The following is a 144,179-nucleotide window of genomic DNA, read 5'->3' as shown; positions in this document are numbered from 1 at the left end:
AAAAAAAAAAAACACTGCTGTTCACATTAAGCCTGAATTATGGTTCTGCGTTAAATCGACGCAGAGCCTACGCCGTAGCCTACGGCGTAGGTACGCGGCGACACGCATTGTACGGAGCGCGTCGCCGCGTACCAACGCCGTAGCCTCTGCGTTGGTGTAACGCGAAACCATAAATCAGCCTTTAGAAGACACACTGGTGTGAAGTTTGGAGCAGCTCAGTGACAGAACTACAGCCCGAAACAACGGAGGAGTTTCTGCAGAGACCGTACCTGAGGGGTTTAGGTTGTCCCTCTCTGTCCTCTGTGTTCTCTGCTGAAGCAAAGTCATTTTGTCCAGCAGTTAGCGCCATTTCTATACATTTATCAGTACCAAGTATTAGGGAAGCGGAAGAGGAAACAGAAATACTGCGGCATAAGAACAATTTCCTAGGTCATGGTACCGCGGTGAAGATGGCTTCAGGTTGGATGTTCGACGGCCGGTCGCCGCATCTCTGACTTCATGGGTGTATTTTTTGTCAATAGCTCCCAGGATAAGAAACCCAGTCAGTCCAACCCGAAGCCGAATTGAAGTACTGTAAGAAATCAGTGAGGGAAAGTTCGTAAAATTGTTTTTAAGGGTGTTTTTTTTTATTTTATTTTGATCTTTCATTAGAATAGTATTTTTTTTAAATAGAATTCGCATTACTACAGCAATCACTACTCCAACTAGAACTACAGTTGAGTTGACTTGAGTTGAGTTTGAGTTTAGAGTTTATTTACAAATAATTAAAAAACACAAATACAGATATTAATCAATCAATTGGTTTGTAAAATGGGACTCCCCAGAAGCTACTGTAGCTTATGAATATGGGCCCAGTCACACAACAAAACAACTATAAATTACACATATAATACATACATATAATAACCTTATAACCTAAAAAAAAAAAAAAAAAAGATTCAGATTCAAATTTCCTAGATACAAATATTTGTAAAAATAATACATCAGGTATTTTATATATGTATATATATATGTATATATATATATATATATATATATATATATATATATATATATATATATATATATATATATATATATATATATACACATAAACAATTTAATAAGAAGAGACATAATTTAATAACAATTTTTGTTTTAGTCTCTTTTTGAAAATTGAGAGAGATCTAGACTCTTTTATAGCACTATCAAATGTTTGGACCTTTGCAGGTTACACTGAAACTTGTACATTTCAGTTTCCTTTTCTTTCCCTTTAAAAGTTGTTTTCCCCTTGTGGTGTGTTCATGAGCGGGAGCATAAATGGGGATGAGATGACAGAGTCTGTCATTGAGTCTAAACACTACATTGTACATTAAACAGGCATTGTGGACAATGTTAATTATGTTTAGAGATCTTTAAGAGATCAATAAGACACCATTTCTTTTCACTTTAGGTGTTTCTCTACCGTGTAATAGTATCTCTCTATATATCTATCAATAGTTACATAGATAGATAGATAGATAGATAGACAGACAGACAGACAGACAGACAGACAGACAGACAGACAGACAGATAGACAGATAGACAGATAGATAGATAGATAGATAGATAGATAGATAGATAGATAGATAGAATTCATATCCAGGTCCTTTTTTTCCAAACTCTTCCACACCATGTGATGCAGTGACTCCAACCAAAAGTCAACCATTAGCTTTTCTTTTAGATATAGAGTAAAAGTACAAGAAATGTGCACTTCTGTGAATAACATCTAGCAGCTGGCTCCTTTAACCCATGTTAGAATATCCAACTTTACAGCTAAAATAACAACAACAAACTTATGCATATCCTAAGGTTTCTTTTTTCCAGACAAGTCTGGAAAAAAGAAACCTTGACAGCTGCCGTCTGGCTGTCATCATTTTAGCTACTTGGGCCCTTTGAGGATCTTGATCCCTGTGCTGACAATAAAGACCTAACGTAATCATTCTTATCCTAGAGATAATATGGTTCTTTGTGCTGTGAATTACACAAACAGAAACTGGCTTTTTATTGGCTTTTAAGATCCCAGAGTGAAGTGAGCCGAGCCGGAGCTAAAGCTCCTGCTGTAGCCGTGGCCGGAGGTCCGGTGGGGCTGGGCAGTTCTCATGCAGATGTCAGGACAGAAGTCACATCTAAAAATCAAGATAGATGGTCGGATTTGATCTTAGCGGATGTAAATTAAGATTAGTTAGCATCATATGTTGAGCTAAGCTGAATTTAACCAGCTAGGGACTGAGGTCAGATGGCCGCGTCCCAACCAGTTACCAGGCTGACTTTGGCCCAGTCACGGTGATGGGGATGTCATTTGGTCTTTAGATTACTCGGGTCACATGGTTCAAAGGTTGTGGGGGGAAACGGGCGTAGAAGGGCACCTGAAAGGTCATGTGGTTGAGCAGGCCATGGATGGAGGCTACAGTTTTCCTGCATCTGCCCCAGGCTTGAGTCCTGGCCTGTGACCTGAAAGCACTGTTGAATTCAATGGAAATGTATTGAACAGACTGCTAGTAAAAGCAACTAGAGTAACTACATTTAAAAAAAAAATTAAAATCTATAACATTTCTCTAAAACAAAATTACAAGATAGAGAAACTCCTCAAATCCATTACAACAGGTGTGTCTTATTTGTGTAGTATTCTGCTTAAGGTTTGGAGTCGCTGAGTCACATGGAACAGAAGCTACTGACATGATAACGATGTTTTTCCTTAAAATATTATTATTAAATAACAATCCCACTAAAGGACATACCTCAGATGTGTGTTATTTGTCTCTCGTCTCTACAGTCCAGCCCTAGTGTGGACTCACTGGGTCACCTGTAGTTATCAACAAAGAAATGCATGCTAAATAGTGAAAATCTAAAACACTTTAAGAATCTTAAAATCAGTGAGAAGATGCTCTCAAGTGCAAAAGCTTTTGCAATATTTTCTTTTGTAGTTCTATAATAAGGTTTAGGTTAAGAATAACTGGGTCATGTGGTTTGGAAAGAAATGAAGTTACTTCAAAGACGTTGATCCTCTGAATAGCTGTCAAATATCCAACCTGAAACTAACTTCACTGCAGTGTTCCTTCCTTTAGAAAAAAACAGAAACGGGATTTGAGAATTGAGAGTATATTAAAATAATGTTTTAAAACATTATGATGAAATCAGTATAATTATATTGTCATCACCTCAAACTTAAAAAAAAAATGATAAAAGAATCTAACTTTTTGTACTTACAAATTGTAAGTACAATTGTTATAATCAAACTACCAACAAAACGTTCACAGTGACTACTTACTTTTCATAACAAGAAACATTTTCGTTCATTGAGAATAGAATCCATTTGTAATTTAATTCTGATAACATTTATAATATTAAGTGTGTTTTTCCTCAAGAAATTTCTGTGATTCATCGGTATACACCACGGTATACCACAGCTGATACAATCAGGTTATTTTTATCATAAATTTGGGACAAATTCATGTTGATTCCTGCCCATGGGAAGATGGACAGAAGCCAGTTGGACAAAGGAACCAATCTTTTGTTGTTGTGTGGGACCAGAGCTCTTATTCTGAAGAGATTAGTCTCCAGCGAGAAACCATAAAAGCAGGAACAAAGATGGCTGATGGGAAATCCGTTTCTCTTTTTCCCCTTTTGTACCTGAACATTTTTTTCTTTTCAAGAATTTTCAAATTTGAATAATAAACATACAAACCATCCCTAATTTAAAATATCACATCATAAAGGTTCTTCTTTTGGTGGGAAAAAGAACCAGAACAGTGTTTTGGTCATTCTTTTCACAGACAGAAGTGGCTCGACTTTGCATGAGAAAGACTGCATAAACTGATTTCGCCCAGCTGTTCTCACTGCTAGCTATTATTAGTAATAATGTTGGGCATGTTATTAAGGGTAATTAAACAACAGCAACGCAAGTATCTCAGATTTATTTATTTTATTGTTTAACAATTTGTTGCAAATTATCTAGATTAGCCTAATTAGCTTGTATTATTATTATTGTTATTTTATTCTACCCATTCCCTGAATCACAAATCTATTATGCCACAGTGCTTAGCTCAGCTGCCTTTAGCAACCTATACATTATGGAGTAAGCAGTATTTTTACTATTCATATTGAATGTAGAATCACAAAACTTTGACCTGCTCTCTTCTTAAAGAGTAAAGTGTAAACAGACTAATGTATGATGCCTGTCATCGTCTAGAAACAGCCTTGATCAACTGTCTTAACCTCGGTTAGTTCACAGTACTCGGGGTCTGTTACTGGTAGTGGTGTCCACTGGACGGTCTCTCCGAACACGCTCTCTGGCGGCGTCCTCCCGTCACGCAGACAGGACGTGACGTCAGAGCCAGCCAGCAGAAGGAGATCCTCAACCAGAGCAACAGTGGCGACCAGACGACCGCAGCGCTGCGAGCAACAACCCTCCTTCATCCGTCTTCATCCGTAAAGATTTCACTCTTGTCGGCGACAAAAGCAACGAGAGCAGAAAGTACACACTCTAAGCTTTCCAACGAGCCCCGTATTGTTGCGATACGATGTTTATAGTATTTTAAAACAAGAGGCGAAAGATTGTCGGGAGTCGAAGCAAACCCCCCAGCAGACAGTTTACGGGCTTGAACGGATCGACGGGGACTGTTTCTGCTCGCCAGCAGGAAAAGCGCTTACATCTGACCGAAGGAAGGATATTGTGAAGCCAGCGGGCAGGTTTGCTCGCCGACAGCAGCTTAGTGAAGATGGAGTTGAGAGTGGGGAACCGATACCGGCTGGGCAGGAAGATCGGGAGCGGGTCGTTCGGAGACATCTACCTCGGTGAGTGGAGACCACTAACTAACCCGGTCCCTGGGGGTTTTAAAGGCTGGTTTAGAGGGGTTTCCAGGGTGTGGGTGGGGGGGATGTGAGCAGTCAGCTGGACTGAGCCGAGGCCAGCGTCCTGCTGACAACCAGCTGCTCTAGAGCCGAGGCCTTCCTGCTCAGATCTGCTGCTGCAGCTGATTACACCGTCCTGCTTCAGCAGATTAAACACCACCGAGTCAGTGTGAGGGGGACATGTCGTTCTGAAGAACCACAGCAGACGGAAATGATCTGTATCTCCCAAACCGCATTAGCTGTTTATTAGTACAAAGTTGTGAAACTGTATTTCAAACATAGACACGCCCCTTTGGCGAAGGGGGGCGGAGTCTGTATCCATGGCAACGCAGCTCAGCCAATGGCTGTCGAGTATCAGTTTCAGGGGACCGGAACTCAGACACCGTAGCTCCACAGAAAAACCACTGCTAATTCAATTCAATTATATTTATATAGCGTCTATTACAACAGAAGTTGTTTCTATGCGCTTTCTAGACAGCCAGAACATAAACCCCCGAGCAATTATTACATAAACAATGGCAGGTAATCTATTGTATGGTGGGTAAACTTGGAAAACGGAAAACAATGTGCATGAAGTACATGTAAAAGTGTTCTGAGGGCAAGTTTTTACTGTAAAACCAACAGCTGTCTTTCACCATTTCTGCTCCACTGCAGATATTTTAGGCGTGCAGTGCGTCCAAAATGCCATACTAAACAGTATATAATAAAAAGTATACTTAAATTTGACACACTTTTGAGTAAATATCAGTAGTGTGCATTAATTCGGACGTAGTATTAAGAGCGCACAGTAGCAGCTCCGCTCCGCTATTTCCTGTTTATCCTGGCCGAAACAAGATTACATTATGTAATATTATTATATACGAATATTATAATATTATTATTATTATTATTATATAATCATATTATTATACTTAATATTATACTTATGACATATACGTGTCACCAACGTATCAGCAACCAAACACCGCTGCATTGCATTGTGGGAAGTTTCTGCTCAGCTAGTGTCCATCAATCCACACTAATACATTTCTCCAGAATGAGTATGGATAGTACATACTATTGAGTACGTTCTAATGTTTCGGTCGCACTAAAAAATCTCGCATACCCATTTTGCATACTCATTAGGGTGGAAGTTTGTGATTTCGGACGCAGCCCGGAACTCAAGACACCTTAGCTCTACAAAAAACGACTGCTAATTCAATTTTATTTATATAGCGTCTATTACAACAGAAGTTGTCTCTAGGCGCTTTCTAGACAGCCAGAACATAAACCCCGAGCAATTATTACATAAACAATGGCAGGTAATCTATTGTATGGTGCGTAAACTTGGAAAATGGAAAACACTGACTGCGTTTCCATGCATCAATAACCCTTTTAAAACCTGAATATTAGCAATAACCCAGTTTTGCACGGCCATGTAAACACCAATAACCTCTTTTGAATAACCCGAATTTACTCATATTCGGGTTTTTAAAAACCCGAATTTTAAAAATTTGGTTTTTAAAAACCCGAATATGAGCCCTGGGTTACTCCTTTTAAAACCTGAATATTGGGTCATGTAAACACCAAACGGAATATCCCCATCAAACGGAACATGAATCTGTTTTCTGCGCATGCTCTGTTCACAAGGAATCCTGGTCTTTTAAGTCCAGGAAGTTCTTATAAACACGGAGAAACACAAGACCAGGAGGAGACTAATCACTTCATAAATGTAATGAAGGATATGAACATTTTGGCATTTATAGACGGTAGAAAGTACCGGGATAGCAAGATTTACAAGAAGGTGAGCGAAAAGTTGCGCAAAGCAGCATTTGTTTTGAATTTGGATACTGGAAGAAGAAGCAGAAATGAGGGAAATTGCGTCATGATGTTCTCCGCGCGTCGCTGGTTTGATCCAGATATCCCAAATGATTAATTACCATGTATACAGGGATAACCCTGTTTGCTCACGCATGGAAACGGAATATTCCGAATGTTTCAGTAACCGGAATATTAGCAATAACCCGAATTTTGACTGCATGTAAACGTAGTCAATGTGCATGAAGTACATGTAAAAGTGTTTTTATTTGGTTATTTTTCCTAAATCCAAAACTGATGACTTGTATAGTCAAGAGTCACTTCTCAAAACAAGTTTATAACTATAAAACCAACAGCTGTCTTTCACCATTTCTGCTCCACTGCAGACATTTTAGACATCTTTTTTCATATTAGTCTGGTTGTAGCCTCGTCTAAAACACGACTGCTGTTATCTGATTGGTTAGATTACAATTCAATGGTGACCAGAGGCAGTTTCCTCCACATCCGTTGGTACCTACTGAACCCTTGAAAAAAGTCCAGTCAGAGAACCAGGCCAATTTTGTTTGTGTAAAAAAGGAAGGGTTTATAATGTCTGGCCAGACCAACTGTCTACTGGATCTGTCTTGCCATAAACATTGACTGCAGTATTCATAAGTAAAATGCTCCCCATTTATGGTCAAAAAGTAACCCCGTAAAAGAATATGTACGATTTCACATTTCTATTTTAGACCAGATATATAGTTTGTACCGTTTATGTAAAATCTGAAGGGAAACTGGAGTTTTATTCTTACCTTTGCTTCGATAGTAGTAATCATTATTTTAGTTGTGTGGCCTCATGTTCTCTTATTCAGGCAAGATTATCTGATGATGAGTCTCTTTTGCTGAATTGTACAGGTATTTTTATTGTTCTGTATACCATGTTTAATGGTCTGTGTCCACGCTCTCCATAAATAGACCTCAAATACATCACAGTACCTTTTGCAATGTCCCCGCTCCTTTTTGGGCAAAAACACCCCATTGAATTTGACTCATAAGATGGGGAATATTACCGTTGGGGTGTTTGCTAATTGAAAGGTGTTAGAGGAGACTAAAGCCTTGCTATGGTCCTATAAGATCTGCATCCCTGTCATGTAAATAATTACTGTATTTTCTGGACTATAAGCCGCACCCACTTTTATTTTAAAAAAAAAGATATGCAAGCCGCAGATATTTATGTTGTTAAATTAGATATTTACTACATGTACAGAAGGATTTTGAACTGTAAATGATGTACATGTTTGTACCTAAATAGATCCTTTCCTAACAGTGTCTTTTAACACGGCAGCAACTTTGCTGATTAAAACTGGACTGAACCAAGAGAAAATAACCAGTATTTATTTATCTGTTTATCTGTTTGAAATCTGCTTCTACCTACTTCTATCTGCTAAAGAAGAAGTAGCGTATTCTTCTTTGCATTTATTTTGTCTTAGTTTTTATTCTAATTCCGGTTAGCACTCCCCCTAGCGGTGGAAGAAAAATCCACAGAATAGCCGCACCTTTGTATAAGCCGCATGGTTCAAAACCTAGGAAAAAAGTAGCGGCTTATAGTCCAGAAAATACGGTATACAATAATACTGCAGAAAACGTTCACTCCTTCAAAGTAGACAAATGATGTCAGGTGTAGTGAAAGGACACCTTATTGAATCTCTAGGTGATCTATTTCTCATATTTTGTATGTTCAGTTGGTGTAATCTAATTACACCACTAGTACTGTGTGGTAATTAGCACCTTTCTTAATAACAAGCCAATACTTTCGTTGGTATCTCATGTCCCGCAATGAAGTGATTTTCACAAATGTATGTCAGGTCTCACAGGTTTTATTTCCCTTTCATCCTCTTGCAGATAATCTGAAACAATAATCCTACCTCTTACAGGCTTTCTCTCCTTGGGGAAGTAAACAAAGTCATTAATCATGATTTTTGTTCATTTTCATCCAGTCACATCAGTTCAAATTCATACCAAAAAATACAATACAAAAATAGATTCAGCTGTTTCTTTTTTTTTAGCCTTGTATATTTTGATCAGGCTCAGTGATTAGACATGTCCTGATCTGATTTCATGTGTAAAAACACAATCCGGGTGATGGGTAAAACCAATGATGGAAGGATGGGGGATTTGCTAAAGTACGTGGAGTTCTTTTCAGTGCCGCAGCAATAACACATCATATGTTTAAAAAACAACAACTTTCGATGGCATGTACATGTGGTATTAAACCACGTACATGTCCCAGACGTCCCCGGCTCATTCTAGTTCACCAGTAGGTGTTTGTTTGTGACTGCAGTTACAACAGGAAGTGTTGGTGGTTGTAAAGTTTCCATCATCTGCTGGCGTAACTGCTTTTAGCCCAGTAAAAAAAGAGCAGAGGAAGGACGTATAGAGGAACAGAGTTAAAAACAAGCAGGGGGAACAACAACAAAAGCTGAACAGGTTTTTAAAACAAATGTAGATTGGATGACAACCAAAGTCGCTGTTGGTCACGGCCCTGGTGTGGGATATTTTTATTTAATCGTGGAGTATTTAGTTAAAGAGTTGCAGTTTCAGGCGTGCTTGTGGTCGTCCGGACAACAGTGGAGGAGAGACGTGTGACATGTAGAGAGACTGCAACCTAAAACCTTTTTGTGGATCCCAAAACTACAGGGACGACAAATAACCTAGAAGTAGGGCTGGGCGATTTTGGACAAAAATAAAATCCCGATTTTTTTTCTCTGAAAACCCGATTTTCGATTTCGATTTTTTTTGGTAAAAATACAAAAGACAATGGAATAAATTGTTTCAAATATTTTATCTCTATTTTTAAAGAAAAATAGCAAACAAATTTTCCTATTGGGAATGAAGTGCAATTGAAAGATACTGTAAATCCTCCTTGAGTTTAGTAAAGTGACAACATTTACAATTTTCTTGACCAAACAAAGATGACTAGACGAGCTCTGTCTGTAATGCAGCCAGCTGCAAAAAAGGAAAATCAAACCTTTTTTTAACATCGATTGTGATTAATAAATCCGATTTAGATTTAAAATCGATTAATCACACAGCCCTACCTAGAAGGTTTACCTGTAGGCACAAAACTGTATAAACTGAGTATTTCTGAGATGATAAAGATGTTTCACCTGCCAGAGTTGATTCATCGATGGTCACGGCTGAGGTTGTGGAGCGCACGTTCCCACTGGACTGTTGTTGCTCCCATTAGGCCTGTGTTGAAAAGATACATTTTCCGATTCTAAATCGATTCTCAAATTAATTCCTAAAAATCAATTCATATGTCTAAAGATCGATTTTTAACTAGTGCCATGTTTTTGCCTTTAAATATGTTTAAAAGTATGAAAACATTAAAGTTTTCAGTTATAATTGCATAAATTGTCTATATTTATTTGCTTTATATACTGTCTTGGGGTCGATTTCATCCGTCTCTGTTTCCTCCCTGGATCTGTTTGGTAATTCTGACCCACAAGATGTTTCTGAAAGCAGTTCTATCAGCATTCTGGGAGCTGATTGGTCCTTACAGCATCATTAGCTTCCCATACTTGCTGTTGAATCTCAATATAATACTAGTATTAATATGTTGCAGAACTACAGTCACATAATTCATGCAACAGCTCAAAAAACATTTTTAATAACACTAACCCAAATCAATATCGGAATTGAATCAAAACGTGATAATCGATTCTGAATCTTAAGAATCGGAATCGCATTTGAATCGATCCCCAGTCCTAGTTTTCATTTGTACTAAAGACAAAGCCTGTGCTAGTGGCAGCCTGTTGCAGGGACTCTAGTCAAGATTCAAGAGAAACTTTGACAACAGGAACATTGTTTACACGTGGGAGCAGCTGATTGAGCTTCCTAAAGCCCAAATGTTTTAAAGAGGAGACATCGAGGAAGGAGAATGGAAAGTATGAGTTTGATGGCTTCTGAAAGACTCGGGCCTTACGGTAACGTCAAAGTGACAAAAATGTGTTTTTTGTGGTCCTGGAGAACCAGCAAATGGAGGCAAGTTGTTAATGTCTTTCCCCCCCCTTCATCCTAAATGATAAAGTCGTAAATATCATTAATGATATTGGGAACTTGCATCAACGTGGGGCGCTGAGTCATTCAATAGCCAATGAGCTATTAGATCTCGGCTATGTCCGCCCCCTGTAACGCTGATATGACATTTGTTTCAGAATTGCAAAAGGAAAAAGAGCAATTGAGAAGGAGGGTTCAGAAATGGAGATGGTTTTAGGAATGATGAGAAAAGAAAAGTGTACCGAGAAAGATGATTTCACTCAGAGATTGTGACTCCATGGTTACAGATTCTGGATTTACGGTCTTAGCTTTTGAATTTTGATTTTACGATTTGGGGTTTTTGTTCAGTGTCTTTGGTGTTGGTATTGACGACGCCACACAGCAGCTCCCCGTTGAATGTTTGCGGTGAGATGAAGGTGAAGATGGAGGAGGGACTGCAGGGCATGTTGGCAGATGATGTCCTGGACTCGTATTGTGAAGGAGCACTTCTGAACCTGCACGTTTACCTGTCGCCTCTAGGTTTATATCTTTCCTTACAGTTCACCTGGGTTACCTGCCAGCACTGCATGTGATGTCATCTTAGTGGTTGCTAGGCAATAAATAAAACAGCCCAATACATTGACAGGGATCTCTGCAGTTTCCAGCCACACCTCGCTGCTGCATCTCCAACTTTCAGAGTTTTTCAACTCTGTTCAACTTTTCCTTTTTGTTCTCATTTCATACTGCATCATTCAGAATTACTTGTGGGGCTTAATGGTCAAAAACAAATAAGCTAACAGTCCTCCGGGGCAGAGATATTTGTTTATAGATTATATTCTGTTCACAAAAATTTTTAAAAGCTCCGTTATCACTACAAATAAAGCTAGTAAAATGTTTCACACTTTTACTGCAAAGCCTTTACTGTAATGTAGTTACTTTTTTATAAACTTCTGTGGTCAAAGTAAACAGACAAATCCCTGCAGAAAGATGTAACCCATGTAAACCAGACTGTTAAATCGTCTCATTAAGCTCATGGTAAGAGGATAGGCCCTCTACGACAGGAGATTGAAGGCTAATTAATTGGATCCAGGCCTTCTTCCCCATGACCCGTTGTCCCAGCTGATAGTGAGAGCTGCCAGCCTCTTGCATAATCACTTAGTGTTTTTGTCTTTCTCAGCTCTCCATCCTTCTCTCTGAGTGGTGGTGATTAATGTGACGTAACACCGTTAATCAGCCAGAACAGAGCCCGTTTCTGTCACATCACACCCGGCTCTTGTTTCCGACTTTTATACCAACAATCTGTGCTCAATGTATCTTTTTTTTTTTAAAATTTAGATCCAACAGGCCAGAGAGATTAAAGTTAAATATAACAATACATAATGTGTAAAGAGTTTGATGCTCGAGTGGATTATGACTGAGCATCTTAGTCATTAATTCTGCCTCACAACGTGTTAATCTAGGATGTGTTGATGACGCTGATACACGTACAGCAGCTGAATGTGTTGTTGTTGAGTAATGTTCAGGAGGAGTAGGAGGTGCGGTCCACTCCTGGAGGAAAGTCTGGGACTCTGACAAGTATGTTGTGAAACCCATGGACCATTAAATATTCAGAGATACACGCTAGTGCCAATTTGAATACTTTTTTTAACGAATCTTTGCAAATTTGCTCTGCATTAGTCAAATGATTTCTGTCATTTCACAACAAGCAAATATTCACAATTGAGAAAGGAAGTGGGGGTAGTAGCTCTCTTCGGTTAGAATATGCATCTAAAAACCTGAAATATGTGGTTGATTTAACAAGACTGGGACTGCTTAAAAATGTGGTTCTAAGTTTTTGGAGTGCTGAGGCCTCATTAACGGGTCCGGATAGAGTCTGGAGGACTGCCGAGGTGACTGCAGATCACACGTTGCTGCTGCTTAAACGGGAGAGCATGTTTCAGTGACTACAGATATTGTTTTCTCCAAAACGGCACCAGATAACGGCTAACTTTGTCTTTAAAGAAAAAAAAAGAGTTCTGCAGGTGAACATGTTTGTGCAAGTACGATGAAACTGATAAGAGATGACATCTTATTCTGTTCACGTATCAACAGCACTTTGATTCAGACCTCGCTGCTCTCACCAACGTTATTGATCCCTTCCCTTTTAATGCACACACCTGATCAATACATGTTTGTTTACATGCCTTTTTTTTCTGACCATTTGCAACTTTGTTTTACTTCCAGAGAGAGGCTTTTGAACAAAACTGAGCTTTTAGTGCAGGAGAGGGCATTAGAGCTCCTCTGGTCCCAGTCTTCCAGACGGTATAAGAAGAAACCTTCGGCAAGCTGGAGGTTTCTGGAGCGTTGGTCTGAAAGCCACATTTCCAGATGCCATATTAGCAGGGGCCTACTCTGCCCAAAGCCAATCCAAGAGGAGAAAATCGTTAAATGAACATCCCTGACCCGGTCTCAATCACAAGTTGGCTATTTTAGCTCAGCAAACCTAACTGCCAACTAGGGGTGTAACAATATATCGTGCCACGAAATTTCGCGATACAAAAACGTCACGATACGTGTCGTGGAGGTGACAAACGGTATCGCAATATTGGATCATTAATATTAATCTATTGTGTTGACTAGTAACGCGCATCCGACCACGCATGCCGACCGCGCCTCGACCCGCAGACCAAAATCTTCCTCCGCTCAGAAGAAACTAGTACCGTTTTGGTCCCGATCACGGGACTCTTGCAGGGTTTTGAGCTCTGGACCTTTACTTATTTAAGGCTGGTGTAGAGTTAAGACTTACCTTATTAAATTAAACCTTTTTGGGGTCGTGAGTAGGATAAACACGGGGACAACTTCTGCTGAGTTCCAGTGTACTTTAATGTCCACTCAACAGTGTAGGATTTTAGAACATCAACACAGCACCTAGTGCCGTACTGTGGCGTATCACTCCGCCCAATCTAAAACAGACTAATCACTACAGATAAACTGACTAATGTCATTATAGTCCCTGATTTATATCAGAATATAAAGAATATATTTATAAAATAATGAACCCTGAATTACCAAAATAACCTTAACAAAAATAAATCTCCTCTTACACTTATAAGGTGAGCATGAATCAATCTTTTTTGTTGTTAAAAAAATACTGCTATAATATCCTTATCGTGACCTCAATATCGTGTATCGTACAGTATCGTGAGATTAGTGTATCGTTACACCACTACTGCCAACTAGCATTAACTAGCATTAACGGGTGGCCCGGCAGCTACCGGGCCACCCGTCCGGTTATCCTGTTGGGTTGCAGCTTTAACCGGGGTGACGATGGCAGCGTCAGGCTGCCTTGCTAAGCTTCATCCTCCAGAACCGTTCTAGGTCAACCCAGAACCAGTTGCAGCAGGAACCGCTATACCAGCTCAGCTTAGAGCTCAGGAGTCACGTTTAGGCTTGGGCGGTATCCACATTTTGATACCGTCAAACGTCCTCCACATTTTACCCCGGTATACGGTATTACCGTGACTAATCAAAAATGATGACGTAAGCCTCAAGTGGTATTACCGAACTGTTGGCTTGAGCCTTCACCGTTCAGAAACTGAATACCAAACACTATTACTGAACAACAACAACATAACATGCTTAATATTAAAAAACTTTTATTAACAACAAATGCAGCTTATAAAAAAAGTGCAAATTCAACAGTCGCGCACAAATCAATTAAGATCATGTCGGCGCCGACAGGATTTGGCAGGCGCACTTCACATTACCGTAAAGCCTGATTTATGGCTTCGCCTTAAATCGACGACGTACCCTACGGCGTAGGCTCTGCGTTGGTGTAACGCGGAACCATAAATCAGGCTTTACTCCTAGACCGTTTAAAAGTACACCTGCCGCTGCAGCGGGTTGTTTCTGCAGGAGGGTTCCCAGAGACATCTTTTTTCGTGGAGGTTGGGGTTGTGTCTCTGTCTCTTGGATTCTGATTCCACTGCTGCTGGTGTTTGCCCTTCTAAGCTCACGATCTCAGCCTGGAATTTAGCCTTGATTTCAGCCAGTGCGTTATCATCATCAGTCTTATATCCTCCGCTGTAACAAGGGTCGAGGAAAGTGTACTTTCGCATTAATTTGCGCACTGAATCAGATTCATACTTGGCCTCCAGCTTTTTTAGAATTGCAGTTTTTATTGACTTTGTTAGTTCGAGGTCGTTTTTCTTTTTTGACACAAAGTCACTCGGTGCGCGACCTGCAATCTTTCTCCCCTCTCTCTCCCAGTGCGTCTCTCTCAGGTGATGACATCACATTCATAAACTTTATGGAAACTCAAAATGTGCTACTGGACATAGAATCAATTTTAGGCATTACATGACTTTTATTTGATATTTAATTGTTATCTCTTATATAAGTCCATTGCATTTTGTCATGGTGGTATTGAAAATGATACCGCTGCTATTTTTAGACACCGACAGTATACGGTATTACCGTAATACCGCCCAAGCCTAGTCACGTTAACTAAAACTTGTAAGTGGCTGAAGTGACAGCCAGCCGGTCGACCCCTCGGACTTTACCACACCCAGCTGACCGAGCAGGATCAGACGTAGAACACTATCAACTACTATCAACCACAAACACTTCTGCAGAGACACGAGCCATCAGCACTGAGTTTACCTTTCCGCCAGGTGTTTATGTAACAGATACCACAGTTAAACGAGAATGTTCAGGTGCGTGTGCTGAAAGGGATGGGTCGGATCAAACCAAAACTAACGCCAAGTTATTTCACATGATAAAGACTTCAGAGCAACGTGCCGCTGCTGGTAACAGTCGTCACGAGTATGTGTCTGCTGTGGTACAGGTTCAGGTGACGTCACCTGTTCATACATGACATACTGTACATTTCCATGCAGCGTGATAACCTCGGGGGGTTAGTGTGAAGTACAACATGTAGCTCCTCCTGAACCAACGTGGAGGGATCTGTCTGAACATGTTCAGCCGGCCGCACAACGCAGGATAACAAACACATCACATGCAGCACAAACGCACTGTCGTACCGGTAAAACACTCTCACGCCTCACACAGAAACCCCATGGGGAGGGAGGGGGGCACCCCTCAAAAAACACTCTGTTCAGGCAGATCACATTCCTGTGACGCAAAACGGCAAACAAAGTAAGAGAAGGATTGTTTAAACTATAAGAACCTGGTTGGAGAGGCAGCGGATCAGTCATGTTCCAGCTTTTTGTGCCGCCGCTCAGAAATAAAGCAGTACTTTATTTTATTTTTTTAACCTGTCACTGAAACATTTTTGTTCTGTGATGTTAATGTGCAAATTTGCTTTTAATCCACACCTCTTATTGAGTTGGCACCCATTTTTATTCTCACTATTCTCCTCACCATTTTTATCCTGAAAACCCCTGTCTTTGTCAAAGTTGGATATTTGAAAGTTTTAACTTGCGAAAAAAAAAAAACACAGCCATGGTTTAATGTGACCAGAAATTGTCATTTCCTGCAGTTGTGCATCCTAATTAACATTTTAATTGCACATTGAGCTTTAAATTCTTTACATATTGACCATAAATGGCTTTTAAGTAGTTTTTTTTGGAAATAGCAGGAGGTGACAGGGGTTTCTCTCCGTCACCCCGGGTAATGTGTTCAAACTCCAAGAGAAAATGTGAAAAGGCAAAAGAAATCTCACATCAGACACGAGTGCACAATGAAACTTCATGGACCCTGATGAGGTGCGTTCCTCTGGCTGGCAGGATACCAGACCCATCTCACTACAGAGAATGGTGAATTAAATGTGTATGGCTGGCCATATTTGTACTTTTGCAAATGAAGACAGGTGTGCTGGTGCAGCAGGTAATAAAACCTGGGCCGTCAGCATCAGTGTCAGATATCTGCTTTAACGCTGACAACTGCATTAGAGCTGGCCTTCAGCAGGTTCTGTGTCTGGCATGAAACAAGATTCAGAAGTCCTGCTAGCTGCACAAGTATCTTGGACTCAGTGTTGTGCAGGGCTGGGGATCGATGCAAATGTCAAGAATCTATTCGACTCTCAAGATTCAGAATCCATTATCAGGATTTGATTCGATTCAATATTGATTTGGGTTAGTGTTATTAAAACTGTTTTTTGAGCTGTTGCATGAATGATATGACTGTAGTTCTGCAACATCTTAATACTAGTATTATATTGAGATTCAACAGCAAGTATTGCAGCTAATGATGCTGTAAGGACCAATCAGCTCCCAGAATGCTGATAGAACTGCTTTCAGAAACATCGTGGGGCAGAATTACCAAACAGATCCAGGGCAGCAAACAGAGGATGTATGAAATCGCTTTAATTTTTTCCCACATTCCGTTTTTATTTTGTCCATTTTCTGTCTTTTTTTTTCGGTTTTTAATTTTTGAGAAATTTGGTTTTTAGTATTTCATGCAAATGTAACCCCAAGACAGTATATATAGTAATGAAATATAGACAATTTATGCAATTATAACCGAAAACGTTAATGTTTTCATACTTTTAAACATATTTAAAGGCAAAACCATGGCACCAGTTATTCTCGTGTCCAACAAATCATTACTTTTTTGGGCATAACCAAAAAATACCAAAAGTTGTAATGATGGAAAAATAAAATTAATCTTTAGACATACGAATCAATCTTTAAGAATTAATATGAGAATCGATTTAGAATCGGAAAATCGATTTTTTGCAAACTGACGCGAACGCATGTTCAAACGCAGGGCTCCAGACTAACTTTTTTCACTAGGAGCACAGTAGCCCCTAACTGAAAATTTTTAGGGGCACAATCAGAAATTTTAGGAGCGCACATCATTTATCGACACGCTAACCAAATGTTTACATTTCTACTACATTTCAGTGTATTAGTAATACGTATTTCATAATAGATTAATGAATTACCACAATGTGCTGTTTCAAATGCAGTGTTACATTTTATTGTGCATTTTTAAAGATGCAGCAACATAAAGTAAACTGACTTTATATTGCTGTCATTATATATAAAAAAAACATACATTCACATGATAAAAAAAGTGCTTGGTAACAAAGTGCTTAGTAACCTTTCAGCCATGAATGTAACTATTAAACACAGTACTTAACAAATGTACAAATATTGGGGGTACTGGCCAATAACATTGCCCTACTTGTGTCTTTACTAAAACCCTGAACTTACACCAGTCGACCAAATTCACTGCCTTCACTCAAATAACTAAGGATCTTACCAAGAAATATTCTTATGTCTAACCTAAAAATGCCATTACACCTGACAACACACATCACTTAAAAGGTTAGGTGTTTTTCCCACGTGTTAAAATTTAACTTTCATTTGTGTCAAGCAAATTTTAAGCAGTGTTCAAAATAAAATTATGAGACCTGCTGTATTGGAGCACATTTTCTTTTAGTTAAAACTGTAGCGGGGACAGATGTTTAGAGAAACCTATGTACGTACCGGGTGAAGGCTGATTTATGGTTCTGCGTTACAACAACGCAGGGCTCTGCGTCGATTTAAGGCGGAACCATAAATCAGGCTTTAGAGGGGGGACATATCGGAGAACAACCAGAAGAATATAGAGTGGATTAAAAATAAAAGTTAAGCACTGAGCTACATGTGTCTCCCGTCTGGGCCATTGCAGACTCATGGCCTGAGCATGATGTTACTAAAACCAAACATACCCGCCGCCTCTTTCTTCTAACTTTATGTGCGCGACGCGGCGGCAGCGAGTTGTGTCGCATTAAATGTCGTCCGGGCGTAATACCTGCTTTGAGCTGGTGAAATTAAACGAAAAAAAATAAAAAAATAAACAAATAAATAAATAAATAGATCCCCCAACTCATTCCCTTTCACACTCATTGGCCTGCAAATATGGGGGTTCATTGAGGCACTCCTTCCACGTTTAACGTGTAAAAAAAAAAAAAAAAAAAAACACTGGCAAATTTACTGGTCGCACGTGTGCGAGTGGACGTGAAATTCAGTCGCACATACTCAAATTTTGGTTGCAAAATGCGAGCATTTGGTCGCAGTCTGGAGCCCTGAAACGGCAAGTATATTGGCCCCCTAAGAGTGCGTTGATCCCTGACAGCAGTGAGCGACGCTGAATACCCGACATGTCATGTCTCTGGGGGTTGGGGGCGGTATTGCATGTTTCCTCATACATTAATGTGACACCACGATGTCTCCAAGCACCTGGATTCATCTCTGCTGTAGTTTACTGTCACCGGGAAACACGTGATGCTTCTCAGACCCGGGTTTCCTGTTGTCGCCATCATGACGATGGAAACACAGAGCAGGTTCCCCTTTTTTCTCTTCTGCTGTCTAGTTTACATAGTTTGCACAACCTTCTCCTCACAGCTTCAGATTTGATAATTTCCTCACATTTAAACTAGCTGTAAAGTTGTGCCCACGCGTAGTCGGGCGGTGCCTTCTCAGCTTAACTGGAAGCTCCGGTCCGGTCTGCAGTTTCCTCTCCAAGGCTGCAGCCTCGCTTCTCTCGTTGTTACATTTTCCTGGTGTGTCAAAGGCATCTATCAAAGTGAAAAGCTTGACTGTTTGAAAAAACAAAAAAAAACAACACTTTTTTTTCCAAAATCTCAAAAAAGGCAAGTTATCAAAAAATAATCCTGAAACAATTTTTTAATTAGTCATTTCTGCTACATTTTTAAATCAGACTGAAGTGCAAAAATGAATAGAAGTGGCTGTGTTGAATGAGTAAATCAAACTTTTATGGTTAAAAAGGTGAATTAATGAAAGTTTTCCTTTTATTGACACAAATTACACCATTTAAAAGAAAAACATGACTTTCATAGTAGCTGCTGTCATCAATATCAAGATTAACTTATACAGAAACTTGGCTGGAAAAGAAAGAGCCCCATTTCTAAGTACACATCATCCAGTCACAGCTTTATGGATTAATCTGACTACATTGTTTTTAAATATTTGACAGGAGTTTCTAGAGTTGTTCTGGATAAGACCAGCGCCTGTGATCGATGTGCACGGCTGAAAGGCAGCTGAACGCTTGTCTTCCTGGATCTTTACATAAGTGTGCTGTAGCATCTGTGTGCGTGTCACCCGTCCACATGCGCTCAGGCTTTTTTCTGCAGCTCTCAGCAGACCTGGTGGTAGCGGTGGCCCCACCCTGCAGCGTGTGTTCCCTGCCAGATGACGTAGGGAAAAACGAGCGCCGTTGTTGGCCCACACGGCTCAAGAGAGAGAGGCCGAGCGTGTTCGCACACGTGACGGCAGAAACAGGATTGCATAAGATCCAGTTCAGTTCCTGCTGTACGAGAGGCCTGCAGCTCATGACCATGTTGGGTAGACGGTGGATAGAGCTCTGAAACCTGTCACTTAAAGAGTGATGCCTTCATTAAGATTAAAAGATTAAAGTGTAATAAAAGTTTTACATGTGACGGAAAGAAAGAGGATCTCTATTGTTTGGGTTATTTTCCACTTTGACCTTTTTGTTTTTATTAATCTACCTCTTTTCACTGACACATTAATTACTAAAACTTTAGATTTTCTTTAGATCTGTTTGTAATGGATTTGGATGGACAGGGAATGTGGTCCCTAGAAGGGCGTTATTCAGTGACGGTGTGTTGCAGTTATGACAAGTACACATTCTTGAGATTTTTACCCACAATAATCTCCTAAAACATGGTGCAATTTTTTTTCATGCTGGTTCAGGTGCTGTGAGGATTTCTACTGTTAACTGAGCCTTTTTAACATCTACTGTGACAAGTAACCATGACAACGGAAAGTTTAAAAACGTCTTTTTTTTGTGGAAGCTGCAGATTGACCTTCCAAAAATAATTGAATGATAATAAGATAAATAAATGAAGACGAGATGTGATATTTAGAGCATTAGAAAAACTGCACTCAGTCATCATGTGGAGGAAAACACTGAAAATGGAAAACATAAAAGCGATTTCATCCGTATCTGTTTGGTAATTCTGACCCACGATGTTTCTGAAAGCAGTTCTATCAGCATTCTGGGAGCTGATTGGTCCTTACAGCATCATTAGCTGCAATACTTGCTGTTGAATCTCAATATAATACTAGTATTAATATGTTGCAGAACTACACAGTCGTATAATTCATGCAAAAGCTAAAAAAACAGTTTTAAAACACTAACCCAAATCGATATCGGAATCGAATCGGATCAAATCTTGATAATTGATTCTGAATCTTAAGAATCAGAACTGAATTGCTTCTTGACATTTGAATCGACCGCCAGCATTGGTCAAGTGCTTTTTAACAACAGACATTATCTATCTCATTGAATAAAAATAAAAATTCTTATGTTGTGATGAGGAGTTTCCAAGTTTTTGTGGGTTCACTCTGTTCCTCCTCTGAGGGCAGAACCCAGTAATTTAGCGCTGCAGTTGTCTTGATGTGTACAAAAGGTAGAAGTGGGCACAACTTGCAGCTGTTGCAAGAAGAGCTGGCGACCCACAGGAAGTCCAGAGTGGACGCGAGTCAGTCCCTCTACGTTGGGGACTCTCGCAGGAAGTTTATGTAGTTATCATCAGAGGACAACACTGATACCGCTGATACCAGCAGGACAAACGGCTGGACATGTGATCAATCAGCCAGGACCGGTCTGAGTTCTGCAGCTCCGTGGGCAGTTTGGATTTAAGCAGGAGTGAATGAAGGAGAGCTTTCTAGCCTCGGCGTAACGGTAGTTAACATTCCTCCTGAATGGCCACATTTTCCTCCTCCTGCTGGATTGGCACCCGTTAAATAAATGGGTTTTGTCTGAAACCTAGGGCTGTGCGATTAATCGATTTTAAATCTAAATCGGATTTATTAATCACAATCGATGTTAAAAAAGGAAAATCGGAAAATGGATTTTCCTTTTTTGCAGCTGGCTGCATTACAGACAGAGCTCGTCTAGTCATCTTTGTTTGGTCAAGAAAATTGTAAATGTTGTCACTTTACTAAACTCAAGGAGGATTTACAGTATCTTTCAATTGCACTTCATTCCCAATAAGGAAATTTGTTTGCTATTTTTCTTTAAAAATAAAGATAAAATATTTGAAACAATTTATTCCATTGTCTTTTGTAGTTTTACCAAAAAAATTGAAATCGAAAATCGCGTTTTCAGAGAAAAAAATCTGGATTTTATTTTTGTCCAAAATCGCCCAGTCCTACTGAAACCAGTAAATGACTGAAGGTCACCGGATTCACTCAAGATCAGACTGTGGCGACCACCATTGTTACACATTTTCTTTTTTTTTAATTGTATCTTTTATTTGGAAAAGCCTTGATTTCACAGATGCAGATTTACATAGCATCCAAATCACTAAAAAAGTAAGTTAACATAACATTGGCATGACATTTTGTAGAACTTCTGATGTCCAATTTTCCTCCTGGCTCTTCCCAGAATTTTCTTTGTAAAATATTTACATGGAAAGCTTCTCATCTTAAATATTACATACAGAAACCTACACACAAAGCAGAATGAGTAAAGCTTGTGCAGTAGATTATATCAATATATCATATAGGGCTGGGCGATATGGACCAAAAGTCATATCTCGATATTTTCTAGCTGAATGGCGATACTCGATATATATCTCAATATTTTTTCTGTGCCATAATTGGGGTTTCCCCCAAAGCATTATAGCATAGCATCTCTGTTAGCTTCATTTTTTTCTGAGGCAAACCCTTAAAAAAACAGTCAGTTTTAAGTCAAAGCCTCGTGCCAAATGTCACACGGCTTTATTAACAGAGGTCTGCACAATATCAAAATGTATAAAACAAATGAAATAAAAATAAACTGACTGCATATATAGAATAAAAGGCTTCTTGAATAAAATAAAACAAATATCCCTTTCCTGTATAACAATTAAATTAAAATACACTGTGCAATTAATACAATGTAGACAGTAACAGGCAGACTTTTCCACTGAGGTTGACAGTTGTGCAAATAACAAAACATTTGTGCAAATCTCAAATAAAACATTCAAGTCAATTTGTCACAAAATAAGCTATATCAAAATCGTAATTTTTTTTTTTTTTTTTTTTTTTTTTTTTTTTTTTTTAATAATCGATATAAACGATATTGTCTCGTACCATATCGCGTTTGAAAATATATATTAAAATCTCGATATATCGCCCAGCCCTAATATCATACTACAAAACACATTTTGATCCCATTCCTTATTTTTGTCAAGTTAGCAAAAGTCAGACCTAATAGGTTTTATATTCTCAGTTCACTTAGACCACATTTGGTAAAATTTCTCCTTCTCCATTTTTAGAGAGGACAACTTTTCCATTACATGTATTTCATAAATTATTCCTAAACATTCATCTATAGTGGGGGGATTCAGGTTTTAACCACCTCCTTGCAACAGCTATTTTGCTCGCTGCAACGAGTATCTGTAGCAGTTTCTTCTCTTTGTTATTCCACCCCTCAAATTGGATGTCACCCATATATCAAGTATCAAACCGGTAAGGAATTTTGACTCCAAATATATTATTAATGTGTTTGTCATCGTTACACATTTTCATTCCAAACCGTAGGTCATGCTCCGTTTCACCTGGCACCCACAGTGATCCGGGGAATTCAACCCTCGTAAAGTTTGTTTTGGTTTGTAAATGCTATGGTGCAACAATTCGAAACAGCCTCAGTGATGGGGTAAATAACGAGGAGACTTCTTAGTATCAGCGGTTCTGCAGCTGAAGTCTGGGTTTAATAAAACTGGAACACTCGTGCAGAAAAGAAGCTGCTAGAAACAAATATTTCTATCAGTTTTCAGCCTGTGATCACTCAGACACGCATGGATGATCTGGGATGGTCATGTGATCCATTACACGCTGGTGAAATGTGGAGGGACACGGAGCTGGGATGTTGTTGTGGATTTCAAGCATGGTTTCATTTTAAATATTAAACCTTAACCCTGACTTGTCCGTCCATAAACAATTACAGCTGTCCTATAAATATAAAATATCAGAGAACGAGCAGGTTCTCTCCACACTGGAAACATCAGACGTGGCTTGATGATGCCTTGTTTTCCAACAGGCTTCTCTGCGGTGTGTTTGCTGTATTTCTCTTCAGGGTTTTCACCTTCCCTCCCTTCTCCAGTCTCTGGGACCTACTGGAAACTTGTTACGCAGTTCCTTTAAAATGGTTATTGACCATCAATCAAATCTAGATTTGTCATCTAATCTGGGGAAAGTTTGTCTGAAAACGTCAACGTGAACCTGCCTGAAGTGTTTTCTTCACATTCTATCACACTCAGATAGTGTGTCATATTTACGCATCTTTATAAATCTGACGGCTTTGAACCAATACTAGTTGTGTTTCTGTGCAGGTACTGACATCTCAGTCGGAGAAGAAGTCGCCATCAAGCTGGAATGTGTGAAGACTAAGCACCCACAGCTCCACATCGAGAGCAAGATCTACAAGATGATGCAGGGCGGAGGTATGCAGGACCGCACTTGTCCCTCCATCTCTCACTGTTTCCATCAGCTCATCAGCTCTTACGGCTATGGAGAAAATAATTTGTATTATCTCACAAGTTTTTTGCTTTGGTAACGGAAGAGAAGTTGCTGTACAAGGTTTCTTCCCTCTTAAAGGGGAGTTTTAAACTTATTGTTGTTTATTTAATAATGAATAACTGGTCTCTAAGAAAGCACCTGAAGACATTTGTACTGTAATTAATGATATAAATAAAATTTAATTAAAAGATTTGGCAAGATATTAAACTAATATCAAATGTTTTTTAGTGTCCCAACTAGTTTCTGGGTGATTTGTTGGATTGACTTTAGAAAATAACTGTTTTAACGTCATCAAGCAATATGCCAGATGATAACCAGATAACGTGAGATCTTTTAATTTATCCATTTCTCCCCAGTTGGAATCCCGACTATCAAGTGGTGCGGGGCCGAGGGCGACTACAACGTGATGGTGATGGAGCTGCTGGGGCCCAGTCTGGAGGATCTGTTCAACTTCTGCTCCCGCAAGTTCAGTCTGAAGACGGTGCTGCTGCTGGCCGACCAGATGGTGAGACCCAGCACACGCAGAAAACTACGCAAGACGAGGCAGGAGAAAAATAAAAATGCACTTCGAGAAAAAAGTCAAATTTTTTCACTAAAGTTGAAATGTTGAGAAAAAAGATGAAATTTCGAGAATAAAGTCAACCTTCTGAGACTATAACAAACATCACATGTGACTGTCTTTACAAAATGCCTCGTAGGCCTATAGACCCTCCAAGGATGTAAGTTAGTTAGTTAGTTAGTTAGTTAGTTAGTTAGTTAGTTAGTTACGGCTGCTGCTGCAGAGCTGTCAGTCGCTCTGCTAACTGGATTTGATGGGCCAGAGGACACATTTCCACTTTTTTCTCGAAATTGTATTTCAACATTAATCTCGACATTTTGACTTTTTTCTCGACATTTCCACTTTTTTCTCGAAGTGCACAATAAAAAAAAATCTTCCCCTCTCAAATATTTGTTCTCCTGCATGGCCCTGATACTCTTCCGTAGAAAACCCTCGCAGCCTTGTGTAGATAAAGTAACAAATGGTCCTGTAGCTCTGAAGCTGCTTAAACCGGACGGAGCCACTGACGCTGACGAGGCAACGGCGTCGTATTGGGGGTGGATGATAGTGATGCTCACAGCGAGAGGAGAGGGCCCCACTCACATTGTAACGGCAGAACTTCTGCAGAACCTTTGTGGCGGAAAATCTAACGATGAGAATCAGCAAGAGAAGACCCAACGCTCGGACTACGTTTAGGATTAGGATTTATTCTTTATTTCATTCATTAAAAGAAAAACAAAACAGTTCAATATAATTACAACAGATCTCTTTCCTTGAATGAAAGGGAACAGAAAGAAGACTAAGCTTATTTTATCTGTCCCTTTTTCCTAAGAAATCAAATTTCAATTAATGTAATAATAAAAAATAAAAAAAATTACACAATTTAAAAAAAAAAAAAAAAACACTTTCCAATAAACGTAATAAAAAAAAAAACTACAACAAAATTATAAAATAACACAAAATAGCTGTCGTCAAACACAGATAGTCATATTCTTTTTTGATTCAAAGAAAAAAAATATGACTGGTGCTAAAAAGAGAGCGAAAAGAAAGAAAACCCACCTAACTTAACCATTATCATGATATTTCTTCATCAAATTGGCTTTTATTATTCTTTTAAATGTAATGTTTGATTTGCATTCTTTGGCTTCTGTATCCAGATTGTTCCATAAACTGATACCTTTTACAAAAACACAACATTCCATTAATTTTGTCCTTAATTTTATTTTTTTAAAGATCGCTGTTCCTTTCCGTTGTTCTGAGCGTCAGAAATACTCGCATCGTATCGAAACCACGCATATTGACATCGGCCATCAATATGTGGTTATTTAATGCTAGAGTTCTCAGTAGAGGTGACATTATTGGTTCTAGTTGTAATGGGTTTAATTTTATTGAGTATCTGAAAAGCCACCAGCTGAAAGAACATGTTATGAGTGAGTGATTAAGTTGAAAAAATAATAATGAAGGATATTATGAGGGGAAGCCGCCACCTCACTGTAAGAATAATATTCTGGTTGTCATTCAGTGGTGTTTGTAAACTCTCATAATACTTTAAAAACGGAGCCCAAATTTTCCTAAAGTTTTGCGGGGAGCCTTTAAGGATGTATCTGATTTTTCTCCAGTTTCAAAAAATGCATGACATCTCTAATCCACCTGGTGAAGTTAGGTGGAGCTGGTTCTTCCCAGGAAAGAAGGATGAGACGTTTGGCAATCAAGGAGGAAAAAGCTATAATGACATAAGCTTTGCCTTTAAGGGAGTGCGTTTCAGGAGTGAATCCAAATAGGGCACATACAGGATTGGGGTTGATGACTTGTTGAAGCCTCGTGGAATAGAGGCGTTAAGAAGGTCCAGGACCAAATCTAACTCGATATTTTATAACACCAAAAATAAAATCTAGGTGGGAATGTGGAGGCACACCATGCACACATCTTCTGGAACTGTACAACAATTAAGATATACTGGCAAAATGTAAATTTAGTAGTAAAAAATATTCTGGGATATGAAATCCCAAATACTTGCCCAGTGGATGTATCTTGGGAATATTGGAAAGGTTGTAACGAGAGAAGATCTGTACTTGACTAAAGTGTTACTTGCAGCAAGTAAAAAAGCAGTCACAAGAAACTGTCTCAATGTAAATGCCCCGAAACAAGAACAGTGGTTGGAAATTGTCCAGGAAATTTGTGTTCTGGAAAAATTGACATATATGTTTTAAGGATCAAAGAGAATGTACTTGAAAAGAACTGGGAAGAATGGAATACTTACATGAGACGTGATGCCAGCTGAACAAATGCCGAATGGAACAGTGGACTGAATAGAGGATCATTTCCAGACAGTTATTATTATTGTTATTCTAATCTGTAACTTGTTTGCAGTATTGTTTTGTTTATTTGCATGTGAAAACATAATAAAAATGTAAGTTATAAAAAAAAATGTCCAGGACCAGAACATGTGTATATAATCTGCTGGTTGACCTTTACAGCGAGCAGAGGTGTCAAAAGTATTCCCATTCATTACTCAGGTAGAAGTATAGATACTAGAGTTTAAAAATACTCCTGTAGAAGTTGAAGTATCAAGTTTTTTACTCAAGTAAAAGTATAAAAGTACTGGTTTCAAAACTACTTAAAGTATAAAAGTAAAAGTAATGTAAGGGGGAAAAAAGCCATTGAAAATAATTGCATCTTAGTATAATGCAAATATATTAAAGAACCATATATGTGTACTATTGAGCATTAACATGTGTTTCAGAGAGCAGCAGATATGATGACTAGTTGCCTATAAGTATTGTAATGGTGCAAAAAGTCAAACTTCAGAGGCATGTTATCATTTATCCTAACCTTTATTGGAATGTACATCCAAGTTTAGTTGCAGGAATCTGAGGGAACGGATGTAAGAACAAAACTGGACAAGAACATGTGAAACAACCACAACCAAATTCACTCTATCCGGATGGAGCAATTTAACTGGATAGTTTTTTTTTAAAGGCCGAAATGAAATAGAGTAACGAGGCTGTTTTTAAAATGTAAGGAGTGAAAGTAAAAAGTTGAAAAATAATTACTCCAGTGAATAACTAAAATTTCTACTTAAGTAAGGTAACGAAGTATTTGTACTTCGTTACTTGACACCTCTGACAGCGAGGGCATGAAGGGTCAACAGTAGGGAAGATTTTGGCTCGTCTTGCCTTGGTCAGGTGTGCCCTCAAAACAATCTTAAGTTGTATCACGCTGTGCCTGGCGCAAGGGGAAGAGGTACATACTAGGTCAGTACTGCCTCCCATTGATCGTCTGTCGTTTCCTCACCAAGGTCATTCTCCCAAAGTCTCTTAACCTCCTGCAGAGAGTGAGGGCTGATGTCACATCACATATAGTGTTTATAGAGAGCAGAAATTAGAGCCTTCTTCATCCATCTCTCACACGTGTCGTCTATTCTTCTTCCAGATCAGCCGAATCGAATACATCCACTCCAAGAACTTCATCCACAGAGACGTGAAGCCGGATAACTTCCTGATGGGTCTAGGGAAGAAGGGAAATCTGGTCTACATCATCGACTTTGGTCTGGCCAAGAAATACCGTGACGCCCGCACACACCAGCACATCCCCTACCGCGAGAACAAGAACCTGACCGGCACGGCCCGCTACGCCTCCATCAACACACACCTGGGCATCGGTAAGGCCAGTCCCCCGTGGCGGGGGGGATGGGTTAACGCTGCACCGGTCTGCTGGAGCTCATGTCCCCTCTCTCTGTGATTACAGAGCAGTCCCGGCGGGACGACCTGGAGTCCCTGGGATACGTCCTCATGTACTTCAACCTGGGCTCTCTGCCCTGGCAAGGCCTCAAAGCCGCCACCAAGAGGCAGAAGTACGAGCGGATCAGTGAGAAGAAGATGTCCACGCCCATCGAGGTTCTCTGCAAAGGCTACCCCTGTAGGTTTGACACTTTACTGTAGGCCTGTGGTGGAAAAATCAATTTTCCGATTCTAAATCGAATTCCTAAAAATTGATTTGTATGTCAAAAAATTTTACACTACAATATTACAACTTTTGGTATTTTTTTTGTTCATGCCCAAAAAAGGAATGTTTTGTTGGACACAAGAATAACTGGTGCCATGTTTTTGCCTTTAAATATGTTTAAAGGTTTGAAAACATTAACGTTTTCAGTTATAATTGCATAAATTGTCTATATTTCATTACTTTATAATCTGTCTTGGGGTCACATTTTAATAAAATGCTAAAAACCAAATTCTCAAAAATTAAGAAACGAAATAGACCAAAAATGGAAAAAATTCAAATGGAACGTGAGAAAAATTAAAACCCATTTCGTACGTCCTGTTTCCTCCCTGGATCTGTTTGGTAATTCTGCCCCACGATGTTTCTGAAAGCAGTTCTATCAGCATTCTGGGAGCTGATTGGTCCTTACAGCATCATTAGCTGCCAATACTTGCTGTTGAATCTCAATATAATGCTAGTATTAATATGTTGCATAACTACAGTCATATCATTCATGCAACAGCTCAAAAAACAGTTTTAATAACACTAACCCAAATCAATATTGGAATCGAATCGGAATTGAATCGATTCTTGACATTTGAATGGATCCCCAGCCCTAGTTTAGTGCCACCATACATCTGTAAACGTCTCTAGCTTCTGCTGCAGCTCCTCTGCACGTGTTCTGCCTCTCCGTTTTTCTGAGCTTCTTCTCCCTTCTTTCCTCCTCCACAGCGGAGTTTGCCACCTACCTGAACTTCTGCCGCTCTCTGCGGTTCGACGACAAGCCCGACTACTCGTACCTCCGCCAGCTCTTCAGGAACCTGTTCCACAGACAGGGCTTCTCCTACGACTACGTCTTCGACTGGAACATGCTCAAATTCGTAAGCTTTTGCACCAGAAAAGATTTCATTTCTTTGTTAATGTCTAATTGAAACAACTAAAAAATGTGGTGACCCATGGACGGTCTTTTCCTCCCAAAGTGACCCACAAAATAATGCATATCAAGAACGTTACAAATATTATTGTTCAGTCAGCACACGTTTAGATTTTCTCAAATTTGGAGGAGATAAATGGAAAAACATAAATTTTTTTTTTGTGATCAAATGTTTTTATTTATATTTCTTTTTTATTTTTATTATAAACGGTGTCATCCAAAATGATGTCAAACAAACATTATACAAATATTTTCACCCCCTTCCAAACCCACCCCTCGGACCTAAGCATTTGATGAAAACGATTAATAATTAATAATAAGGAAAAGAGAAAAAAGATAATACAGCAATTTAAAAAAAAAGGACAAAATAAAACAAAGGCAAAACATAATAATATACAAAACTGGACGAGGATAGCTGCAACAAGGTGGTCTATATCAATTTTAAATACATCTTTCAAGTTTGGCTTTAATTTGATCTGCTGCCATATGCTAAAATAAAATATTAAGTTGTTTTGCATTATGGATTGGGGCTGTAGATATTTCCAGATAGATAATATCAAGAAAAGTCAAATACCAATGGGAGATGTTAAGCGTGTATGGTGGTTTCCATCTTACTGCAATTATCTTCTTTGCTGCTGTTAGGCCAGCAATCTAAATTCGTTTTTGACATAGTGAAGCATTAATTGTGTGTAAATTATTTAAAATAAGTGTAAAACCTCTTTTTAAAGGTCTGGCGCCGTAGTCTGCTGCGATGCGTCGGATCCACAGCCGAGTTGTTTTTATTTCAGCTCATGGGGTTTGTTTTGTTGTTTGGTTTGCTGTGTGAGACGCAGAGGGGAATCTAACCGGCAGCTCTTGTCTCTCTTGTCTCTCAGGGCGCCAACAGAGCCGGCGAGGAGGCAGAGCGGGAGCGCCGTGAGCGGGAGGAGAGGCTGAGGCACAGCAGGAACCCCGGGGCCAGGGGCCTGGCGTCGGGCTCCGGACGGGCCCGGGCAGCCCAGGACGCCGCAGCCCCCTCCCCACTGAACCCCGCCTCCCACACAGGTCAGGACAACCTCAGTTACTCATGCAGAACGCTGCTCCTGCTAGAGATGCACCACCTCTGATTCACGGGGAGAATACCACCATCGTCTGCCCCCAATGACGTCCAGAGAAGATGTTCAAAATGAGCGGTGGAGGAGATCTGTTCTCTGAAATATGTTTTGTTAGAGACATCCATCATCCACGGTACAAACAAGTAGTGGTATTCGATGGGAACAAAAAGCAGGAGTTTCTGAAATGTGTTTACAGATGGAATAGTTCAAATTTAAAGATAAATACTGTTAATTAGTGTACAGTAATCCCTGGCTACAACGCGGTTCACCTTTCACGTCTCACTGCTTCACAGATTTGCATTGTGCATCGTGTTCTGCATTCTGATTGGCTAAACAGTCTCCCCGCTTCTTCACTTCCTGTGTCAATAACGTTGGTCTCTTAAGGCTCAGTTATGGTTCTGCGTCACACCAACGCAGAGCACACGCCGCAGCCGTGACGCCGTGCTGAACCCTTCAGACTTCTCCGTCTCTCCATTTGGTCGCGGTGCAGTACCCCCCGCGACCACTAGTTAGCGATCTTTTTCTGAATGGTTTATCCGACTTTTTCCGGTCACAGTAAATCAAAGAAATAAGGACAATTATATTGTGCAAAAAACAAAAAAAATCACACATAAACGAAGAAAAGAGCCCTGGAAGTTCACTACTGATTCAAACCGGAAACCGGAAATGCTTCGCTTTCAAACGAACCAATCACAGCCCTCTCGGTCTGCGTGTGCTCGGCGTCTCCTCGACGCGTAGTTACAATTTTCAGGAGGTGCACGTCAGTGACGGCGTGTCCTCTGCGTCGATCCAAACCACACGCCGTAGGCACGGCGTCATTTTGACGCAGAGCCATAACTGAGCCTTTAGCAACAAGCTGAGAACGACCAATGAGCTTCAGCAGCAGCTCAAGAACTGGACCCTTTGATGGTTCATTACAGTCTCAGATATAATCCATGGTGTCGGTTTATAAGAATCTTTTTCCCCAGAATGAAAAAAGAGCGACAACAACGACCCATAACTATTTTCTTCTCTGGAAAAAACAGACCTGCACCGCGGCTTTAGGAGAAAAAGACGCTACAGAGTGAGTCAGGATGCAGCGGCATCAGAAGAGCAATGAAATAAAGTGCCTGTCGTGCGGCTCTATTCTGAGAGCTGGAGTTTTAGCTGTTGTTATTGGCCTCCTAAACTGGTCAAACATGTTACTACGCCAGTAACGTTGCCACGGAGAGAATTGAATGGTGTTTCTTTTTCCTAACTGAATCTGGTCGAAGGGGTGAGGGTTTAAAGTCTGCACATGTAGTTGATGCTTGTGCACGCAGGAAGTGATTTTAAAGGGAAAACCGTGGAAGCTCGTGCTCTTTCAAAACACTTTCCCCTCAGATCAGTCGCTGCATCTCTAGTTCGGTCCTTGTTTACTGAGGGATGTGAGTCAGAGTTTCAGATAGCTTGTTGTTGTCGTTGAGCCGGTTAGGGGCTCCGTCATGTTTTCCTGTAAGCCATTTCCTTGTTCATTCATGTTTCCAACCAAAACAAAGAAACTGGAGTCCTTGTGTGTTTGTGCTGCAGGAATGGAGAAGGAGAGGAAGGTGAGCATGCGTCTCCATCGCGGAGCGCCGGTCAACATTTCCTCCTCAGACCTGACGGGACGCCAGGACACGTCGCGCATGTCCACCTCACAGGTGAGAGACCCCGGCCCCGGCTCATCCCTGACACAATAATGTGTTCTCGTGTAACGTGATGACAGTTTTAATGAGAAAACATTTAAATGTAGACGCCAGCAGCCGTTTGAGCCGCATCAGCTGGTACTTTAGTCTGCTGCTCTTGTCGCCGTCATCAAAGTTTAATTGTTTAATTAGGATCCCCTGGGGTCCGCCAACATTTAAAAATAATACAGTACTAAACATAACGTAATAAAAGCAAACCAAATACATTTCCACTAGATAAAGAGAATATCAAATTAAAAATACTTTGCAAAAAAAAAAGCAGACATTCCACAAAATAAAGACAGCAAAATGAGAAGATAACACAAAACAAAACAAAAACACTGCACAGTTAAGAGTTCATCTGAGGTCGTCAAAAAGTCTGAAAAGCAGTCCACCATTTAATTTAATTTGCAGTCTAGAACTACACAACTGATCTAATACAGAAAAAAGAAAGAGAAAATACATTCAACAACGGTCATAACTAACTATGTTTCAATTTCCAGCATGTCCGACAATCAGTCTCAGCAGCTGCTTGTTTAAATTATCTCTATTTCAATGTTCTATAATTGTTACTTATACTGATTCAAAAGATGTTGCGTAACTAATAATTTGAATGTTCTTATGCTGTTTGTTTGTGTGATGTGTTTGGGAAATGAATTCCACTCAAACGTGGCCCTGTACACAACAGTCCTGTTACCAGCATTAGAATTCACATTTGGCAGCAGAATCTCCTCCAGTTGCAGGTCTGATATATTTATGATAGTCAGAGCTGTAACATCCTCCTGGTATTATACCTGAGGAGTCTGGGTTATGGACATATTTCTAATAAATGATAATAATGAGTAAAGTAATCTGTCACTAACCATTAACCAACCAAGATTCTTATGCATTTTAATAACGCTTGTCGTCCAGTTACAACTAAGAACAATGCGTGCAGCCCTGTTTTATATTTTTTGTAGTTTTGCAATCATATCTGCCTTTGCATTTGACCAAACTGCCGGGCAATAGTCAAGATTTGATATAATTAAGGCCTGAATTACTAGTTTAATTGCTTTTAGAGTTAAACATTTTTTATGTCTTCTTATGACAGAAATACCATTTCGCATTTTATTAACTATCTTGTTTATATGTTAAAGCAGGGTTCGTACGTTTTGAAAAAACCTGGAAAAGTCATGGAATTTGATGTCATTTTCAATGATAACATTTAGTAATAACAGCCTATAAGGTAGATTTGAAATTGATCAATAAATATTTCGTATCGAAGTCTTGCGCGTTTTCACGCGTGACGTATCTTGCACATCATGCAGATCGGATCAAGTGACCACATTCTCCAACAGTTATATTAGATTACTATAAAACATATAATACAACATATTGCTGGTATATCGGTGTTAGTTTAAACAAATGTTTATTTTGTATAAAACTATAATTGTCATTAGATCTCCTAGTTTTATTCCTTTTATTTAATTCATACATTGATGTGTTAGACGTCATGTATATTCATGGAAACTTGCTGCCAAGTCATGGGAAAGTCATGGAAATGTGTTGGTTAAAATGTGTCTGAATCCTGTAAAGGGATATATATATTTATATATTGTTTGTTGTTTGTTCCGCAGGCGCTGTCCCGGGTCACGCCCAGCGGGCTCCAGTCTGCAGCTCCTCGGTGAAACCCCCCCACCTGCCCACCACGGAGGCCTCAACATGCACCACCTGCAGCAGCACACTCTGTCACACACATATACACACCTACACACACACATACACACACACACACTGACACACCCATCAACAGGACTCTGAAAGGCACACTTGACCACCAACACACCACCTGACTGTGTTTCTGTTCCGCTGACAGAAGAGGCGTGCGACCAGGGAGTGAGTGTGTGTGTGTGAGTGTGTGTGTGTGTGTGTGTGTGTGTGTGAGGGAGGGAGGGAGGGAGGGACTAGCAGGTGGAGCTCAGTTTGGTTGCCTTAACGACCATCTTGGCAGAGTAGTGGCCACAGCAGCTCTTCTTCTTCCTCCTCTTTTTCTTACTCCTCCTCCTCCTCTTTCTCCTCCTCCTCTCCGATGATGAAGCCATGGGTTCACTTTTCTCTGGCATCTTTTATCGTCTCACTTTTTACTCTTTAGCATTAAAGTTCCTCCTGCACCAGCTGTGAGCCGCAGAAGGTCTGAAGCGGAGCGACGCGTCTCTCCGATGCTGAAGACGTCGTCTCCCTCACCGCAGCCGGAGCGCTGCGTTCTGTAATATATTTAAAATCCCACAATTTAACACGTTCATTTTTTTTTTTTTTGGTGTTTTGAGGTGTATAGTTACTGGTAGGATAACCTGGGAGAGGCCTGTCGTTTTAAAAGCTGAGTCCGCGGGTCTGGAGACACCGGGACGTAAATCCAAAACCACACATCATGTTTAGTTTGTGTGTTCACGCCGCGGCGGCGGCGGCGAAAGCTGTGAACGGGGCGGTCGGGAGCCGACGTTTTTAAACCCGGAGCGTAGTGATGTGTTTGTGTATCCGTGTGGTTCTGTCTTAGGGTTTCACACTCGAGGGGTCGGGATGAACGTGTTGAGCTTTTCTTTTTTCTTTAGTGACGTCTCCATCGTTAGCCTCAGTCTAGACCCGGCGTCTGCTCGCAACAGCCAGCTCCAGCGCAGCCTTTTTTTTTTTTGTTTCTTTCAAGCGTGATTGGTTCATTTTCTACCTCGACTTCTTGTATCCCTCGTGATCAGTTTAATCAGAAGATCCTGGACGTGCCACCAACAATCCCACTTCAGTAGAAGCTGCGCAAAAACCTTTGGAAAACTACAGGAGCAACTTCTTAGTCATGATCCGATCAAAAGTTAAAATTTGGGACCTTCACTGCAAAAACTCAAAATCTTAACAGGAATATTTGTCTTATTTCTAGTTAAAATGTCTCATTTATTGTCAAAAAACTTAAAACAAGACTCATCACTGGAAAAAAAACAACAATTTTCACCTGTTTCAAGTAGATTTTCACTTAAAATAAGTAGAAAAATCTGCCAGTGGAACCAGATTTTTTTGCTTGTAATAAGAAGATAAATCTTGTTCCACTGGCAGATTTTTCTACTTATTTCAAGTGAAAATTTACTTGAAACAGGTGAAAATTGTCAAATAACAAGTTATTTTTCTGGTAATGAGTCTTGTTTTAAGTGTAATGAGATTTTTTTTTACTAAAAATGAGACATTTTAACTAGAAATAAGACAAATATTCCTGGTAAGATTTAGAGTTTTTGCAGTGTTGAAACTGTTTTACCACGTTGCTGCGCATGTGAACGGTTGGCTGTAATTAAATACCTGAATAGATTTAGGTTTCAAGCTGTGGAAATGAAAATAAACTGCTGAGACTTGAATAAAACCCATAATTGAGTGGAGAGAGCAGAGCTTTGGTGTTTCCAGCTCAGACATGCTTTTAACTTTGAACCTCCTCTCTGGCCATCATGACGCTGGTTAGAAGCAGGAAGGTCCTGATGACGGAGCCCGGCTCCCGGCACACTCCAGTCCCAGAAATGACTGCAGGAGGTTCAGACGCCTTCACGTTCTGGAGCCCAGCTCGGCTGGGAAGCATTCGGTTTTCCTGTGGATTCTTCTCAGAAGGCGAGGGTCATCTCTGTAATCTGAATCATCTTTCGAGGGTTTGGAAACGACAATTCGGGTAGAAAATGAGCGAGTTGTGTTTAATGTTGAGATGGAAGCAGCTGTGGTTCTCGAGGCTGCCGGTCCCGCTGGATCCGAACCCTGCAGAGGTTCAAGCAGACACTTCTCCGTGTGATAGACTGATCAAGTATCGTAGGCCATTTCCTGTAGTTTGAGGGGGAACGGGGTGTAGCTGTAATTTGTGCGTTTGTTCTGTTGTCGTGCGTAGGCGACGTCCAGGCGAGCCGCTGGGGGCTCCGGACGCCGCTGGTATGGAGGAGCAGGAATCCCACCTCCCGTCACGCTCCTCTTTGTGGACGTTTCTCCCCCGGGGGCTGAAACGGGACGGTGAACTCGTGCGTCTCACTGGAGATGGCGTTGATAAATGCAAGTACGCTTCACGAGATGTTTCCTGTCATTTCTGCCTCACTCAGTTTTTTTTTTTTGTTTTTTTTCTTTTGCCACCGCCTGTTTAGTTTTGCTTTTAAGTGTACAGTGGAGATGGGGGGCCGGCGTCCCACAATGCATCTGATACTGTGGATTCATGAGGAATCGCTCTTCACTCCCATCTTAAGACTTGTGCTCCTCATTTGTATTGCCACTGTATTTGTGTTTTTTTTAAATTGTGTAAATAAATTAATAAGTACTTGTATGTCCCGTCTCTTTAATTATAGTTTAGAGTTTTATTTGGATCCCCATTAGCTCCAGCAGAACTGCAGCTATTCTTCCATGGGTTTGACACATAACACACAGTACATATAAAAAAACAGAAAATAAAAGGTTATTCCGTTTAACATTTAGATATAAATAAAGCAATACATATTCATACATCAACAAATTCAAACAATGTATAGTTATCATAGTATCATAGTTCGCACCAAAAACCATTTTTAATAAATATTCATTTATTTATATATATATATATATATATATACATATATACACACACACACACACACACACAAACAGGACTGTCTCAGAAAATTAGAATATTGTGATAAAGATCTTTATTTTCTGTAATGCAATTTAAAAAAAAAAACAAAAATGTCATACATTCTGGATTCATTACAAATCAACTGAAATATTACAAGCCTTTTATTATTTTAATATTGCTGATTATGGTTTACAGTTTAAGATTAAGATTCCCAGAATATTCTAATTTTTGGAGATATTTGAGTTTTCTTAAGCTGTAAACCATGATCAGCAATATTAGAATAATAAAAGGCTTGTAATATTTCAGTTGATTTGTAATGTAATTGTTTTTGTAATTGCATTACAGAAAATCACAATATTACATTAATTGACTGCATCACATGTAGTTAGAGGTTGTTTTCCTTCAGTAAACACAGATAACGGATGCAGGTCCTTTCTAAGAGATGATGTAAGTATCTTTGAACACGTTTGTGCGTCTCTACCTTGCGCTGGCCGGGCAGGAGGTTCCAGCTTGAAGGTGACCCAGCAGCTCCGGCTGCCAGCTGCTCGCAGCTCTGTGATTACAGTTACCATGGCGATGGACCTTCAACACAGCGCATCTAGGTATCTAGGTATCAAATCACAACTCACAAATAAGCTTCAACAAAACCCAGCAGCTGAGGTGACCATGGCTGCAGCTGTCACTCACATAACCACGCCCACAATTTTACATGGATTTGTGGGTTTTTACGATTTGATTAAGTTTTTATAAATGCCACCCCAGTACAGTTTTCATGGAGAAACGAACTGTTTTCATACCAGACTGTAAATATGTTTATTTCTGCTGTAAAATTGGACATTTTAACATGAAGTGTAATAGAGGGGAACTAACTGCTGGATCCTGGTGGTCAGTAGAGGAACTGCAGGTCTGGATCAGACCCTGGTGGTCAGTAGAGGAACTGCAGGTCTGGATCAGACCCTGGTGGTCAGTAGAGGAACTGCAGGTCTGGATCAGGACCCTGGTGGTCAGTAGAGGAACTGCAGGTCTGGATCTGGACCCTAGTGGTCAGTAGAGGAACTGCATCTCCACTCATGTCTCAAAAATGAAAACCAGTTGTTCCTGCATGTTTTTACTGGGACATTATTTCAACTGGATCTTAGAATATGGTACATGATTATCAAGAATCCCAACAGAAGCCCGGTGTAATCAAAGGCAGGTTTGTAATACCTTCATCATGATGTTAAAAATATCAGAATCTACTCCAAAGTTCTGCCATCAATGAGACGGGCTCCAGTTTTCATTTTTAATAAACGGACCTTCACAAACCACAGACATGAGACGCATGTAGAGGCGTGTTGGATTAGGAGACTTTGATCGGCGTAATCAGTGCCGGTAGAGGCAGGAGTTCCTGACCCTGCAGTACCGGTGCTGCACCGTTCATGGACCAGGATACGGATCAGACTTACCGGTGAGGGGAGCCCTCCTGCTGCTGACATCCAGTACTCCAGTTGTAAATAAATCAGGGGGGATGGTGGATTTTATTATATGGGGACAGATAATTTGTGCTGATTACAAATAATATAATATATTACAAATAATAGCAGTGACCAAAACACCTGCAGAAATACTGCAGGAATGACATAGCAGCAGTTACAGGACTTTTCTGTAATGCAATTACAGAAACTAAAATGTCATACATTCTGGATTCATTACAAATCAACTGAAATATTGCAAGCCTTTTATTATTTTAATATTGCTGATTATGGCTTACAGCTTAAGAAAACTCAAATATCCTATCTCAAAAAATTAGAATATTCTGGGAATCTTAATCTTAAACTGTAAGCCATGATCAGCAATATTAAAATAATAAAAGGCTTGCAATATTTCAGTTGATTTGTAATGAATCCAGAATGTATGACATTTTTTTTTTTTTATTGCATTACAGAAAATAAAGAACTTTATCACAATATTCTAATTTTCTGAGACAGTCCTGTAAATGCAGCCTCTGTAAGCTTTAAATATCCACTGCATCAAATACATCAAAACACAACAATAAAGAACAGTTTTCTGAACTTATCAATATGACTCTGTCCTTCACAGGATAAGTAAAATGGATCACTGCAAAAACTCTAAATCTTAACAAGAATATTTGTCCTATTTCTAGTTAAAATGTCTCATTTTAGTAAAAAAAAAAACTCATTACACTTAAAACAAGACTCATCACTGGAAAAAACAACAATTTTCACCTGTTTCAAGTAGATTTTCACTTGAAATAAGTAGAAAAATCTGCCCGTGGAACAAGATTTTTCTGCTTGAAGATAGAAGATAAATCTGGTCCCACTGGCAGATTTTTCTACTTATTTCAAGTGAAAATTTACTTGAAACAGGTGAAAAGTTATTTTTCTGGTGATGACTCTAAATGTTGAAATAGCAGTAAAACCACATTCATTGATGAAATGACATAAGGGATGGAAAGGAGGGAAGATTTTGACTGTTTTTATTTCAGGGGGTATTCCATCCCCCCTCAACTCCAGTACTGCTGGCATCCCAAACTCTTAGAAACAGGTCAGTTCTGGTCATGTCCAAGTGTGTAAGTGATCAGAAACCCCACCCTGAGACGATGGGGAGACGGTAAAACCTCTCCCAGCGGCTCAGGCCCCACCGTCCCCGTAGAGACGCTGGTCCAGTCAGCTGGGGCTGAAATTTGGGCCACGGACTAAGAAAGTGGAACATTTGTGAAAGAGAATCCAGAAATAGACTCAGGACGTCAAAGCGCCGGGACAGGAAAGTTAGACCACCTGATCACAAACAGGAGTTACCGTAATACCTGTAACTAGGGTTGTCCCCATCAGGATGTTTTAGCTCCCGATCACTTGAGTTTGAGTATCTGCCGATCCTGATTTTTCCCGATCCGATCACTTTTTTTGGTTCCCGATACATTTCCCATACTTTTTCCCGATCAGATACATTTTGGCAATGAATTAAAAAAAAAAGAGGACTAAAACTAAATGATCCCAAGTTTCATTTCTTGTCCATTGGAGAACAACATGGACATTTATTGTATTTCAACAAAGCTTATCAGCTCTGGTGCTACAAAATGTAAAAACATGAAATTGTAAACTAAAACAAAAAGTGCAGAATAGTGCAATAACAAAAATAAATACATTTAACTTTAAAAGTGGTTGAATGACATCCAGCCAAACTCACAAACACAAGAAAATTAAAATACTTTTTGGCTTAACCTTAGTGCAACATTCTGAATGAATGAAATGAATAGCAGCAGCTTAATGCAACATGAACAGATATAACATTTCACTATTCAAAAACCATGTTAGTTTAGTGGCCGGCCAGAAGTGACGTTAAATGCAACAATATATAAAACGATTTAATATATATTAAAAACATTAATAACTAGGTATGTCCCCATACTTTTGTGACCGATACCGATGTTTTGAAAATGCCGTGATCAGGCCCAATCGATCAGGCGGCCGATTGATCGGGACAACACTACCTGTAACTGACCGGTGATAAATGAGTTGAGGGAAACAGGATTCCCATCTGGAGCATAAACACATAAACATATTCTAAAAAATTATATGAGAAAAGTTATAAATATAAACGTGATTTGTTGTTGACTTGTGTTCAGTCTTTATTTTTTTTCTTCTGATTAAAACTGAACTTTTGGTTTACACTCTGTTTTTAGTGCGTTTCGGAGGGACTTTTAACCAAAACATGAGGACATCAGGAAAGGATATGTTGACACCCGGTTCATGTTTTATTAAACACCAGAAAGCAAATGAGTTATTGGATTTGCTCTGATTTCAAATGAGGCTCCTTGTGTTTAGTTTTTGCTTTGACATCAGGACATCAGGACGGTCAGTCCTGGTCCTGCAGGGCCCACTGTCCCCCCAGGTCCAGGTCTGCAGCATCCACGCGCCTGATCCCTACGGCAACCCGTTTTAACATTTAATGGCTAAGTTTGACTATCGGGAATTAACGTTGCAGATAACTACAACTGCATTTCTACTAGTCGTAATTACATTGTGACTAGTCAGAATTGTCATTCAAGATATCTTTAACGTCATTTTGACTAGTCAAAACTCTAATTCAAGATATCTGTAATTACATTTTGACTAGGCAGAATGGAAGTTAAAGATATCTCCAAATTGAGATATCTCTAATTAAAATTCATTTCAAGATATCTATAACTTGATTATAGATATCTACAATTAAATTATGACTATCCGTAATTCCAGTTTGAGATATTTACAACATCATTTTGACTAGTCATAATTCCAGTTCAAGATATCTACAACTTAGTTCTGACTAGTCAAAACCTAATTTAAGATATCTAGAAAAGACGATGTAGATATCTTGAATGGAGGGGAATTAAAGATATCTTGAACTGGAATTAGGACTTGTCAGAATTAAATTGTAGATATCTGAAACTGGAATTACAGCTAGTCATAATTCAGTTGCAGATATCCATAATTCACATTGTGGATATCTGCAACTGAATTGTAGATTTTTATAATTAGAAACCCCATACACATGACTGGCAACAGTGACGTCATTTGTCCTGGGCAGAATGACTTGTGGATATCTGAAATGACAATTGTGGATAGGAAGAATGTAATTGTAGATATCTGAAATGCTTTTTATGACTATGAAGAATTGAATTGGAGATATCTGCAACACATATCCAGTCTAGCTGTTAAATATTAAAACGGCTTGCCATAAATTCCTATCAGCTTCTCATCAAGGTCTGCACGTTCATGCATCACCTGAACACTTGCTGCTGGTTCCTGCAGACACCACCAGGGGGCGCCGCCACATAAACCTCGGCCCTGCAGAAGCAGGGCAGTTACACAAGAGGTCATGTTCTTCCCTGGGGGGATGCAGGACCAGAATAACCACAGTAGTGGGAGACAACAAAGCACAAGGTGAGGTTTGCATCATGATGCTGTTTTACAAAAACATCAGGAGGTTTATTGTTAAAACAAACAACAAAAAGAGGCTCAGACAGTCTGATGGTTGAGACGTGTAAAACTGCTCGTCCTCCCCCGCTGATGTAAGCAAACGGCCGCCTCCAGCCCTCAAATACCACCATTATTTATTTATTCCCACATTATTAACACACTGCCAGTCACAGCGCTGAACCCCAGAGCCGAGCGGCTCGCTGCTCTTAGATTCTCTTCATTCCTCTGGTTTCACTGACGTGGACGTGAACTCTGACAAAACGACAATGGCAGCGCGTCTGGGAACAAGGAAAGGAAATAAACACTGGTTTTACTCATTTAGTGGAGGAGGAGGGAGTCTCTGTGAAGAGCAGGTGGCGTGATAAATCACCACAGATGGTGTAACGTGGCTCTGAGATCCTGAATAATTCTCACCTCGGCTGCTCCGAGGGTTTTATGCAAGTCATGAGGAGGGTTTGATGCAAGCAGGGACAGCAGAACAGCCACAAAACAATAGATTTTAGAAAGAAAGCTAATAATCAATCCATTAGCTACACCAGATCATTCTGGGATGTGCTGGAGTGTGACCCTCACCTCAGGTGAAGGGCAGGACGAACCTGTCCCTCACAAGGGCGCGTAGACTCTAACTCACACCCACTCCCCTTCTCACAGCTGATTTACAATCAACATTTACCTATCAAACACATTTTTGGACCTTGGGAGCCGGAGTACCTGGAGAAGACCACCCCCCTGCGGGGATAACAATCCAAGTCCAAAAATGGCCAAATGATGGGAAAAAACCGGCCTGTTTGCCAGTGGAGGTGGATGGAGGTCAGCAGAGGTCAATGCAGGTCAATCCAGGCCAACGCAGGTCAATCCAGGCCAACGCAGGTTGCCTCACTTAGAGGAAGTCTTACTTCACTTCCTGCGGTTGAGTCAAACTGGCAAACCCAGTGGAGCCGGTCGGTCGGCCCCGACACAAGACACAACACGGAGCTCCTGCAGAGGCACCACGGAGTTTAGCAAGACATGCAGTCGTCCCCACTCACTGCAGTAATGTCCCCGGCTCCTCCGTCCACACAGCTGTAGGTGACCCATCCGTGTAGGTGGCCTTGAGAACTGTTGTAGTTGAGTTCCCGCGTCACTCTGCCCTTGATGAGCTTGTTGGTGCACGATTGTGGAGGACAGTGCTGGGTAGAGTAATGGTGCTTTTCCACTAGTACTACTCGGCTCGACTCAACTCGGTCTGGATTCTTTTCAATAACAATTCAGCACCTGGAGCAGAAGTAGGAGGTTGGAGTGAAGCTGCTGTGACGTATTTGATTGTGTGATCTAAACTAAGAAGACAACAACACTAAAGATGTAGAACCTGGAGGAGATGATAGATGTGCTGCTGGATCTGTGGCTTGTGTTTGATATCAAGTTAAAAAATGAGAGTGAGAGAAGCTTCAAGCGGCAAGGATCCGTTGGGAGCCGTGAGCAGCTATGAAGTGACAGAGCTCTTGGTAGATCTGGTCGTTCCTTATCTCCGTCTAAATCCCTTTTTAATTCTCTCCTCAGCACCAGGTTTATGAACATCTGCACCTCAGAGTTGGATCATCCGTTCAGAGTCCATGCACATGCAAAGCCGTGCAATGGAGCATGCAAATACCGAACCAAACCTAAACAGACCAGGACTCATAAATGCAAAACCGGAGGTTTTAATTCTTCCAAGGTAACCAATAAACGTGTGCTGGAAACAGTCACTACCTTTCCACCGTGGTGCAGGTTGGTCCTGTACTCTGCTACATCTTAACTGACCACAAGTAGACGTTTACACGGTCTTTAAAGTTGTTCTGTGTAGAAATATCCCCTCTGACCTCATGTGGGCATGAAGCGCTGCTGTTTGGACCAAAGAGCCGCTGGCATTGCTGTACAATTGAGTGACGGTGGGCCGACATGTCCTGCACTACCTCTGCAGGCCACTAGAGGGGCATTTCATCGCGTCTTGAGTCAGGGACGACCGATGAGGTTTCCTGTTACGTGCTGCCCCCCGGTGGTCAGAGGTGGTGCTGCTACACAGTCTGGACACCCAACATGTAAATAACACTATCTGAATAAAACTGGACACTATCATCAGCTCAACATTTTACCTTTAGACACAGTTGGACCAGATTTTATGATTTCAAGTTTGTTTCATATCATCTGCAGATTTATCCTCTGCAGTCTACAGATGGTTCCCCACGGCAACGACGCAGCAACTGGGATTCATGACACACGACGTTCATCTAATATAAGCTAACTTATTACAGATTGAATAGTTTTACATTTTAAAATATTTGGTCTCACAGTTGATGGTGTATATCAATGGAAGAGTATTAGGGCCATGCAGGAGAAAAAATATTTGAGAGGGGAAGATTTTTTTTATTGTGCACTTCGAGAAAAAAGTCGAGAAAAATTGTTGAGATTAATGTTGAAATACAATTTCAAGAATAAAGTCGAAATTTCGCCTTTTTTCTTTATTCACGAAATTTTGACTTTTTACTCGACATTTCGACTGTTTTCTCCAAGTGCATAATGAAAAAAAAGTCTTCCTCCTCTAAAATATTATTTTTATTTTTCTCCTGCCTGGCCCTAATACTCTTCCGTATATATATATATATATATATATATATATATATATATATATATATATATATATATATATATATATATATATATATATATATCAGAGGGAAACCCCCCCCTCCCCCAAAAAACCCCATGAGATTAAGACGTTTATCCACTGAATCATGAGGCAGCATGGTCCTGAGTAATCATGGAGGAAGAGCATTGCTCAGCCAGATACCAGCTTCACTGACAGCCTCTGTCAGCCCATCTTTTCTCTTCTTAATCTTATCTTATTTATTCAAGCTCTATTTCATCACATAAAATCCCTTTTTTGAGCGCGACCTGAGGCACACCGGTACAGTATACAAAACAGAATAAGAATAGAATAGAATAGAATAGAATAGAAAGCCTTTATTATCATTATACTGGTACAATGAGATTAGGCAGCAGCTCCATAAAAGTGCACACATGCAAAGACTATGTAAACAAAGACTGTTTAAACAACAAAATGAGAAACAGGAAACATAAATATATATACACTATAAAAATGAGTGAATGAGAGAATAATAATGCACATGAATGAATGGAAGAATGTTGCACATAATGGATGGAGAATATTGCACAGTGTGAGGTAGCTTATTGGTTTAGAAAGTTTACAGCTTTGGGGAAGAAACTGCCCCTGATACATACATAAAAAATGTACGTATGATCAAGATGTTATAGAATCGTTTAGGTGCACTGGAGCAAAAAGCAAAATCACATCAAAACTTACTAGAGCAGATTTAGGAAATGATCTAAGACTGGTTTAAGGACAGCAGTTACACTCGTCACTTAAACCGTTTTGTAAGTAAAGTTTTACATTTGTTCAGCTAAATGAAGTGCTGAAGCTGTGGAGACGTCTGCAGATTGTTCCGTGACCCAGGTCTGATGTAGGAAAGAGCTGTTTTACCCAATTCTGAGTAGATTGTGGGGACTCTGAGGAGGAGACATGTGATGAGCGGTAGAACCTGCTCCCGGCCCGAGACATGAGATGGTGCAGTTTGGGGGATAATTTACCCAAAACCGCCTTGTAAAAAAAGGCAGAAAAGGAAGCCAAGCAGAGCTTTAACCTTTCTTATTTTTTGTCATCAATTTGTCATCAATCCATATAACCAAATATTTGTAAGATAATGCTATATCTATTTCTATCCTTCTGAGATTCAAATACTGTCATGGCCTATATGCGTAGAAAAGCTGATGGAGTAAATTACAGTGTCATCATCATAAAGATGGAAATTAGTATTTTGCCAATTTTCCCCCCCAAACCATTAATAAAAATGTTCAACAGGACAGGAACCAAACTAGAGCCTTGGGGGACACCCCAAAAACCCACTGTGACCCGTCTGAGAGGTGAATCCTGAATCAATCGACAGCAGAGTTCCCCACACATGGAAAAACAAAGAACTACTCTGAATCCAGGCAGGGAAAACCACGACCCACCAACAAACAAGACCCCGCCCAGGTCTGGACCTGGATCCACAGAGACGTTTACAGAAGTCCGGCTGCTTCGTCCAAGAATGGAAAGACCTGTGAAAGGAAAGGAGTAGGAAAGAGTAGCAAATGAAAGAGTCCAGACTTTTCACCGAGGCATTAGACGTAAAGCTCGCGGAGCATCGCGAAAGAAAAGAAAGAGGAGAAAGAAGTCCCAGGACTGTTGAGCAGCTCCAATCACACACCAGATCAAACCTACATGAACTGGTCGCCCTGATGTTAAGAGAAGAGATGTTTCTGAGACGGTTTACTGCATCACATTCAGAACAAGCTGGCTTAAACTGACTCTCTTTCTATCTTCTGTCATGAATAAATAAATATGGGTTTTATCAGGTTTCTGAACTGCATTTGTTCAGAAACCATGTGACTGGTCTTGAATTCCTGGCTACGAGTCGGACGTGCATGAAACAGCACGGAGAAACACTGAATCAGACTTGAGTGATGCCTCAGCTACCGTCAGCAGGAAGTATCTATTTTTGTTTTGAACGGCCGGCTTCAGTTCACTGAGAGTCGTTATTGATCCCAGCAGCTAAAAACAGACATGAGGAGTTAAAATAGAAAGGCCATCAAGGCCAATATGGGCCCCTTTACCATCACAGCAGGGTGTGACTCTTCATTTAATATCTTCAGCTGCAGAGGAGAGCGAGAGCCAAGCCCAGGCTGGGATGAAGAGGAACACGGACTACGTTTACACTACAATAAACCTTTTCTAACCGGAATATTAGCAATAACCCGGTTTTGCACGGCCATGTAAACACCAATAACCCCTTTGAATAACCGGATTTGCTCATTTGCTCATATTCCGGTTTTTAAAAACCCGAATATGACCCCTGTGTTCCTCCTTTTCTAACCCGAATATTTGCCTAACGGGATTTCCCATTAAAAGGAACAGGAATTTGTTTTCTGCACATGTCCTTTTCGCAAGGAATCTTGGTCTTTTGAGTTCAGGAAGTTCTTATAAACACGGAGAAACCAAGACCAGGAGGAAACTAATCACTTCATAAATGTAATGAAGGATATGAACATTTTGGCATTTGTAGACGGTAGAAAGTACCGGGATAGCCTTCCTTCCTTCCTTCCTTCCTTCCTTCCTTCCTTCCTTCCTTCCTTCCTTCCTTCCTTCCTTCCTTCCTTCCTTCCTTCCTTCCTTCCTTCCTTCCTTCCTTCCTTCCTTCCTTCCTTCCTTCCTTCCTTCCTTCCTTCCTTCCTTCCTTCCTTACTTCCTTCTTTCCTTCCTTCCTTCCTTCCTTCCTTCCTTCCTTCCTTCCTTCCTTCCTTCCTTCCTTCCTTCTTCCCTCCCTCTTTTCTCCCTTCCTTCCTTTTTCCTTGTTTTCTTCCTTCCTTCCTTCCTTCCTTCCTTCCTTCCTTCCTTCCTTCCTTCCTTCCTTCCTTCCTTCCTTCCTTCCTTCCTTCCTTCCTTCCTTCCTTCCTTCCTTCCTTCCTTCCTTCCTTCCTTCCTTCCTTCCTTCCTTCCTTCCTTCCTTCCTTCCTTCCTTCCTTCTTTCCTCCTCCTCTCTCCTTCCTTCTTCCCTCCCTCTTTTCTCCCTTCCTTCCTTTTTCCTTGTTTTCTTCCTTCCTTCCTTCCTTCCTTCCTTCCAAAGATCATCTTTACACAAAAACATCATCAACGGGAATTTATCATTTTTACTGCGAGATGACAAATTCTTAACGTGAGGAATTTTTTTTACGCTTTTACGGTTTATCACCCATTCCTAGTCAGTACCAGCACCAAAGCACAAAAGAAGGCGACTTCTACTGGGCTGTTCATTATCTGCCGTGCTGCTTTTATTGTTGTTGTTTTGGATTTGGATACAGGAAGAAGAAGCGGAAATGACGGGAATTGCGTTATGATGTTCTCCGTGCGTCGCTGGTTTGATCCAGATATCCTGAATGATTAATTACCATGTATACAGGGATAATCCTGTTTGCTCACGCATGTAAACGGAATATTCCAAATGTTTCAGTAACCGGAATATTGACCGTAACCCAAATTCTGACTGCATGTAAGCATAGTTTACATGTAAACATAGTTAACATCCACCCGAGCCACCTGAGCGAGGGCGTTTCCTGCATCTGAAGATCTGGCAGCTGTCAGTTCACGTTTAGACAGGAAATCCACCCGCTGGGACCAACCAGCGTTTCATCACAGATGGGGCCGAACTCTGGGTTTTAAAAACACCTTTTCATCAGCCTTGTGCAGACCTGGCCATGGGCCGGCCTCGTGTTCATCTCTGTTACTACTTTCACTTTAACCTGTTTCCTTTCGCTCTCTTTATGCTCAGTCTGAATAAGGAACCTTCAAACCTTAAAATGGTTTCAGTGATAAAAACTGGGTTGAATCAGGGACATAATGACGTCTGTCAAATGTCACAGATTTCCTTTTATGTGTCACCCCTCTTGAAAAAAAACCCCACATGTGGTGCAGACAGGAAACCTAACCCTGAAACTCCTTACACAAATATTGCACATTACTATAAAGTGAGAAAGCGCAGTCATTTTGAGGATTGTTTCTCAAACTTGAAACGTTGTTAAGCCAGAAATTCTGGGGTTTTTATTTATTAATTCATTTAAATCCCTGCCACTCAATTACAAACTAAAGTTTGTGAGTCACATTTTCAGATTTTTTATCTTTGAAATTTGTGAGTTCATGAACTCAGAAAGGTAGAGTTTTTAGGGCCCGAGCACCTTCAGTGCGAAGGTGCTATTGTATCTGTAGGAATTGTTTTTCTTTCTTCTTCTGACGAAAGGAGGGCCTTTTTGCCCCCCTAAACGTCCCCAAAAAGTCACCAAATTTTGCATGCAAGTCAGGCCTGGCGAAAAATTTGATATTTAATGGTTTACATTAATGGGCGTGGCAAAATGGCTCAACAGCGCCCCCCGGAAAACTTTGTGGCTCAAGCCCCACAATACGGTTTGACGTACATGCACGAAAATCGGTACACACTTGTATCATGTCGCAACTGAAAGAAAAGTCTCTTGGCGTCATGCCCGAAACCGAACAGGAAGTCGGCCATTTTGAATTAGTCGTGTCATTTTGGCGAAATTTATGCCATTCCTTCGAAAGTTAATTCAGCCCGAACCGTAACGTGCCCCCAAGTGTGTTATACATCAAAATGTGCGTCTCCATCCTGCGACAACACGCATTACTTTTCTCTTTCAAAAGCGTTACCGTGGCGGCGCTAGATGCCAAAAAGCGCACCCACCCTTCATCTGATTGGTTCAGACAGAAAAATCTTTGAGCCTCAAGCCCCATAATACGGTTTGACGTACATGAACGAAAATCGGTACACACCTGTATCATGTCGCAACTAAAAGAAAAGTCTCTTGGCGCCATGGCCGAAACCAAACAGGAAGTCGGCCATTTTGAACATTCTGAATTAATCGCGTAATTTTGGAGCAATATATGCCATTCCTTCGAGAGTTAATTCAGCCCGAACCGTATCGTGAACCCAGATGTGTTATACATCAAAATGTGCGTCTTCATCCTGCGACTACACGCATTACTTTTCTCTTTCAAAAGTGTTACCGTGGCGACGCTAGACGCCAACAAGCGCACCCCCCCTTCATCTGATTGGTCCATATTTGATAGTTCCCCAAAAGGCACCAAATTTGGCACGCAAGCCAGGCCTGGCGATAAATTTTATATTTCAGGGTTTCCATTAATGGGCGTGGCAAAATAGCTCAACAGCGCCCCCCGGAAAACTTTGTGCCTCAAGCCCCACAATACGGTTTGACGTACATGCACGAAAATCGGTACACACCTGTATCATGGCACAACTTAAAGAAAAGTCTCTTGGAGCCATGGCCGAAAACGAACAGGATGTCGGCCATTTTGAATTAATCGTGTCATTTTGGCGAAATTTATGCCATTCCTTCAGCAGTTAATTCGGCCCGAACCGTAACGTGCACCCAGGTGTGTTATATATCAAAATGTGCGTCTCCATCCTGCGACTACACGCATTACTTTTCTCTTTCAAAAGTGTTACCGTGGCGACGCCAGACGCCAAAAAGCGCGCCTCCCCTTCATCTGATTGGTTCATATTTGATAGTTCTCCAAAAGTCACCAAATTTTGCATGCAAGCCAGGCCTGGTGATACATTTGATATTTCATGGTTTGCATTAATGGGCGTGGCCTAACGGCTCAATAGCGCCCCCTAGAATACTTTTCTCTGCCATAACTTTTGAATGGTTTGACATAGGAAGTCGTGGGTGGTGTCATGGGACTCTGTAATGAGTCCTTAAGCTTCGTTGGCCTTAATTAGCCCCGCCCCTTCTTCTGATTGGTTGTCCCGATTTTCTGCTATAACTTTTGAATGGTTTGACATAGAGAGTCGTGGGTGGTGTCATCAGATTCTGTATGGAGTCCTTGACCTTCATTGGCCTGAATTAGCCCCGCCCCTTTTTCTGATTGGTTGTCCCTTTTCTCTGCTATAACTTTTGAATGGTTTGACATAGGAAGTCGTGGGTGGTGTCGTTTCTGATATGCTTATGGGGGGCGGTGGCCGTGAGTGCGAGGGCCCGTTCATCGCTGCTTGCAGCTTTAATTTGGTTTTAGATTTGCAAGTTTTCCCCCATCTGAATAATATCCTCCTCGGGGCCTCCTCAAATACTATCGATCCAGCTTAGCTAGCATTAACAAAATCTATATTAGTTTCATTCATACTCCCTTAGAGGATCCTCTTAAACTGTGTCAACTCCCTCATCATGCTGGTGTTTATCAATGGGGGGCCCAAACAAAGACAGTTTCCCCAACAAGTCAGAAAAGGCCCTGGTGGGGGCGGTTTCCTGCTGACATTTGGCTTCCACGTGCAGGTATTTAGTGCCTTTGGGCAGATGTTGTCACCACAGCAGCGTCACTGCTGGCGGGAAAGGCAAAGGCATTTCTTTTTTTAATTTGTCGGAGAACGTGTACTGTGTGTTGTTGCATCAGCATGTGGAGGTTTAGCAGCTCTCTCAGGCATTTTGTAACCCTTTGTTTGCAGTTTCAAACCGTGAAACCTCTGTCTTGGCTTTTAGTAGACAGCCGAGGAAAAGTACATCAGATCCGTTTGATACAGCTGTGCTACAATCTGGTTGTTGGCTTCCAGCTTACTGAAGGATCACCCCCCCCCTCAAGAAAAACAAAAGATAAACAAAGAGCAAAAATGTCTACTTATATTTTGATATGGCAGGGTAGTTGATTTATATATCCATGAATGATAACTGGTGTGCTCTGCCCTCCCTGCCCTCCCTGATATGTACAGCTCCCGCTGCCTCAGCAGAGCAAGGAACATCTTAAAGGACAACACCCACCCCGGTTTACACTTCTTTGACCTGTTGCCCTCTGGCAGGCGCTTCATGCTATATGAACCAGTGTATATATAGCATATCTACTCTTATATAGTTATTCAAGTATATTGTTATACCATTGCTGTCTATTGTTCTCTATTATATTGTAGTATTATAGTAAAGTAATGATAATGTAATACTATGCATTATAATTACTTCTATTAGTACATACATACATAATATTACAACTAAATGCTGGGCGTTTCTTTTTTTTTCTTTTGTTTGCCTTGATTTGTTTTGATTTTGATTATATTGATATATACATATAATTGAGTATTATAAGTAAGCTTATTGAATCTTTTCTTATGTAAGTTATGTTATGTACTTGTCATGTATGTAAGATTCAGGGGTAAGACTGGATAAGTGGTCACTTCATTCCTACTCCGTTTCGAGCATGTTGGTGGATCCGTGAGGTCTGCCCAAGTGCTGTACATATATATATATATACATATATATATATATATATATATATATATATATATATATATATATATATATATATATATATATATATATATGTATATATATATTTTGTGTATATGTATGTATATATATATTTTTTTATCTTTATCATGCATGTTCAAAATAAAATCTTCAAATCAAAATCAAATCAATTTCATTGTATCATTATAATGATAATAAAGGCTTTCTATTCTGTTCTGTTCTATTCTATTCTAATGATATTACGTATGTTTATTAAACATTCTATTCTATTCTATTCTAATGATATTACGTATGTTTATTAAACATTCTATTCTATTCTATTTTAATGATCTTATGTATTCTTATGAAACGTTCTATTCTATTCTATTCTGTTCTATTCTATTCTAATGATCTTATAATGTGTTCTTATGAAACATTCTATTCTATTCTATTCTAATGATCTTATTATGTATTCTTATGAAACTTTCTATTCTATTCTATTCTGTTCTATTCTATTCTATTCTATTCTATTCTATTCTATTCTAATGATCTTATTATGTATTCTTATGACACATTCTATTCTATTCTATTCTATTCTATTCTATTCTATTCTAATGATCTTATTATGTATTCTTATGAAACATTCTATTCTATTCTATTCTATTCTATTCTATTCTAATGATCTTATTAGGTATTCTTATTAACCCTCCCTCTTTGACGGTGTGGTTTCCAGCCCTGGTGTGACGGTCCCATCCCTCACAGGACCAGTCAACACCCCGACCTGAGAATAGCGGGCTGTGATTGGCTGGCTGCTCGGAACAGCCCGGGCGCTAGGACCGCGCAGCCCCCCCCACGCCGCGTCCTCCCGCATGCAGACGTGCGGGGAGAAACGCGGCTGCGGTGCTGATGAGACGGAGAGACGGAGGACAGAGAGAGAAGGAGAGACGGGAGGAGCGGGCAGCACATCAGCCGGTAAGAGCAGCAACAGGCTTGTCTTTATGTCATCACGACTCTTTTGATCTGTGTGTTTCATAACGCGGCGCTGTCAGTTGACGTCTCCCCGGATCTCGTGGTTCACATCAATATTCAGTACATAGTTTCATCACGGGACGGTTCATTCTCACCGATGCGATGTAATCACGTAATCACGTCGTGACCGGTTGGAACTCACCTGAGTCCTGCTGTCAAAAAGTGTAATGGGATGTCTAGTGTGTGTAAAGTTTGGGCTCCTTCCTCTAATCCTATGTTTATTTTGTAAAGAGGCAATTAAAATGATCTGATCGTAATTGGCCTTATTAGGCAATTAGTAACGCAACATGTAACTTTTTTTCAGATGTCATTATTTAATCAACAAAAATGAAACCAAAAGTCAATATGGTCAATACTAGGTATCCACTCACTGCTTCCATAGGATTTAAGAGGTTTTAGTCCTTGATGAACTGGTCATCCGACCTCTTTACAACCAGAGGTTTTTACAGTTTACAGTGTGTTTTAACACAACACCAAGACAGAGAGACTCAAGCAATGGTCACAGAGTGGTTGTTGTCGTACATCAATGCAATTCAATTCAATTTTATTTATATAGCATCTATTACAACAGAAGTTGTCTCTAGGATCTTCCAGAGAACCAGAACATTTACCCCCGAGCAATTATTACATAAACAGTGGCAGGTAAAAACTCCCCTAGTGGGAGAAAAACCTTAAGCCAAATAGTAGCAAGGAAAAATTCCCCTTTAGGAGGAAATAAACCTGGGCCAGGACCTGGATCATAACGGGGGGACCCTCCTGTTGGAGAGCAGACTGGGGTCAGTCAGGAAGTTTTATAAAACTATTATCAAAATGACAGTGAGAGAGATTATTCACACACCTAATTTACCCCAGTGTCAGACAGTACAGTGCTCAGAAAAAACAAAAAACAAACACCGCCACCTCAGAGCTTACAGTTAGCATGTTCAAAGCCCATGACAGCACATTTGGAAAATCCCCATGACATTATTTATTTAACCAAAATGAAGCCAAAAACAAGAAAACCAAAAATAACAAGAAAACTAATCCCTTGGGGAATTTAAGAAGGTAAGTTGCAAGACGTGTTTCCAGGAGAGAGCATTTTCTGTCTAAAGGGATCATGGAAGCACGGTTGAGGTTCACAAGGCTCCATCTGAACAAACCAGCACACTTCTGGAGCAATGTCCCATCTCTGATCCAGACTGAGGTGGAGATGTTTGGTCTGAATGTCCAGGACAAACCAGCAATACCACCTCAGACCTTCGTCAAGCACGGTGGAGGAGGGATGCTGGTCCGGGAGCTGGACACCTGTCCATCATTGTAGAGTCTTCCAGAGACAAATATGACCGCATCTGTTTGATAGGTAAAGCTCGGCTGACCTTAATGTCTCTAATACAAGCCTGTAACTTTAGTAGTTGCTCAGTTTCCTGTATCTTCATAGATAAGTAAAGTTAGGCGTGACTTCCGGGGGAAATTATTGTCATGTTTCCTGATGATTGTATCATAAGAAAGCATTAAATTGGTCCCAGTACAGAACCCTGTGGAACGCCATAATCTACTCTCATGTATGAAAATGATACAACATTTACAAGAACAAACAGGAATCTGTCAGATAAACTTGACTTAAACAAATCCGAAGCTGTTGCCTATTGGTCCCAGCATTGTATTCAAGTCTTCATAATCACATGTGGTCAAATGCTGCACTGGGATCCAGCAGGACCAGCACAGAGACCAGTATGGAGGTCTTTAGTTCTTTAACTAATCCAGTTTAAGTACCATGGTCTACTTTAAATCCAGATTGAAACTCTTCACAAAAACCATTGATAAATATTAACTAACTAACTAAAAATCCTCCAAACGAGCAAAGTGTTTCTGTTGTTTTTCTCAACAACCCTTTTAAGGATTGGGGTATAAAAAGAAGGCAGTCATGTCATGATTGGGCTTTTGGAGCAACAACCAGTCAGCGTGACTGAGGACAACTCCTCAGAAATGTACAACTAGTTGTTTGTTTCTTAGTTTGTGTGTGCAGTTTTTGTGTTTCGATATGTTGTATTAATTAAAGGATCAGCAACAAGTGAAAGCCTTAAAGTACATTACGTAACAGGGTTAATCCTATTAATACCTAGTAATTCTTTTTTTATGCCAGAACTGAGGTGGGATTAGAGAATTTTGCGTCACCACTGTTATCTGTACCCAAGTCAAAAAGTGTTGGAAAAAAGTTGTTTATTTGTAAAAAAAAATGTGTGAGGCGCGCTATGAAAGCAGAGTCTTCACACAGCGTCCACCTGTGAATTATTCAGGCCGTGGCCGGAGCTAATAAAGCATCAGGTTTTCCCAGGATGTGGTGGGCTGCGGGAGAGCTTTAACAAAGGCCCATCAGACTGGTTTATGGTGTCACACCTAACCTCCAGGCTAATTCTGGACCCGCATTTCCCACATTTCCATAGAAACACTCAGTGACATCTGCTGACGAATAGGATGAAAACAGTAAGGAAAGACTGACCCATGACCAGGAAGAAAACTGTTCTGGCAGACATTTCGGAAAACAGTCCTATTCACTGTGATTTGAGGAAGAGATGAATGACTTTGTTCAACAGATAAATGTAAACGTTACTACAACTAAAAAGTGATACTTGGCAGAATCTAAATGAGTAAGGTTGGTTTTTGAAGTCCCAGGTCCAGATTTTTCTTAAAGATGGCCACAGCTGTTACCTGGAGACAACGGACTGCAGGCTGTTTATCCTGGTTTTTCTACCATTCACCTCATTCATTCTGCTCCCTCAACAGGTTGTAAATTAGCTGACAGATTCACTACACACTTCCTTACTGTCAACAGAGCAGATTTGTGTTTTTACTACCTTGATTCGCTCAAAACTGAATAATAAAGAGTCCTGGGAGATTTTCGGACGAAGGAGACAAAAACATCCTATGCAGGATTTAAATTGACGTAATTCACAAATCTGCCAGACTTTCTTGTGCTTGGTGATATTTTTCGGCTGTGTGGTAATGGCCAGGCTCCAGAAAAGCAGCAGGGTTATAAATCACAGGAGGCCGAATTCAAACGTGCCCATTACAAAGCATAATGGTGACAGCAGACCAGTAACTCTCACGTTTTAGCTACTATTTGGTTACATAAAAGAGAAAACCAGCCGTGGTTGGCGGTTCAGACTGGATGTCATTTCTTTTAAATATTAGTAGCTATAAAATTCCAGTTTGAGTGTTTCAGTGACTGATTCCTCTGTTTTAGCTGATGCAGTGAGGAACAAAGAGTCAACAGGTTGAAAACCTTTTTATTGACTGCAGTGATCAGTGATCTACCACACTGGAACTGTTATGTCTTGCATCACATTTGTTTATTCTTTGTAACTTATGTGTGTTTAAAAGTGCCTGTTACAACAGAAGTTGTTTCTAGGCACTTTGCAGAGACACAGAACATGACCCCGTTATTACATAAACAGTAGCAAGAAAAACTCCTCTTTAGGAGGGAAGGGGGTGGCTGAAGACAAGTCGGGTCGAGCAGGAAAAGAGCGATGGGAAAGAGGATAAAAAACAGAGAGAGTAGAGACACAGATATATTGTCAAAGGTCCAAAAGAGCAGATATATTAGTATTAATGATCGTTAACTGGAGAACTAAGAGTTTTACGTACATGTGACTGATACCTGGTTAGTTGGTGGACTACAGAGACCACTATAGAAACAGGTGTGGACAACAAACTACAGGAACAATGGAGAACAATGATGGTTATGAGATACTTCTAATTAATAACTGAGAGAGGAAAGAGAAGGAGGGGTGATGGGCACCGCTCAGTGGATCATGTTGGAGTTCCCCTGCAGCGTAGCTTTACAGCAGCATATCTACAACGAAGAGAACAGAGAACTCTGCCAGGAACATAAGGCACTATCAGGTCTTGCAAATATCGGAGCTAAGCCGTTTTGGGCTTTATACGCAAGTAATAAGATTTTGAATCGGATTCTGAGTTTTACGGGTAGCCAATGGAGCAAAGCTAGCACTGGAGAGACGTAGTCTCTCTTTCTGATTCCTGTCAGCACTTGGCTGCTGCATTTTGGATCAGCTGGAGGCCCCATTGGTCTCTGTTGGGTTTTTGCTGTTGTGATGCTCCAAATGTGTTCAGGTGGTGGAAGACCTGGACTGCAATCCGGATCAGTTCAGTTCCTGGACTCTTTAAGCATGAAAGATCAGAGCAACATCTGGCCAGATTTAGGGTCTGAAAACAGTCTGTAGTTCCTACCCATCCAAGGGGCGGAGCCAACGGTTGTTGGTTAGCGCTTCAACCCAACAGAATAACAAACAAGGTGACGGAAACGGGTCAATGGAAGAGTGAGAAGAAGAGTAAATTCAACTTTTGCTGCAGCAAAATAGCAAACACATCGACCTCACGAGGGAATGATTGGAGTCTTCTCTTCAGTTTTAGAAAAAAGGTCGGAATCTTTAACTGTTGATGGCAAAGTTGATCCAAACCTCAGCGGCAGCAGTCTACGGTTCCATACAGATCTGATTGACTCTCCCAGACTTTTAGGCAAGTTATGGCGCTTTTCCACTAGTACCTAGTTGGCCCGACTCGACTCCACTCGGTTTGGTTCTTTTCCACTAGGGGTCTAACGTGCCGAGTAGATACTTTTTCTGTATCTATTCTGCTGAGGTTCTAAGCGGCTGAGTCGGCTGTATCTGACATCATCACACTACAGGCCACCGATTGGTCGGGGGGTTGGAGTCAGAAGTCTGAGTCAGGATGTGACATCAGTGAAAGAGACTCTGACGGCTTCTTGTTCATTTTATTCAACCAGCAATGGCAGCGCAAAAGTCTGTTTCATGATCCAACTCTGAGGTGCAGATGTTCATAAACCTGGAGGCTGAAGAGAATTAAAAAGGGATCTAGACGGTGATAAGGAACGACCAGATCCACAAGGAGCTCTGTCTCTTCACAGCTGCTCACGGCTCCAGCCAACTTTTCAGCAGCGCCAAAACAAACAAACAAAAAATTAAAAAGTGACGCCGCTTGAAGCTTCTCTCACTCTCATTTTTTAACTTGATATCAAACACAAGCCACAGATCCAGCAGCACATCTATCATCTCCTCAAGGTTCTACATCTTTAGTGTTGTTGTCTTCTTTGTTTAGATCACACAGTCAAATACGTCACCGCAGCTTCACTCCAACCTCCTACTTCTGCTCCAGGTGCTGGATTATAGTGGAAAAGAAACCAGGCCGAGTTGAGTCGAGCTGAGCTGAGATGAGTAGAGGGGAGTAGGTACTAGTGGAAAAGTGCCATAAGTGAGCTCCAACGGATGGCAGCTATTTTGTAATGGATCTAGAATGTGGTTTAGTGTGGACTTGCTGAAATACACAAGGCTGTTCCTGAGCAAGACCTTGTTTGGATGAAACAAGGAAGCTGATGTTTCTGTAGAACCTGCTCTGAGAACCGGCTCCAGCTGTCCTGTCCAGAGAAATGAGCTCCATCCCATCAGAGACGCAGACTATTGAACTATTGAACCCTACCCTCTGCTCTTCCCTCCTGAAGATGTTTGTAGTCTCAGATCGTGCCCCCAGGTTGGTGTCGTTTCCAGCTAGTGAGGCCTTCAGCGTTCAGGGGCGGGACAGCCTCAACCTCGTCCAGCAATAAAACACCGGATCAGTGACACGAAGGTCAGGTGTCAGCTCGAGGGGTTTGGCTTCATTCCATGTGAGTTCCCTGGCAACGCTATCATTCTCCAAATCCCACAGTCAGCTCCAGGGTTCCTATGGTAACGTTGAGGGGTGGGGGTTGTAGGAGTCCAACAGATTGCTCCAGCTCCTCCTGAAGGAGCCGGCGGAGCGAGCAACACATGTCATTAACACATCTTAATAAAACATGGATGTCACCTCGGGTTCGGTCTTTTGTTATCATGTTTGGACAGGATGTTGGAGCCGGATAGCTTTACTGGACACTCATACAACCTCGGACCAGAAGACAGAAATAAACCTTGTGATTCTCGCAATTACTGTTATTCGTTTGCAGGTGGTACGAACCCCAAATATTTCATGTTTGTTCTGGTCAACCTCAAGGTACATAAGTAAAGCTTTTTCCAGTTTTTAATGTCCACATTCCTTCTCTCAACACCCAAAAGTTGTTTAAGAACTGGGGAGAGCAGTGATGACGAGTTCAGTTTTTATATTGTCCCGTTTTCCAGGTCAGGGCTGCAGTCCAGTCCAGTATCGTGTCCTCATCGTGTCTTTGTCCAGTCCCAGACCGTCAGGACTGGTTCCTGATAACATAATATGTGTATATTAATTCATAAAAGGAAGCTAATGAGGAAAGGAAAATTAAATATTACATCTCAAATTGCATTTCAGAACCGGTGCATTCATTTTTCATTTATTATTTAAAAGATTACAGTCACTTGGTGTGTGCTGTTTTGACAAGTAACACTCAGATCGCTCACGTTTTCCAGCGGGGACATGTTTCAACTGCAGAAAACATTAAAGTTTGGCATTTTTTGTCAAAATAAAGTGGAAATATACTTTAATTACACCCCTAACCCCTTAACAACAACAGAAAAACTAGAACCTGGTTGGAGAGATCTGCTATTTTCATCATGTAAAATGTTGAAGTTCTGGGAACTTCTGGTTCCCAAACTTTGACTTTGTCAGTTTTACCCTCTCAGCATGACACAGCAGAATCGTGAATCATGACCTTCTGACTTCTTCCTCGTGGAGACGTTCCAGACGGAGATGACGCAGACATGACTCATCACATTTTTGGTCACGTAGAGCACGACACCAGTTTCAGCAGGAAGTGCACCGACGAACAGGAAAACCCGCCACTTAAATAACACTTAGACCGACACTTAGATAAACACTTAAATAACTACAACACCACACAGCTAAGACATCATAAACACACTGGGCGGGGTTAGGAGCCACTCTGAATCCCTCCTAGTCTCTATCTGTGTGTCTATCTCACCTGTGTGTATACATATACAGTGTGTATATGCAAATAAATGACCAAAACAAAATAAACTACTACTACTACTACTACTAGTACTACTATCTAGTCCACTGGTCCAGGGTCTCTGATATTTATTGATTGATCTTTTTACAGCGCTGCTTTTCACTCCTCTGCTCATAAATCCGTCCCGTACAACCACTTTAAAAAAGAAAATGAAATGTTGCAGATCAGATATAATTTACTGTCAGAGCTGGGTAGAGTAGCCACAAATTGTACTCAAGTAAAAGTACTGTTACTTCAGAATAATATGACTTACTTGAGTAAAAGTAAAAAAGTACTTGGTAAAAAAAACTACTCAAGTACTGAGTAACTGTTGAGTAACCATGTAACCAATCATCTTCAGGCAAATTAAATCAATAAAATAATAAAATAAATTAAAATTTATAAAAAAAATAGCTTAAATTAAAATAATCTTAAAGCAAATTCAAGTTTTTTAATAAATAATAAAATAAATAAAATAATAACAATAAAAAATAAATTAAGCACAAGTAGCGCAAAGTTTCAAGCCTTTGTACTTTTCTTTTTTAACCAGGCAGAACTAGAACAAACATGAACTCATAGAAACTCTGTGTGTGTTTGAGTCTGTGTAAATGTGACAAAACATGCAAAAACAAAAATTTTTCCCAAAGAATCACCCAGTGATGTCATGAGATTGACGCGTACGTGGATAAAAGGGATAAAAGGAAAGTAACAGCTCAACGTAGCCTAATGTAGCGGAGTAAGAGGAACAGTTTCTTCTTCACAAATCTACTCAAGTAAAAGTAAAAAGTATAGTGATTCAAAACTACTCCTAAAAGTACAAAATTTCCCAAAACGTACTCAAGTAAAGTAACAGAATAAATGTAACTCGTTGCTACCCACCTCTGCTTACTGTCTAGGTGCATAAGGACATTGACTAGAGGGATTGACTGTGAAGGTCTGGTCACCTGTCCAGGTGAACCTGGACCAGACTGGACAGCAGGGCGTGGCCTAGATGATGGATGGATGATGAAGAGAACAGTTACAGTGTTACGAGTGCTTCTCAACCATCACGTATTCTAGTTTCAGCTTGGTTCATTTTTCCAGCATGACTCAGTCAGTCATTCCAACCCTTCAAAGCTGCTGTTGCGAGTTACATCCTTTCAACACTTGTTGCAAAACTGTTGCAGAACTGATGTGCAGAAGTGAGACGTGGGGTGGTTCACGGTGGAGCCGTGATGTAAGATCAGGATGAGACGTTTGTGTGGGCTGAACTCTCCATGAAGGATTGATCTGCTCCTACCAGGTTCTGGTTGAAGATGAAGACGTCTGAAACCACGTGGCTTTCATTGAAGTAACAGAGGAGCAGCTGAGATTGAAGGAGGCGTTTCATGAAGTGTCTCCAACAGTCGGCACAGTTTCTCACCTTAATATACGTGTCATTTGGGTCAAAATACAACAGAGATTTGTGCCAACAGCCCCCCACCGTCAGCAGGGGTGTCTGAGGAGATGTTTCCTGCCTGACTTCATTAGTGTCTCATGTCTCTCTCAACCAGGTTCAGGTCTGGACTTTGACCGGATCACTCCAGAACCTTGAATCTTTTATGTTTCATCAATCTGATGTAGATCTGCTGCTGTGTTTGGGATCATTTCCTGTCACATGACCCAGTTTCAGACAGATGTCCTCACATGTGTCTCTAGAATACTCAGGTCTACAGAGGAGTTCATGGTCTAGAAACGGGGTCTGCAACCCAAAATGTTGAAAGAGCCGTATTCGACCACAAACACAAAAAACAAATATGTTTGGAGCCGCAAAAAATTAAAAGTCTTGTATCAGCCTTAGAATAAAGGCAACACATGCTGTATGTATCTTAGAACTGGGTCCTCGGCTGCAAATGTAGCTGCTTATGTCTTTCCACATGACTCTTTTTGTTATTGGACAACTTCTCGCTACAGAGCAAACATTCAGGCAATGAATGCAAATGATTTGCTCCAAGAAACATTGAATCCTCTTTTTCTCCCTTTGGAAACCCTTTGGCCAGTTTGTTTACAACAGCCACCTAAAAATAAATAAAATAATAATATAAATAAATAATAAAAATAAAATAAAAATAATATTTTAGAAGAGGAAGATTTTTTTTCATTATGCACTTCCAGAAAAAGTCAAAATTTCGTGAAAAAAGTCAAAATTTCGTGAAAAAAGTCAATGTTGAGAAAAAAGTCAAAATTTCAAGAAAAAAGTCGAAATGTCAAGAAAAAAGTCATAATGTCGAGTTTCAACTTTATTCTTGAAATTGTATTTCAACATTAATCTCAACATTTCAACTTTTTTCCTGACATTTTGACTTTTTTCTCGAAGTGCACAATAAAAAAATCTTCCCCTCTTAAATATTTTTTCTCCTGCATGGCCCTGATACAAATCTTTGTTAACAGAAATGTTGATTTATTCTACACATTTTTACAGCATTGGAAAATGTTAAGAATGTTTGTGTCATGTTTTTCCTCCTACAGAAACCATATTAAAACCAAAAATATATTTCTCTCCCCCATCGATTTCCATTTTTTCAAACATTTTTGAAAAAGCTCCAGGAGCCACTAGGGCAGCGTTAAAGAGATGCATGCGGCTCTGAAGCCGCGGGTTGCTGACCCCCGGTCTAGATGACTAACAGGTGTCCAGGTCCAGACCATCACCCTCCTCCTCCGTGCTTCAGTGGGTCTGAGCTGGTTCTGCTGGTTTGCTCCTAACCTGGTTCTGGACATTCAGACCAACATCTCCACCTTGGTCTAATGTGAGGACGTTGGTCCAGAGGTCTGCTGGTCTGTTCTGAAACAGTTTCATGGACCTCAGCGGTTTCCTCCTGGAAACACTTCCTCCAGGAAACACTTCCTCCAATTTACCTCCTTAAATCCAACACAAACAGTGAATTGTTTTTGTATTTTTTTGTCATTGCTGGCTTTTATTTTGGTTAAAATGATGACGTCCAGGTGATAAAATGACATGTTTGTATTGATCAGAGGTTATTGTAGTAAGAACCACAACCATGTGAGTTTTTATTTTCCTTTTAGACACAAAAACACACGATTAAGAGAGAACTCAGTAACTTTTATACCTCACTATCTCTACTCACACCAATAAAGGTTTCTTGTGATAATATGTTCCCTTTTAAATACAGGACTGTCTCAGAAAATTTGAATATTGTGATTTTCTGTAATGTAATTACAAAAACAAAAATATCATACATTCTGGATCATTACAAATCAACTGAAATATTGCAAGCCTTAATATCCTATCTCAAAAAATTTGAATATTCTGGGAATCCTAATCTTAAACTGTAAACCATAATCAGCAATATTAAAATAATAAAAGGCTTGGAATATTTCAGTTGATTTGTAATGAATCCAGAATGTATGACATTTTTTTTAATTGCATTACAGAAAATAAAGAACTTTATCACAATTTTCTAATTTTCTGAGACAGTCCTGTATGTTTAGGTGAAACTAGACCCAGATTTTTGTTTGCTAAAGTTTGACCCAAAACAAAAAACAAAGATCGGTTGTTTCACAGATCTCTTTGTGGTTGTAAACTACTCCTACTGATTTCTGTTAGGACAGACTTCTGAGCAGGTGTGGGGGTTTAAATGATGAGGAGACTGATGTGGGATGCAGGTCCATTCTCTTTGGGATAAAATTCTGCATGAGAATGAAAAGTTCTGGGGTGAAGAACGTGTCATGATCCAGATTCTTCGTTGTGGTTTTTCCTCACAGTTGATTCTGAAAATCGTCTGTTCCTGAAGACCAGCTCTGCTCATGTGCGTCATGTGTGACTGTGAAGATTTGTGAGGGAAGCACATCAGAAACTGTGAGTCCACAGAACCAAAACCCTTCCTCCATCACTCAGTTCTTCTGTCGTTCTTCACCTTTGCACCCGCAAAAACTCAAAATCCTAACAAGAATATTTGTCTTATTTCTAGTTAAAATGTCTAATTTTTAGTAAAAAAAAATCTCATTACACTTAAAACAAGACTCATCACTGGAAAAAACAACAATTTTCACCTGTTTCAAGTAGATTTTCACTTAAAATAAGTAGAAAAATCTGCCAGTGGAACAAGATTTTTTTTCCTTGTAATGAGAAGATAAATCTTGTCCCACTGGCAGATTTTTCTACTTATTTCAAGTGAAAATTTACTTGAAAGAGTTGAAAATTGTCAAATAATAAAAAATGTTTTACTAAAAATGAGACATTTTAACTAGAAATAATACAAATATGGTAAGATTTTGAGTTTTTGCAGTGTGATCAAACATTTAAAAAGACAGATCTAAGGAGCGATGCTGAACCCGTCTCTTTTGCTTCCTCCAGCTTCTTCCATCGACGCCGTGAAGCATCATGGGAGGCGTGGCGCTGGACGAGGGCGGAGGCGGGGCCAAGGCTCCGGACGGAGGATGGGGCTGGGCCGTGCTGACTGGATGTTTCGTCATCACCGGCTTCTCCTACGCTTTCCCCAAAGCAGTTAGTGTGTTTTTCAAGGAGCTGATCAGGGAGTTCGACGTTGGATACAGCGACACGGCCTGGATCTCCTCCATCCTGCTGGCCATGCTGTACGGAACAGGTAGGCTGCCCCCTGCACGGGACACGCTCCACTTCACATCACACACATATGCACCAACCTGGGAGGTGCACGTGCATTTGAACCATTATCATCATTATTATAATCTTATTTAGTCCTCTTTGGGCCACGACGTATGTCTCTGCTGCAAAGGTCCCGTCCTGCCTGCCAGGACAGGAAGTGTTTTCTGCTGGTTTTCTCTCTCCAATCCTGCACTAAGATAGATAAATAGATATATAGATATGTGTTTATTGTTTGTTTGAAATTTGTTTGCAGCAAAAGACACATGGCAATTTGACAAACATAGCATAAAAACAGGGACACAGAACAGTAACAGACATGGTGCATCCACTTGTACATGGTGTTGCCCAGCCAGCTGGAGGGCTATTTCCTAGCAATATTTAAAAGTTTAATGGCTTGGGGTATAAAGGACTTGTTTGACCTGTTTTTAGTGAACAGGGGGGGGCAATAACGCTGAGCTGATGGCAACAGTTTAAAACTGGAGGTAAGTGCACTGCAAAAACTCAAAATCTTAACAAGAATATTTGTCTTATTTCTAGTTAAAATGTCTCATTTGTAGTCAAAAACTCATCACTGGAAAAAAGAACAATTTTCACTTGTTTCAAGTAGATTTTCACTTAAAGTAAGTAGAAAAATCTGCCAGTGGAACAAGATTTTTTTACTTGCAATGAGAAGATAAATCTTCTCCCACTGGCAGATTTTTCTACTTATTTCAAGTGAAAATTTACTTGAAACAGGTGAAAATTGTCAAATAACAAGTTATTTTTCTGGTAATTACTCTTTTTTTAAGTGTAATGAGATTTTTTGACTAAAAATTAGACATTTTAACTAGAAATAAGACAAATATTCCTGGTAAGATTTTGAGTTTTTGCAGTGTGGGTGCCTCTCATCAGCCACAACGGCCTTTGCCTTGTTTGTTACCGTCTCTGTATCTGCTTTGGAGGGGTGTCTGTTGTTACTGTCCTCCTAACAGACCTCTTTTGTGCCTCAGAGTTATTCCCAAACCAGCAGATGATGCAGAAAGTTAAAACACTTTCAATAAAAGCACAATAAAACATGTGGACCATTTTGCGTTAACATTAAAAGACAACGGTTTCTTTTAAAAAGTACAGTCTTTGTTGGGCCTTAGTGCACAGGCAGTCAGACCTTGTCCCAATTGTCCCATTTAAGTTTGTGATCAAGCACAACCCCAAGGTGCTTGTATTCGGTCACAGACTGGATCACCTCTCCGTTGATAAAAATGGGCTGAAATTAATTTTGCTTCCTGAAATCAACGGTCATTTCCTTAGTCTTTAAGGTGTTGAGGACCAGGTTTGCCCTCTCACACCATTTAAGAAAATGGTCAAGAACTGGCCCATGCTCCTGCAAGAAGGGTCGTCACACCGGTTATTTTTAGTTGTTGCAGCGGTCAAGGAGAACCGGTCTACCTCACGCACTGTATCCCATAATGCAATGCACAAGCAGTGCAGTAATCACACAGTTAACTTCTGCTTCTACTTCTACTTCTTTACAAACTGGAGCCAGTCTGCAAATGTTGCAGCGGATTATAAAGGACATCACTGTTATGATGACAACTTTACCATCAGCAATCATTTATGAAATAATCATTAACCTCTCTACGGCAGAGTATTAGGGCCATGCAGGTGAAAAAATATTTGAGAGGGGAAGATTTTTTTTTTATTGTGCACTTCGAGAAAAAAGTCGAAATGTCCAGAAAAAAGTCGAAATATCCAGATTAATGTTGAAATACAATTTATAGAATAAAGTGGAAATTTGGTGAATAAAGTCGAAATTTTGCCTTTTTTCTCAACATTTGGACTTTTTTCTCAAAATTGTACTTCAACTTTAATCTCGACATTTCAACTTTTTTCTCGACATTTCGACTTTTTTCAGGAAGTGCTAGGGAAAAAATATCTTCCTCTAAAATATTATTTTTATTTTCATCCTGCCTGGCCCTAATACTCTTCCGTAACCTCTCACCTCTGTAAAAGACGATGAAAAACTGAAGTGTTAACATCTCCTGTTGCAAAAAAGCTGAAGTAAGTTCCCTTGTAGATCATCAGCAACATCTCTGACGCTTTTATCCAAGTTCTGACCACAATGACTCCTTGAGCTGCATCGTAATATTTTCCTCCCAGCCGATGGCGGCGTTCCTCCCGGGAACGTCACCTGGCATTGCTGTCCACTGTCCGTCAGTCCAGTCCAGACAGTTTTTTTTTATTGTTATTTTTATTGATTTTGGTTTTAAAGTAAACAAATATGACATAAGGAAATATAAGAACACCATATTCTACACAGAACACACTGAGCAGGAATTCACACACGATGATGAAGCAAAATGAGTAAATATATATAGAGGAAGAAGAAGAAAAAAAGGGGGGGGTAAAAAAGAAATAGATGTACAATGGTAAACAGAGAAACAAAAGAAAAAGAAAAAGGACAGGGAGGGAGGGTAAATAAGACTGTTAACAGTTGAATGGGTACATGACCAAATATCCAGATAGTGAGGTTTACAATATTCCACTTGGTTAAAACTCAAGTATAAGCTTCTCTAGGAATACATGTCCACATAAGTCCATAGAGGCCTCTCTGCAAAGTCTGAGCACTCTCTGTTCCAGTGTAGTTTAAGAATGGGTCCCAAATTTAATAAAACATTGAGCGTTTGTCCTTAAGCCAGTAGGTCATGGATTCCAGAGGGATGAGCTCCATTATACTTTGTTGCCATTGTGAAAGCTGAGGAGGTTTGTCAGAAATCCACTGACGTAAGATGCACCTTCTGAAACCAAACAAAAGAACATCAAGCAGTTTTACCATGTGGGCTTTAAGATTCAATGTAGAATGTATTCCAATAATACAAGAAAGGGGTTTAGGACCTAGATTTTTACCAAATATTCTGTCCAGACAGTTGTGGCAGGCAGTTCCTCGATGGGGGAGTGAGCCCTGGGAGGCAGGACGAGCAGCTGTAAAACACGCACCTCTTTCCTAACATACCAACATTCCCGAACCTCATCGGATTTATCGCACCTATCTAACGTTATTCGTCTGCTTTCTGTTGACGTCCGCCGACGTCTCCCCTCCTGCGTAGACCGGGTCTGTTCCCAGTTGTTTTGGACTAAAGTGTACGCTAAATGACTGAATGTAAATATGAACGGAAAGATAATAAAAGAATAAGACGTATGCATTATTGCCAACCTCATGAATCGGCAAGTTTTAACCAAAACCTTCATAAGCTATAAGTTACATGTGGATCAGTTATTAACGGTCCCTTACACGACGCTGCAGTCACGTCAGTCAGCATTTGGTTTTATCTCAAAGACATCTCAAAGGGCAGCACGGTGGCTTAGTGGTTGGCACTGTTGCCTCACAGCAAGAAGGTCCCCGGTTCGACTCCCAGGCCCAGCAGGACCTTTCTGTGTGGAGTTTGCATGGTTGCGTGGGTTTCCTCCGGGTACTCCGGTTTCCTCCCACAGTCCAAAAAAACATGCATGCTAGGTTAATTGGTGATTGGTGTGAGTGTGAGTGTGAGTGTGTCTGGTTGTTTGTGGGGGACTGCGGGTGGAAACTAGCATTACTGCTAAAACCCGGTGTATTCACACACTAATGTAGTGTGCATTAATATGCATTGTCCCGTCTAAATAAAAATAAACTTAACTTAATATACAGGACTGTCTCTGAAAATTAGAATTGTGATTTTCTGTAATGCAATTACAAAAACAAAAATGTCATACATTCTGGATTCATTACAAATCAACTGAAATATTGCAAGCCTTTTATTATTTTAATATTGCTGATCATGGCTTACAGCTTAAGAAAACTCAAATATCCTATCTCAAAAAATTTAAATATTCTGGGAATCTTAATCTTAAACTGTAATTGCATTACAGAAAATAAAGAACTTTATCACAATATTCAAATTTTCTGAGACAGTCCTGTAAATGCAAATGAAATCCAAAAGAGAAGCTGTGTCTTTATGTCTTATTGTTCAAATATATGAAAAACAAACAGACATCAGATCTCAGGAGGACCTGCTTGTCCTGAGAAGCTCCAGACCCGGTTCCTGTCCTATATCTACCAGTTGTTCAAAAGATGCAAGGTCATTATCTACATAAAGATCCTGTCATGAATGTTTCTCATTTCTGAGCCACACAGCAAAGGTTCCATCCGATACTGGAGGAGGAAACGTGTGATTTTTTGTTACCTAAGCAGAAAGGGCAAGTGCAAGAAAGTTGAGTGCAAATGATTTCTTGAACCGAGTCCAGATTTTTACTGAACATGCCCCAACAGGGATGGAGGTGTAATCAGAGATGGAGTTTACTAGTGGGAGTTCAGTGCACAATAAAGACAAGGAAGAGGGTCCACAGGAAATATGTTCCAGGCTTAACCATTAAGGGGTATTTGAGTTGTCAACATCTGACATACAGAACAACGGTGCGCTAATGTTGGCCCAACAGTAAAACTAAAAACCTGGGAAGTGCCATGGCGCCCTAGAGATGCAGTCTATGCAATATGCATCTCTGTATGTGTATATGAGTTCATCCATGGCACTGAAGAAGACTTTAGTCAGACATATGAGAAGGCTCTGATAAATAGATAAAGGAACTTAGGCAATACATTCATTTTGATGGTATTGATCCTTCCACTCAGGGAGAGAGACAACAGATCCCAACGTTTAATATCCTGTTTCAGATTGTCTAACAGGGCCAAGAAATTAGTCTCATATAGGTCTTTGAAGCTTTTTCACATTTGTTTTAAAATGGGTTGAATTAAAAGATGACTGGCACTTTTTCACTTTTTTGAAAATGTATTTTATAACCCGATATTTTGCCAAAACGTTTCAATGTGCCCAGTAGATTAGGGAGGCTTGAGGAAGGGTCTGACATATACAGCAACAAATCATCTGCATAAAGTGATACTTTACACTCTGAACCCCTTCCGGCAACTCCCTTAATATTAATATCCGGTTGAATAGCTAATGCCAACAGCTCTATTGCAGTAGCAAACAAGAGCGTGGACATTGGGCAGCCTTGTCTAGTGCCTCTTTGCAGTTTAAAATATATGGAGAGATTATTGTTGCTGTGTACTGGGGCCATTGGAGAGGAGTAGAGAACTTTAATCCAAGACACACATTTTGGACCAAAGCCAAATTTCCCAAGAGTGTAAAAATCGTAGTCCCACTCCACCGAATCAAAAGCTTTTTCAGCATCAAGAGATGGTCAAATCTCTGGGGTGTCGGATAGAGAGGGACTATAAAGGATGTTAAGGAGGCCGCTCATATTAACCTCTCTGGTCAGGTGAAATAATTGAAGGAAGAGCCACTTTAGGACGTTGATCCAAGAGCATCGCAAGAAGCTTTACAACCGGAATGGCAACCAAGATGAACCACCTTGGGTGGCTAAAACGATAATTAACTCAGTGAAGAACAGACTTGTGTCAATTATCCCTGTTCAAAGTCTTTAACAAGACTCAAAAATCTAATTTCACGTCAGTAATTGTAGTGATTAGATCTCTACAGAGGCTCTGAGGTAATTTCAACTTTGTATTTGTGCTAAAAAGTGTAAACGAAAAGTGTTTTTCTGCCACAGACCTGGATCAGCACTAAGGTTTTCATGGCCAGACAGGTAAACGTTAGTGGTCGCGCCGATGAACGGCCTCTTTTGAAAGTATTTTCCTTGACATCAGAGTCCAGGACGAGCTGTCCTTATTTACTTTACACGCGCATCCAGAGTTAAGAAGGCTGGGGTTTGTCTGCCGGGACTCTAACCAGACCACGGCTGAAGTGGAGGGACGTTCAGGCCTTGGCAGACGCTGTAAATAGCACGTCCCTGCGACGGCGCTCACCATATTAGAGCAGAGACCTGGACTGGCTGTGCTGAGTGGGTGGACAGGGAAAGAAATCAACAACTGCCACGGACTTCAGTGTCAGCAGCGCTCCTCACACACGGGTGCCATGAGAGTGCTCGGTAGAGAAGGAAACCCACTGTGACCACATGAGCACCGACTTCAACCACGTGAAGTGAGAGTGAGATGGAGAAGAGTGAGCTTACTTATCCAACTTTTCTCAACAAATTACTTATAATCCAAAAAAGATTCTTAAGAACGATCTCTCAGTCTGGTAGATATGAACCATCTGCACCTCTTTTTATGAAATATTCACTATTATCCATTCATAAACGTAATGTTTTTCACTCACGCTTGAGAATAAGTTTATCAATAGAAAACAAGATCTTCCTGTCACTACCCAGCAGTTTTTTACTTTTTCATCTGATTGTAATTCATATCCATCTCGACACAGTGGCAATCTTCATTTACTCTTCTGTCCAACATTTGGTCATCAATTTAATAATACATTTAGATCCAAAACTCTGGAATGACTTGAATGTGTCGCTGAAGTCAACATTATCTTTTACCTCCTTCAGAAAGTTATTAAAAAACCATCTTATTCTGTCTTAACCTTCAATGTTCAATGTCATATCTTTAATGTAATCTAGACCTTGTATCCATGTTCTCTTTTACGGTTATTTATAATTTTAATATAATATACAAACCGGGTTCGGAAGTTGGGAAATTGTGTAAAATGTAAATAAAAACAAAATACAACGATTTGAAAATCCTTCTCAACCTATATTAAATTGAATACACTACAAAGACAACATATTTAATGTTCAAACTGATAAACTTGTTTTTTGCCAAATAATAATTAACTTAGAATTTCATGGCTGCAACACGTCCAGTAGAAGTTGGGAAAGGTGGCAAAAAATACTGAGAAAGCTGAGAAAAGCTCATCAAACACCTATTTGTATATATTTAATATATAATTTTAATTTGTTGTACATTATCTCTGTTACTTCATCACAGTTGTTGATGGGAGAGAACTCTGTACAAACCCTTCGGGCTTCGTTCCCTCCATGCACTGTTGTGCCATTGAGCCCCACCTCCCTCCTCTCCAGCTCTGGCTGTCGGGTTTAAGTCCCCTTCAGTGGTTTGCTAGCTGTAAATACGTATATATGCGTGTGCTGTGGAGCATTTTATGAATTAAATGAATAACGAAGAGCCAGAGATGACCTCATGATCCTGAAGAATGCCACGTACGCAGGACTGACCGTAAAGTCTGCATCCCCTCTGTGACTAAGGGAAGCTGCGGTCCTGATGAGGTCATGCTTCCCCTGCACTTCCAAGGAAAACATGACTCAGGTTTATACAATTCCAGAGAGCAGAGAGGAGAGACTTTTCCCTTTGTCATGTAACGGAGGACTCATTTCCAGGAATGTCCTGGTTATGAAACCAGTTCCTGTTGACGCTTGACTGGAATCGTTGCATTGATGCTTGTTTGGTTTTCACCGGAGAGCACAGAGGGAGCCGGACAAGCCCTTCTGTGATGTCACACCTGGGTTTTGAAGCCTCTGTTATCTACCTGCCTGGCACCATGTTGGGACCAAAAAGGGGGGAGGAGCAGGCCGGGAGGCAGGCTGGGACACGCCCACCTTCGCTCAGTCACCACAAGTTCTACCTCTTACCAAACATCACAACTGACACTTTTCTCCACCTGCTCTAACCTGCTCGCACAAACTTCTTCACCTCTTTTACACTTTCCATTACTCTTAATGGTTAACCCTTAGTAGACCAACCCTCCAGCTTCTTTAACTGCTCCCTGTAGCCAGTAGTGGGAGAATTACGGGACCCCTAGTGCCCAGTGGGGGAACTACGGACCCCTAGTGGCCTGTGGGGGAACTATGGGACCCTAGTGGCCAGTGGGGGAACTATGGGACCCTAGTGGCCAGTGGGAGAACTATGGGACCCTCGTGGCCAGTGGGAGAACTATGGGACCCTCGTGGCCAGTGGGAGAACTATGGGATCCTCGGGGCCAGTGGGGGAACTACGGGACCCTAGTGGCCAGTGGGTGAACTACAGACCCCTAGTGCCCAGTGGGGGAACTACTGACCCCTAGTGGCCAGTGGGGGAACTACGGGACCCTAGTGCCCAGTGGGGGAACTAAGGGACGCTAGTGGCCAGTGGGGGAACTACGGGACCCTAGTGCCCAGTGGGGGAACTACGGGACCCTAGTGCCCAGTGGGAGAACTAAGGGACGCTAGTGGCCAGTGGGGGAACTACGGGACCCTAGTGCCCAGTGGGGGAACTACGGGACCCTAGTGGCCAGTGGGGGAACTACGGGACCCTAGTGGCCAGTGGGGGAACTACAGACCCCTAGTGCCCAGTGGGGGAACTAAGGGACGCTAGTGGCCAGTGGGTGAACTACAGACCCCTAGTGCCCAGTGGGGGAACTAAGGGACGCTAGTGCCCAGTGGGGGAACTAAGGGATGCTAGTGGCCAGTGGGGGAACTAAGGGATGCTAGTGGCCAGTGGGGGAACTAAGGGATGCTAGTGGCCAGTGGGGGAACTAAGGGATGCTAGTGGCCAGTGGGGGAACTAAGGGATGCTAGTGGCCAGTGGGGGAACTACTGACCCCTAGTGCCCAGTGGGGGAACTACGGGACCCTAGTGGCCAGTGGGGGAACTACGGGACCCTAGTGCCCAGTGGGGGAACTACGGGACCCTAGTGGCCAGTGGGTGAACTACAGACCCCTAGTGGCCAGTGGGGGAACTACTGACCCCTAGTGGCCAGTGGGGGAACTACAGGACCCCAGTGGCCAGTGGGGGAACTACTGACCCCTAGTGGCCAGTGGGGGAACTACAGGACCCTAGTGGCCAGTGGGAGAACTATGGGACACTAGTGGCCAGTGGGGGAACTACAGGACCCTAGTGGCCAGTGGGGGAACTACAGGACCCTAGTGGGCAGTGGGAGAACTATGGGACACTAGTGGCCAGTGGGGGAACTACAGGACCCTAGAGGCCAGTGGGGGAACTACAGGACCCTAGTGGGCAGTGGGGGAACTATGGGACCCTAGTGGCCAGTGGGGGAACTACAGGACCCTAGTGGCCAGTGGGGGAACTACAGGACCCTAGTGGCCAGTGGGGGAACTACGGGCACACTTCTGAATTGGTATGAATAAAATAACTACTACTACTACTAGGTCGTCCTCAGACGAGCCGTCCATCGTTGTCTCCAGTCATCCCGATTCTCCATACATCTTTCCAGTTCGCTGGTACTCTGGGCCCCTGCATCCTTCTTGAGTATGTCCACATATGTTGGTGTAAGACGTCCTCTTGACCGGCGCCCGCGTGTTGGCTCCCACAGCACCAGCTTGCTGGCTGACAGTTCTGTGTGTCTTTGGCAGTGCCCTGCAAGTCTCATTCTCCTTACAGCAACCTTTTCGCTCACCCTTGGTATTCCTTCATATAGGACTTGGTTGGTTACATGTGCATTCTTGCTGATGTTAAGCACTGCACGCAACATCCTGGTGTAGCACCCGTCCAGGGATTTCACTAGGGTTGGTTTGAGGGTCCAGCAGTCACTGCCATAGAGGAGAACAGACTCTACTGCCGCGTAGAAGAAGCTGAGTCTGATTTGACGGGGGAGGTTGGAGTTCCATACACTGGTCATCCCGTTCAGGGCCCTCCATGCAAGTGCCTTCCTCACTTTTAGATCTTGCTCAGTTGAGTTGACCCACGAACCCAGGTATTTGAAGTCATCAACTTCTTTCAGCACAGTGCCTCCTGCTGTAGTCAGAGGTTGATGTTCTGGTGGAATGTTGTAGGTGATGACCTCAGTTTTCTTGGCGTTTAACCTGAGGCCAACCTTGGCACACTCTAGCTCTACCCTGTTTAGTAGTTCTTGTGCCTGTTCCACGTTGTCAGAATACATAATAAATATAAATATAAATAATAATATATAAATAATAAAATAACGCTGCTTAATTAATCAGGCTGGTTGATTATTATGAGACAGTTTTTTGAGAATCCTGCTCCGGTCCTTCCTTTCCTTACCTTTCCTGACCTTTCCTGACCTTTACCAAACCCTTGTGAGTAAAAAGCAACATCTATAGAGTGATTACTCTCGCCGGGTTTATGCGTTGTGATTCCTTAGAAAAGTGAAGGTGACAAAACCGTCAGTGTCAGGAGGAAGTGGTTTGTTTCCTCGTACAGCCCACATCCTCCCGACACATCACCATGACAACGCAGCATTCAGCCATTGCAGAGAGAGAGGCTGCTGCAGCAGCAGGGACATGTTAGCCTCACAGGGCCGTTTTGGTGACTATTAATGTTCCTGGTTGACAACGCTGGTGGTGTCAGTTTCCTCCTCTCACACGGTGATGACATCAGTGTTACTGTAACACTTACTGGACATTTTTAATAGTCTAATGCACTTGTTATTTACATACAGCCCCAATGCAAAAATGCTGCGATGCTGTTAGGTGTGAATCCTCAGCAGTCAGATCTCGTAGGTGTAAATCTGGAACGACACGCCTCCTCCCAACCATGAGAGAGCCCAACAATGATTGATTGATTGAAACCTTTATTGTCCCCTCGGGGGGAAATCAGTTGCCAAACAGCTCATGACATTCAAAAAGAGGAAGACAAACAGAAAAACAGAGCTGACAATGCAACAATACATATAAATAAACACATTGCTGGTTCAACAAACACGAAGTGCTGGTAGTCGTTTGCCAAAGTGCAACAATGATGCGAGGCTGCAGCGAGCTCTTCAGGGGCTCCAGTCTGGGGTGACGCCACTCTTTCCCACTATCGTACTTCTTATCTTGTTTTGCTTTCAACTGAAGCAAATGCAGCCTCTGGTACAGACAGAGAACAGACCACATCAGTCACCGAGCTCCTCTACAGCCACGTGACTTTCTATTATGTATATTTATTAAGACGTCTGTCTGAGGTTGTCTTGCATATACTGTATTATGGTGTCCATAAATGAATAAATAATACATTTGCATCTATGACTGTTGATTTGCATGAGAAACGTGATGTGAGAGAGTAACAGGCTACGATACAAACCTAGGACGGTGGTTACAGTGGGTTACAGCTGACGGGCTAAAGCTACTCAAAAGATTAGAATGAAAAAGAATAGGAAAACTAAAGGCCTTAATCATCAACTTCAGGGGAGTTTTTACCTGCCATTGTTTATGTTATGGGTCGGGGGTTTATGTTCTGGGTCTCTGGAAAGCGTCTAGAGACAACTTCTGTTGTAATAGACGCTATAAATAAAATAAAATTGAATTGAATTGAACTTAAACAGCTTTTTTTTTGTGGCCGCAGCTCATTCAGAGGCACAAAGACTCAGACCTGAAGGGGTTAAAGGTCTAAAAGCAGCTGGTGGGGGGGGGTCTCTGGTAATGCCTGCCCAGATAGTCAACCAGCAACCAAACGCCACATTCACACTCTGTTCCTGGTTCAACCCCCTGGAAGTCACACATCTGTGTTGTCGCGTCGTTGCCGTAGCGATGCTGCGTTTGTGAACCCGGGGAAGGGGCACGGCCTCAGACAGACGGGATGGGACAAGAGGGATGGGTTTGAGGTTTTCCTTCAGGAGCTCCTCTGCTTGTAAAGAAAGTATCAAAAACACCGTTGCCAGGAAACGTAGGAATGTGTCCTGAGCAGGGCTGGGGATCGATTCAAATGTCAAGAATCGATTCGATTCCGATTCTTGAAGCAGCACAATGTAACTTTCAGCTTTTGTTGAGTTTGGCGGCTCCTTTGGACAAAAGTGGTAGTGCTTTACCAGTAGTGTGGCAGGGTTCCTACCATCCACCTCAAAGTTACATAGTGCCAGTGAAGGCGATACAGACTCCCTCAGACCATGACAGAGGTTCATTAAACCTGTTGGAAGTTGATGTACCATCACAATGACTCTGGAAATATTATATTAAGGTGGAAAAGTTACGTAGTGCTGCTTTAAGATTCAGAATCGATTATCAAGATTTGAATCGATTCGATTCTGATATTGATTTGGGTTAGTGTTATTAAAACTGTTTATTGAGCTATTGCCTGAATTATATGACTGTAGTTATGCAACATATTAATACTAGTATTATATTGAGATTCAACAGCAAGTATTGCAGCTAATGATGCTGTAAGGACCAATCACCTCCCAGAATGCTGATAGAACTGCTTTCAGAAACATCATGTGGGTCAGAATTACCAAACAGATCCAGGGCAGCAAACAGAGGATGTATGAAATCGCTTTTATTTTTACCCACATTCCGTTTAATTTTTTCCATTTTCGGTCTTTTTCGGTTTTTAATTTTTTAGAATTCGTTTTTAGCATTTATGCAAACTTAACCCCAAGACAGTATATAAAGTAATGAAATATAGACAATTTGCAATTATAACTGAAAACTGTAATGTTTCCATACTTTTAAACATATTTAAAGGCAAAAACATGGCAAGTTATTCTCGTGTCCAACATTAGCATAAACAAAAAAATACCAAAAGTTGTAATGATGAAAAAAATCGATCTTTAGACACCAATCGATTCTTAGGAATTAATATGAGAATTGATTTAGAATCGGAAATCGTTTTTTTCAACACAGGGCTAGTCCTGAGAGCTGATTCTGTCAGTAAAAATGATCCTCAAGTATCTTGGCTGTAGAAATGAGCGTTGAACCAGAAAATCTGGACCATTTCAACATGGGGTTAGGAGTGAAGAAAGAAAAGAGTATTTTTCCCCTTGATTCCCGGCCAGCGGTCAGACACGTTTGTGCGTCTCTCCCTGTGTTCAGGTCCTCTGTGCAGCATCCTGGTGAACCGGTTCGGCTGCCGCCCGGTCATGATGGTGGGGGGCCTCTTTGCATCGTTGGGGATGATCCTGGCCGCCTTCTCCACCTCCATCGTCCACATCTACCTCACCGCCGGAGTCATTACAGGTTAGAACGTCCACACAAAGCTTCAAACACGTCAGCTCTGTTCAGGTGAACTCGGGGAAAGAGTTGAGTGAAGCATCACAGTGTTGGGGAGGGGTGAGCTCACGGAGGGGCGAGCATCGCAGCAGCTCTGAGGACGTCTGACCCAAGACGCTGCCTTGTTTCATCAGTGTATTATGTAGAGGATGCAGAGTTCTCCGGTAAACTGAGACGCGTTTGTTCATCTTGAAACAATCGGCTCCAGAGGCTCCAGAGCAGAGCCAGCCTTCTTTTTTTTTAATTTTATTTTATTCTCTATTTCATTCATTAAAATAAAAACAAAACAGTTCAATATAATTACAACAAATTTCTTTCCTTGAATGAAAGGGAACAGAAAGAAGACTAAGCTTATTTTATCTGTCCCTTTTTCCTAAGAAATCTAATTTCAATTAATGTAATAATAAAAAAAACCAAACAAATTACAAATTACGCAATAAAAAAAACACTTTCCAATACACGTAATTTAAAAAAAACAGAAACAAAACTACAACAAAGTTATAAATAATAACACAAAATAGCTGTCGTCAAACACAAATAGTCGTATTCTTTTTTGATCCAAAGAAAAAAAGTATGACAATGGTGCTAAAAAGGGATAAAGAAAAAAAAGAAAACCCACCTAACGTAACAATTATCATGATATTTCTTCATCAAACTGGCTTTTATTTTTCTTTTAAATGTAATGTTTGGCATTCTTTGGCTTCTGTATCCAGATTGTTCCATAAACTGATACCTTTTACAGAAACACAACATTCCGTTAATTTTGTCCTGAATTTTGGTTTTTTAAAGATCTCTGTTTCTTTTAAGTTTACTTATTTTTCTCTTTTTTCAATTTTTTTTCTGTATATTGATTGGCAAAATTTTCTTAGCAGCTTTCCACATAATTTGCAGAATTCTGTAGTCCACTAATTCAAGAAATTTCAACAGTTTTAATTGAAGGAATAATGGATTTGAAGGATGACTATATTGTTTTCTACTAATTATTCTTATGGCTTTTTTTGTAAAATGAAAATAGACTGAGTATATTTTTTTCAAGCTTTTCCCCAAACTTCAATGCAATAGGTCAGATATGGAACAATAATAGTGTTATATAAAATATACAATGCCTTGTTATCCAGTGAATCTTTGACTTTGTGTGACAGAGCTATTGTTTTTGATATTTTTACCTTTGTATTCTGTATATGTGATTTCCAACACAAATTCTCATCCAGACTGACATCTAGAAACTTTGTTTCCCTTACCCTATGAATTTCAATACCTTTTCAATACCTTCTATACTAATTTGGACGAGTTAAAGCCGTTTTTGTTAATTGTGATGTGTTATTTGTTTATTTTTTCATGTTCTTTTCCTTTAAAGTGATGATAAAGGTCTGAAGCAGCTGTTTGGTCTCTGACTTGGTGGAGGGGCTGAACGTGTTCTCCTTTCTTGCAGGTCTGGGGTTGGCCCTGAACTTCCAGCCGTCCCTGATCATGCTCAACCGTTACTTCGATAAGAAGCGTCCCCTGGCCAACGGGCTGTCGGCGGCCGGCAGCCCCGTGGCTCTGTGCTGCCTCTCGCCGCTGGGCCAGGTCCTGCAGTACAAGTACGGCTGGAGGGGGGGCTTCCTCATCCTCGGGGGTCTCCTCCTGAACTGCTGTGTGTGTGGGGCCCTCATGAGGCCTCTGGTGGATCCCAAGGCCGTCAAGGCCAAGGACCTGGAGCAGAGCAACGGCAACGGCCCCGTGGAGGGAGGGAAGAAGAAGAAGAAGCTCCTGGACTTCTCCGTGTTCAGAGACAGGGGCTTTGTCATCTACACGGTGGCGGCCTCCATCATGGTCCTGGGGCTGTTCGTACCCCCCGTGTTTGTGGTGAGCTACGCTAAAGAGCTGGGGAACGAGGACACCAAATCCGCCCTGCTGCTCACCATCCTGGGGTTCATCGACATCTTTGCCCGGCCTGCGTGTGGCGTGATCGCCGGGCTGAAGTGGGTCCGCCCTCGCTGCGTCTACCTCTTCAGCTTCGCCATGATCTTCAACGGGACCACGGACCTGATTGGCTCGCAGGTGGGGGAAGAGTTCAATTCAATTGTATGTATATTACAACATACGTTGTAATATACATATAATATGCAATTATTACATAAACTATGGCAGGTAAAAACTCCCCTAGTGGGAGAAAAACCTTAAGCCAAACAGTGGCAAGAAAAACTCCCCTTTAGGAGGGAAGAAACGTGGACCAGGACCTGGATCATACACCAAGGGCCAATCCCAATACACCCCCTACTTTCTACTACTAGCCCTCACTCACTACCACTACCCCTAAAAATTAAGCCACACATTTTAAGGCCCTTGTAATCTTCCCAGGGCCCAGTCCCAATACTGCCACTACCCCTACTTTTCAGCACCACCCCTAAATTTGGCTTGCTACGTCACTGCATGGTTTAGGTTCGGGTACGTTAGCGACTGCGTAGTTACGTTTGCACATACGTCACACCATATCAGGAAGCCCAGAGCTAAAAGCTGTTTTAATTTCAGCTGTAGCGCTGTCAATATGCCACTTTATTAAGTTTTAATATTTTTTCAGGTGTAAAAGTAACCGTTAAGATCCCCAACATGGGCTCAGTTTATTCAGATAACGCCTGGTAAGAAATTTGCTCCGAAAATTTCGGGATGAGAACTCGGGAGCTGATTTATGGTTACGTGTTAAATCGACGCGTAGGGTACGGCGTAGGGTACGGCGTAGGGTACGGCGTAGGGTACGGCGTAGGGTACGGCGTAGGGTACGGCGTAGGGTACGGCGTACGGCGCGCGTCGCCGCGTAACCTACGGCGTAGGCTCTGCGTTGGTGTAACGCGGAACCATAAATCAGCCTTTATTCTGGCGAGGTTTGAAAAAGACTTTGCAACAACGAGCAAGCGAGTGATTATGTACATTCACTGGGTGAATATTATGAAAGTAAAATATATATTTCTAGCTAGAAATGTAATCAAAATGCATTTTTATGCAGAAACTAACTCAAAATATTTATTTTATTCACTAAAAAATACGTTTTTTTTCTGATTCAGTCTGCAAATGACGATGAAAAGCATTCTGGAAATTTTTCTGGCCCTCGGTCAACTAGAGTGCATCTGAAAACTCTCGCTCTGAAGGGCTAGATTGATGCCCCCTAACACTCGTTTTCCCCACTACCACTAGGTGAAAAGAGGAATTGGGACACCACTACCCTCACGGGAATGTGCAAAATTTAGGGGTAGGGCTGAAAAGTAGGACTAGGGGGGGGATTGAGACTGGGCCTTACACCAACTAGAGGTTTACTAATCACTAACTAGAGGTTTACTGACACTCTGATTGGTCCGTTGTCCCCAGGCCAAGGACTACTCCTCTCTCGTGGTCTTCTGCATCTTCTTCGGCATCTCCTATGGGATGGTGGGTGCGCTGCAGTTTGAGGTCCTGATGGCCATCGTTGGCACGGAGAAGTTCCCCAGCGCCATCGGCCTGGTCCTGCTCATGGAGGCCATGGCGGTGCTGGTGGGACCGCCGGGGGCAGGTGGGTGAAGGCGCTGCAGATATGCACGCTTACCACAAAATACCACGGAAAACATCACATCTGCTCCTCCTCATGCTTTACGAGTGTAGGAGTGGGGCCAGGCACTTCACTCTTTTTTTTTTTTTTTTTTAGAGATGCCCCAATACCGATACTGGTATCGGTATTGGGGCCGATACTGCTCTCATATACTCGTACTGGCAAAAATTCTCCGATACCACGCATCAACACCACTTCATTGTTGTTGTAGTTACTGATTAGTGACTGTAGGGGGAGATGTTGATGCAGTCAGCGTGGTGATGAGAAGAGAGTGATACATGAGTGAGAAGAGAGTGATACATGAGTGAGAAGAGAGTGATACATGAGTGAGAAGAGAGTGATACATGAGTGAGAAGAGAGTGATAGGCTACCCATGAGTGAGACTGGCAGCGCCGTTTCAGGCAAGATAGAGACAATTAATGCAGCGGGACGTCAGCAGTGTGGACATATTTCAGAATAAGGGACGAGGACAGAAGCAAGACAGACTGAAGCTACTGCTGCTAAGGAGTCAAGAGGAGGGAAGGAGAATACGTGGTTTAACACCAGCAACTTGATAAAACTGTCACGATTAGTTAAACTGGCGGACCCAAAAGCAGAACACAACAAAGTCAAAGTCCAAGGGTGTTTATTAAAAAATGGAGGAAAAAAGCAATCCGGAGGGCAGCGGGATTCTAGTGTGCCGATGAGCAGGCTGAGGCTGAGTGGCAGGTAGGCAGGCAGGCAGGCAAGGCAAACGGCTGGCGGAGATTCTCTGAGGATGAGAAAGACAGGAATGAAAAATCACGAGAAGCACAAAATCTGCACTCACTAACTAAAGTTTCCAAAAATGCAAAACTAGGGAATATACTGGACAGGTAGACTAGAAGCGTTACCACACACTAGGGTTGTGAAACGATCTGGCATCGGCGCCGCAGGATCTCCAAACATTTGTAGACTGGGGATGATTAGCTGACGCCAGGCAGGTGAGGAGACGAGGGAACTGGAACCAGGTGTGCCAAGCTGAGAGCTGGAGCCAAGCCTATACGCCCACAGAACACACACAAACAAATAGACAAGACACAGACACTGACAGACTGTGACAAAAACATCTCAAGACGCATCATAAAGCTGAGTATACGGAGTTTACTAATGTTACTGCAAGAACACAACAGCCAACATTAGCTCAGGTTCTGCAAAAGAGACGGGCCGTTAAAATAACGGAGGCTCTAACCCGTTATCTAGCGCTGGATGAGCAGCCACTGTCAGTTGTAGATGGTCTTCTCGACGCACTCGAGCCACAATATAATGTTTCATTGATGTTACATGTTTGATATTATCTCAAATGTGAAGACAGTGCCAGTGTGGAGACTTTTTATTTACACAGAAAGATTATTTTTTGTTTAAAATAGTTATTTTACTCATTTTATTTATTTTTATTGAATTTATCTGTTGCAAATAAAACCTTCCATCTTCCAATTCATTGCATTTTTCATTGCATTTTTAGCCTAGTTATTTTTGTGGTAGAAGTATCATATCGGTACTCGGTATCGGCAAGTACACAAATTAAAATATTCGTACTCGGTGTGAAAAAAATTGTATCAGGGCTTCCCTAGTTTTTTTAATCAGTGTTATGGCTTTGCTGATGTGTAACTCAGGGACTGTTGATCAGCAGCAGCTAAAGCCAATGGAAGCAGTAAGGTGCAGTAAGGGGTGCTTAGTAATGCCAATTTAACGTTTTTGTCTTTTATTTCATGTTTGTTCAATAAACATTGAGCCAGATAAGAAATGTATTAGTTGTTATTCACCTGCGGGTGTATTTGTGACCTACCTGAAGGGTCTTTTTGCACATGGCTGCACATTTCATCCTCTCATACTGTATCTGTCTGCTGCTCTTGTTTCAGGCCGGCTGCTTGATGCCACCAGGAACTACATGTACGTCTTCCTGCTGGCAGGAAGTGAGGTGGTGATCGCAGCGGTGGTGCTGGCAACGTGTAACTTCCTGTTTATCAAAAAGAAGCCCTCCGTGCCCGAAGACAAGCTGGAGAGCATTGCATTTACAGAGGATTCGGGAAGAAAAGAGCTGGGCCAGAGCGCAGAGGAGACGGACGACGAGGGAGTGAGAGAGAAGCAGGAGGAGGAGACGATAAAAGAGGAGCCCCGACCAAAGAGTGTGACGGTGGACTCCGAGGTGGTGGAGAGGTTCCTGAAGGAGCCGCAGCAGAACGGGAGCGTAGACGCCAGCGCTGAAACACGCCTGTAACCACGGGCAGCGCCTTTCCCTTAATTCAGTGTGCATTCCAGGTGTTCATGTGTGTCGTCGTGGGGAGGTGATGGATGCTACTGCCGCAAGGAGCATTCAGAGCCACGCCAGCAATATGGTGTCACTAGCTGCTTTAAAGTGTGTTTATTAGTAGATAGGATAAGACCTCATTTCCAGCACTGCCAAACTGGGGCCGCAGGGCCACCAGCACATACATTTCAAGGATGATTTTGACAATAATCTGTTTTTCTAGTGTCAACAAATCATTTGAAAACACAATTTTCACGTAGAGATATAGCTTTTAATCAGGTGTGGTGCAATAAGTGGATTAACATCACTTATTGACAATGAGATAAGATGAATAAAAAAGTATCAAAACTGGGTTTTTCCCCCGGGGGGAGGTGGCTGCAGTCGTTTCTGTGCCGAGTGTGGAGGCGAGTCGGACACATGGAGCCATGAGGGGGCGCCAGAGCTCAGCCAGAGATGCAGAGATGCAGAGATGCAGAGCTGCAGAGCTGCAGAGCTGCAGAGCTGCAGAGATGCAGAGATGCAGAGATGCAGAGATGCAGAGCTGCAGAGCTGCAGAGCTGCAGAGCTGCAGAGATGCAGAGATGCAGAGATGCAGAGCTGCAGAGCTGCAGAGCTGCAGAGCTGCAGAGATGCAGAGATGCAGAGATGCAGAGATGCAGAGCTGCAGCCAGAGATGCAGAGATGCAGAGATGCAGAGCTGTAGCCAGAGCTGCAGAGATGCAGAGATGCAGAGATGCAGCCAGAGCTGCAGGGATGCAGAGATGCAGAGATGCAGAGATGCAGAGATGCAGCGATGCAGAGATGCAGAGCTGCAGAGATGCAGAGATGCAGAGCTGCAGAGATGCAGCCAGAGCTGCAAAGCTGCAGAGCTGCAGAGATGCAGAGATGCAGCCAGAGATGCAGAGCTGCAGAGATGCAGCCAGAGATGCAGCCAGAGCTGCAGAGATGCAGCCAGAGCTGCAGCTGAGAGTATTCATTTTCAATTGCAGCCAAAATGAAAACGTTTTCATGTTTATTCTCACAAACATGTTTTTGTCTTTTTTTTTCCTGGAAACTTCCAGGAAGCTAGCTTCCTGGAAGTTTCTAAAGTCACAGTTTCTTTGTTTTCTCTGGTGTAAATCTGGTAATTTATGAGGTGATATTATTATCATCATTTTAGTTTTTTCTTTTAATTTTACAGTTTCGAAAATCAGAAATTCCGTTGTTTTGTTTTTCCTGTAATTTATCCTCGTCTCCACTTTAATTGTGTCATTTTATTTAGTGCAAGTACTCCAACATGCTGTATTATTGGTGGGTCACGGTTGTTATTATTTAGCTCAGCAGGCTTCACGCTTGCTAGCCAGCTTTGTTTCTACCTCAACTTGAATTTGAACTCTCACCTGTTTTCTTTTTCTTGAAGTGTTACACATCAATGCATCACCACGAATCATCTTTAGGGGTATGAACTTTAATCTCAGATTAGACTTTTATACCCCCCCTCCCAGACCACCAGCAGCAAACGTGTGACTGTATCAGTAGCTGGGACTCATTGTGGGTTTGTTAAATACAGAAGAACACGTGTCAGCCTCGTCCTCCAGGAAGCTGCGTTCACTTAGTCGTTGTAGAGCGTTGGGAGAAGCTTTCGTGTCTGTCACAAGAGCTATTTTAGATTTAGATTGTTAGTCAGTGTTGCAGCTGCTTGAAAAGTTGTCGCTGGCCTCGTCGTAACTGTGACTCCCTCCTGGATCGGTGGCGGGCCTGTTTCCTCCGCCTGTGTGCGTCTACGTGTGCGAGTGTGGGTACCTGTTGTTGTGAAGCTTGTTTCTGTTTTTGTGATCTGTGATCATCCTCAAAAGTGACGTGTAAATGTCAGGAGGAGGAGAAATGAAGGACGCTCCCGGACGGGGTCTCCAGATCCAGGTGGATCTCAAGGAGCCGTCAGATAACCTGCCGTTGTGCTTTTCCCACAACTCATATTGGATAAATGTTTGTATTTTCAGTACTGTTTGTGAGTGCTTCTTAAATACAATATTAAAGGAGTTTTATCTTTTACAACTTGGCTTGTTTTTATTATTCTTTCACGTTTTGCAAGAGTGGATTGACTTTTGGATGATTTAAGAAGAAAAGAAACAGAAGGCTGGTGTTATAGCCGCCACCTAAACACCTAAAACATCCAACACCCAACACATGAAAACTCCATGCAGAAGGACCCCTGGTGGGGGTTGAACCAACAACCCTCTAAGGGCCTGATTTACTAAAGGTTTGCGTGCAAACGTGTGCAAACTTGACATCACCCGCAAACCAAAGTGCCAGCTGATCTACTAACAGCGTGCAAAGACGACTGCGCCTCTCAAATGAGCAAAATAGCACACGCTATTCATTTAGTACTTTTGCCCTGATGAATAATCAATATGGGGCGTACCCGCCAGAAAGCGCTAAATACTGGGAGGGGAAAATGCAAATAGGTTAATTTACCACACGCAATGAGATTTACCAAGCCTGAAAGTAATTGCGGGGATTGTGATTGCGTCTGTATTTAATACGTTGGAAAGGAAGGTGCTAATCTGCCCAGCATTACGCACCGATGGCTGCTGTTATTGTGGCAAGGAGGCGACATCGCCAAAATCAAAGAATACGCAGAGAGAGTCTTTATTCTGCTGCATGCTATTTTAAAAATGGTTGCACAAGTTTTATTAAAGGCCACTTTTTCTTTAGTTCTTCGCCTTATATCTTGCCACCTTCTTTTAACCTCATCTGCCGTTCTTTTTGTCTTACCAACTGCATTTATTCTATCGCAGATTTTCTCCCATATTGCGTTTCTTTTGGTAATGTTTAAATTTCTTTGCTGTAGTTCATGAATGTGTTTATTTGCCTCTTCCACTAATGTCTCTAACTCCACCGTGTCAAATTTCATTTTGCGCTTGCGACTATCCTGCTTTCCATCCAGACTCTCCATGGCGCAAACCGTAAGACACGCAACACCTCATTTAAATACTGCTGTTTGCACCTGTTATCAATTGCGCAAGCATTCTTAGTTGATCACCCGCAAAACACACAACAACAGCACGTGCAAACTTTTTCAGTGCACACGCAATTTAGTACTCTTTATTTAGGATCTTAGTAAATCAGGCCCTAACTGTGCTGCCAGTCTTACAAACACAAAGCACATGGAAATGTCTTTCAGACTGTAAATGTTCATCAGTCCAGTGTTTTTAGATCTAATTAGAGGAACTTCAGTAACAAATCAGACACCTGAAGATTTACCGGTAAAGAAAAGGGCCCTGACCTTCACGTTAAAACCTCCAACTCTACAGCAGAAATAAACATAGTTACAGTCTGGTACTAAACAGTTTTGGTCTCCATGACAACTGTACGGGCGGAAATGTTCACTTATTTATTTTGTGCCTCAACACATAAGGCAATAAATGTATATATAATCATGAGGGGTGGACTTTTGATTAGCAGTCACCGTAGCCAGCAGCTAGCTGCTAGCTGCCATCGGCTCTGAGCTGGGACCTAAAGTCTAGTTTACGGTCCATTTTTACTCCGTGATCAGCTCCAAACTTGACTTCTGTCACTACTCCACAACCTCCATGCATCCTCTGCATTCTCAGGGTTGCTAAGCAACACATTTACCAGAAGATGAGTCAAATCCTGATTTAGCAGACACGGCAGCTGTGGAGGAGACTAGGCTGTGAGAGACAATGGACGGAGCATTAGGCCATCTGTCCCACCGGTTTCTTCGTGCAGCCACGGTACTGGAGAAAGGGGCTGATGGGAACACGCCCACCACCTGCCAATCAAAGTCATCTTTGGCTCCCGGCTCATCAGCAGATCCCTGTTGAAGCACCTGCAGAGCTGCTGTCAGACGTCTACAGCTGAATCAATCATATGAGAAATAAATGTTTTCTTGAACCAGACCGTAAATATGTTTATTTCTGCTCTAAATTTGGACATTTTAACCTGGAGGTCAGGGGAGATTGACTCGTTTTTTGCAGCCTCTAGTGGTCAGTCAAGGAACTGCAATGAGATGCACATAACCACCTGGAAGTGAGAGGGTTGGCGCTTGGGAGGAGGCTGTAATTCACTCTCATTCTGTGACAGAGGAAACAAGAGGGGACAGACCACTGAATGAAGGTTGAAACAGAGATCAAGTTATCAACATGCCATCCACGATTCAACTTGACCAAAGAAGAAAGTGAGTGGGTGTTGCAGGGTCCCCTGTCGTCCTGTATGCCGAGTCCAGTCTAGGCTGCTGTGGCGGCTCCGATGAACACAAGTCCCTGACACCTACGAGGCCACCTTGGGGTTCTCACCTGCTTAAAGCAAAAGCTAGACAGACCTCCGGTCATCATCTGTCAAGATTTTGAAGTTCGTGGACGACACCAACCTGATTGGACTCATCTCTCACTCATCCCCCTTATGAGCCTGGTCCTGGTTCAGATTCCTTCCCTCCTAAAGGGGAGTTTTTCTTGCCACTGTTTGGCTTAAGGTTTTTCTCCCACTAGGGGAGTTTCTACCTGCCATTGTTTATGTAATAATTGCTCGGGGTTTATATTCATGTTCTGGGTCTCTGGAAAGCGTCTAGAAACAACATCTGTTGTATTAGACGCTATACAAATAAAATTGAATTGAATTGAAGTGAATTGAATTGAATTGAAACAAATTCCTCGTCTGTCCAGTGAGGTACTTGGCCATAAACCTTTTTCTGGTTGTGATGAACTGTGAAGGCTTACACCTCTTCACAACAACGCAGACTGGCCTCGTCCTCCCTTTACTCGAGGTGGAGGTGGTTCTCACGTCAGTAGTGGAACCAGTCACCAGTGGAGACAAGAGAGAGTTGTCCCTCTTTACAAGCAGGATGGTGTTGAAAACAGGTCTCGCTGCAGAGCAGCTTCTGTCATGAGGTGCACTCCCCCTTTAACTCCCCGAGCCACACTTGAATGTCGCCTTGCGGCACCACTTGGAAAGCTGACTTATCTGCACCAACTTTGAGATCTGCTACGTCACTAATGAACGCTTGTCCAGATCTTCTTACACAGACTCTGGTTCCACAGACCATGGCTGTGAAATAACACTGTCATGAGATGGTCAGCTAGCAGATGGTACGGAAATATTCAATTAATGTGATAAAAAGGTGTTTTTTGGGTAGAAATTGTGTAAAATATTTTATTTTAATTGTAGAGCTAAATCATTTGTCATGGCTGCCGTCATGTCCCACCCAGTCCCACACAGTTTCACCTGTAGGTGGCGCCATTGGACTGTATGTATTTCTTTTATTATTATTATTTTTTTTAACACTATATTTATTGACATTTTTTTCAATTATTACAACAATACAGTTATATCTGTTAATAAAATGTACAATAAAATAGAAAAAGCAAAGAAAAAACACACAAGCATAGCAGACATACAGAGACAAAAACAACATAAAAAAACATTACACACAAAACTACATTATCATTCAACAGAATCATCCAGTACAGGTCCCAATGGATTACTCCTCATAAAACGCATGCACTGTCCCCAGATTTCCCCTTTTATTATTATCCTGTTCCTTATGTGAAACATCATAGTGACTGGGAAATTACATGTTTGAGTTTAGGATATTGTAGGAGGCTAATTTAACTATGCCTTGATCTTTGTTTATTAATTGTTTGTGTTGTATTTATTTCTTTTTTGTTATTATTTTGTCTTTTATTTCTTTTCTTATTTTATTTTATTTTAATTTAAAATTTTTATATTTTCTATGGCATATGATATGATGTTGTGAGGAAGGGACAGGACTAAATAAAGGTTCTTCTTCCTCCTGTTCCATCTTGAACACATTATTTAGCTGTTGTTTTTTATTTCTGTATGAGACTGTTAAATTGTTTTGCTTTTTTTTTAATATTTTGACGCTTTTAATTTGATGGTGATTTGTTTTTGTTCGAGATAAAGCCAACAATAAACACTAAATATACTCCCCCATTCAGCTGCTTACCGCTGAGTAGGAACCTAAATAAAGCGGTGTTTGGCGCCGGTATTATTTGGCTGTTGCACGGGGCTGCGAGGCGCTGTGGTCGGAACTTTCTCCTCACCTGACGGAGAAAAACAGGTAAAAGATCATTTTCTGAACGAATACGGTCCGTGACCGGAGGCGCATGGTCGACGGCGTTACCGCTGAACTGGCAGGTATTTGACTGCAGTGTCACGTGGTTCACGTGCGTTAGCAGCAGGATAGAGAATCCTGCTGTAAAAGCCCCAGAGCAGCTGGAACAAGCTTGTTCACGGAGGGATGTTTAATGAGAGCAGAGCAGAGGTGTTGGCAGGGGTGCAGATCCTGGGGGGGACGGGGGGGACATGTCCCCCCCAATTTCTGAAAAACATGAATTGTCCCACCCAATAAAAATACCCTAAATTATTTAAAATTGAACAAATGTATTTTCAGACTTAAAGGTTGAATATGTAGAATATTTATTAAAAATATATTTAAAAAAATAATACATCCACGGTGCGTTTTGAGGTGTACAGAATAAAAGTATTGCTACTCCATACATTTTTTTTTTAGTGTGAATTAATATTTTAAAAAATTTTGACGGGCTGGACAATGACTTTTTTGTCAACGTTCTGTATACATTCGTAACTGCCCGTAGCCAACATGTGGCTCACTTCTCTCTGTTTTCCTGCCTCTTCCCGGTCGTATGTGTCTGTTTTCAACAAAGCCTTTTCAATAAACAATTTGTGGATCAGCGACAGGCTGTGCAGTATTTTTTGGTGAACCATTACGAATTTATGGCATGGTATGAGTTGCATATTGGCAAAAAATGAATCCTGACATCGGATCTGCACCCCTGGGTGTGGGTGTTAGTGACGTGTTTGAGAGACAACAGCAGCAGCAGCAGACTCTGTTCTCTCTGTTCTCAGCGGCCGGTGTGTGGGCGGGGCTAGTCCTGACCCCGCCCCTTTTTTGGGGAGGAGAGTCAGCTGTTTGTCTGTCCAGCTGTTTGTCGGTCCAACTGTCCAGCTGTTCAGTTTGTCTGTCAAGTGCTGCCTCTCTGGAGTCATACCTGTCAAGTTTTGGATTTAAAAATAAGGGAAATTTCCCACTGCCAGCCCCTCCACCAACCCAAGTCCAGTATCCTACATTTTAAGTCAGATTTACAAGAAATCTAAAATAACTACCCATCAACCACTTACAAATTACAATTATGTGCTCTGAATCTGATAGGCCGACCTTTGTTGACACTGAAGTGCTGTGGATATTCTTATGCCTATAATAGAGCCTAATGCCACTTTTCCACTAGTCTCGCCTCAGCCCGGTGCGGCTCGACGCGGCTACACCCGTGTGTTTTTGCACAGCCAGATGAGAAGTGGGGGGGGTGGGGTGAATCTGCTGTGACGTATTCGATTGCGCAGCACCTTTGTTTGTGTCGGCAAAGATGAGAAATCAGCTGGAGCCAGGAGCGGCTGAGAAAAAAACAGCCCGTCTACATCCCTTTTTTAATTTTCTCGACAGCCACCAGGTTTATGAACATCTGCACCTCAGAGTTGGATCACCAAACAGACGTTTGTGCTGTGTAATAAAATAGCCGCGAGTCCTCGCGCTGACTCCCGCTTCCTGATTCAAACGTTTGACGGCCCCGCCCCCGACCAATCAGTGGCCTGTAGTTTGATGACGGCCCCGCCCCCCGACCAATCAGTGGCCTGTAGTTTGATGACGGCCCCGCCCCCCGACCAATCGGTGGCGAGGAGGGTGGTGACCTCAGAAATAGTCCCGGCTCAGCCCTGATAGAACCTCGCTAGAATGGTTACAGAAAAATGTATCGGCTGGGAGCGGCTCTACCCGTCTCAGCCCTAGTGCAAAAGGGCAAAACTGGTAGAACCGAGGTGAAGCGAGTCTAGTGCAAAAGGGCCATAAATGTAAACTCAAAAGGGAATTAAAGCACATGTATATATTTTCAATTAATACACACATTGTCTTCAAGTGAAACATTTTCTTTGAATTTGTCATTTTAACTCGTGTGGCTCTCTGCCCCGTCCTGCTCCTCTTTAGGGAAGTAAATTTAGATTCCCATTTTTAGAGATATTTAAACGAAGTTTTCTCTTTGTTGGCAGAAATGTCTCCTCTCTCGTTACATCCATCAGTCTCTGATTTGTTGTTCCGAGTTTGTTCCCGTTGTCATCACTAACCTCACGAGAACCAGGCTGTAGCAAGTGGCAGTTCTTGCGAGGCTGGTGACAATTCAGTTTGGAGAGGCTCAGGAATGTTTTTTAAAGGTATTGTGACATCATTTTTAACATGCTTTTAACACTATTAAAAGTCTTGGCCAACATCCCTCAAATGTGTCTAAAAGAGTGTAACAAGAAAAACTTCACTCCAGTACTCCATTCCTGGCTTTTTATTACAGTGTTTTTTTGCGCCGTGAAAAATGCTTCCTTTTCTCCCTTTCCTGTCAATCATTGCTCCGCTCCTCCTCCAAACCTCCTCCTCCTCCAGCCATACGCTCACAGCGGCGTCGGAGAGTTAAGCCGACAGGCGAAGCATGCACGGAAAAGCTGCACGGCGAACCACAGCAAACAATCATAAAAATAAAGCCATGTAAGCAGCAGTGCCCCCTTGTCTTAAGTCCAGTCAGTGGCCGCGGGTCTTCTTAGCAGTTTTCCTCCGGTGATTAGAACAAAAGAGGCTTTAAACAGCTCCGTGTTAAGCCTGATTTATGGTTCCGCGTAAAATCGACGCAGAGCCTACGCCGTAGGGTTCAGCGTACGGTGCGCGTCGCCGCGTAACCCTACGCCGTAGGGTCTGCGTCGGTGTAACGCGGAACCATAAATCAGCCTTTATGGTGCGCTGGAGAGGAGAGGAGGCAGGGAGCTGGGTGGAGGGGGCGGTGATTTAGCGGGCCCTGACGTCACGGCCCGCCACCAAACCAAGTGCGCCGTTTTTGCACAGTTATGCGGAAAATCCCAGAAAGCACACAATACACTGAATGTTAAAAGTTTGTTGTTTTTTGGGTGTAATTGATGTCAAGACACCCAACAAAACACAAAAAATCAAGAAAAATGTGTTTTTCATGTCACAATCCCTTTAAAAATGATTATGTTATGAAACTGAAACGGGAGATTTACGGGAAAATACTAATACGGTGGGGCGGCGGGAAAGAGGGGTAAATAGGATAGTTTGCCGGCCAAAACGAGATACTTGACAGGTATGGCCCTGTCCCAATACACCCCCATGTCCTACTTTTCAGCCCTACCCCTAAATTTTGCACGTTCCCATGAGGGTAGTGGTGTCCCAATTCCTCTTTGCATCTAGGGGTAGGGGGTATGAATCTGGCCCTTCAGAGTGAGGGATTTCAGTTGCTGACTCGCCGACCGAGGACCTGAAAAATTTCCCAGAATGCTTTATGTCATCATTTGCAGACTGAATCAAACAAAAAAACATGGTGGACATTTCTAATTTTTTTGTGAATAAAATCAATATTTTGAGTACATAATCACTCGCTTGCTCGTTGTTGCGAAGTTTTTTCAGATCTCGCCAGAATAAAGACTGATTTATGGTTCTGCGTTACACCAACGCAGAGCCTACGGCATACGGTGCGCGTCGCCGCGTAGCCCTACGACGTAGGCTGTGCGTCGTTTTCAACCTGATCTCACAAAAATCTGTGAAATGCACAGGACCGCTTACGTACCCGAACGTAAACCACGCAGTGACGTAGCAAGTGGTGTCCCAATCCCTAGGGAAGATTACAAGGGCCCTACCCCTTGTGGCTTCATTTTGAGGGCTAGTGGTAGAAAGTAGGGTGAACATTGGGATTGGCTCTATGTCTGGAGGTTAACCGCCTGCTGCCGTCTGCCCCTCAGCTCAGCTGCGATGGCAAAGCTGCAGGGCTTCGAGTTCTGGAGGACGACCTTGAAGGCGGCGCGCTTCGTGGTGGCGCCCATGGTGGACCAGAGCGAGCTGGCCTGGCGCCTCCTGAGCCGCCGGCACGGCGCGCAGCTCTGCTACACGCCCATGCTGCACGCACAGGTCTTCGTCCGGGACGCCAACTACAGGAAGGACAATCTGTACAGCGAAGTGTGCCAGGACGACAGACCTCTGATCGCTCAGGTGAGAGGGAGTCCCGGGGGACGGGACGGCATGTTGAGTTGTATTTCCCTGTGAAAACCACTGTTGCCTTGTCCGTTGTAGTTCTGTGCCAATGATCCAGAAGTGTTCATCCAGGCGGCCCTGCTGGCTCAGGACTACTGCGACGCCATCGACCTCAACCTGGGCTGTCCGCAGATGATCGCCAAGAGAGGTACGCCGCACTTCCTGCACTGCTCACAGCCCCCACAGCCCCCACAGCCCCCACAGCCCCCACAGCCCTCACAGCCCTCACAGCCCTCACACCCCTCACAGCCCGCCCTCCAACATAGCTAACGCTGTCTGTTTTCCAGGACACTACGGAGTTTTCCTCCAGGATGAGTGGGAGCTGCTGGAGAAGATGAGTAAGTCTTGTTTTCTGTGTTTGTAGTTTAGGCTGGTTGAAGTAGTTCTGGAGAGGTTTGGGTCCTACCTGACCAGGAGGGGTTTCCTTAAACCAGGGGTTCTTAACCTTTCTGACCTTGGGGCCCAATTTTTTCAGTACAGAGTGGCCCGGGGCCCATTAAATATAAACACTGTATAGCAGGGGTATTCAACTAAAACTTTAAGAGGTCCATTTAGAGAAAATTTACTCAAGCGAAGGTCCAGAACGTGTGTGTGTGTGTGTGTGTGTGTGTGTGTGTGTGTGTGTGTGTGTGTGTGTGTGTGTGTGTGTGTGTGTGTGTGTGTGTGTGTGTGTGTGTGTGTGTGTGTGTGTGTGTGTGTGTGTGTGTGTGTGTGTGTGTGTGTGTGTGTGTGTGTGTGTGTGTGTGTGTGTGTGTGTGTGTGTGTGTGTGTGTGTGTGTGTGTGTGTGTGTTCAAGTAGCCTCATAGTTGTATCTGCATCTGACTGTTATATTAAAAAAGTACATATTTGCCAATTAACATGTTTAACTTGAATTAAACATATTTTTTTCTCTTAAAAATAAAGTAGATTTTATTTTATTTTTCAAATGCTATCTTATTTTATTTCTCTACCAGCAGTTTGAATTTCCCCTTTTCTTTGTTAATTGTCTCAACACATTTTTATACTAAATTAATATAAACACATCTTAACAATTTAACAGTTTTGCAGTTTTTCTTTCTTCCCCTCTTATAATCTTATGCCCCCACTTTCTGTTGTTCAGTGAGAGAACTGAGCTCTAACTTCTCCTGTCAGGACTTTAAATCTGGGCTGGATGGTGTCAGGTTCTCATGCACATGTGGAGGTGCTCATTGATGAGCCTGAAACGATATTTAGTTTTAATTATGTTCACTGTGGAGAAAGCTGCTTCACAGCTGTATCTCTGGACCCAAACATGGGCAGGATGTTTTATTTATTATTATTTTTCTGTGACTTCAGTTCAGACTTGAGTGGATATGTTTGATGAAAAACTTTGTGTTTTGTTTCAGTGGCGTTTCACTTTCGCACTTTGAACGCCACGGTCTCTGAACGTATGAGACACTGGTTTTGTCCCAGTGGGAAGACTGAACAGGATTAATTTGTCCATTCCGGGTTGCATATTTAAAAATACAGCGAGGACAAAACTTAGTTTGATTTTACTTTAAGTTATTTGCATTAATAAGTTGTCAGGACTCAGTGTGTGTCGGGTTTCATCCGAGCCTGATCAGCTGCGACGGGCACAGCCCGCACCGCAGCTCTCTGGTCGCGCTGCAGCAGTTACTTTCCGATGCTTTTTCGAAAGCCCGAACAGTCCAGTCCAGCAGACACGACAGCCCACGCATCTACATCTACCATCCTTCAGCAGTAACGACGGAGCCGCCCGAGCGGCAGCCTCAGCCGACCTCCCCGGCCGCGGGGACGCGCCGGGATAAATGACCACGCCGCGCTCGCTTGCTCTGGGCGCAGACCCAATTAATCGATCCCTAATCCTGGCGGATCTAAACCTACTCTGTGCAAAATGAAGGATTTTCTCTGTAAAGACACACCATTTCTCTTACTGTTACACGTACAGCTAGCTGAGTGTCTTCTTCTCCTCATTTGGTTGGGAGTTGCTATGCAGTCTCGCGGCCCACACGTACAAAACTGAATTTTTTTTGGCGGCCCACTAGATGGCGCTCGCGGCCCAAGTGTGGGCCGCGGCCCTATGGTTAAGAATCACTGCCTTAAACCTTACCCTGCGTCTCGCTGCTCCTCCACCTGACGATTGAACAGAGAATTCTGTAACTTCCTGGCACAGGAAGTTAAGAGTTGTTAAGAGCAACAACAACCCAAGAGCTTTTAGATGCAGCTGAAACCAGGAAGACTTGTGCAGACATGACAAGCTGCTCAGAGGAGATGGAGACCGATCCAGAACCACCAGAACCAGAACACATCACAGTTTATGGGCCACATGGAGACAGATCTACACTGGACATGACTTGTGGTCTGATGGATATACAGTTATACAGAACTAGGGCTGGGGATCGATTCAAATGTCAAGAATCGATTCGGTTCCGATTCTTAAGATTCAGAATCGATTATCAAGATTTGATATGATCCAATTCGATTCCGATATTGATTTGGGTTAGTGTTATTAAAACAGTTTTTTGAGCTGTTGCATGAATTATATGACTGTAGTTCTGCAACATATTACTACTAGTATTAAATTGAGATTCAACAGCAAGTATTGGCAGCTAATGATGCTGTAAGGACCAATCAGCTCCCAGAATGCTGATAGAACTGCTTTAGAAACATCGTGGGGCAGAATTATCAAACAGATCCAGGGAGGAAACAGAGACGGATGAAATCGTTTTTTTGTTGTTTTATTTTTTTTTGTGTTTTTTTCCCCCCCACATTCAATTTAAATTTTTTCCATTTTTGGTCTATTTCGGTTTTTAATTTTTGAGAATTTGGTTTTTAGCATTTTATGCAAATGTTACCTAAAGACCATATATAAAGAAATGAAATATAGACAATTTATTCAATTATAACTGAAAACTTTAATGTTTTCATACCTTGAAACATATTTAAAGGCAAAAACATGGCACCAGTTATTCTTGTGTCCAACAAAACATTCCTTTTTTGGGCATAAACAAAAAAATACCAAAAGTTGTGAGGATGGGAAAAAAAATCGATCTTTAGAAATAAGAATTGATTTTTAGGAATTAATATGAGAATTGGAAAAAAAAAAAAATTTTCAACACAGGCCTAAGTTGAACTGTTTGGTCATAACCACCAATGTTGTGTTAATGCCCCCCCCTTATCTGTCAGTCAGGTTAGCCAATGAGAAGCTGTCGGTACCGATCACATGTAAGATCCGTGTCTTCACGGAACTGGAGAAGACGGTTCGGTACGCTCAGATGCTGGAGAGGGCTGGCTGTCAGGTACCATCCCGGAGATTGTTTTCAGAGGGCCTGCTGCCGTCTGCTGTGTCTTTATTCATCTTTGAACTTATTCTCTGTCCCAGCTGCTGACGGTGCACGGCAGAACCAAAGACCAGAAAGGAGCCATGACCGGCATCGCCAGCTGGGAGCACATCAAGGTGGTGCGGTGAGTGACTCTGCACCCCAGACACGTCTTTACCACACAGAAACCACATCCATGGCTGACTCTGCTGCGTTTGGCTTTGCTGCAGGCAGGCGGTGAATATCCCCGTGTTTGCTAACGGGAACGTCCAGTACCTGAGTGACGTGGAGCGCTGCATCCAGGAGACCGGAGTCCAGGGGGTCATGAGTGCAGGTGGGAGCACGATCCACTTCATCATCTGCCCTGATGGCTTTAACCCTTTATGACCTACCGTAGAACAAGTCATGCTATACTGCCAATGCATCAAAACAACCTATATAAGCCAATCTTTAATAATCTGTATGTTATAAGTCCATACTAACTAAATACATTGCTAAAATGTGCAAATAACTACATATTTTTCTAAATACAGAAATCCCACAGCTAGATCCCTCAAGACAATTTAAATGTAAATGGAAAAAAGTAACACAGAAGCCTTTCAAACCTCAGGAAATTTATTTGGAATGAATTCATACTTTTTGAGATATATCGCGTCTTCATTCGGCGCTGAAATCGGCTCCAAAACTCTTCCTGTTTAACATGCAAAAAGAATTATTGCTCTGTTTTAGTTGGTTGTAGTTGTACATACATTTTGAAAATCAATACGGAAACGGGAGCACCGGCACTCCAGCCGATCTTAAAGGGTTAAGCTGTTCCCAACGAGCCCCACTGGGAGCAGACGATGCAGAGATCACTCAGGATGTCTTGATTCTGGTAAACCTTAAGATGAATGGAAAAAAGCTCAGCTGGAATCTCATAAAGACTGTTTCTATCTGAGAAAACACAGAAGCAGCTAACTGAAAGGTCTGTACAAAGATCAGCTTCCAGTCGGCCTCAGAAAGTCTGCCCTGGTGATCATCTGGTCCAAAAACACAAGCCTCATCAGTTTGAAGCAAAGAGCCCGTAGATTGTAACAGAGTAGGGATGAGCACTCTGAGACAAAAACGGAGGGAGCTAGGAGAACGACGAGAAATAGCGTTGCTGTTTCACCATCACACGTCAGATTCATGTCATCCCAAGTCCTGGATCCTTCTGTTACCAGCAGGAGTCCAATGATGAATGAATGACTTTGAGCTCTCAAGGTGAGAGGTTTAGTAAAACTGAGGTGATGTAAAGTCGCCTCTCTGGTCCATCCTCAGTTATTCTGGCCTGCGTTACGTTGATGTGTGGTCATTAGGGTCATTAGGGTCATTAGGGTTGTCCGGATCACGATTTTTTTAGCTCCCGATCCGATCACTTGAGTTTGAGTATCTGCTGATCCTGTTGTTTCCCGATCCGATCACTTTTTTTTGGCTCCCGATACAATTCCAATACTTTTTCCCAGTCAGATACATTTTGGCAATGAATTGAATTTAAAAAAAAAAAAAAAAGACTAAAACTCAAATTGTCCCAAGTTTCTTTTATTGTCCATTCTCTCCAACATGGACATACATTTCTTTTCACTGACTGCATCACTGGATCAAAACAAAGCTTATCAGCTCTGGTGCCACAAAATGTAAAAACATGAGATTGTAAACTAAAACAAAAAGTGCAGAATAGTGCAATAACAAAAATAAATGAATTTCATTTCAAAAGGAGGTAGTTTACCTACTAGGTTCAAAAGTTGAATGACATCCAGTAAAACTCACAATCAATAAGAAGATTAAAATACATTTTGGCTTAACCTTAGTGCAGAATTCTCAACAGCATGAAATGAACAGCAGCAGCTTTTCATCGCGGCTGTTATAGTTTTCTGTCACTGTGTTGCTTTGTGTCCTCAGAGGGAAACCTCCACAACCCGGCGCTGTTCGAGGGCCGCAGCCCCCCCGTGTGGGAGATGGCTGACGAGTATCTGGAGGTGGTGAAGCAGCACCCGCCGTGCTCGCTGTCCTACGTACGAGCCCACCTCTTCAAGCTCTGGCACCACACGTACGTCCCTCGTCCGACTGTTTAAACCCAGGGAGGACTCAGCGTTCAGTTATTCTGCTCCTCACCGGTGGAACAAACTTCCTGTAGACCTGAGGTCTGCTCCAACTGTCAGATTCTTTAAATCAGGATAAAAACATTACTGTTTACTGAAGCGTACTCTTAAATTAAACTTACCTGCTGTATTCTACTGCCCTTACTTTTTAACAACTTGTCCATTTTATTATTTTACCTCTTTTCTCATCATTGTATTTGTTATTTAAGCGTACTCTTAAATTAAATACCTTTTTGAAAACCGCGCAAAGGTATGGATAAGCCCTGAATGCAGGCATTGTGATGTAGAATTGTCAAATTGGTTTGATTCAGTGCACGAATCTGCACAGATTACTTTGTAATACTGTATTTGACCCAGTTTTTGAACGTTTTGACCGGATAGAAACGTAATTCTCGTCAGTTGTGTGAAAACCGCGCAAAGTTATGGAAATAAGACCTGGAAACAGGCGTTGTGGCATGGAATTGTCAAATTGGTTTAATTCACCGTACGAATTGTTACAGATTACTTTTGTAATACTTTTGTATTCGACCCGGTCTTCGTACGTTTTGACCGTATAGAAACGTAATTCTTGCCATTTTAAGAATGTAATGTGTACCTGCTGTACTATACTGCCCTTACTTTTTAACAACTTGTGCTTTTTATTATTTTACCTCTTTTCTTATCATTTTATTTTATTTGTTATTTACTGTTTAATTGTGTCTTGCGGCTTTTAATGTTGATGTAAAGCCCTTTGAATCACTTTGTGTTGAATTATGCTATACAAATAAACTTTCCCTGCCTGCTCCGTCCCACTCTGTGCTCAGTCTGCAGATCCACCAGGACCTGAGGGAGGACCTGGCCAAGGTGAAGACCCTGGCCGCCCTGGCCGACGTTAGCAGCCAGCTGAGGCAGCGCTGCCAGGTACAGGGGGAGGGGGGTTTCTGGGGGGGCTGTTCTCCACCGGGGGGGTTGGTCCATGGTACTCAGCAGCCGTCTGCTTGGTCCTGCAGGAGGAGGTGGCTAAAAGAAAAGGTGCAGAAGATAAGGAGGATAAGGAGGGTGACCTGCCGTTCCCTCACTGGATCTGCCAGCCGTACGTCCGGCCAGCGTGAGTCCCGCTCGTCTGTTTTATACCAGTTAACGTACGTTTGTACCTTGTTTTCATCGGGTAAGTACAGAAGAGTATTAGGGCCAGGCAGAAGAAAAATAAAAATAATATTTTAGAGGAGGAAGATTTTTTTTAATTTTTTTTTCATTATGCCCTTCGAGTTGAAATGTCTAGATTAATTTTGAAATAAAATTTCGAAAAAATGTCAAATAATGTTGAAGTACAATTTTGAGAAAAAAGTAAAAATTCAATCTTTTTTTATTTAGACTCAGGTCCATTAAAAAAGACAAACAAACATACAGCAATATTTAAAAAAGACAGTCATACCAGTGTTTCCACATAGCAGACTGGTATCTTACAGCACTGAGGACTGGGTTGGTTAACATCATAATAATGGCATTACAAGAGCTATTAAGTCGACATATGAATTTGAACATCAATCGCCTCAAAAGAGCATGAAAAGTGATAACTTGTACTTTACAAAAGAGTTCACTTGCACTAGACCATCTTGGTTTCCCAAGCAAAATACAGACAATCGTTGTACGCAACCTGTAATTTATGGATGCTGGCCTTAAGTTAAAAAAAAAAAAATTAAAAAAAAATGTTGAATAATGTTGAAATACAATTTTGAGGAAAAAGTCAAAATGTTGAAAAAAAAAGTTAAAAATTTGTGAATAAAGTTGAAATATTGAGGAATAAGGCGAAATTTTGATTTTATTCATGAAATTTCGACTTTATTCTTGAAATTGTATTTCAACATTAATCTCGACATTTCAACTTTTTTCTCGGCGTGCACAATAAAAAACAATCTTCCTCTCAAGTATTTTTTCTCCTGCATGGCCCTAACACTCTTCCGTAGGTAAGTGAACCGGTGATGCAGGTATGATTTGTGCGGCGGTTTGACTCTGACACTGCTGGCGTGTTGCAGGCCCAAGCCGGTGACCAACGGTACGAGTCCGGCCCCGGGGGTCAAGAAGACGGTCTGTCAGAAGAGAGCCCTGGAAGACTCTGACGGGACGCTGGAGGCCCTCTCCAAAAACAAGCTGAAGAAAAGATCCAGAAACCCCCGCAAAAACTTCAGCCCCGAGCAGAAACGTGAGTTTAACTCCCCGCCAGCCAGTTGCTCATCTGCACAAGTGTGGTGGAGAAATGTGACCAGTGTCCTCCCCTTTCCTCCCACAGCCAAGTACCTCAAGTGTGAGCAGTGTGGCAACCCAAAGGTAAATATCCAGCCCTTCCTCTGACAGGTGGAGACGCGTTGGAAGACGGGGAATGATGCATTAGATCAGAGATGCTGGAGACCAGTGTTCCCCGCGCCCTGGTGGTTTCCACCTCCTCCTTCATCCGTGTCATAGCTGCTGGGGTTGGGGAGTCAGACACTTAACTCCACCTCTACCGCAAACGTGCCTCTTTTGAAATCGGTGTCTGTCTAAGGCCACATTTAAACATAGCCGGGTATTTACAAAAACGGATATTTCCCCCTCTACGTTTTGGAAAATACCATCACTTACACAAACCCCCATAAATATCTGTTAAGGTGCTATGAGCAGCCAAACCTGCAGGGGGCAGTGTAACGAGACGATAAAGTCATGCTAGCCAATCAGAATCCTGGAAAAAAACATCAACAAATGACACGAGTAACTTCCAGTTACTTCCAAGATGAACGAGACTTTTCCTTTGGAGTGACAGAGAAGTGGAGTTACTTTTAAGTGTGACTTTAGAATATAAAACAGGTAAAATACAATAAAAAATATTCACGGTGGCCAAACAAATAGTAAACACAGGTCGCACTCATGACGCTGGTGACGTTTGTCTCATAATGTGGTTTACCGTTGGTTTACATGAAAACGAAGCTCAAAGTCACCAAAAACTATCATTCCTGAAAACTCCGGCCAAAGTGGAGATTTACATTTACAAAAACTCCGTCTTCACGTTTGCTTGTAATAAGAGATTTAGGCTAAAGAACATCACATTATGAGACAAACGTCACCAGCGTCATGAGTGACACCTGTGTTTACTATTTGTTTGGCCACTGTAATTACTCGTGTCATTTGTTGATGTTTTGTTCCAGGATTCTGATTGGCTAGCATGACTTTATCTTCTCGTTACACTGCCCCCTGTAGGTTTGGCTGCTCATAACACCCTTAAGAGCGTATTTATTTATGCTTATAAATTATATTTTTCAAAACGTAGAGGGGGAAACATCAGTTTTTTGTGAATACCTGGTTATGCGTAAACATGGCCTCAGTCTGGATCTGTGACCGGGTCTGTGATGTCACAGAACCCTGCAACCCTGAACGACTCCCTGACAGTTCCAGGTGGATGTGGCCCCAAACAGAGGGCGTCGTTATTTTCCCCTCGCCTCACTGCTCTTCATGAGTTTTATTCTCTTTCTTGTGAGAGATTCCAGTCAGAAAAGACCACCGTGCTCTTGAATGCTGTATAATGGTTGTTGTTTTGCTCTGCAGGGAAATAAATGCGTCTTCAACTTGTGTCGAGGCTGCTGTAAGAAGAAGGCCTTCAAGGAGGTGGCAGATTGTCCAAGTAAGTGCTCTGGCTCACATCAGTCCAGGTGAACTTGAATTGATGCTTTTGTTGCCATGGCTGCATGAACGCTGCAGGGACGACTCACTTCCTTCTGTATGAATAAAATCCAGTAAAACAACGCTGAACAAGTCCCTGTAATGTGACATCCTGACTCAGACGTCTGACTCCAACCCCCCGACCAATCAGTGGTCTGTAGTGTGATGATGTCAGATACAGCCGACTCAGGCGCTTAGAACTCGGCAGAATAGATACAGAAAAGTATCTACTCAGCACGTTAGACCCCTAGTGGAAAAGAACCGAGGTGAGTCGGGCTGAGTAGGTACTAGTGGAAAAGCGCCTATAGTCTTTCCTCTGACCCGCTTCCCCAAGGAGTCATTTATAACAGCTTCACCAGACAGTATACCCATCATACAACCATATATACAAAGGCCTCCTGTAAATCCACATTTTCTTTTTGAAACAATCAGAATGTTCATACAGCACGACGTCTACAAATTTCCCCATCTGCTCTACCTACAAGAAAATACGGTCCACGCCTCCTAGAATCTTCCTCTTTGTTCACTCATGCCTTCATAAGATGCAACATCATTTCCATCCATTTTTTTAACATCCGGGGCAACTGTACTTTTCCATACTACTTGAGAATCGTTAGAGCAGCTGTGACCGACTCCTACAACTACCCGATCATATTTAGATACATTTGGAATTTCTGTTTGATCCCCTAACAAACACAGTCTTGGTGATCCAAGTACCGCCACACCCAGCCATTTACTCACATGTTCCAGTACTTTCTCCCAAAATGGGTTCAGTAGTTTATATCCCCAGATCACATGTCTGCGTTTTTTTTTAACTTTTGTATTTTAGTTTTTACAGTAACACAAATATAACACAGATGTAAATGATGATGAACAGACAGGATACCAGGGTCGGCACAATACAGTTAGTCTTTTCTGTATTCATTTCTTGTTTTCTGGGTTAGTTTTCCAACATTTCCACCGAGACTAAAGGTGACAGGAGGCTTCACTCGGGTCCCGAGTGTGATTTGAATTCAGTCCATATCATCCAGGTCCAAGTCCATATTACTCTTGAGCACATAGAATTTACCTTGATATCTGATAAATAGGTGACAAAGAAATAATAATGAGGTGCATGTTGTAGTAATTGTTGAAGGAAAGAAAGAAAATGTTCATAATGTTAACATAAAAGGTCTTCTTTTACAACATTCATGTGTATCATCCATTTGTACCAATACAAATTTATCTGCACAGAGTCTGAGAGAAAATGTCAGCCTTTCAATGACAAACATCTCCTTTACAATCGTTACCCACTCTCTCTTTGTTGGAGGCTCTTTGTTTAGCCATTTCCTCATTATTGTTTTCTTGGAAGCTACTAGTAATAATTTAAGGATCACTGCAAAAACTCAAAATCTTAACAAGAAAATTTGTCTTATTTCTAGTTAAAATGTCTCATTTTTAGTAAAAAAAAATCTCATTACAATTAAAACAAGACTCATCACTGGAAAAAAAACAACAATTTTCACCTGTTTCAAGTAGATTTTCACTTAAAATAAGATTTTTTTGCTTGTAATGGGAAGATAAAACTTGTTCCACTGGCAGACTTTTCTACTTATTTCAAGTGAAAATACTTGAAACAGGTGAAAATTGTCAAATAAGTTATTTTTCTGGTAATGACTCTTGTTTTAAGTGTAATGAGATTTTTTTGACTAAAAATTTGACATTTTAACTAGAAATAAGACAAATATTCCTGGTAAGATTTTGAGTTTTTGCAGTGAGGTATTGTCTGAGGTATTTAGTTTAATTGGTATATTTCCCAAATATATTTTACAGAAATTATGTTCAATCTATGAGCCAAGTATGGAATTTTATTTCTGATGATATTTCTCGCCAATAAGATTGGATTGCCGAGCACTTCCAAAATATGTGAAAATGATCAGCCATAGAGTTTGGCCGGTTTGTTTTTAAGCGTTTTCTCCACGTTAATCGACACGATCTAACTCTTCTCTATGGTTTCAGGCCACGGGCTGAGGTTCAAGACCAAGGCTGAGAGACAGAAGGCCCAGGAGGAGGAGCAGAAGGACGGGCAGGAGGAGGAGCAGAAGAATGGGCAGCAGAAGAATGGGCAGCAGAAGAATGGGCAGGAGGACACAGAAGAGCCCAGTCCGTCTCCTCATCCCGTCATAGATTCCAGCTCGGACCTCCAGGAGCGGCCCGGTGCTCAGCTGCTATGATCGGGAGCGCCGGGAGTCTGAGCTGCCAGCGGTCGGACATGTGACTGCGTTCAGCCGGCGTGCTGCCCCTCGTCTGTCCCACGACCACGTCTGTGCAACATTGAGAAGTAAACCTGAAACAGAACTGCAGCTGGAGCCATGGGGGACGCTGAGGCTCCACCCGGCCCCACGGCCACCGGCTCAGGGTGGAAATGTCCCGGTAAACTTCCAGAAGCTCTGGATCCGTCTGGAGCTGCAGCCGGAGACGTCGGGAAGGGTTTTAGTGCACAAACTTTCTGTGGAAGTGAACTGGAACTTTACCATGAACATGAGCTTAAAGATGTCGGTCGGAGGCAGACGCAGCTGCTTTTTATAAGAAAATAAATTTTAGGGATTTATCTGTGAGTGTTTGGTCTGCTTTTGGGGGAGAACTGATCTGGCATCAGACGGTAACACACCTTAACACATCTGCTTAACTGGCTGTCTGGTATTAAAAATGCACTTTTTATGACACATTAACCCAAGAAACCATATTTGTGTCCGTCGCCGTGCGCGATCTCATAGATGACTGCGCTAAATCACATGCTAAACATGCTGCTTTACATTTCCTAATGTCATGACGGAGTTTAAAAAAGATTTTCTTCATGTTTGAACTTTTATTTCCACAGAATCGGCAAAACAGAAGCACGAGATCTAACTTTCCCCTAAAATTTGCTGCAAGCTAAAACCAGAGTAAACTGTTTCCTTGTTTATGTCACGTGACGATGAGCACTATGGAGGACCAACAACTGACAGTTAAAAATAACAGCAGAAATATATTTTTTTGTTTTTCCTCGTCATACATGCTCTCCTTGTTTTAACATTCCCTCGTCTCCTTTTTCTACTTTATCTGATGCTTTTCTGCTTCATTATGCAAATGAGGGCAGGCCTTCCTGGTCCAGCTCTACTATTGGTCGATAAACAGGAAGGATCCTGCTTCCTTTATAACAAAAAGGAGAAACAAAATGTATATATTTCTGCTTTTATTTTTGTCAGTTTTGGTCCTCCATAGGCTGACATACGTCAGTGAGGGTTGTGAGGGACGCAGACCAACTCTAATCCTCAGAGATGAAAACGGAGTTGATGATCAAATTAAATAACAAGTGACGTGAGATTCGTTATAAAACCGTCAGAATAGGGGTCTACAACCCTGGTCCTCGATCTACTGTCCTGCATGTTTTAGATGCTACCCTGCTTCAGCACACCGTGATACAAGTACCTGTGTCATCAACAGAACTGTCCCAAGCTAATGAGGACCTTTAATTAGAATCAGGTGTGCTGAGGCCGGGAAACATCCAAAACATGCGGGACAGTAGAGCTAGAGCACCAGGGTTGGTGACCACTGCGTCAGACAGTTGTTTGCATCCTGCAGATGACGGTGATGAAGTGGTGTAGTTACACAGCAGCAGCTTTGATGCAACCAGACGAGAGTGAAGGGTCTGGAGGTGTGGTGGGAATCAAGAGGGGAAACACGACTGCTTTTAAAAACCTCTCCTCTCCTGTGTTGCTGGTGGATCCGGCTGCAGAACTCATATCTTTCTCTAGTAAACTGATCTTAAGCCCCAGGTACAGTAGGTGCTGGGGGGGCAACAAGGTGCACCGGCAGTTGAAGCTTCATCGTAACCTCTGCAGTCTTTTTTTGGAGTTCAAATGTTTTTATATTTCTTTTTTTTTTATTATAAACTGTGGCATCCACAATGATGTCAAACATTATACACATATTTTCACACCCTTCCAAACCCACCCCCCTCGGACCTAGGCATATGATGAAAATAATAAGGAAAACAAAAAAAAGATAATACAACAATAAAAAACAAACAAAATGACAAAATAAAACAAAGGGAAAACATATCAAAAACTGGACAAGGATAGCTGCAACAAGGTAGTCTATATCAATTTTAAATACATCTTTCAAGTTTGGCATTAATTTGATCTGCTGCCATATACCAAAATAAAATATTAAGTTGTTTTGCATTATGGATTCAGGCTGTAGATATTTCCAGATAGATAATATCAAGAAAAGTCAGATACCAATGGGAGATGTGAAGCATGTGTTGTGGTTTCCATCTTACTGCAATTATCTTTTTTGCTTTGCAGTCTTAATGTCTACACTTTAATACGATTGTTTCATCATTATTCTTCAACAATTAATTGGCTGCCACGGGTTGGGTTTGTTAGACAGGACGATGGCCTGCAGGGCATCGTTAACACCTCCGACCTTTGACCTCCAACCCTACTGAATATTTTCCCAGAAGTAGCATCCAGCCAGTATCCTGCAGACTGTCAAATGCTTGCATACTGTGTACTATGATGTGGTAAACTCAGTACCAGAACCAGTACCTTCTAGTAGTCCACTGTCGGTGTGGCCAGCCCCGATCTGGACTCCAGAACCGGCCTGTTAAATGGACTTAAACGTATCTAAATATGGACTTGGACCATAAAAGTGTTTTTCTTTCTAAATCATTCAGTTCAATAGAGAGGAATGTCAATAGTTTTATTTCTCAAACTGTTATCTTTTAATAAACTGACGTGTCACAGAGAGCAGACACATTCAGCAAAGTTCTTAATTAAAAAGATTAATTAATAAAATAGTTAATTAAGACATTTAACTGTAACTGAAGACCAACTGTGACCTCACAGCTCACTTCTGTCATCATCAACCCCAAGAGAAACCAGACCGGCTTCCTTGTCAGGAACGTGTACATTTTTCCTCTCAGAATTCTATAAAAGACTGGTGAACAAGCTTACCAAGAATCTGGTTTTGCAAATATTCACAGAGGCAGAATGACCTGCTCTCAGCAACATTTCAATGCCTTAAAAAAGCTGGGTTTTTTTTTTACATAATTTGGAGAGAAGTTGTAGATATGGATTTTTACATCCCTGAAGAAAAGTTTGAACAGCTTGACAAAGCCATTTACACAAGGACCTTGTGAAATTACCATGTTTTCTGAAGCTTGTTGACGCATACATAATGAAAGAAAGCCTGCAGATGTCGCCAGTGAAGCTGGAACTAGTCACATCTTTCAGAAAACGTGTCATGGCAAGAGCCTTCATGTGGGAGCAGTTATTTCTTGTGTGGGTCCAAGAAAATCAAAGGGTTGTTCCAGTTTCATGAGCTGGTGTTAGCAGAGAATGTCATGAAGGAACCAGAGGATGTGGACAGGGATTCAAAGTTCGTTCCTGTGGAAAAAATGTTGACATTTCTGGAAATTGATAAATCTGGCGAGAAATTCGCTGTCAAAACATAGGAAGCGTGAATATTGTCTCCATATGTTGATCGGGGTCTCCACTTAAGATCAAAACTGAAGTGGAGTGCAGAAAGCTATAACATCTTCTTTCACCAGCATTATGGAAAACTCTATGCTTTTGTCAAGAAAAGGGATTTTAACATCACCATCACCAGAGGAGTTCAGAGACCTCAGCACCGTCCTGGATAAAAAAAAGCCATCTAGTCTTCACCCTCCTGGCCTGCATGAACAGACATCTGTTATCCAACACTGTCATTCACACTTTCATACATCTCTGGGAAAAACCAGTCCAAGTAGATTCAAAGTAGAGACCATCTTCTCAAACACTCACACGGTTAACTGGTTTCAACGCTGAATACAAAATGTTTTTAGGCGGTTTGTAAAAGTCTTTAATGTAACCTCAAATGTACGGTAATACCAACATTTGTCGGGTTTTATTATAATAAAGGCAGATTTAAGTTCACTTTCAGAAACTACTGTGATATTTTTGTGAACGATGTTTGTCATGGCTGTCACACAAATGAAACGTAACAGATCAAGGCTGTCACGTGTGTCATTCTTCCCAAAAAAAATTATCACACTGCATTTTCATACAATGGCTTGTAAATGTGTCACTTACCCTACAGATTACAGTATCTGGGCCATGTATTAGGTATTAATACAGTATTAGGGCCATGGAGTAGAAAAAATATTTGAGAGGGGAAGATTTTTTTGTATTGTGCACTTCAAGAATAAAGTCAAAATTTCGTGAATAAAGTCGAAATTTAGCCTTTTTTCTCAACATTTCAACTTTATTCACGAAATTTTGACTTTTTTCTCAACATTTCGACTTTTTTCTCGAAATTGTACTTCAACTTTATTCTCGACATTTTGACTTTTTTCTCAACATTTCGAGTTTTTTCTCAACATTTCAACTTTTTCTCAACATTTCGACTTTTTTTCAACATTTCAACGTTTTCTCAACATTTCAACTTTTTCTCAACATTTCGACTTTTTTCTCAACATTTCGACTTTATTCTTGAATTTGTACTTCAACATTAATCTCGACATTTCGACTTTTTTCTCGACATTTCGACTTTTTTCTCGACATTTCGATTTTTTTTCTCGAAGTGCACAAAGAAAAAAAAATCTTCCTCTAAAATATTATTTTTTATTTTTCTCCTGCCTGGCCCTAAAACTCCTCCGTTGTTCAGGCTGAAGAGTCCAGCAGAGTTGCAGTGATAGAAAACAACCAGCAGGTGGCGACATTCTTCCACTGTGATGGAGGGAGAGACAAGTCTCCTCCATCACCACAAGGTTCTGGCAGTGACTGTTCGTGTCTAATTTAAAATTTGGGGGGTTTTAATCGATGACTATCTTTAGTGTCTCATGATCAGAATCTGGTTAAAATATTGAGACTGAAGTCAGGCTTTTATTTCAGAATTAGCTCTCGTCTTTCATGTAAAGCCATTAGAGGCTGGACGAGGCCACGTCCATGTCTGCTGGAGTATGGCGATGTGTTTTATGCCTGCAATGCAAGTACTCTGCAGGCTTTTCATCATGTTGTACTGAGGTGTATATCAAACCTCACAACCCGCTGGACTCATCACTGTGTTTCATGTGCTCATGTCGGATGCTGTTTAATGTCAGCATTCAACCCGGAAGTGGGCTGAGTTGGTTTCAGTGGACATTTTTAACCCCAAAACATCCAAACCTATCCCTATTTGATGAGAAAATATGGGTTTCAAAATAGTGATGGGGAAAAAAATTAATATTACAATATATTGTTGCGCTCCCTGTCGCAATAAATAATCAATAAACTGACGGCAAATATCAATATTTTATTACAACACACATAATGGATTTACGCGGTTGTCACCGCACTATTGTTCATGCACTTCAATTTGTCCAGCTGTTCAGTGTTTACATTTACAAGATAGGAGGCAGTGAGGTTCTATACAAATGCACTTTCTTTGTACATTGTATGAAGTTTTGGCATTGAATAAATGCATAACTACAGACGTTTTCCTTTTTATGGGTATTTTTTCTTTTTCAGTCACATATATCGTGATATATCGTTGATGACATTTCTTACAATATAGCGAATATCGTAGATATTGTGTATCGTGATATTATCGTTATCGTGGGCCACATATCGCCACAGTATTGAATCGTGAGTTATCCATATCCTCCCACCCCTAGTTCAAAACACAGATGACATGGACGATATGTGTCAGGAACTGTCCAGGACTGGTTAGATAAAGGTTTCATTGATGGATTGAAATAAACCTGTACTTCTACCTTTTAAAAACAGTTCCTACAGGCTGGAGGGAGCCTCCTCTGTGTCATATTGAAGGATGGTATGCTGCCTCCATCATCCCTGCAAGAGATATTTGAACAAACCCTTATGAAGGAAGGTCAAAAAATCATCTCAGACCCAAATCACATCCTGCACAGGGAATATGAGTTGATGCCTTCAGGCAGAAGGTATAGGTTGCCAAGCTGTAAACTTAATAAATATAAATTCTGTTTTATTCCATTATCAATCAAGTTACTCAATAACAGGAAATGAGGTGTGTGTGTGTGTGTGTGGGGGGGGGGGGGAAGGGCGGAATGTGCAATAACGTGTGCTGCTGTATGAATAGAGGGATGTGCAATAATGGAGTGAGTATTCCAATTTTAGTATTTTGTGTCTCTGTTGTTCCTAGATGACACAGGGCTAAAAAATAGTATATAATTTAGGCAAAAATTGTGTAAAAATGTGTGTTGTTTATAGTTTAAAGGGCTGCAGTGACCTCGATGTTGGTCAGAAAGATTCACATCTTAGCTTGAATGAATGCTTTAAATGATACCAAAGACAATATAGTGAAACATTGACAGATTTCCTGTACATGAGTCTAAACCAGGATATGCACGGGCATTTAAAATGTACATTTTCTGAACTTCTGAGTTACATGAGCTGATAACTATGATCCAGCTGCCACTCAGGAAGGTTATCATACCAGAATATCATCTACAGACATGGATATTTTCAAAAATTATGAGCAAGTTTTGTCACCTTGAGTGGTGCTGATATCTGGTCTGGCCCATGGACTAAGTCACCGATCCAAAGAAGGGTGGAAAAGACTTAGCAGGTCGTCTTTCACCAGGTGGATGAGACGGGACGCTGGTTGGAGGAGGTGAATCTGTTCTGACTGTGAAGCATCAGGGGACAAAGCAGAAGAGGAAGCTGCTGGTTGCTGAGGAGAAGTGTCTGAAGGTGAAAGCGCTCAACACGTCACATGTATGACAAGTACCAGTCAGGAAACAGTCTCCAATATTATCTTTGCAAAGGTCTCATGGTGCAGTGAATAAAGCCTCACATTTTAATGGAAGATCAAAAATACTTCAAATATCTGAGTAACAATAACAGATAGTTTAGGGATTATGGTTTGGTTTAAAGCAGGAAATATGCAGGTTGGTAATGTGCTTGGGTTTTTATGATTTTTAATGATTTTGCTTTAATGACCAAGGCAAGAGATTTGAAATAAAACAATCAAAATGTGATGAAAGCGTAGACTTTCACCTTTAATTTACCATGTTTCACTAAAATATGACATTCAACATTTGGAATCGCAGCCTTTTAAACAAAATACCTCAATTTTAGGGGCTCAAAAGTATGTTAACGCATTGTCCTAGTTGTAAGTATATTCGCTATTTTAATACACAGACGAGGTGCTTCTTCAGGCCTTTTTTACAATAACCTTCCATGTTTGCAGGACTTTCTGCCGCCAGTGTTTAGGAGGATATCTCGGTCAGATGGAAGCTTTAACTGGACCACATGCTGCCGTTGGCATTAATGTAGGCGACCTTCTGATCAATATGGTCTCTGCGTTGCTGCCGGCTCTCCAGACACCAGTTGGTTCCCTGTGTGCTTCTAGGTGCACAGTCCAGAACTGCAGCTCTCACTTACACTGCTGAAACCTAATTAAAAACCAAATGGCACATGGTCACTGGAGGCGGAAGGAATCAAACATCGATCACAGTTATTGTGTTGGTTAATGGTCAGAGGGAATAGGCTTTGTTGGAATCTGGATGTTTTCAATCTGTTGTCTTTTCTAGTATTGGACCTCCAGAACTATGGTGCATAATGAGGCGGAAATGCATCAAATAAAGGAAAAAAGAGAAGACGAGGGATTTTAAAAACAAAGGAATTCATGTATAAGGTAAAAGTAACTTCTGCTTTTATTTTAGAGAGGGACAGATAGTGATTGGGCAAATGGACAGAGTCACTTGTATTGCAAGTTTAATTAAGAACAAGGTCATTAACTATTATTTGAATGGTGATAAATTTACCAAAAAGAAAGGATGACCACCAAGTATTTTTTTTCCTTCTGTTGCTGTTTCGTTTTTTTTGTCTCCGTGGCTGCCTGACAAATGGTCTTTATTTCTAAATCTGAGCTCAACTGCATTTAACCATCAAGATGTAAGGAGTAGAAAAGTATTAAAGCACTTATAGCAGAGTGGTCTACACATCCTTGACTGGTAATTATCTTACTTTCTTTAAATCTATTATCAGCGTTTCCACATTTAATTTGATGCCGGTGTTCTGCCAATTTCTGCTCCCTGCCGAGAAATGCTACTTTGTGGTTCTGCGCATGCGCACAGTCGATTTTCAAAGTTTGCATCATTTCTTGCACGATGTAAAATGGATAACATGGGATGTTGAGTATTTGATCCTTCAAAATACACTTACCCATGACATGAATGCATTAAACTTTGTGAACATTATACGATAAAGAGAAAAAAAAAACAATTCTATGGCTTTATTTGATATTCATTCAGTCATTGGCCTTTATTTAACCAGGCAGGTCATTAAGAACATTCTTATTTGCAATGACGGCCTGGCAAGAGACAAGGACCACTTGGGGGGAAAGGAAGTGGTTTAGGGTGTAAAACACAGTAAAATTGTAACTCTACAAAGGTAGAAAACCATTAGGGAGCATTTTTGGCAAAGCAGCAGAAATTGTCAGAACACCCCCCTCGTTGCAGGTTGCTGCCACAGACACATGACGCTCCACATGACACCACCAGCACCTCCACATGGAGACTGTCGCGTGATGCTTGGGCTTCTTCAACAACCAATTACGACACGGAACCGGCAAAACAATATATTTAGGAGGGGTGCGATTTGTGCTTCGCTTTTTCCGAATTTACCGTCACATCTGAGTCCAATGGGAGTTCATCGTGGTGAATTCTGGGTAACGTAGTTCAACCGGGTGGGGAAATGCTCACGAGTGAGACGACGGCTGAAGGCATGTGACTACATTTCCCAGAACACACCGGGGCACTCGCTGTGTGTGTGTGTGACAGGAAGATTTCCGAATGCGTCTGCAGACTTGGAGTTACGCTAGTGAAAAAGAAATATAATGGCAAGTTTTCCGGATTTTTTCCTAACGACGTTTAAGTATACTTGTTTATGTGACTACGAAATGGCGTTAATACCCCGGTGACGAGCCGCAGAGCTGGCCAGAGACCGTCAGCAACAGTGGTTGCTAATAAAAAATGGAAAATCAGCTAAGTTTAGCTAGCAGGGACATTAGATTCCGGGTTATAACTGTTTCAATGGCTGTTAACACGATGACGATCGATGCAACACGATGGAGGCTACTCTGTGTTGCTGTTATTATACACATAAATCCTATTGTCTTAACGTGTAGGGTGATAACTCATGCATGTTTGCAGTAACTTTGGTGGTTCCCTCGCTGTCTGGACCAGGACAGTCCTGTGGTCCGAGCTCCGCATACCTGTCCCCTGACATCAGACTGCTGGGGCCATGTCTCTGTCTGTCCTGCAACCTCTCTCTCCATCCTGCCCTGCAACCAGAGGTGTATAATCCAGGTGCCATAAAGTCAAAATCCTGTCCAGCAGTTGTTCCAACCATCACTAAACCAGCTCCTCTGCAGGTAGATGGTTGTTAGTGAAAACGCCTGTTCTAAATGTACTGGCTGATCCACAGGTAAATGTTTTAATGAGCAAATATCAGCTTTATGTAAAGAAAATGATTTGACTAATGGTGCTTTGAGACTGACCCCATTTCAAAATTGGTCTTAATTTAAGATTGATTCAAAACTATTTTTGATTTTGTAAAAAAAAAAACAAAAAAAAACAAAGCACATTCCAGAGGTGTATAATCCAGGTGCCATAAAGCCTGTACATTTAGAACAGGTGTTGTCACTAACAACCATTTACCTGCAGACGAGCTGGTTTAGTGATGGTTGGAACAACTGCTGGACAGGATTTTTACTTTATGGCACCTGGATTATACACCTCTGTCCTGCAACCTCTCTGTCCTCATCAGTGGTAAATATTGAATAGTGACATCTGCAAACCCGGGGTCGAGGGCCAGAGAGAGGTGAAAGAGCAGGATGGAGAGAGAGGTGAAAGAGCAGGATGGAGAGAGAGGTTGCAGGACAGAGGTGTATAATCCAGGTGCCATAAAGTAAAAATCCAGTCCAGCAGTTGTTCCAACCGGTCACTAAACCAGCTCGTCTGCAGGTAGATGGTAGGTCGTTAGTGAAAACCCCTGTTCTAAATGTACAGGCTGATCCAGAAACACGGCAGCGTTTTTACTTATGGCACCTGGATTATACACCTCTGGAATGTGCTTTGTTTTTTTGTTTTTTTTACAGAATCAAAAATAGTTTTGAATCAATCTTAAATTAAGACCATTTTTGAAATGGGGTCAGTCTCAAAGCACCATTAGTCAAATAATGTTCTTTACATTAAGCTGATATTTGCTCATTAAAACATATACCTGTGGATCAGCCAGTACATTTAAAACAGGCGTTTTCACTGACAACCATCTACCTGCAGAGGAGCTAGTTTAGTTTAGCCTCTCTGTCTGTCCTGCAGCCTCTCTGTCTGTCTTGCAACCTCTCTCTCCATCCTGCTCTGCAGCCTCTCTGGCCCTCGACCTCGGGTTTGCAGATGTCACTATTCAATATTTACCACTGATGAGGCTTTGGCTGGCCGTTGTCTTTTCTGCTGACATACCTGTTTGTATGACCCAGGAATAGGGCTGGGCGATATGGCCTTTTATTAATATCTCCATATTTTTAGGCCATGTCACGATACATGATATATATCACAATATTTTGCCTTAGCCTTGAATCAACACTTTGATCACACCAGTATGATGATTCCATATGTCTACATTGAACCATTCTTCTTCATACTGCATTAATATATGCTCATTTTAAACTTTCATGCAAAAAGGGGGAAATCACAACTAAATCAAATTTAACAAAACTTTATTTATTAAACAGTTACTAAGCAGTGAGTGGCAAAAACATAAAAATTGTCATTTCCAAACAGAAAGTGCACGTTTTGTGCAAGATAGTCACAGGGACAACATTTATTTTTATTTTTATTTTTTATTTTTATTAGTTTGCACACAATAAAATTAACACTTGCAATCAAAATAGTAAAACAAATGTGACAGGAGAGGTCAAAAAGCCAACAGGCTTATGCAACGGACCTCCCCTCAATTTAGGAAGTAAAACAGTAATTACAAAAAATCAAAAAACAAAAACAACAAGACGAAGACCATAAACAAAAACAAAGAAGGTTTGACTACATGGTTATAGATCATCAACACACACAAAAAAAAACCAAACAAACAAACACAAAAAAAAAAAAAAAAAAAACAAAGAAAACTTGCCATTTTTTAAATGTGAATTAAATGAGATGATAAATTTCTTTTAAAAATCTCTAGAGAAGCAGAGCTTTTGATAATGTGAGATTTGGAGTTCCATATCTGCACACCGCGATATCTGAGGGAAAACTGGCCGTGTTTAGTTTTATAAAAAGGAAGATGAAAATGATTAACCTGTCTAGTTTTATATGAATGTATTTGAGAATTATAAGTGAAAAAATTACAAAACGATAGTGGTAAAGAAAAAGGCAAAAACGTATAAAAACACACATATCTGATGAATATTTATGTCAAATACTGAAAGAAGTTTGAGTTTTCTGAACAAAGGAGTAGAAGGTTCCGTAGAGTTAGAAAAAGTTGCCAGTCTTACAAATCGTTTTTGCAAAAAATAAAGTTGACGAAGACTGGAAGGGTATGTATTTGCCCAAACAATATTACCATAAATCAAATAAGGATAAATCATAGAATAATACAGAGTTAATAAGCAAGAAATATTAACGAGATTCTGCAGTTTGCTGATGATTCCCAATGACTTCACAGTTTTATTATGAATGAAATTTATATGTTTTTTCCAATTCAATTTCTCATCAACCAAAATACCCAAAAATCGAGTATGTGAGACTTGGGAAATTTCATTTCCATCTACTGCTACTCTAATATAATCTTTAAGATATTTCCTACCCCTACCTGCAAATATGATAAAATTTGATTTTTTGATATTTAATGCAAGCTTGTTGAGTTGGAACCATTTTGAGATTCTCATCATTTCTTCATTTGTATTATTAATTAGAGTATGTAAATCAGTATGTGATAAAATCATATTGGTATCATCAGCAAATAAAATGGGAAAAGAAAATTTACAAACTGATGAAAAATCATTTATGTAAATAAGAAATAATAAGGGTCCTAAGATAGATCCTTGCGGAACACCGCATGATATCTGAGTTATATTTGAGGCACAACCATTTATAACTACATATTGTTCCCTCTCACTCATATAATTTGCAAACCATTTGAGTATATTTCCTTGGAAGCCATAATGTTTCATTTTAGCTAACAAAATGTCATAATTAACTGTGTCAAATGCTTTACTGAGATCTAAAAAAATACCAAGTGCAAATTTGTTGTCATTTATAGCTGTATGTACTTTGTCTCTGAGTTGCAATAATGCCATAAAGGTGGAGTGGCCTTTTCTAAATCCATACTGATGCTCGTATAGTATGTTGTGCTCATCTAGATGTTTTAAAATTCTATTATAAATTAATTTCTCCAAAATTTTAGAAAAACAAGGTAAGATAGACACAGGACGATAATTTGTAAAATTTCCTGAATCACCAGTTTTAAATAAAGGTGTAATTTTTGCTTTTTTAAAATTCAAAATAAGAAATTTAGTGCACTTTTGTGCATGATGTAACTAACATGGCATTTCAAAAAACAAAATTAAAGTTCACTTTTGTACATAACGCCACTACAATATTTTAAAACAAATAAAGTGCCTTTTTGTGCATGATGTCACTAAGATGACATTTCAAAACAACACTAAATTAAAGTGCACTAGATGCCTATTAAATAATGGAGTATAAACTATAGGTGCATAAGTATATTTTGCATAGAAGGTCACAAGCCACTTGTATTTATGTTTTTAAAATGAAAACCGTTCATTTCTACAATATGAACTCTTACTATTCAGTTAATGCAACTGTGCTTTGAGATATTTACTGTGTATTACTGATACAGACTTTTTGCAGACAGGAAATTAGGTCATTCCTGTTAAAAACTCACCCTAAAGGTTTATTATCTTTTGGTTTTTCTGGGATACCCAATGTTTTAGTTTTCAAAATTTATGAAAACAGGGTGGAAAATGCATCAAGACAGATGTTCAAATGCAATGGCATTCCAAAGTGCCTAAAATATTTATCTATTTACATGTTATTTTTAATGTTTGCACAGAAGTTGATAACAATCAACTCACTGAACTTTGAACTTCCAGTTGAATCTTTTCTAAAGTACTTATAGAGAACGCAGAAGTCAGTCGGTTTGAACTAAACCAGGGAAAGTAAATGGCCGTTTTTTAAAGAGAAAAGATTATGTTAGATTGTAGTTTCAGCTGAGGCCACACCACCATCATCCACCACGCCATTCATCCTCTAACTACCAGTAAATCTGCTGTTCACATTTCATGGTGCATTTTTCTCACTTTTCTCTGCTTTTTCTCTGCTTTGTCTCTCAAGTAGTTTTATGTTGCTTTATAGCTGCTGATTGTTACTGACAATATTTGGCCCAGTGGTGTGTATACAAGGTAGAGATTACATTTGTCAATATTTGAATAGTCATTCAATAACATTTAGGAATTAATCTAAGCATTGTCTTGATATGCGGCTAATCTTAAATGCTTGAACAGAAGGAGACTGGACTTGTTTTCTTGAAGACATTAACTGACAAGTGTGACTGTTGTTTGGACGTTACTTTAGGTTGTTAAAGTTGCATTTGAGTCACTGATCCACTGGTCCTTTCTGTGGATGGCGATGTTGTAGTGCTGGGCGGTATGACCAAAAGTTTATATCACGGTATTTTTCAAAATGATATTGGTTTCACGGTATTTTTTTTTTTCATGCACAACTGGGTGTTAACCACATTTTCTAATGATTTGGAAAGGAATTGCTGCAGTATATTGGCTTACAATGGCCTATTTTACTGTCATGAGGAGGAAATATTGTAGAAAAACATTAATGTCCACACTAGTATAAATACAGGTTTGCATGGCCTCACAAAATGATGCCGTTTACAAAGAGGTGGCGGCACTTATGATTCTAATGAAGTGAGAGAATCAGTCAGACAACACTTAAAGACTGACTGATCTTTTACAAAATTACAAGGTAGAAAACATTTATTGAACATAAAAAACTGAACATGTTTTAATTTCCCAGCATTATGTTGTTTTGGTTCCACCTCCTGGTGAATGTTAGGTAAAATTCTTATGTGGTTACTTTTTGGTTGGCCAACGATTTATGTTTGTGGTGCAACTGTTACGGGAGCGGTCAGTCTATTTCCTTATATTACAACGCCGTTATTAATTGTTCGTTTTTTCCCCCACTTATTTCACCGAACACCGAAAGTGTTTTTTTTGCCATTTTCGGCCGAACAATTTCGGTTTCCGAACAATCGGTGCATCACTACTGCTAAACAGTCCCCTCACAAACAGTGTCCAGCGGCGCGGCGTTCCCAACGTTGTGTACGCTACTGTACATACTCACCGGTATTACGGTATATGAAAAATTCATATCATAAGAAAAATAAACACCGGTATTCGGTATGAACCGGTATACCGCCCAGCACTACGATGTTGTCAACTGCAAGACGTTCACTTGCATGGCCAGAAAGGGCTGTTTTAGTCACACGGATCAAGGTGCAAATGGTTGTGAGATTGTTTGGGGAGCAGATTCGAGTTCAGTGTAAGATAACTGCCTTCTTATATTCTTCTCTCAAATTGTCTGTACAACATTAGTCCTCAAAAGTCCCCCTTGCCCTTGATACAGGTGGCCAGCAGAGTCTTGACTTGAGGAGCTGGTCCTCCTGTTTTTCATGCTTGTGTAGAGTACGTTATTATTCTCTCCTGCATTAAGCAGACCAGAGAGGAGAAAGTGAAAATGAGGACTGAACAGTTTCAGAAAAATATCTAATCGCAAATGTCAGACTAATATTGCAACTGTTATTTGATTTGCAATTACAGGGTCATAATCAGTCTGGATTAGAGTCTTAACATGTATTTCAGCATTACCGCATTCACCTGTTGGGTAAAACGGAAAGTATGGTGTTTGCAGGCAGTGATTCTTCAACCAGGGAAATGTCAGTGAAGTTCAGTTCCTGTGACTCAGATACAGTTAAGCTGAAGTGGAAGGATGGATATTATTCTTTTTTTTGTTTAATTGGTATGGCATATCAACCTTTTTCTTCATATATTATGTAAAAACTCCTCAAAGTGTAACTTGATTAACATAATTGCAAGAGGAAATGGCACATTATTGGTCCAGAGTTCTGATAAAAGTTTCAAACTTGCATTTAGCTGCTTCGTTGATAGACATATTGTTTTTAGCCAAGAATTGGCTAATAAAGTCAATGACCTCCACAAGACTTTTTGTCATGATTTTATCCTCACAAACATCTCAGAAATTGTTGCCTGTTTTATTACTTTTGTAGAGACCTTTGCAAATGTAAGCAATTACTTCAAAAAGGTAATTAAAAATCGACTAGTCAGGCTGATAGTGGCTATTCCACTGATGTCTGCTGTAAAAGTGATGCTGCATTGGGGCTGACTTTCAGCAGGGTGTCTATGTATGGGATGAGTTTTCAAGTACCTTCAAGGTATGAGGTAATCATCCAATGTCAATACTTTCCTTTTTCTCCCTGCCTTCTCCAGGCCTAGCAATCTGAGCTGCTAGTGTGCATGTCTGTGTGGGACCCGGGTTCTGAGCAGCAGTAAAACGCCCCGCTACAACTGATCCTCCGGAGGAGCATCAGCCGACACCACATCAGCCCTTCCACCCCTCCGGCAGACTCTGGCACTGGGGTGAGATAAACTGAGACATTTTTATCCAGTCAAACATGGTTATACTTTACTGTTGTAGTAAATCTTTTGGTTTAAAATTAATCCAATTCATCCAATCCCAGGACAGGATGGAGGCGTCATTTGGCCCCACCTTCTCAGCAGTGGGCTCTGGAGCAAAAGGTTATTACTTATTCTTCCCTATTCTTAGTTTACTTTCTTCTACTTCACGATGGTCACCAAGGTGCGACATTACTCTGGCATTCACTGCAAAAACTCAAAATCTTTCCAGGAATATTTGTCTTATTTCTAATTAAAATGTCTCATTTTTAGTAAAAAAAAATCCCATTGCACTTAAAACAAGACTCATCACTGGAAAAAAACCAACAATTTTTACCTGTTTCAAGTAGATTTTCACTTAAAATAAGAAATAAGAAAAATTTGCCAGTGGAACAAGATTTTTTTGCTTGTAATGAGAAGATAAATCTTGTTCCACTGGCAGATTTTTCTACTTATTTCAAGTGAAAATTTACTTGAAACAGTTGATAATTGTCAAATAACAAGTTATTTTTCTGGTAATGACTCTTGTTTTAAGTGTAATGAGATTTTTTGACTAAAAATGATACATTTTAACTAGAAATAAGACAAATATTCCTGGTAAGATTTTGAGTTTTTGCAGTGTGATTCCTTGTTAATTGTGTCTTTTTAATGTTTTCAGCAGAAGGATCCAACACCTACAAGCAGCACAGGCGAACTCCCTCCTCCTCCAGCACTCTGACGTACTCCCCGCGTGATGATGACGATGGAATGGTGAAGAGAGCACACAACCTTGTAGATTTAATCGAAAAACCACGACTAATGCTCCCCATTACATCTGAAAATTCATCACGTTAAACAAAATAAAAGCTTTTATGATAACACAAAGCTATTTGTGTTTTTGTTCCATTCAGCCCCCCATCGGTACTCCCCGAAGGTCCGACTCGGCCATCTCAGTCCGATCTCTTCACTCCGAGTCCAACATGTCTCTGCGTTCCACCTTCTCTCTGCACGAGGAGGAGGACGACACGGTACGACATTGCAAGGAGACAGACACATGCACGTGCATTGCAGATGTTCTTGAATCAGCATTTGTATTTATACACAAATACACGTGAAAAGTTAACATCTAAAATTAATAAATGAGGTGTTTTTAGGGGATATGAGGAGATATGTGAAGATTTATCCACATGGCTCAATAACAGAATTCCAGTGTGCCCCAAGCTAGGGCTGCATCCGAAATTGCACACTTCCACCCTAATGAGTATGCAAAATGAGTGTGCGAGATTTTTTAGTGCGTCCGAAACATTAGTACGTACTCAATAGTATATATCCATACTCATTCCGGATTAATGGATTGATGGACACTAGCTAAGCAGAAACTTACCACAATGCAATGCAGCGGTGTTTGGTTGCTAAGTGATACGTATACGTCATAAGTATAATATTAAGTATAATAATATTATTATATAATATTATAATATTCGTATATAATAATATTATATAATGTCATCTTGTTTGGGCCAGAATAAACGGGAAATAGCGGAGCGGTGCTGCTACGTCCGCTGTTACCATGGTAACAGCTGCTACTGCTGCTGTGACACGTGACTTCCTCCCAACGGCAGGAAGTGACGTGTGGGCTCTTAATAGTACGTCCGAATTAATGCATACTACTGATATTTACTCAAAAGTGTGCCGAATTTAAGTATACTTTTTAGTATATACTTTTTAGTATGGCATTTCGGACGCACCGCATGTCACCTGGGTGACATCCACATGGAACCTAACAGGGCTCACTTGGTTCTCACTGCCTCGTGTATTGCAAAGAAAACCTGTAATTCCTCCTTCTAATTAACTGGAAACAAAAATCCAATCTAGGTATTAATCCATTTAGGAATCTTCTGTCAGATCATATCAGTAATTAGATCATGTCTGCTTCTACTAAACAGCATTTGGCAGAACTGCATTCTCTCTGGCCCTCGATTATAGGCTTCATTACCTAGGAAAAAATAAATAAATACAAATAAATTAGGTGTTTTTGTTTTCTGTGGTCTGTGGAGCAGGAGCCCCAGGTGTTTGCTGAGCAGCCCTCAGTAAAGCTGTGCTGCCAGCTGTGCTGCAGCGTTTTCAAGGACCCCGTCATCACCACGTGTGGGGTGAGTTTACATTTACAGTATTTTTTTCCCATCAGTCCATCTTTCTCATTCGGCCTTTCTTCCACTTTGCTACAGTGTCGCTTATGAATTATCTGCATGTGAATGTGCTTCAGAAGTCTAATGGTCTGGTGCTGTGTGTCTACTGCCGTCAAAACCTATAGACACTACTGCGCTGATTAAAAATAAAAATGTAGTTAAGTATCTTAGTTGAGTTTACTGGGTCTTTAAAGTGCCAAAAAACACGCTCAACTGGTGTTTTTATGGCTTGTCATCATTATAAAACTTTTTCTACACTGCAAACACTCAAAATCTTACCAGGAATATTTGTCTTAAAAAATCTCATTACACTTAAAACAAGAGTCATTACCAGAAAAATAACTTATTATTTGACAATTTTCACCTGTTTCAAGTAAATTTTACACTTAAAATAAGTAGAAAAATCTGCCAGTGGGACAAGATTTATCTTCTTATTACAAGCAAAAAAATCTGATTTTTCTATTTATTTTAAGTGAAAATCTACTTGAAACAGGTGAAAATTGTTGTTTTTTCCAGTGATGAGTCTTGTTTTAAGTGTAATGAGATTTTTTTTTTACTAAAAATGAGACATTTTAACTAGAAACAAGACAAATATTCTTGTTAAGATTTTGAGTTTTTGCAGTGTATGAGTAGGACGGTAAACAGGTTGGGAAACCCGTTTTTTTCCACATGTTTGGATAACAGCGAGTAATGATGAGTATCTGTGTGTAGTAATGGGGTTGTAAGGCAGAAATATGAGGCGGTTGGGTTTATCTGTGTGGTTGATGCATCACTGCTGGACATGTTTGGAAGCAATACAAAACAAAATCTACACAATCATCTGTAAGAGGGAAAATGCAGATGTATCCCTCTATTTTTAATATGTTTTAATGTCCTAGTCCTAATCATTTTTAAAAGTAGAGGAGGATTGTGTTGAGTAGATGTTTTTCAGCTCAAACATGTTACGTTAAGAGTTTAAATTTAGCAGCTTTTTTCTTTAGATCAGCTCGAGCTGAAAGGTTTCTCTGAACTCTCAACCTTCAGGCAGAATGTAAAAAAATCAAAACTGTATTTCAATCCTGATTCAATCTCCTGCATAGAAACGTGAGGCCGACATTGCTCAAACACTGAAAAACACAAAATCTGAAACACATTCGTTGCAGTTCTTAAAGGTATTGTGACATGAAAAACACATTTTTCTTGATTTTTTGTGTTTTGTTGGGTGTCTTGACATCAATTACACCCAAAAAACAACGAACTTTTAACATTCAGTGTATTGTGTGCTTTCTGGGATTTTCCGCATAACTGTGCAAAAACGGCGCACCTGGTTTGGTGGCGGGCCGTTACGTAACGGCCCGCTAAATCACCGCCCCCTCCACCCAGCTCCCTGCCTCCTCTCCTCTCCAGTGCACCATAAAGGCTGATTTATGGTTCCGCGTTACACCGACGCAGAGCCTACGGCGTAGGGTTACGCGGCGACGCGCACCATACGCTGAACCCTACGGCGTATGCTCTGCGTCGATTTAACGCGGAACCATAAATGAGGCTTAACACGGAGCAGTTTAGAGCGTCTTCTGTTCTAATCACCGGAGGAAAACTGCTAAGAAGACCCGCGGCCACTGACTGGACTTAAGATAAGGGGACAGTGCTGCTTGCATGCCTTTATTTTTATGATTGTTTGCTGTGGTTCGCCCTCCTGCTTTTCCGTGCTTCGCCTGTCGCTCTCCGACGCCGCTGTGAGCGTATGGCTGGAGGAGGAGGAGGTTTGGAGGAGGAGCGGAGCAATGATTGACAGGAAAGGGGGGAAAGGAAGCATTTTTCACGGCGCAAAAAACCACTGTAATAAAAAGCCAGGAATGGAGTACTAGATTGAAGTTTTTCTTGTTACACTCTTTTAGACACATTTGAGGGATGTTGGCCAAGACTTTTAATAGTGTTAAAAGCATGTTAAAAATGATGTCACAATACCTTTAAATAGGAATAGGAATAAAACTAGGAATAAAAAAAAAAGACTAAAAAATAAAAATGTAGAACAGGAAAAGTTTGAAGACTGCTGGAAGTCATGGACTGAATATGTATCCTTCTTTAGATTGGACTTTAAGTAATCTTTAGTAGAAGAGACTAATCCACTAAGTTCTTGAGCTACTCTACTGTTGTTTTTAATATTTTGACTCTGTGATGTTTCAAGTATTAAATTGTTTCAGGTGAACATGTTTGTAGCTAGTCCCCCTTCCTTCTTTTTTTTTTTCCTTTTCCCTCTCCATTTTCATTGCTATGATACTAGGAAGAGAGCAGGTAAAAAGGTGTGAGAAATATTGTTTTTTTTTTCTTTTTTATTATTTTAGTTTTATTTTATTTTTTTTACTTTTTCTTTTTTCCCCCTTCCCTTTCATATTATTTCCCCCCCTTTTCCCTCTCTTTATGAATGAGTTGTCTTTTTATTTTACTTTTATTTATATCAAAAACAGGGACATGACGTAAGCATGCAATATTGTATAACATGTATCACCTTTGTTCCAAATAAAAATTTGAATGGAACAAAAAAAAAAATGTAGCCGTTCATTTTAAAAACTACATGTGTTTTTTAAACATAAGGATCAAGTTTTTCTTCTTTCTTTCCCATGCACTCCCCCCTTCAGCACACGTTCTGCAGACGCTGTGCCTTGACCTCTGGTGAGTCTTTGCAGACGCCGCTAACGAGAGTCCCGATCCTTCTGTCATGACGACCATTTCCAAAGTGTGTTGAATCGTGTTTGTCCTCTCCACAGACAAGTGCCCAGTGGATGCAGCCAAGCTCACGGTTGTTGTCAATAACATTGCGGTGGCCGAACAGATCGGAGAGCTGTTCATCCACTGTAGATACGGCTGCAGAGCCACACCTGCCGGTGCAGGTGGAGCTGCGGGCGGAGCTGCAGGCGGAGCCGCAGGGGGAGCCGCAGCTCCCGCCGTCACAGTGGCAGGGAAATCTGGAGCGTACGAAGTGGACCCGTTGGGCTGCCCTTTCACTATCAAGTTATCCACACGCAAGTACGGACTGAAGCTTTGGGGGGATGTTTGTCAGATTTAAAAAAAATGAAATGATCCGTTGCAACGATGTATCTGTTTCTCTTTCTATTCAGAGAGCATGAGGCCAGTTGTGACTACAGGCCAGTGCGCTGCCCAAACAACCCTTCCTGCCCCCCCCTGCTCACCATGAACCTGGAGGCTCACCTCAAAGAATGTGAGCACATCAAATGTCCACACTCCAAATATGGGTGAGTCCTTCAGATTTTGTTGTAGCCGGACCCGGTTTCATAAGATATACAGTAATCCCCGGCTTTAACGCGGTTCACCTTTCACGTCTCGCTGCTTCACGGATTTGCATTGTGCATCGTGTTCTGTATCCTGATTGGCTAAATAGTCTCCCCGCTTCTTCACTTCCTGAGTCAATAATGTTGGTCTCTTAAGCTTGAGTTATGGTTCTACGTCAAAACGACGCCGTGCCTACGGCGTGTGGTACGCGCCGATGCGTACCACACGCCGTCACTGGCGCCGTCACTGCACCTCCCGAAAATTGTAACTACGCGTCGAGGCGACGCAGACCAAACGCAGACCGAGAGGCTGTGATTGGATCGCTTGGAAGAAACGCATTTCCGGTTTCCGGTTTGAAGCAGTCGTGAACTTTCAGCGCTCTTTTCTTCGTGTATGTGTGGTTTTTTTTGTTGTTTTTTTGTACAATTGTTGTCCTTATCTCTCTGATTCACTGTGACCGGAAAAAGTCGGATAAACCATTCAGGAAAAGATTGCGAATTAGCGGTCATGGGGGGTACTGCACCGCAGCGAAATGGAGTGATGGAGTCCGAAGGTTCACGACGGCGTCACGGTGACGGCGTGTGCTCTGCTTTGGTTTGATGCAGAACCATAATTCAAGCTTTAGCAACAAACTGAGAACGGCCAATGAGCTTCAGCAGCAGCTCAAGAACAGGAGCCTTTGATGAATCGTTCATTACAGTCTCAGATATAATCCATGGTGGCATGTCGGCTTATAAGAATCTTTTTGCCCAGAAGAAAAAAGAGCGACAACGACCCATAACTATGTTCTTCCCTCGAAAAACACCCCTGCACCGCGGCTTTAGAACGGAGTCAGGATGCAGCGGCAGTTAGAAGAGCAGTGAAATACCTGCAAGTCACAATTTGTCTTACTGTACTTATTGTATTTTTTTTCATAATCATTTTTCATTTTCTCCCGTTCAAATCCAATTACCCGGGTCGCGGCGGGGCTGAAGCCTTGTACTGTATAATAATTGTAAAAAAAAAGGTCACTACTTCACGGATTTCACTTATCACAGGTTCTTTTTGGAGCGTATCCCCCGCGAAAAACCAGGGATTACTGTAAAACAAAATCCCCAACTGTTTAATACACGTCTGTTCATTAGCACTTTTGACCGTCTGCTTCTTTTCTCACACATCTCTTACTAATCAGCCTCCCCACTTGTGTCCAACAGCTGCACGTTCATAGGGAACCAGGACACGTATGAAACCCACCTGGAGGTCTGCAAGTTTGAGGGCCTGAAGGAGTTTTTGCAGCAGACTGACGACAGGTGAGCCAAAGATCTTCACATGCCATAATACGTGTCAGACGGTACTTAAACACTTGTTGGTTAGTTTATTGCACATGTTGCTGCGTTAAGGTTCCATGAGATGCAGCTGACTCTGGCCCAGAAAGACCAAGATATCGCTTTCCTGCGCTCCATGTTGGGTAAACTGTCCGAGAAGTTGGATCAGCTAGAGAAAAACCTGGAGCTTAAATTTGGTAAGAAAAGATGTTCAATTAAAAGATATTAGAATACTCTTTTTTTATCATGTTTTTCAAATTCCAAATACTTTATTAATCTTATGTATCGTATTTTGCAGACCATTAGGCGCAACGCATTATAATGCGCAATATCAATGAACTGGTCTATCTTCATACGTAAGGCAAACCAGGTTATAAGGCGCACGATAAAACCTAGAAAGCGAAACAAAACACTTTGATAAGTTGAACTTTATTCTACTCATTCACAATAAATCAGAATATCATTCAGTTTGAGCTAAAACAGAAAAATAATTTGTCTTCCACCAATAAAAAGTGGAGGAAATAAGCGTAGTACTACGTCCTGTTCTCTGATTGGTTCATCGATGCCAGCGATAGCGGACACCTGAAGCTAGTGTGAGGTTGGAACAACGTTGTATTCCAACATTTGATTATGGATTATAATTGGATTATGATACAGATTTGAAAATTGGGTTTACTCTAAAAACCTAACATTGGCTTGACATCTAATTACAGTAATTAACACTGACCAGATGTTGGATGATGGTTGCTTGCAGCGCTACATAATTAGTTATCTACCGTTGTCTGACACTGCAACCCGTATCCAACCAAGGACCGACTTTAATGTGTCTGAACGGTCCGACCATCAATCAAGCGGAGCGGCTTCGTCGCTACCAAAGTCACTAAAACTGCACTATTTTTGAGTGCAGCGTTCCACATAAAACTGGTTAGAGGTCAGTAAGCGCAACAACATTCTTACATAAGGCACCCTGGATTATAGGGCACACTGCCAAGTTTTCAGAAAATCTAAGGATTTTAAGTGATTTCTAGTGCTTTAAGAAGTCATTTGCATGTTTATTCAGTTAACATGCAAATGACTTTGCATGTTAACTGAATAAACATGTTAGAATAAACTGCGTATCTTTTTTTAAATCGTCACGACCTGACGAATAATAAAGTACATTTACATTAATTAATTTTTAATTTAAGAAAGGTTGACCTCTACTGTTTTCTGCTCTGTAACACATAGATTCTCTCTCTTTTTTTCTTTGAATCTTTATTTATTTCTTTGGGTTCAAAGTCGCTAGTCTAGTCACCCAGACTCACATCGCTTGTTTAACAATCTTGAGTGAGTCCGTCTTCACACTTCACACGTGAATAAAGAGATGGACAGTTTGTGAACATGACCTTTTAGAGACAGTCTGATTGGATCTGTATTGATGCCGTCAGGAGGTCAATAGGGCTGGGGATCCATTCAAATGTCAAGATTCGATTCCGATTCTTAAGATTCAGAATCCATCATCAAGATTTGATTTGATCCGATTTGATTCAATTCTGATATTGATTTTGGTTAGTGTTATTAAAATTGTTTTTTGAGCTGTTGCATGAATGATATGACTGTAGTTATGCAACATATTAATACTAGTATTATACTGAGATTCAACAGCAAGTATTGCAGCTAATGATGCTGTAAGGACCAATCAGCTCCCAGAATGCTGATAGAACTGCTTTCAGAAACATCATGTGGGTCAGAATTACCAAACAGATCCAGGGAGGAAACAAAGATAGGGCTGTATGAAATCAGTTTTATTTTTTCCCACATTCCATTTGAATTTTTTCCGTTTTCGGTGTATTTCGATTTTTAATTTTTGAGAATTTGGTTTTTAGCATTTTAGGCAATTGTAACCCCAAGAAAGTATATAAAGTAATAAAATATAGACATATATATCTAGACAATTTATGCAATTATAATTGAAAACTTTAATGTTTTCATACCTTTAAACATAGGCATTTAAAGGCAAAAACATGGTTATTCTTGTGTCCAACAAAACATTCCTTTTTTTGGCATAAACAAAAAAATATCAAAAGTTGTAATGTAATGAATGAAAAAAATCAATCTTTAGACATACAAATCGATTTTTGGGAGCTAATATGAGAGTCGTTTAAGAATCGAGTACTCAAACTGGAAGACTAGAGGGAGGTTGTTTACAGGAGAGCAGAATATTAATCTAATTATTATTGTCTGATGTGTTCAGATATGTTGGACGAGAACCAGAGTAAACTCAGCGAGGACCTGATGGAGTTCCGTAGAGATGCGTCCATGCTCAATGTAAGTGTGTACATTTGTGTGTACCTTTTTAACAGACTTTTTTTGCGTGTGTGTGAGAGAACAACATATTTAAATCAGAGGACAGAATAAGAAGAGTACAGTGGCAAATGTGTTGATTTGAAATGATCCCAGCTTGTAAAACTGTTGAAACTGTGTCCACAGGATGAATTATCACACATCAACGCCAGGCTCAATATGGGAATTCTGGGTTGTGAGTATCTGCCTTTCTGTTGTCCCGCATTCTTATCCTCACCCCTGTAATATTACATTAAATCTTTGCCAACATTCAAATTACTGGATCATGTTGGTTCTGCTGATGAGAAATAAAAATGTGTGTGTGTGTGTGTGTTTTCAGCATATGACCCACAGCAGATCTTCAAGTGTAAGGGAACGTTTGTTGGTCACCAGGGTCCCGTCTGGTGTCTCTGTGTCTACTCCACCGGGGACCTGCTCTTCTCTGGCTCTTCTGATAAGACCATTAAGGTACAACCAGTCAATCTATATTAAGAGATTAGAAAAGGAAAAAAGAAAGAAAAAACTAAAACTACAAAGAACTCAATCTATACAATCTGGGAGAGACAGACTATAAACATAAAACCTCCATACAGAAGAAAAATAACATGATTCTCAGTTGGGTGGAGAATGAGATAATAATAAGGGTAATGATATGATAGTATTGGTGTCTGTCTTCAGATCATTCAAGAATGTGAGGGGGAAGGAGGAGAAAAACAAAACAAGTTTTATCTGTTCAATACCGCCACAAATTCTGGGCGCAAAGGCTTCACATATACAACCAATTTCATCCACAATTTTAAAAACAAATCTTTCTGGAGACGGAGGAAAAAATGTAATCTTTTCCATCATATATACAGGACTGTCTCAGAAAATAAGAATATTGTGATAAAGTCCTTTATTTTCTGTAATGCAAAAATGTCATACATTCTGGATTCATTACAAATCAATTGAAATATTGCAAGCCTTTAATTATTTTAATATTGCTGATCATGGCTTACAGCTTAAAGGGATTGTGACATGAAAAACACATTTTTCTTGATTTTTTGTGTTTTGTTGGGTGTCTTGACATCAATTACACCCAAAAAACAACGAACTTTTAACATTCAGTGTATTGTGTGCTTTCTGGGATTTTCCGCATAACTATGCAAAAACGGCTCACCTGGTTTGGTGGCGGATCGTTACGTATAGACCCGCTAAATCACCGCCCCCTCCACCCAGCTCCCTGCCTCCTCTCCTCTCCAGTGCACCATAAAGGCTGATTTATGGTTCCGCGTTACACCGACGCAGTGCCTACGGCGTAGGGTTACGCGGCGACGCGCACCATACGCTGAACCCTACGGCGTAGGCTCTGCGTCGATTTAACGCGGAACCATAAATCAGGCTTAACACGGAGCTGTTTAACTTTAGAGCCTCTTTTGTTCTAATCACCGGAGGAAAACTGCTAAGAAGACCCGCGGCCACTGACTGGACTTAAGATAAGGGGACAGTGCTGCTTGCATGCCTTTATTTTTATGATTGTTTGCTCTGGTTCGCCCTGCTGCTTTTCCGTGCTTCGCCTGTCGCTCTGGCTTAACTCTCCGACGCCGCTGTGAGCGTATGGTTGGAGGAGGAGGTTTGGAGGAGGAGCGGAGCAATGATTGACAGGAAAGGGGGGAAAGGAAGCGTTTTTCACGGCGCAAAAAAACACTGTAATAAAAAGCCAGGAATGGAGTACTAGAGTGAAGTTTTTCTTGTTACACTCTTTTAGACACATTTGAGGGATGTTGGCCAAGACTTTTAATAGTGTTAAAAGCATGTTAAAAATGATGTCACAATACCTTTAAGAAAACTCAAATATCCTATCTCAAAAAAATTGAATATTCTGGGAATCTTAATCTTAAACTGTAAACCATAATCAGCAATATTAAAATAATAAAAGGCTTGCACTATTTCAGTTGATTTGTAATGAATCCAGAATGTATGACATTTTAGTTTTTTTTAATTGCATTACAGAAAATAAAGAACATTATCACAATATTCTAATTTTCTGAGACAGTCCTGTATATAATTAACTAAGTTTATCCACTCCTGTATTGTGGCCTCAGGGAGCAACCAATGTCTCGTGAGCGCTTTTTTAGCAGCAGTTATCAAAATGCCAAATAGATATTCATCTGACCTTCCTATCAGGAAATCAGTACTTCCCAAATAAAGTACAGAGAACTCGTAAGTCAGATCAGCATTAAATATATGTTTCAGTGTCCTGTGAAGCTCTTTCCAAAAGGGTTGTATCACTTTGCATCGTATCGCATTCCCAGAAAACATGCCAGTGTTTAGCTCCCTGAAGCCCGCACTGTCTCCAACATCTGGTATTACTCTCATCCGTATATGCTTTACATTCAACTTCTTATACCCACAACTTTGTTTTTACATCAAAACAATACAACTCGATGTTGCAGCCCAAAGACACCCTGACGTAAACAACACTTGATAAAGGGATGCATATGAATCCTGCAGGTAACTGGCCTCTCACAATATCTGTGAACCTTTTGTCATTGGCTCAGGTGTGGGACACCTGCACTACCTACAAGTGTCAGAAAACACTGGAGGGTCACGACGGCATCGTGCTGGCTCTGTGTATCCAGGGGTAACGTAGTGCACCTACAAACATTTGCTGTGACCCAAAGATTCATCTGAAATAACCTGAAGCCTTGCTGTCTTTCCGTGTCCATAGAAACCGGCTGTATAGCGGCTCTGCAGACTGCACCATCATCGTGAGTAACCTCCACCTCTGTCTGACCTCAGAGCCTCAGTTGTATCCTTAGTTAGATTGGTTTGCATCAGCTGGAAGTGTGTTCATGTCCTTGACTTGTGTGCTGCAGGTGTGGGACATCCAGACCCTTCAGAAAGTCAACACCATCCGTGCCCATGACAACCCTGTGTGCACGCTGGTCTCTTCCCACAACATGCTATTCAGCGGCTCCCTTAAGGCCATCAAGGTACGTTGGGTGTAATAAACAGCTTGTTGTGATGCTGTTTGCTCAAGCACTTATTAATGTCCCACACAGCTTTTACTTAACTCACTTTTTGCTAAATGTATGAATCAAATTTAGCTTGTAGGTGTGGTCAAATAAGATCTGGGTGGTGTCTAGAAGTTAGCTAACGTAGCTCTGCAACCAATCACAGCCAATATGAACCTAAAGGTCAACACATAAACCAGTAAAATGAGTGTGTGACTTCATATCTTGCAAAGAAAAGTCAAGTGCCTGAAGTTAATAGTGTAAATTAAAACTGCAGAAAAAAAGAAGGAGTTTAGAGTCAGATAGACGGGACAGTGATGGGGAAAGATGTAGCAACGGGCCACCGGCTACGTCTCAAACCTGGACGAGCCGAGCAAGGACTGTTGGAGTTTTAATCTCGTATAAACGATCAACAGCGTTACCAGTAATGAAATTCTTGGACTCTAGAGCCCCGGAAATATTGGATGTTAAACAAGAAAGGCACACAGTGTAAAACTACAGCAACATATATACATATGTTTTTCGCTGGGATATACGTTCCAGACAGAACCTGTGATAAGTGAAATCTGCGAAGTAGTAACCTTTTTTTTTTTTACAATTATTATACAAGGCTTCAAATTGCGGATATCCACCCCACAGCGACCCGAGTTGCTGTGAAAAACTTAATTCTTGTCCCGGTATGTCATCCAAAAACATCCCACTGTGTGAAACTCCCAGAGACGGTTGTGGACGCACTTGGGATCAGAATCAGAATGACTTCATTGCAGTTATCCGTGGCAGAGATTCACAGACCGGGAAAATGCTCTGATGCTGCTGTAAAGAACACAAAATAATGAAAAAAGTAAAAATAGTAAAACAGCAAAGCAGGATTAAAATATAGTAAAATAAAATCAATATACTAGGTGCACGTTTATATGAGCTTCATAAACAGCATCTAGTTGTGAAATAATGACCTCTGTATGTCGCCTCTGGCTGTAGTTTCCTAGGTTCATGGGGATGAGTAAGGTGGGATTAGTCTTTTTACAGAACAAGAAACGGATGTATTTTGTTTTTCTCCTTTTGAACAGCATTTTAATTGAATATTATTTGTGTTCTTTGGAAGGTGTGGGACATTGTGGGCACAGAACTGAAGCTGAAGAAGGAGCTGACGGGCCTGAACCACTGGGTGCGAGCGCTGGTGGCCTCCCAGAACCACCTGTACAGCGGCTCCTATCAGACCATCAAGGTGAGTGAGGGGAGAGAGGAGGAGGATGATGGTTATATTAAAGCTGGCTACTGCCAACGAGCATTCACTGATTAAACTGATTTCCTCAGAATATAAGAAGCGGTATCCAATTAGCAAAGGATAAGAAGATATTGATCAGCAACACCCTTGTGTCGGGGGTGAGGGGAAGAAAAAGAAAACGTAAATGTCCTCAAAAACAATAGAAATGTTTAGTTAAAACGAGTTAAAGTAACAGCCTGTAGCTAAAACAACCCTAGCTTTGATAGTAGATGGTAAAGAGTCTACACGTGCGTTAAGGACCAAAATGATGTAAATATAAATGTACTTTATTTATATAGCCCTTTACAGCCACCCCTAGCTGAGCCAAAGAGCTTTACAGAATAAAACATACAGAAATACAACATACAATCATAAGACAGAGATAAAAAATAAATAGAACGAAAAAAAGAATAAAAAGTGTCACCACAATACTGGGTATTAAAAGCCATTCTAAATAAAAATTTTAAGCCTTGATTTAAAAAGGCCTAGGTCAGAGATGGTGAATAAAATAAAATAAAAATAAAATGATGTGAGTCAAAGCATTGAGTCAGAACAGAACAGTATGTTCTTGATGGGGTAATTACAGGTCATCTTAATTATGTATGCAGGCAAACGTATAAAGAGGGTGTAACGGCTTTGGTGATGGCTGGACCCAAAAGCAAACACAAGAATCAAAATCAGAATCATGTTTATTTGGTCAGGTCAAACAAGACTGGGAAATATGTTTGCTCACTGTACAGTAAATAGGAAAATGAAAAAAATATTGAAAAAATATTATATAGATGAAAAAAAAATTGAAAGGTACAGCAGTATGAGGTAGACATGGTTATTGAAAGGTGCATTGTTACAGCATATTATTATTATTATTATTATTATTATTATTATTATTATTATACCAGACTGGGATGAGGCACTTTATTTATCTTCCTCTCCCATGCAACTGGATGGGTACTCATAGATATGATTTGTATATTTATGAATAAGCAGGCAGAAGTTGTTTTGGTCCCTGATATTATTTACACTCCTGAGCAGCAGAATTATAGTTGGTTGTGTAATTTATGTTAAAAGTCAAATGTGCAATAAAAGACGTTAATTAGGATGAAATTCACATGCTCGCATATGTAAACCATATGTAAACCAGTGTTATGGTACCTACAAGTGTGCTTATAGCAGTGGGCTGGGCTCGGTGACGCTTATTTTCCAAGCCATCTGTGGCCTGACAGTTTCTCATGATGGGCTGCCTGACGGCTTTCTTTTTTTCCTTTTGTGCTTAGAAATCAAGAAATAACGTTTTTGATGCATTTTAAAACCATCCATCCTTTCTGGAGGCAGTGTAATAAAATTTCTGGGATAGCGTGAACAAAGGAAACATCCGTTTTGAAATTTACAAATCATTTAAAATGTAGAAGATCAACCCCGACTGACTCTTATTATGTTCAGTAAAGATGCAATAGTCATCATTTTAACTGTCCCCTGCTCTTCTTCTCCCCCCCTATGTTAGATTTGGGACATCCGCTCTCTGGAGTGTGTCCACGTCCTGCAGACCAGCGGCGGCAGCGTCTACTCCATCGCCGTCACCAACCATCACATCGTCTGTGGCACCTATGAAAACCTCATCCACGTAAGGCTCAGCACACGGTGGAATTGACATTCAGTTCAATTCAGTTTTATTTACAGTAATCTTTACAGTTAAACTGTAAAAATTTACAGTTTTTCACGGGGGTTACGTTCCAAAAAGAACCCGTAATAGGTGAAATCCGCAAAGTAGCAACTTTTTTTTTTTTTTTACAATTATTATACAAGGCTTCAAATTGGAGATCAGCACCGCCCAGACGCAACCCGAGTAATTGAATTTGAACGGGAGAAAATGAAAAATGATTATGAAAAAAAATACAATAAGTACAGTAGGACAAATTGTGACTGGTGTGTATTCCACTGCTCTTCTGAGCTGCTGCATCCTGACTCGCTCTGTAGCGTCTTTTTCTCCTAAAGCCGCGGTGCAGGTCTGTTTTTTCAAGAGAAGAAAATAGTTATGGGTCGTTGTTGTCGCTCTTTTTTTCTTCTGGGCAAAAAGATTCTTATAAACCAACATGCCACCATGGATTATATCTGAGACTGTAATGAACGATCCATCAAAGGGTCCAGTTCTTCAGCTGCTGCTGAAGCTCATTGGCCGTTCTCAGCTTGTTGCTAAGCAACCAACATTATTGATACAGGAAGTGAAGAAGCGGGGAGACTGTTTAGCCAATCAGAATCTAGAACACGATGCACAATGAAAATCTGTGAAGCAGCGAGACGTGAAAGGTGAACCGCGTTACAGCGAGGGATTACTGTATATACGTCTATTACAACAGAAGTCTGTAGGATCTGTAGGATCAGAACTAGACCACCGAGCACTTAGTCCAAAACACACATTGTCCTTGATGAAATGCACATCACTGTGGGATTATACATGATGGGATTTTTACTGTAGACATGCTTTTGTCCTTTTATCCACACCTTCCTCCCAGAGTGCAGAAACATGTCAGGGTGATTGCTGCTCCTAACTCTCTGGGAGCCGTGAGCTCGTGGGGTTGTTTGTCCACACGTGGCCCCTGGCCGGACTGGGACCTGTCCGGGGTTTCCCCCCCCGCCCACCGGCTGTAATGAGCTGGGACAGACTCCAGCAGGCCCATCACCCTCGCAGGATTAACTGGGTTTAGAAAATGAATGAGTCGTACACCCATGTATTGTCAACACCGTTGTTTTCTTTCACCTCCTTACGAGCATTTAATCGCCCCCAGACCAAATGTTTGACTGTTTTGCAGGCCTGAAATGACAAAATGGAAGAACCTGGATGTGATTAAAAGCTACGAATAAGAGTTTGCTACTGAAATGTAATATTTTACAGCCGAATATATAATTAAATATAGTACTGTGTTTACGGTAGAGTCGTTACAGAATCCCACTCAAGTCCAGTTCAGGTCAGTGTATCCATGTAGGCCGCCGTGGCACCAGCCTGGTTGTACCAGCCTTTCACACTCTTACCTAAACACGGGGTTTACGGTCCCAGCGACGCGGCGGAGTTGTCTGTGGTGCAGGTGCAATGGTGGTGTTTGTGTTTCCCCTCCAGGTGTGGGATATCGAGTCCAAAGAGCAGGTGCGAACCTTGACGGGCCACGTGGGAACCGTGTACGCGTTGGCAGTCATCTCCACCCCGGACCAGACCAAAGTGTTCAGCGCCTCCTACGACCGCTCCCTCAGGGTGAGGATGGACACGGCTCTAGTCTAGAGCTTAGGTGTCTAAAGATCGTTTATTTTTGTATTTTTTTTATTTTTTCATTATTATATTAAAACTTTTGGTATTTTTTTGTTTATGCCCAAAAACAGAATGTTTTGTTGGACACGAGCATAACTAGTGCCATGTTTTTGCCTTTAAATATGTTTAAAGGTATGAAAACATCAAAGTTTTCAGTTATAATTGCATACATCTATATTTCTTTGCTTTATATACTGTCTTGGGGTTACATTTGCATAAAATGCTAAAAACCAAATTCTCAATAATGGGAAAAAATAAAACCCATTTCGTACGTCCTCTGTTTCCTCCCTGGATCTGTTTGGTAATTCTGCCCCACGATGTTTCTAAAGCAGTTCTATCAGCATTCTGGGAGCTGATTGGTCCTTACAGCATCATTAGCTGCAATACTTGCTGTTGAATCTCAATATAATACTAGTATTAATATGTTGCATAACTACACAGTCATATAATTCATGCAACAACTGAAAAAACTTACACTAACACTAACACTAACCCAAATCAATATCTGAATCGGATCAAATCTTGATAATCGATTCTGAATCTTAAGAATTGGAATTGAATCGATTCTTGACATTTGAATGGATCCCCAACCCTATACAGGATGCAGTTGTCTCTGAAAGAGGCACCTACAGCTGCAAATTGCAGATGAATAAATTGAAATAACTTTCTAGTGTGTTATGTTGCCATAATTGTCCTCTTGGGTAAAGTAGAAGTGGGAGAGAGGAATGGAAGTGTGTCGAGTGTCGATAACCTCTTTCCATACGAGTTTGAAATCCACGTGGCTTCAATGGGTTGTTACGTCGATGCTTTTATTTAGAAAATTTACCACACTCTTATTGTCTCACTTCCTGCATGCTGGGTTTTCTGCGTGTTAATTGACACCAAAACAGACACTGCGTGTATCTTTAGTCCGTGTAGTTCAGAGTTTAGTTCAGAAATGTCTTAATCAAGACGGATGTTGGATGTACTTTTATTCTGGAGTTGTCGCAGCTCTCACTGACCGTCTCATCCTGCAGGTGTGGAGCATGGACAACATGATCTGCACCCAGACTCTGCTGAGACATCAGGGCAGCGTGACGGCGCTGGCCGTGTCCAGAGGACGCCTCTTCTCCGGAGCCGTGGACAGCACCGTCAAGGTGAGAGTTCGTCCCGCCTGTAGGGCCTTCAGGCCCACAAGCCTAACCCTGCGTTCACACTGAAAGCGTGAAAAAATCGCTACGCCGTCGATTTAACGCGGAACCATAATTCAGGCTTGAAGCTGCAGTCTGTCTGCGCTGACACTGACACACCGGGTCGGAGTGGATTTGGTCATGATGTTTAACCTGTGTTTTGGGATTAATAAGCATGTTTTTTAATTATTTTGCGTTGGATCAATGTAGTAAATAAAATCATTCGGACCATTCAGCTCCTCAACCATCAGTTACGTGTTTCACATGAGCAGTTCAGGTAAAAACGGCAGTCAAATCAGAAAAAATGTCAGTTTGCTGGATGAAATATATCAATTCCTGATAAAATAAGTTTGTTAGTGCACAGCTCTGTGTAGCAGCTGATTTTCTGCGTTGTGTTGTTGGAAGTGAGACGCACGCTGGGGTTGAGCATCTATGGGACTTTAATCTTCAGAATAAAGAAAAAACATAGGCGTCACACACACCGAGCCAGACTGCAACTCTCCACCGCTCAGTTCGGAGCACACACAGCTCTCTCACACTGTTGTATATAGCACAAAATTAATGTAAAAATACAATGTACTATATTAAACAAAATCAAATATATGAAATATAAATGCATTATAAATAAATACAAATATTTCTTGCACATTTTCCACAGTGTAAAATAATCAAGTAAATTCACCCATATTAACTCATTTTTTATAGTGCAATATATCAAATATCAAACATGGGAAACGAACTGCATTAAATAACATACCTTCAGAATAAAGAAAAAACATAGGCGTCACACACACCGAGCCACACTGCAACTCTCCACCGCTCTACAAAAAAAATCAAAAATTCACGTAACCCCAATAAAACGTCACGTTACATTTAGAATAATACAATGATTACACAGCCATAGCCAGCAGAGCACGACCTCCAGACATAACATGGAAAGGAGAGAAACAGATAAAAAAGAAACCCCAGCTCAGATAACATAAAGCTAAGTTAAACAACTCTCTATGAACAACTCAATTTAAGATTCAATAACAAGTTACTAATCACTGGAGTCTCTTCATTAGCACATTACACTTTTTTATCTATCAACATATTGAGTTTGTGAACAGAAAAAAATATGAAATAAATAAGACGAGGGAGAGAGCACGTCATAAAGTGACTCACCAGTTCAGAGCACACACAGCTCTCTGACGCTAGGTGGTGCAACGCCAAAATAACACCCCAGGGAAACAAAGGGGGTACAATTGAGAATCACCATAGGAAGTTTTCTTTTTTTCTTTTTACATGAGGAAAAAATAATTTTGGGGAAGTTCACAACATAAAAGAGAGATTTTTAGGGAAAATGAATAAATAAAACACAATAACAAATTTTGACTCGGTTACATCTGCTCCTGTACGCATGTGAATGAGTGTATATTTGTGTCTACACGAAAGTACAATCTGCATTGAGGCTTCTCGCTTCGGGAATCCCGGTTTGTGATTGGACGCTGCCTCGGCGTCGCTGCTCATTTGCATAAAGTTCAGATCTTTCAACTTCAAATTGACGCGCTGCTCCGGCTGCTCCTGACGCCTCCGCTGGCTCTGCTGCTCTCGCTGCTCCCGCTGCTTCTCGACGCGCGTTTTCATAGAAAATGAATGGCAGCTGGCTGCCTATGACGCCCATGACGCTTTCAGTGTGAATGCAGGGTAATAATGTGTTCTCATTCTTCTCCCTCCATCGCCCTCACGTGTCATCTCTCTCTCCTTCTCCCCCTCCCAGGTGTGGACGTGCTAAACCGTCTCCACTCCGCAGGCGTCCGGCCGACTTCATGACATAGTAGCTTCTACACATCATTTCCTCCTCTGAATCTCTTTGATTGTTACTTAATTACTCTCCAGTGGCCTCGTCACCAGTGCATTTCAGGACGGAACGAGACAAGCTGCCTTACAGATGCACGCGCCCCGGACAGGAGCGCCGTTTCCTCGTAGTCCAAGTCAAATTAGAGAGGGTTATTTCTGTCTGCGTCCTTCTGCCAATCAAGAGCGGTGCTGACGGTGCTGACGGTGCTGACGGTGCTGACGGTGCTGACGGTGCTGACGGTGCTGACGGTGCTGACGGTGCTGACGGTGCTGACGGTGCTGACGGTGCTGACGGTGCTGACGGTGCTGACGGTGCTGACGGTGCTGACGGCGCTGATGATGCTCGACTGTTCAAACAAGCATAAAGGATGCTCTCTTGAGCTCAGCGCTGCACCCACTCCCCACGCCAGACATGTTCCTTTGTGGCTTCGTAAAAGCTATTTACCCACTAAGGAGGAATCAGTATTTTGATTTACTGTAAACTTGAGGAGCGATTGGACCTGATCTGGTCCTAAATTCATCGTAGTTGTCACAGTTCAGATTTGTGAAAGCAGCTTTTATAAAAACACCTTATAATAAGTGAAGCCTTTAATAGAAGGACATATCTAAATATTTAGTTTTACTAGTGCCACGGCGGGGCTGTATTCAGAGTTGCTCAACGGTTGTATAGTTGTGTAAAATAACATCTGGTCTGCACGTGCCTGTTAAGATTTCTAAGCCAACACGTTTCGACGAGTGCCATGTATGTGAAGGATGGCTGTAATAAGTCTTTTTCTCTCCTTTGTTGTATCCTCCCCCCGTTCTGACCACGACGAACGTAGCTGGAGACGATCACGAGCCGAGCAGGCGACCCCGACGCAGAGAGAGAGCCAGCGTAACGTCCTGCTTTACTAAATCACGTTTGAGGACCCATATTGGGTTGAAATTATGAACAAAGTGTAAATAAACCCGGAGAGGGCAGGAGATGAGATCAGGGACGGTCGCCCGCTGCGCTGGCTGAACTGAGTTCTTACAGCCGTGATCACTTCAGTCCAGGCGTCATGGTAACGTGTACGAAGGCAGACGAAGGGGAGAGAGAGTGTCTTTTACTGGTCACGGTTTCAGTGATTTCTTGTATACTTGTAATCATGTAAGCTTGAGTTGGTCATTGATCAATAAAACTGTTGTACACTTCAAGAAATGTGGAGATTTGTTTCATTAACTTTATCTAATGGACAAAAATGTATCCTACCTACAGTTTTTGGATATATATTTATATATATGAGCTATGTGTGTGTGTATGTTTTTATATATATATATATATATATATATATATATATATATATATATATATATATATATATATATATATATATATATACACACACACACACACATATACACAGTACAGACCAAAGGTTTGGACACACCTTCTCATTCAAACAAATGGGGAAGTTTGTCCAAACCTTTGCTCTACTGTATATATTATATATCATGTACAGGTTACAGATGTTGGAAATGATATTAATTCAGGTTCAAAATAACTGCTTGTATCTTCACATATGAATTTTTTTGTTCAAGTCTATATTTCTGATAAGCTTTGTTAAAAAGTAGAAATGTTAACTATTCATAACACGTACACTGTGCTCAGCATCGATAACTACAACCCAGCAGATTTCACAAATATGGACATATATATATACATATATATATATATATATATATATATATACATATATATATATATATATATATATATATATATATATATATATATATATATATATATATATATATATAATGTGCACAGAATGTACACAGGATAAACCCTATAATGACAGAACAAAGATAAAATAAACTCATTTAGACATGTTTTTGATTTCAGTATAACATCTTTTAAGTTTTTTATTCTATTGTTTTGTGTATTATTTCATATGTCCGGTATATTTACAGAACTGTCTCAGAAAATTAGAATATTGTGATAAAGTCCTTTATTTTCTGTAATGCAAAAATGTCATACATTCTGGATTCATTACAAATCAACTGAAATATTGCAAGCCTTTTATTATTTTAATATTGCTGATTATGGTTTACAGTTTAAGATTAAGATTCCCAGAATATTCTAATTTTTTGAGATAGGATATTTGAGTTTTCTTAAACTGTAAACCATGATCAGCAATATTAAAATAATAAAAATATTTCAGTTGATTTGTAATGAATCCAGAATGTATGACATTTTTGTTTTTTTAATTGCATTACAGAAAATAAAGAACTTTATCAAAATATTCTAATTTTCTGAGACAGTCCTGTATATACATGTATATAGATGTATGGGAGTTTGTTTTGTTTTGGAACATGTGTATACATGAATAATCCCATAGAGCACAAGGGGAGGCCAGTAAGTTTGTATAGAACATTTATTGAGAGCAGATGGCCACAAGATGCTGTTGCTGCGAGCACACCACTGTCCACTCACTACAAAACTCACACATGCCCACAGACACACACACGCACATTTTCATACAGTGAATAGCTGAGCAACACATGACACGCTTGGCCTCTCTCAAGCACTCGCATACAGTCCCCTCCGAGCAGAGACACCAGACGGGTGTCCGGTCAGGTAAGCATAATATGGAGAATCAAAGAGGAAAAAATAAATAAATAGCTTTATGTTGTCTTTTTTGAAAGAACAGATGAACCATTAGCTCTGAACATACTTCACCATCTATATAGTTTTCTGCAGAGCTTCACTTTTGCTGCATGACCTCAGGGCTGACCTCGTAAATAACAGCTCGAGACAACCTGAGAGATGACCAAAATGAGACCGACGGAGCAGGGAGCCATTGCTGGACGCCGCCGCCAGATTACACATGACGAGCATTCACTATTTTATACCAGTGAAAAAGGTTTTGTGTCGGTATAATTTAGAAAAGATAAAAGGGGACGGGTACATTTCAAGATGTTCACTGCAAAAACACAAAATCTTACCAGGAAAATTTGTCTTATTTCTAGTTAAAATGTCTAATTTTTAGTCAAAAGAAAATCTCATCACACTTAAAACAAGAGTCATTACCAGAAAAATAACTTGTTATTTGACAATTTTCACTTGAAATAAGTAGAAAAATCTGCCAGTGGGACTAGATTTATCTTCTCATTACAAGCAAAAAAAATCTTGTTCCACTGGCAGATTTTTCTACTTATTTTAAGTGAAAATCTACTTGAAACAGGTGAAAAATTGTTGTTTTTTCCAGTGATGAGTCTTGTTTTAAGTGTAATGAGATTTCTTTGACTAAAAATGACATTTTAACTAGAAATAAGACAAATATTCTTGTTAAGATTTTGAGTTTTTGCAGTGTTGTTACCTGCTGTGTAAACCTTCTCTGGACGGGTGACCCTGAAACCACCTGGGTGTCTGTACACCAGACTGGACCCTGGTCCCATCAACTGGAGTTCAATCAACTGGCGCTCCACCAGCTGGACCACTCAGCTCGGACCACGGCTTATGCACCCTGGAGGGACTGAAGAGTCCCGCGCCTCTAAATTAGAGGAAACACACGTTTGTGTGCATTTTTGTGCAGTTTTTTTTCCAGGTTTATTGAAACGTGGTCATCTAGAACGATGTAAAATAAACCTAGTGAAGAATATTTGTCTTATTTCTAGTTAAAATGTCTCATTTTTAGTAAAAAAAAATCTCATTACACTTAAAACAAGACTCATCACTGGAAAAAACAAATATTTTCACCTGTTTCAAGTAGATTTTCACTTAAAATAAGTAAAAAATAATCTGCCAGTGGAACAAGATTTTTTTGCTTGTAATAAGAAGATAAATCTTGTTCCACTGGCAGAATTTTCTACTTATTTCAAGTGAAAATTTACTTGAAACAGGTGAAAATTGTCAAATAAGTTATTTTTCTGGTAATGACTTGTTTTAAGTGTAATGAGATTTTTTGACTAAAATTTTAACTACAAATAAGACAAATATTCCTGGTAAGATCTGGGTTTTTGCAGTGAGCTTGGGAGGTGAACCACTCCGGGCCCCCGAGCTCGGCTCCTAACCCCCACCAACCAGGGCCCGGGTGCCGCAAAAATGGCAGCTCGCTGCTCTTAGCATAACTAGCGATGGGTTATAAGCAGGGAACTCATTTCGGTTTGTTTGGTGAGATATATATACCGTCAAATAAGGTCATTTAAAGGTTGTGTGGAGGAGATGCATGCAGCGGCTGAATCTGCACGTTGGTTTTCGCAACTGCTGCTTAGTTTTGATGGCTGATGTTTCCTTTTGACCTGGACACGGTTGGATCTGCAAAACCCGTAGAAGTGTTGGGTTTTAGCTCCTCTCTCACAGGGCAGCCAGCCCCATGGCATCATGGGATTTATTACAACCCAAATGGGACCAACGTTTACATTCATCATGTTGTGCTGAAGACTTGACACCAGAGAGAGACAGAAACTGTGAGGGCATTCGGAAAATCCTTACTGAGGTCAATTCAATCATTTCTATTTTACCAAACTTTTTAGGGGGGGGGTCAAACCTGGAGGATGTCAGGATGTACTGTCGTTCTTGATGAATGCACTTCGTGCTGCAACTGCATTTT

General features: G+C 41.1%; 5 protein-coding genes across 10 annotated transcripts in view; 4 read left to right on the top strand and 1 right to left on the bottom strand.

The window, feature by feature from the left end:
- engase (endo-beta-N-acetylglucosaminidase) overlaps nt 1-386 on the bottom strand; it is a 17,728-nt gene extending 17,342 nt beyond the window's left edge. Inside the window, exon 1 of one of the 2 annotated variants that reach the window (XM_061712089.1) lies at nt 270-386. In XM_061712089.1, the coding sequence (XP_061568073.1) occupies nt 270-349 (80 nt within the window). In that variant the 5' untranslated portion in view covers nt 350-386. The remainder of the gene's footprint in view (nt 1-269) is intronic. The other variant, XM_061712090.1, reaches the window with a different exon arrangement.
- Nucleotides 387-4,710: 4,324 nt separating this feature from the next.
- Nucleotides 4,711-35,433, top strand: csnk1da (casein kinase 1, delta a). Its single transcript, XM_061712158.1, has 9 exons — nt 4,711-4,815; nt 23,978-24,088; nt 24,521-24,669; nt 28,135-28,363; nt 28,450-28,620; nt 29,416-29,564; nt 30,493-30,661; nt 32,260-32,372; nt 34,013-35,433. Exons 1-9 carry the CDS (start codon nt 4,740-4,742, stop codon nt 34,061-34,063), a joined length of 1,218 nt encoding a protein of 405 aa, XP_061568142.1. The 5' UTR covers nt 4,711-4,739; the 3' UTR covers nt 34,064-35,433.
- Nucleotides 35,434-52,664: 17,231 nt separating this feature from the next.
- slc16a3a (solute carrier family 16 member 3a) lies at nt 52,665-85,052 on the top strand. The gene is made up of 7 exons (XM_061712121.1): nt 52,665-52,763; nt 63,526-63,619; nt 64,118-64,367; nt 77,011-77,154; nt 78,620-79,230; nt 80,533-80,713; nt 82,630-85,052. The coding sequence occupies exons 3-7, from the start codon at nt 64,145-64,147 to the stop codon at nt 82,986-82,988; spliced, it is 1,518 nt and encodes a 505-aa protein (XP_061568105.1). The 5' UTR covers nt 52,665-52,763; nt 63,526-63,619; nt 64,118-64,144; the 3' UTR covers nt 82,989-85,052.
- Nucleotides 85,053-89,038: 3,986 nt separating this feature from the next.
- dus1l (dihydrouridine synthase 1-like (S. cerevisiae)) lies at nt 89,039-104,897 on the top strand. Of its 3 annotated transcripts, XM_061712120.1 has the most exons (15): nt 89,054-89,094; nt 91,095-91,256; nt 92,841-93,087; nt 93,169-93,277; nt 93,417-93,467; nt 96,296-96,408; nt 96,492-96,574; nt 96,660-96,763; nt 98,350-98,497; nt 99,353-99,449; nt 99,539-99,636; nt 100,565-100,731; nt 100,819-100,856; nt 102,105-102,180; nt 104,217-104,897. In XM_061712120.1, the coding sequence occupies exons 3-15, from the start codon at nt 92,851-92,853 to the stop codon at nt 104,429-104,431; spliced, it is 1,536 nt and encodes a 511-aa protein (XP_061568104.1). In that variant the 5' UTR covers nt 89,054-89,094; nt 91,095-91,256; nt 92,841-92,850; the 3' UTR covers nt 104,432-104,897. The 3 variants fall into 3 exon arrangements, with proteins under 3 accessions (XP_061568102.1, XP_061568103.1, XP_061568104.1); XM_061712118.1 differs by lacking the exon at nt 91,095-91,256 and having other exon boundaries at nt 89,039-89,094; nt 92,846-93,087; nt 104,217-104,896; XM_061712119.1 differs by lacking the exon at nt 91,095-91,256 and having other exon boundaries at nt 89,043-89,094; nt 104,217-104,896.
- An 8,508-nt stretch (nt 104,898-113,405) lies between these two features.
- On the top strand, nt 113,406-140,774 carry traf7 (TNF receptor-associated factor 7). Of its 3 annotated transcripts, none has more exons than XM_061712092.1 (22): nt 113,406-113,543; nt 119,790-119,939; nt 120,041-120,098; nt 120,634-120,725; nt 120,866-120,982; nt 122,015-122,107; nt 124,762-124,795; nt 124,891-125,149; nt 125,242-125,376; nt 126,607-126,702; nt 126,793-126,914; nt 128,951-129,024; nt 129,187-129,235; nt 129,380-129,507; nt 131,580-131,662; nt 131,750-131,789; nt 131,898-132,014; nt 133,138-133,260; nt 134,801-134,920; nt 136,412-136,543; nt 137,614-137,733; nt 139,526-140,774. In XM_061712092.1, the coding sequence occupies exons 3-22, from the start codon at nt 120,047-120,049 to the stop codon at nt 139,538-139,540; spliced, it is 2,001 nt and encodes a 666-aa protein (XP_061568076.1). In that variant the 5' UTR covers nt 113,406-113,543; nt 119,790-119,939; nt 120,041-120,046; the 3' UTR covers nt 139,541-140,774. The 3 variants fall into 3 exon arrangements, with proteins under 3 accessions (XP_061568076.1, XP_061568077.1, XP_061568075.1); XM_061712093.1 differs by having other exon boundaries at nt 113,406-113,556; nt 120,637-120,725; XM_061712091.1 differs by having other exon boundaries at nt 113,406-113,556.
- The last annotated feature ends 3,405 nt before the right edge of the window (nt 140,775-144,179 follow it).

The sequence above is a fragment of the Cololabis saira genome, chromosome 21 (assembly GCF_033807715.1).
Source record: "Cololabis saira isolate AMF1-May2022 chromosome 21, fColSai1.1, whole genome shotgun sequence".
Lineage (NCBI taxonomy): Eukaryota > Metazoa > Chordata > Actinopteri > Beloniformes > Belonidae > Cololabis > Cololabis saira.
Note: the sequence above shows the minus strand (reverse complement) of the source record. Positions and strands in the feature narration are given on the sequence as shown.

Bases quoted from the DNA above. Each gene is read 5' to 3' on its own strand.
- csnk1da (XM_061712158.1), top strand. From the start codon at position 4,740: ATGGAGTTGAGAGTGGGGAACCGATACCGGCTGGGCAGGAAGATCGGG. The intron at 28,621-29,415 runs GTAGGTTTGACA...CCTCCTCCACAG, and splicing joins TCTCTGCAAAGGCTACCCCT to CGGAGTTTGCCACCTACCTG. The intron at 29,565-30,492 runs GTAAGCTTTTGC...CTTGTCTCTCAG, and splicing joins ACTGGAACATGCTCAAATTC to GGCGCCAACAGAGCCGGCGA.
- traf7 (XM_061712092.1), top strand. From the start codon at position 120,047: ATGGAGGCGTCATTTGGCCCCACCTTCTCAGCAGTGGGCTCTGGAGCA. The intron at 120,726-120,865 runs GTGAAGAGAGCA...TGTTCCATTCAG, and splicing joins GTGATGATGACGATGGAATG to CCCCCCATCGGTACTCCCCG. The intron at 125,150-125,241 runs GTACGGACTGAA...CTTTCTATTCAG, and splicing joins ATCAAGTTATCCACACGCAA to AGAGCATGAGGCCAGTTGTG.
- slc16a3a (XM_061712121.1), top strand. From the start codon at position 64,145: ATGGGAGGCGTGGCGCTGGACGAGGGCGGAGGCGGGGCCAAGGCTCCG. The intron at 64,368-77,010 runs GTAGGCTGCCCC...CCCTGTGTTCAG, and splicing joins GGCCATGCTGTACGGAACAG to GTCCTCTGTGCAGCATCCTG. The intron at 77,155-78,619 runs GTTAGAACGTCC...CCTTTCTTGCAG, and splicing joins CACCGCCGGAGTCATTACAG to GTCTGGGGTTGGCCCTGAAC.
- dus1l (XM_061712120.1), top strand. From the start codon at position 92,851: ATGGCAAAGCTGCAGGGCTTCGAGTTCTGGAGGACGACCTTGAAGGCG. The intron at 93,468-96,295 runs GTAAGTCTTGTT...CTTATCTGTCAG, and splicing joins GGAGCTGCTGGAGAAGATGA to TCAGGTTAGCCAATGAGAAG. The intron at 100,732-100,818 runs GTGAGTTTAACT...TTCCTCCCACAG, and splicing joins CTTCAGCCCCGAGCAGAAAC to CCAAGTACCTCAAGTGTGAG.